The 123,445-nt window shown below is 47.0% G+C and overlaps 1 protein-coding gene across 1 annotated transcript; it reads left to right on the top strand.

Annotated features, from left to right (window-relative positions):
* The first annotated feature begins 31,390 nt into the window (after positions 1 to 31,390).
* Positions 31,391 to 110,849, top strand: LOC119435026 (ATP-binding cassette sub-family C member 2-like). The gene is made up of 7 exons (XM_049659673.1): positions 31,391 to 31,725; positions 32,276 to 32,479; positions 56,795 to 56,941; positions 60,998 to 61,094; positions 82,601 to 82,797; positions 107,278 to 107,452; positions 110,821 to 110,849. Exons 1-7 carry the CDS (start codon positions 31,468 to 31,470, stop codon positions 110,847 to 110,849), a joined length of 1,107 nt encoding a protein of 368 aa, XP_049515630.1. The 5' UTR covers positions 31,391 to 31,467.
* Positions 110,850 to 123,445: the final 12,596 nt, after the last annotated feature.

A 123,445-nucleotide genomic window follows, 5' to 3' on the forward strand; every position in this document is an offset into this window, starting at 1 on the left:
CCTGCTATTAAAGACGCCTTCAGCTGGTCAGTAAAAGGGTGAGAAGCTGTCTTTCTCTGTGGCCTCCAATTATATACGAGCATCGGGTATAAAAGCAATACGAAAAATGTTGTGCGCATCATCAATGGCCAACTTGACGGTCGGCTAACGCCACTTTTGAACTAGGTCAACAACGCCAGCAGTTACCACGAAGCTAAGCATAGAGGAAGTCGCAAGAGGCATTGCGCTTTTTTTTCCATTAACAAGCAGCTTGATCAAGTTCGCATCCATCATGCCCCTCATACAGCAAAAAATATTTGTCGGATTTTAATTGTGGACGAATTTTGTTTTGCTACTGTGTCATCAAATTTTTTTTCAATAGGTGCCTATTCCGAGGTGTATCATGTATACTGCGTTCAGAGGCATAATATGAGTAAATGAGTACAAGTACAGCAGCCCGTTAGCCTGCTAACTTGACGTGGCCCTTTATTTTCTCTCTACTGACAAGCGTATGCGCAGCGAATTTGTCCTGCTGTCATAAATCAATGCTTACGCTTGTTGCGAGCGCACATGTGCGCTCGCAACATGCGTAAGCATTGATTTATGAGAGCAGGATAAATTCGCTGTGCATACGCTTGTCAGTAGAACATATGCGGTAGAACATATGTTCTACCATGCTCTTCACAATAAGCACGCGGTTATTGCGAGTCTTTTTTTTTCGCCGCCCAAGTTCGTGTGCCGGTGTTACAAGATGTTCTGGGGCTGCGGAACTTCTGATATCATGCTCGTTCGCGGCATCAATCGTTTCCAAAGAACACGGCACTGCACGGAATGCTAAATAACCGATAACCACCACCTCCCGCCTCGGATGCAAGAGGCGGTGGGCTCGATTCCAATCGTCGCCGTGCACCCATTGGTTAAAATGGGCACAAGTGTACCCCGGCCTAGCGTAGGGGTTATGCGCTTGTAAACGAGCCGGCGTCCTAAATTCCCGTCGAAACCCTCGTGAGCACAAAAAGAGACATTTGGGCTGCTCCCATCGCGGCCATTTCCTATGTGGCGTCCGAAATGCACCTATTGAGGTGGAGTCGTCCTCGGGCTGGAAACACACACCGAAACTGTAGAATTTATTTTTTTGTGGAATGAACATGTTCAACCTTCGCCATTAATGTGTGACCCGGGGTGAGCCCTCATCAGGAAGTAAACTGTTAGCTTCTCCCTTTTGCCTTCCCCATGGGCATGTTCTGTGCAGACATCTTCATGTCCGAATAAACTGATTTGATTTCAACATTAAAAAACCTTGCCCGTTGACTAAGCACATGTCAAAAGCTCCCAACGTGGCACTTGCATTCACATTTCATGTAACAGGCATGTAAAAGTTGCAGACGCCTTGCAGATGAAATTACACACTGTTGCAACTGTAGCATTTACGTTCTGTGAAAAATTCTTGCTGAGTGAGTTTCAAACGCAGAAATGCTCGACGTTCTCGGCTGCCACAGCTGCCCACGGTGGCCTTATTTTTTTTTTTTTCATTTCTTCAACAACCGAAGAGCTCACGGTCACGTCAATGGCCCTTAGGAATGCCTGACAGCGTAGGCAGTCGAGCTGACAGGCAAACGTACAATCAGCGAAAAACTACTAATGCCTATGAAACATGCTGCAACTTATTAGACGGCGTCAATCCTGACAATATCACTGGTGGTGGCTGCCCATGCCGGCGCTATTTGAACACCGTCTCTATCGCTCGTTGGCCTAGAAAGCTAAGGAGGCACTTTTATGTTTCTTGACGTCGACTGGCATGTGCCTTTGAATTAGTGGTGCCTTTAACCGACTTTTCTTTCCACCTCTTTTCCTCTTTTTTCTTCCCGATTACGTTTTCCCCTTCCCCCCGCGTAAGTTAGCGAAGCAGGCGCTTTAAGGAAACGTCACTGCTCTCTCCTTTTCTTACTCACCTCTTTGACCGTGGTAATGCTACCACCACAAAGAATAATCGTCTGCACCACTAAGGGCATCATCATCAGCCTATTATTATAATCCCTGCTGGATGAAGGCCTCTTACAGCGACTGAATTAACAATTTGCTCCTAACGGGGTTAGCAATAAAGAGATATCTATGATCACCTTTCACGCAGGGACGCGCCGAGACGGAGAGCAATTTCGTCCATTCGCTCTGCCGGGCAGTGTGGCTGGACGCCTACTGGGTGATGATCACTCATCTGGGCTACTACGCATGCCTCACGGCAAGGACCGTCGTTTTAGAGTAAGAACCGGAACCGGAACCATCAAGTGGTTATTCCGAAATTCCTTCACTTCCGCATATTAACGCGTGTTTTTGCTCCTCTTTTACCCGTAATTTCTACGCTCGCCAAATTGCGCCGTCTTTGCCTCGCAGATGTGACAAAACAGACATGGCCACCATGCCACGCGTCCTCATTACGTCTGCAGTGCGTGAAGTTCCACAGCCTTCTTTACGACAAGGGATGCCTTAAGAGCTTGTCGCAAGACTGCTTGCACAGACATATGTCTCCTGCTTCAAACAATCTCGCGAAACAATATTGACTATAAATTTGTAGAGTTTGTACTTTATAAATTTGGCTTAGTTGTAGAGCGCCCGCCTCGGCTGCGGGAGCCCGGTGGTTTGGATTCCCACAGCCGCCGGGCACCCACTGGTTCAAATGGACACAAGTGTACCCCGGCCTGGCGGTTCCGTGGTTGGAGTGACATTAACTGTCACTCAGATAGCACGAACATAAAAAATATTGGGCACAAACTCTGAATAGCTATACAGCTTTCAGATTCTGTGTGGCAGTGAGCAACAGTCAGTGTATTCAAAACTGAGGCTACCATAGACACGTGAATTATATCAATATTACGTTTCCATGCTCGCTTTCACGGTGTCATGTTATAGTAGCACCGTTAAAAAAAAAACATGGGGACACATTTGCCTCAAAAGCTTCCGCGCTCTATGGCCATGCCTGTTACAATACCTCTTCTGGCTCTTTGTAAGCAGTGTGACAATACACACATAACAGATAACAGTTGTGAAAGTGTACATTTTTGCATCTAAAAGGTAACTCGAGCTGTTTACGCTATAGCATGGTAATTCCGGAACAATCGCGACTGGTTGTTTTGAAGATCTTGCGTCATTCCTGCTGTTGATATTGTACAGAGTCACGCTTACGCCCGTTGATATCGTTGTCGAGAGCCAGAACCTGTGTTACGAAATGGCGCCATCTTTTGGAAGGTAAAATATTATTAACCTTACCATGTCTGCAATTTGTATACCATAGAACAGGTTACGCTATGCGCTAGAATTCAGGAATAGAGGACTAATATTCACATAACTTTATTTACGCAAACACGTTCCACCGTTGACCATTGTTTGCACACTTGGTAGTCAAGATTTAAAAATTTAATTATGGGGTTTTGCCAAAACCACGATCTGATTATGAGGCACGCCGTAGTGGGGGACAACGGAAATTTGGACCACCTGCGCTCTTTATCGTGCACCTAAATCTTAGTAAACGGGGGTTTTCGCATTTCGCCCCCACCGAAATGCGGCCGCCATAGCCGGGATTCGATCCCGCAACCTCGTGCTCAGCAGCCCAACACCACAGCCACTGAGCAACCACGGCGGGGGTACTCAAGACAGTGATTGGCGTGAGACAAACAATCGCGAAGGGCCGTTTATGTTCAAGAAGGTTGTGAATACAGTCGGTGAGGACAACTGTTCGGAATAGTGCAGTGAGAATTCGAATTTTCGCGCACCTTCCTGGGCTCCCGTCTACGTTTGCATATCTTATGTGCACTCGAGAGACGTAATGGAAGGATGTGCACCTTCGTAGCACAGTACAAGGCAGGCATTAAAATGGTGGCACTGTCAAACTGGTGCTCCCTACGCCTTCTCCGACCCCTCTGCTACTGGAAGACTGAAATTCCTGCTTAGAATGCGTTGCATATGAACACAAAATTGAAAACGGAAAAATAATTACATACAAGAATGTACTTACATGCAAGCGTTTTGCATTACTGTTATCCGTTCACAGGAGTATTCCTGAGAACTACTAAAGTTTGAGCAGTTGGCAGGGATTCATGGCTCTGAAAGACACACGTGCAAGCGCGTACACAAGAACGAAACATGATGAAATTTCACTGATGAAGTGGATGAAATGTGACACTAATGACCCGTAGTTTATCACTACGCACGTAAGGTAATTGAATTTTTCGGGGCGTCAAAAAATGACACAGGAAAATGCCGAAGAATGGGAATTGGCGAGGTCAAACTGTTGCGGAATGTTTATCTCTATAGCGATGACGGATCACTACGTATTTGCTAGAGTGAATTTGGGGGACGAATGCGAGATCCATATTGTTACAGACGGCCGAATGACATCGATAGAAACTGTTCAAACGACCACGGACAGAAAAAAAAAGAACTACAGCCTTGCACGACCTTGCAGATTCACAGTCCAATTTTAGGCGAAGCTGATTCTTTCGAGCAGTTGCATTCAAACTTCAGATGCCTGTCCTTACACCACAGGCTTGAAAGCGTTGCACGCATATTGACACGCGTATAAATCGCTTATACTTTCGGTGAACGTTTTCTTTGAGAGTCAATCTGTGTTACAATGTTAAAGCTCAACGCGAGGCGCGCCTTTCTGTATCTGAAGTTTATCGAGGGTTATCAGTGGTTCTATCCATTGCCTGTTGTCGCCGAACCTTGGATAATCTGATTGTATGCGCGACATGAATTGTGTAGTGCTTTCTGGAAAGCACGAGGGCACCAGTGATTACGCAAGAAGCCTCCACGAACATGAACAAAGCCGACATGCTTGACCCGCAGATCAGGCTCTCGATGATCGCTGACTTTGCTCGCCCCTGTCGTTTTGCTGTTGTTTACTCCTGTTGCTGCGCCCAACATCGCCCAACAAAGCGTTAAATTGATAACTCAGTTTTAACATTGCATCGTTCTCCACATCACTTCAATGTGATAATGTAACGTTTCAAGCCCTTCCTTGAGAAAGTTCTACCAAATGCCGTCCTTTATCCACACTATTACCTTCCTATGCGCGTCAGCTATAATGTTCCAATATGTAGAAAATGTGATCTCGGTGACGGTTATGGCATTTCCAGCAGAGCTAGGTTAACTATACACCGCTGTCAGAACACACTCCTAAACCTCTCGAGCACCTGTATAAGTACCTACTCAAATGCTGTAATTAACCGACGCACTTAGACCTTTGCATTTCCACGATAAGCAAGCTGACCTGTTTAGTTCGCCTGGAACGGCGAGGGCACCTAGGATAACGTAGGAACTGGGCAGAACACTGGGGTTTCCCGCATATTTTCAAAAGTCATAATTCAGCCAGCAACGTTACAATTTCGTTAAGGATTGCAAATACCGTACCATCGGATTTTGTACAAATATGGACTCGCTGTGAGAAAGTTCTCTCGGGACGTTTGAAAACATAGCGGATAACGACCGTTTCACTCTTTCGAGAACTTTATCAATAACGTTTTGCAGAAGGTGTTTTATCGAGACCAATTTGACTGCATGCGCATACAAATTCGTCGAGCAGGATCCTTTGTTGGGCTAGTTGGTGTGTAGATATAATCCAATATAGTGCAATACATTTTTGGCGCTACGTTCCATCATGACATATTGGTCATTAAGTTATCCTCATTTCATCAAGTTTGGTCTCGGTGACAGATATAGTTCTCCGAAAGCATACAACGCTCCGGGGCAATTGCATGCGTAGATTACTGCATTGGGCTTAACGTATGTCAGCGTATGTCAGCCAAATATAGACATGGTGCCTTGTTAGGGCAACTATAATAATGGGGAAATCTACTATGAACCTTGTATAACGCATAAAAATAAGTAGAAAATAGCTATTCAGTAACTATTTGGAAAAATTATAATTTATGCATTCCCCACAGATCAGGTCCAACATTTGTATTTATATAAACTTGGTGTTATGTACAGTTTTATTAAGACTCTGGATCACATGACAAATAACCCTTATCTATTTATTTATTTACGATAATCCACAGGGCCAGTGAAGGCATTGAAGAGGGAGTGATTAACAAATGAGATAAAACAAACATAGCTGAAGTGGTTACACGGGTGAAAATAGCACACAACAAAGTAGAAAAATAAATAAATATATGATAAAAATATATAACTCAGTAAGAATTCACACGGGAATGCAGTAATCCTGTCATTAAATTATTTTAGCTAAAGCGCCACGAAAAAGTGAGTTATCGTTGATGGACACAATATTGGCGGGAAGGTGGTTCCATTCAATGGATGTTCGAGGCATGAAAGACTGCAAGAAAGTGTAAGTGTTAGACCTATTGATGCCAACTTTATGATGGTGATCGATGCGATGTCATAAGTAATGAGGTCGAAGAAGGAAATCGTTGCACAGAGTTTGTGAGCTTGTGAAACAGGACTAAACGTTATATATGGCGGCGTAATGATAATGATGGAAGCTGAAGGTGGTGCTTCATGGCTGTAATGCTTATGGTTCGCCTATAGTTGGAATTAATAAAACGAACAGAGTTACTTGTACAAGTTCAATGGCGCTAATTAGTTATTTTTGAAATGGATCCCATACAGATAACGCATACTCCGATTTCGGACGAATTAGAGTCTTTTACAGCAATAACTTCAAAGAAGATGGAGCGCTGGAAAAGTTACGGCGTAGATAACCAAGTACGTGGTTAGCGTTGTCAATTACGTATTCTATACGAGTTGTCCAAGTTAGGTTGGATGAAATAAATAAGCCCAGGTACTTATATGAACTTACTGATTCTAAAGAAACGTTATTCAATAGTATACATGCGGGGTACTAGTAATCCTGGCTATACGCATAGATTTACACATACTAATGTTAAGTTTCATTAACCATAGTCACACCAGTTAGCAATCGCAGTAAGATGAGTCTGAAGAGAGCTAATGTCGTCAGAACCTTAATTTCGCGGAAATAACACAGTCATCGGCAAAGAGGTGAATGTTAGAAGATTACTGAGAGGGCCGGTCATTAATGTAAATTAAGAGTAGTGGACCAAGTACAGATCCCTGAGGTACACCAGAGCTCACCTCAGTAAGTGAAGGGTTGTGACCGTTAACTGAGACAAATTCCGAACGATTAGTAAGAAAGCATTCAATCCATTTTAAAACATTAGACTCAATGTTAAGATGACTAAGCCTATGAAGTAGCAGTTTATGACAAACCTTGTAGAATGCTTTGGCAAAATCTAAAAATATGCAATCGACGAATGATGATCGGTCGAGAATGCGATGAAGTTTATGTGCGAAAGATACGTGCTGAGTTTCACATCAGTATGTCTTATGGAATCCTTGTTGTGCCGGTGAAAATAACAAGTTAGATTCAAGGAATTCTGTCAGCGCTTTAAAGATTATACGTTCTAGTAACTTACAGCATGTACATGTTAGAGAGAAGGGGCGATAATTAATGGCATTGGCTTTGCTGCCTGACTTGTGAAGGGGAACCACCTTCCCAATCTTCCATTGTGTAAGTAAAGTACACGTGTCAAGAGATTGCTGAATATCTTCGCTAATATGATGGAACTATATGCGGACCTACTTTGAAAAACTTTTGCATTGACCGAGTCAAAACCGGGAGAAGAGTGATAGTCGAGATTTTCAATAAGTTTGGCAATACCACCAACGTCTACGACAATAGGGAACATGATCGGGTAGTCATAATTCTCTGATTCAGGAAAGTTAGAACTAGGAGCAAGGGAAAAATTTTTGACGAAAGTATCGTTTAATAAAGTAGGGCGTTCTTCGTTAGAGACTTGTTCGCCAGAGGAGTCCTGTAAAGTGATTAAATTATCAGAAGAAGGGTTAACTACGCGCCAGAATTTACGGACGTTTGTTTTCAACATAGATGGCAAGGAATTAGATAGGAAATAATGCTTTGCGCTTTTTAGAGCAGTTATGTACGTGGGAGAAGTTTGTATATCATCCAACGTGAGTTAGTAGCCCTAGCTGTTCGATAGAAGCGTTTTTTTTTCTGTTAGAAAGGCGTCTGATATGTGCGTTATACCAAAGGGCTTGAGAATTGGAAGTGATGGTGCGGCTTGGATCCTATCTGTCAGTCAGATCTTTTACTTTGGATGCAAAGCTATCCCAGTTAGTCTGAAGAGTACTGCGGTGAAAGTTAGTCAAAAACGTGTCTAAAAAAGCCGATAGTTCGCTAATAATAGCTACGAAGTTGGCTTTTTTATAATCTAGAATTAGCTTTCTATTTTGTTCGGAATAGGGCAAACCACTCTGAGGTTGAAGTTTAGTAACGAGTGATCGCTTATACTCGGTAGAAAAGTAATATCTTAAGCGAGATTCGGTCGATTAGTTAGAACTAAATCTAGGATATTTGCACCATAAAAGGCGACTATAGTAGGACGTGTTACCAATTGTGATAAAGAGAAAACAGAACAAACGTCTAGAAATTCTTCAGCTTGGGTTGAAACGGGTAATAAGGTAGGAAAATTATCAGTTCAAGTAATGTTCGGAAAATTTAAATCGCCCAGCAAGAACAAGGGTGATAAAGGAGATAGTGTACAAACAGTGTAAATGACGTTGTTAAGGTCGTTATTAAAGGTAGAAGAATATGAGGGGCAGCGGCAACATACACTGAAGATAACTTTGACAGGACCTAAAGGCCAGACTACTTCTAGGTTAGCGTCGATTTTAGTGCGGAATGAAGGAATGGTGCTTGAAATAGCAAGAAGGACGCCACCTCCATGGCGGTCATTTCGATCACAGGGTTAAACTGTGAAGGCATGTGCATGGTGGAAAATTTCAGAATCATTTATATGTTCAGGAAGCCATGCCTCAGTCAGTGCGACTATCAGTGCGACTATGTTTGCAGAACAAGAGTGAATTGCTGAGGATACGGAATGAAATTTAACCACACTTCAAAGAACGGAAACGGGAGCTGCTGTTAAATGGCCACTAACCCTCTCGTTCACATATGTGGAAGCTCGATTAGACGAGGCAGCATCGGTATTAGCGGTGTTGCCATTTGACTTGCTTTCGTTAACGCTGTTGGAAATGGGGTTATAAGTGTAACATTTGTGATTTAGAAGCCGTTTATTGTACCGTAATTTAAATTTTGGAGAGCCTTCCTGAATATTGCCAAATTATATAAGTTTTCTGCGTGTGAGACGGGTGGAGGCCGAGAAATCTTCACTAAAATTCATGTCGTTAACCTTGAAGTCGCTGCGCATAGAAAATATTTTTCTTTTATTTTGGAGTTGCCGAATGACCGGGCGGCACTTATCAGGTGAAAAAGAACCTAGTCGATGCGCGCGATGAATTGATTCTGCGGAAAAGGTATCTAGTGCCGATTTTAGAAGCCATGTTACCTTAAGTTAAGTTTCCTGCCAAGTTTCCTTAGCGTCTGGAATACCATGAAAGGTTACATTGTCTCGCCGTGATCGGTCTTCTAGTTCATCGAGGCGCAATTGCAAGTTGTTGTTTTGCACTGAAAATTTATGTACAGGAGTCTCAATAGCATCAAAATTGTCGACCATTTTATTTTTTTCTTCTAGATCGTTTATTCCTTTATGAATACTGGCGATCTTGGTTTCCATACTCTTCTGACCATTCTTAACAGCTTTGATGTTTGCGGCAAGTTTAACGTGATTTTTTCAAGTTTGCAGAGAAGGAGTGTGTACATCGTTCAGTAAACGAAAAAGAGGGTTCATTTGCTCAGCAGGATCATGCGGCAGTGAGCCGATTTCCGCAAGCGATTCAGATCGCGTGTTGGGGCCAGGGTTGGATTCATTGTCCCCAGAGCAGAGTAATAAGCGCGTCATAGAAAAACAGCTGAAGGAAATCAAGCCTCCCGTTGCCTAGAAAAAGGGGTTTATGAAGAATAAACCGAGAAATGACTCCGTGGGTATAGCTGCTGTTGCGCGTGGTCAGAAGCACGAGCGCTTCGTCTTCTTTGTCGCTCTTGTTCCAACAAACTGGCCCGCGCTCAGAAGTTCACAAAAAATTGATTCCAGTGGATACAGGTGTTGAGCGACCCGTTTAACGGTAGATCTGCCCGGTAGTCTCATGGTACAGGTTCTTGTCTTGCCCTCCCTTATTTTATGGAGCTCCTCTATTCGAACAATGTTCCATAGTGACCGGGGCTTGCTGGGCTCTTGTAGAAGGACGGGGTCGCCTTTCTTAATTTTGTCGAACGATGTCTTTGACTTGGAGCTTGACATTGTTCTTAACTCCGGAGGTATTCTTTGGACCAACGTTCCCAGAAAGTTCTTCGAGCTTTTTCTCGTTGTTTCCACATAGGAAGTATACGGCAACAATCAGCTGTGATCTCGCCGCGTGTTAGGTCGGGAAGTGCAGATATTCGCTTTCCAATGAGAAAGTGAGCCTGGGAGAGAGGTTCCAGATCTCGACAGTCACTAAACGTATGTGATTGGCCGGGATCACAGCTTCTACTACAGTTAAAGTTGTTTGTAGCTGTTTCTCCGTAAGATATCCCTTGCCGATGCACTTCTTCAACATCAGCTTCACAGACTTGGTAAGTCTCTCGTGAAAACCGCCCCACCACGGTGCATGATCAGCGATAAATTTCCATTTTATGTGATGGTTCACGATGAAGTTACAAACTTCTTCGTTTCTCAATGACTACCACAATCTCGAAAGCTCTCTCTTGCTCTTCTTGAATGCTAAGGCGTTGTCGGAATATATAACAGAAGGAAGTCCTCGCCGCGACACAAAGCGTCGGAAAGCGTTGAGAAAGCTTGTGGCAGTCATGTCTTCTACTAGTTCGAGGTGAACAGCTCTAATCACGGCGCACGTGACCATCAATAACACTTTGGCGTCATCTGGATGTTTAACGTAGAGGGGACCGGCGAAACCTAGTCCTGTTACTTCAAAGGATTTCGAAGCGCTCACTCTTTCAGGTGGTAACGGTGCAGTCACTTCGGAGAAAGGTTTGACATTGTAGCGTTGGCACACAATGCATCCTCTGATGACCTTCTTGACTAGCTGCGGTCCTCGTAATATCCAAAATCTCTCCTTTATTTGTACAAGTGTATCCCGAACTCCTGCATGAAGAAGTTGCCGATGGTGCTGCATGAGGAGCTCGCAGCACTAGTGGTCCTTTGGTAACACGATTGGATGTTTTTCATCGCAAGATTTCTTACTCTATTGTAAGCGGCCTGCGGCTCGCAGAACTCCATTGTCGAAGAAGCATGTCACGTCCCGACGTATAGAATCGTTTATGTTGAGCTCCTTTTGAGACATGGTCAATTTCAGGAGAAAAGCTGAGCTTTGAACCTTCTTTATCCATTATAGTTCGCCGGCTTGTACTTCTTCTGCATTCAGGGTTCCCCGGGACACACTTTTCCGCTTCAACTTCGAGGTAAATCGCAGTATCCAAGCTGTAACACGGTGTAGTCGAGTAAGAGCTGTAGTTGTGAATGTCCATAATAGGTGGTTCGGTTTGTATGGCGACTTGCAAGCAGGGCACCCGATGAGTACGCTCCTCCGTGACACTCGGGGAAGATCGGTTGAGTTCGCTATACGGTGTGGTGGCCATTCATTATCTTCACAAGTGAGGAAATGGGGTCCTGTCCACCAGGCTGAGTTTGTTGTTAATTCACGGGCCAAAACTCCTCTTGTCAAGAAATCAGCAGGATTTTGCTTTCCGGGGCAGTGTCTCCACAATGTGATGTCCGTTTTACTCTGAATCTCCGTTACCCTATGGCGAATGAAGTCTTTCCATCTGTTAGGATCGCTGGTAATCCACTACAGTGCTATCATTGAGTCAGTGCAAAACTGCACTGATGTAATGTCCTAGGCTAGCTCTTGACGCACGTACTCGTACATTCGTGTTCAGACGAGATAGGCTAGTATCCGAGTCTGGCAAGGCTTGTCTCTTTGTTTGGGGCCACCTTGGACTTGCACAAGACTATCGTTGAGCTTTTGTCGTTCGTACTTCCTGCTGTGCAAATGTAGCAGACGGCACCGTAGGCTGATTTACTGGCGTCAGTGAAAAAAATGGAGTGCGTATTTGTCTCCAAGCCCATGTACACCTTGTCGGTGCCGGGGAATTTTATTGTCACAGAGCTGTGGCAGTTCATTGCACCAACTCTTCTATTCGTGTAGAGCGTCCAGTGGCAACTGTTCTTCCCAGTCAACGCTTTTTCTCCAAAGGTTTTGAAAACTTATCTTCATCCTTATTGTAAAAGCAGTCAGCATACCGAGAGGGTCGTATGGGCGACAAGTTGTCTGTAGCATGAACCGCTTGGTATCAGTTCTTTGTTGAACAAGCTCTATAGCATTTCCCGGACTAAACGACAGTACGTCGGTGTCAGGATGCCATACCAATCCCATGACTTTCAGTACTCCTGTCAGTTGTCCGAGAGGGAACTCCGGTGGTTGCGTCGATTGAGTACCAAGAACGCGTGCGTCGTTCGAAGCCCACTTGTGTAGCTTCATAGAGGCACTTGCGATATCTCGGTGGCTTCTGACCGCAGTTTGGACGCCTCTTCAACGGAGTCCGCTCCTGTTAAAATGTCGTCAATGTATATGGAACCCCACAGCCTTTTTGCAGTTTCGGGGTAAGCAGACGACGCTTGATCCAGATGATGGATGGTCGCCGCCAAAAGAAAGGGACTACAGGTCGTGCCGAATGGTACTCTGGTCATACGCCAGATGCCAATGTTAGACAACGGTTGATCTGGCTTGGGTGGTCTCTCCAACCACAGGTAGCGCAAAGCGTCTCGGTCGGTGCTGGTGATGCTTATTTGCAGAAACGCTTTTTCGATGTCTGCTACTAAAGCAATGCGATGCTTTCTAAAGCGAAGTAGCAGTCCTATGAGATCGGCATTGAGGTTTGGTCCGGAGTACAGGCTGTCGTTGAGCGAGAGCTCTACTTTTTCATGTGAAGAAGCATCGAAGACCACCCTTACTCTTGTAGTACGGTCCTCGCGGATTACTGCAGGTGTGGCATATAATACACTGGGTTTTCTGTATTATCGTCAGTGACCTTCTCGGCTACACCATCGTTAGCGTATTTACGTAAGGCAGCATGATGTTCTTGCAGAAGCTGAGGGCATCGACGAAGCTTTCGAAGAAGTTGATTTAAACGCGTCTGTGAGTTAGCTCGATTGTTGTGGTTGAGAATTCTCGGTTTCCATGGAAGTGAAACTACGTAACGACAATTCTCCATCTTGACTGTGCTGTTGAAGAAGTCCAAAACTGGGTCTGCGTCCTGTGTCTTGTTATGTCCATCGGGTTTCATCACCATAATTTCTAAGTCCCAGTAATTATCTGTGGTGATCCTAAATTCTTCCACTGCCGCTTTCAGTACAATTGTCTCGTTGCAGTGTGTGACGGTAGTACACAGAGGCTGATGGTCCCCGCAGAGTCCAGCCTAAGAAAGTCTCGACAGCTTCAAGTCCGTTCTCCAAATTCCACACGTTTCCCGTGACAAATGAGCAGTAAGTCACTAGACATCGAGAGATTTTGGGCTTTCAGCTTGATCGTTATCGGTGAAGTAATAACCTTGGTGCTCGAACTTGTCAGTAAAGTCTCCACTCGGCCGTGGAATGGATTGGTCGCAGATTTTGGTCGTGACGAGAGCTTCGATCAACAGTGTCTTGCAACTATGCACTGAACTCAGAGTGACAGACACTCGCCGGAAAGTCTTCTCGTCATGATGCCCTCCAAAATGTCCTACTGTAAGGCACTCGTAGTCGAGTACTTGACAATTAAGTTTCTGAGCCAATTTCTCGGTCACAAAAGTGCGCTGGCTGCCTCCATCCAATAAAACGCGAACCAGCGTTCTACTATACTGGCCGGCTACCCAAGGAACAGCTGTTTGGAGGTATACATGAGCCATTTGGAGGTGCCAGTTTCAGTCATCCAGTTCCAGTTGTACCTGTTTAGGGAATGGCTGGAGTCCGGTGGTCGCTTTCATCAACCTTGGGTCACACGTTGTTTCTGCATGGCGCGCGATTTCACTTTCCACATTTTACCTTTCTTATGCATTTTTGCTACGTGATGCTCCAGGTACAAAGGAAGCAGCGACGTGCACCTAGAAGGCGTTTTTTTTTCTTTTCCCCGAGATTGCCAAGTCGCACTGCGCTGTACATGGTCGTTGATTCAGAGAAAAGGCAGTTCTTTTTTGACGAACGGGCTTAGTGGATGAGGTCAAAGACTCTGTGGTTGAGCGTTGATGGCACGGCTGTTTCGTTAAGGATAAAGGTCACGTGTGGATGTCGCCGTAGTGCGAAATTCTTTATCTTTGCTCTTCAACGCGCCCCTTGTATAGAAACATGCAGGACTGTTCGTTCTCGAGACTCTATTTCTGTTTGAATAAAAAGAAGCAACAACCCGCCTTCTGTTGCTCGCCTTCTGTTGCTGCGTGCGCTGTGCTTGTTCGCCAGTGCTTCCAACTCCTCCCCTTTCCTCCGAACTCTGGCGTGCGATGGTCTTGTTGAAATCGAGGACAATATCGTGAAGAAGCGATTTAAGGAGAATGCGGTAGAGCATTGAAGAACTTATCTTCCGATACCCGAGAGTCTTGAGGGCACATGTCTGGGACTGCAGTGTCGTGGAGGCTTCGAAGTCCACGAAGGTCATTGGGGGATCGAAGGGGTTGCAAGTCGATGAGTCGCTGCATGTGATCCTGAATGATCAAGTCGTCCTTAGCAAAGCGCCGCTTTAGAATGTCCAGGGCATCACTGTAGCACCTTGTAGTTGCTGGAAGTCCTGCGATCGCCAATGCCGCGTCGCCGGTCAAGGCTGAGCGTAGATTGGTGAACTTGTCGACGGCGGTGAGGCCACCGTTGTTGTAGATCACTTGGTTGAACTGTTCCCAAAAATGCGGCCACATTGATGGTCGACCATCGAACTTTATAAGTTCGATCTTCGCAAGGTGAACACCGAGTTGTTGCGTGCGTTGAACGAGTTCATTTGAAGTCGACGTTGACGTACGGTTGAGTGATTCATGAATCTGACGTATACGGTATTTGATCTTCGCGGACATCGGTGTGGCTCGATCATTGTAGTCGGCAACCAGATCAACTGCTTCAGATTCCGTGGGGACCCGCCGTGGTTGCTCAGTGGCTATGGTGTTGGGCTGCTGAGCACGAGGTCGCGGGATCGAATCCCGGCCACGGCGGCCGCATTTCGATGGGGGCAAAATGCGAAAACACCCGTGTGCTTGCGTTGTAGTGCACGTTAAAGAACCCCAGGTGGTCCAAATTTCCGGAGTCCCCCACTACGGCGTGCCTCATAATCAGAACTGGTTTTGGCACGTAAAACCCCAAAAAAAAAAAAAAGATTCCGTGGTAGACAGCAGAGGCACGACGTCGGAGTCAGTTGCCCTCCGTTTCACAACACCCGTGGGCACGGGAACAGTAAAAGAAAGTGGTCATCGCTTTCCTTGGAAATAATGAAAAGATTAGACACCTGCCTCGTACAAGGATGAGCGTTAGCCATCATACTGCACGGTATGTTCCCGTGCCCACTGAAGGTGTAGTTGACAGGCGGTCCACTTATACTGTCGTCGAAGATGATGCCATGGTTGATGCAGCTGGCAGTCTGCAGGCGAGCAACGCCAAGGAAACCGGGCTGAGGAAGGAAAAATCGTTGTTATTTTTGGTGGCGTTTGATGCTCCGAGAGGCGTTGAAACATGGGTCAAAAACTAGGATGACGTTGACGGCCAAATCGCGAAGAGCGCAAGCAGAACGTCCATCGTACAAGGATGAGCGTTAGGCATCACACTGCAAGGCTGTTCCCGTCGCCACTGAAGGTGTAGTTGACAGGTGGTCCACTTTTATCTGTCATCGAAGATGATGCCATGGTTGATGCAGCTGGCAGTCTGTAGGCGAGCACCGCCAAGGAAACGGGCTGAGGAAGGGCACTGCATCGTTGTTATCTTTGGTGGTGTTTGATGCTCCAAGAGGCGTGCAAACATCTGCCAAAAACCGATGACGTTGACGGCCAAATCGCGAAGAGCGCAAGCAGAACGTGCATCGTACAAGGATGAGCGTTAGGCATTACACTGCAAGGTCTATTTCCGCGCCCACACGGGAACAGACCTTGCAGTATGGGGATAACGCTTTTGAGCTCTTGCTTAAGAATGTTTCCCAACTACCGTACTCAACTGATGCTCTGGACCTTATGCCCACACATAAACATTTACTCCCCCTATTCACTTACTACGCCAACAATGTGACATGTTACGTTTTTGCAGGACAAAAGTTCCCCTACCTAATTCGCACTTTCTCTATTGATGACCTTGGTCCCATTATCCCTGATCATAAAATTCGCTATCGCGCTTGCTCGTCTTTTTGTTCAGAAACGCAGGAAAACTTTTTCAGCATTTCATATTCTTCTGAGAAAACATATTCACAGACATCTAGAAGTGATTGGCGGTTACAACTCTAACCGGGAAACAGATGGCGGCAAAGTACACCACTCCACTCGTCCTTTACGTCATCTTCAACTAGGATGCCATCACAGCAACTTCGCCTTCAACCACGTTACAGTGGAACGCTCATAAAGGAACAAAACGAGAGTATATCAATATTTATTCAGATCCTCTTTTACTCTCACGGATAAAAACGTTTCTGCATGTCGCCCGCGACATTGCCCACATTTCTTTCTATACAGGGTGTTTCAGCGAACACTTTCAAAAATTTAAGGTTGCCTGTGGTAGATAGCCCAATTCTAGTTACTGAGCTGGTCTACCCGAAGAGGCAGACATTACTTGCACAAAAAATTGAAATGCATAATGTGGCAATTAACAAGAATTCACTAATTAAATTTAACTAATACCTGATGGCCCATATTGAAATTACAAATTGTAGCCGTGGAGATTGAGGCACAAGCGTGTCGTCTTTTATACATGACTCCTCGAACGTACCAGCGCTGGTGCCCGCGTGCTTTCCAGAAAGTACTACACAATTCGTGTCGCGCATGCAATCTGATGGTGCAGTTCGGTGAGAACATACTCAACCGATAGAACAAACGATAACATTCGAGTAAGTTCCGAATCGTTCAGGCGCGTCTTGCGCTGAGCGACAGCATTAGGTTGTTAGAGGGTGAAAAGCCGTCCCCGGAGTAAGGATAAATAACTACAGTCCCAGCGGAAAAAGATTAGCGCAATTCACTGGGGACCGGAGCGGAAAAATCACGACACGCGGCACAAGTTACTGGTGGCTGGAGCGCCGCACTACATTTTTCAAAGCGGGGGTAGCCGCCAGAAAGCGTGCTGCGATTTTGCCGCTCCGGCGCTCCTGCCACCAGTCACTTGTGCCGCGTGTCGTGATTTTGCCGCTCCGGCCGCCAGTAGCTTGTGCTAATTCTTTTTTTTTTTCGTTGGGACTGCACACGTGTCAATAGTGAGCTTAAAGGGCCCCTAAACCCAGTAGCGCACCCAGGATCTCTGCCAGGGGGGGGGGGGGGGGGGTTTGACAGTTTGCCAATACCATCTAAACAGCACTAATTTCGATTTCTTCACGGGAAATTGTCAAAAAATGCGCTTTTTGCTAGTGTGCAGACGATTGCGCGTCTTACATCTTCGTTTGAGTACTAAAATGCGTAAGGAAAGAAAAGGGGTTAAACAAAAGGGGGGGTTAAGTCGGCCTCAGGGGGGGTTACAACCCCCGAATCCCCCCCGTCGGTGCGCCACTGCCTAAACCACCTCAGATATGGTTTGAGCATTTCAAGTAAACACGCGCATTGAGTCAGAATGCCGTCACGATCAACGATGCCAAACGCTGCAGCGCTACGGGCCGCGGGCGCGCCACAAATAATAAAAACAATGCCGTCCTCCTCCCCTCGCTTTTCCGGTAACCCCAGCGGTCGTCATGATGTCAGCAGGGGGAATCTGGTGATGGCCACGGCGGAAACGATGTCCATTGGTCGAAGAAGAACCTACGACTTCCGGTTAGTCTGCTAGCAGGTACGCGCGCTCCCTGCTCGCCCTCGCCGTGTTGTGCGCGCTTGCGCATCGGTATTTACAGCCCGCAAAGCAAGTGCCAAATCGCTCGCGTTCCAACACAGTCGTGCTTAGCGGCCTGATTAGCTGCGCGAATAGAGTACAAGAGTGTTGGCCTTTCCAGACGTGCGCGCAACACTGGGTCTATGGCAGCACGCTTCGCATAACACGCGCCGGCACCGCAGCAACAGCGGGTAGCCGAGAAGCGCCGAGTTCACGTCCACGTTACCGGCACGCCAACTCGCCGCACGCTGTTTGCCATTCGCGGGCCGGCGTTCGACAGCGGTTTTGCTCGCGAGCGACGATATTTCCTTGCGTACGTAGAGAGGATGAGACCGGGACTCATTTGTGCGGCAGCCTCACCGCCGCTGATCGCTCCACGGCGCCGATATCGTCGCTAGGCCTTTTCCGGTTCCCTTCAAAGCTAAAGCGGACGGCGCTTCGAAATGAATTACCGACGCTCACAAGCCGCAATATTTTATTATCGTTGTTATCGCTCTTTGCAATAATTGTACACAAAGAAGAAAAATACGCTGATATTAGCGGCGCCGTCGGCTACGATGCGAGCACAGTTGAGCCAGTCGTCTCCCGTCAGTAGCCATGCACTCAGCTGCAGCCGATGTTTTCGTTGCCGGTGGCAGAGGCGCGTGGCTTCGCGGTCGTCGATTGGCCCGTTGATCGTGCAGCGGGCGGGGCGCCGGCCGAACTGTCGTCTACTTTGGACACCTCTTGCGCGGCAGACTGGAGACCGTTCGTCGACCGCATATATGCCGCTAGCATGGCTAGCGTGGACGTGCCTTAACGGAAGTAGGCATTGTTTTGAGACGCGTTGGCGATGACGTATATCACATGACATTTGAGCAGCACTCGGTGAGGAGGGGAGACCAGCCGATGAGGAAGTATACTCTCCTCATTTGTTTCGCTCTTTCCTTCGCTATAGCGAAGGAAAGAGCGAAACGAGCGAGGGCCGTTTTTTCGATCATCAAACGCGTGTAACTCCGCTATTGCGGCACCATTTCGAAAAATTCTTGCGGCTACGTGTTCGTAGCCGCAATGGCGTCCGCATCTGCTTGTTCTTCCACGGGAGCAGGATAGACATCTACATCCTGGTACACGTCTAATCTTATAACTACGGAGAAGGTATTTTTTGCAGTGTAAGCCCAGTGAGCGTGCCTTCCTGTGGGGTCCTTGTGCGAGGATAGCCATCAGAGAGCGTGGTGATCAGTGATGACCAGAATGGGCGACCTTGCAAGTATGTCGTCAAACTTCGCAAACTTCGCAAGTGCTCCAGAGGGTTGTCTATGCCATCCCGTTGCACCCTTGTGGGCAGTTGTATATCGGCCAAACTGAACGTTGCGTGAACGACCGCTTAAGGAACATGCGCGAAAAGTAAATAAAAAGGAGGATAAGGGCGCGCATTTGGTGGCCCATGTTACCGCATGTGGGTGTGACGGTCGATTTATGAGACTACCTTTTTGGGGAGGAGTGGCAATGCCTCTTATCGTCTTGCACTGGAGGCCTTCTTTTTCAAGCAGAACAGAGATCGGCGTGTAAGTGAGCCGTCTATCTCTTTACATGATGCCGAATTTGACTTCTTGCGCAACCGTCTTTAATGTACACGAGCCTTTCTTATTGTCTGGTCTGCGCATGCGTGACAAGAGGATATATATGTGTGTACTGTCCTTCCATTGCATTAAACAGTTGTGAGTAGCGCGCATATGTGTATGTCCGGAGACACAATCTCTCCAATGCTATTCACTGCATGCTTAGAAAAGTATTCAAGCTCTTAGACTGGGAAGGCTTAGGAGTGAGGATCAATGGTGAATATCTCAGCAACCTTCGGTTTGCAGATGGCATTGTCATATGAGCAACAATGGGGACGAATTACAACAAATGATTGAGGACCTTAACCTAGAAAATTTAAGAGTTGGGTTGAATATTAATGTGCACAAGACAAATATAATGTTCAATAGCCTGGCTAGAGAACAAGAATTCAGGATCGCCAGTCAGCCGCTTGAGTCTGTAAAGGAGTACATTTATCTAGGCCAATTACTCACAGGGGAGCCTGATTAGGAGAAAAAAAAACTATAGAAGAATAAAATTGCGTTGGAGTGCATACGGAAGGCATTGCCAAATCCTGACTGGGAGCATACCACTGTCGTTGAAAGAAAAGTGTGCAATCATTGCGTTCTACCGGTGCTAACATATGGGGCAGAAATTTGGAGGTTAACAAAGAAGCTCGAGAACAAGTTAAGGACCGCACAAAGGGCGATGAAACGAAAAATTTAGGCTTAACGTTAAGTGAAAGGAAGAGAGCGCTGTCGATCAGATAGCAAACGGCGATAGCCGATATTCTAGTTGACATTAAGCGGAAGAAATGGAGCTGGGCAGGCCATGTAATGCGTGGGATGGATAACCGGTGGACCATTAGGATTACAGAATGGATACAAAGAGAAGAAAAGAGCAGTTGAGGATGGTAGAAAACTACGTGAGGTGATGAAGTTAGGAAATTTGTAGGCGTAAGTTGGAATCAGCTAGTTCAAGAAAGGGGTAATTGGAGATCGCAGGGAGAGGCCATCGTCCTGCAGTGGATATAATATAGTCTGATGATGATGATGATGATGAGATGATGATATACGCTGGTGTTTATATCACGAAGGATGCTGTATCGAAAAAGGGAGGCTAGATGGGAAATCTGGTGGGCAGGTTTCGGCATGCGATGGCGCTTAGGTTTACGCCGAACAGTCCGTCGTTAATCTGTTCCATTGGGTTCGCTGCTGTCCAAGCGCCAGTGATGCAGCGGTAAGGCAGCATTAAAAATTGTACGACGGTTACGAATGTGTAAAGCAAATGTTTAAGCGTTAGCTGTGGCGCGGGCTAGGCGTTCTGGTTCCTGATCTTGAGCTGCCGAATCGAGTTTCGGTTCGGCAAAGCTCGATTCGGTGAGCTCGCCGAATCAGGGAATGCGAAGACCTGACGGTAGCATCAAGCGGAATTTCTCGTTCTTTTTAACAGGGTAATGACATGTTCGTCCGACTGTATTATCAGTTTGTCATTGCAACTGACAGTAAAGGGCCAAATGTGGTTTAATAAATAAACAACTAAATAAATGGGTTCTTAGTGCACATTTTCTATTTCTATTTGAAATCGCTCACTCTAAGCCCGTCTCAGCGACAGCGATTGCTGTGTGTGGCATAAACCGAGTGACATCAGTAAATGAGGTGCTACTGCTGTGTCAGAAACAATTCGAGACCGACGGCGAGGCAAGAACGTCGAAGTTGAATTGTGCCCGCAGTTCCTTCACTCGCGTGATGAAAAGCAGCAGCAGACTACCGAGACGCACACCCAAGAACAAACAACACATGGCGCCTATGACGTATTTCCAGCTCCTGCATCGCTTCCAGTGCTTGCAGTACGATGTGGTTCGATATACTCATACCTAAGAGTTGACCAAGGTGCTGTAATGACTAACTGAGCAATAAGCACAAAATGGCAGTGCCACTGATAGGTTGAATTGCATACATCAAATCGGGAGTGTTTCGCAGGAGTCTCATCGCCGGCACTGGGAGCCTGTCGTCCATGGCGCTTCTGTTCGTGGCCACCTGCGTTGGGGAGGCGGCGCTCACCTGCTGCATGAATCACCTGTGCTCGGCGTTCAGTGAGCGCTTTCAGGCGCTCATGCAGGGGGCCGTCTTCGCTAGGGTAACACCGTTCACTTCGTGGATATGTAATAGCGTGTAGGAGAACGCGTGCTCACAATTACAAGCTCTGTTGATTGAAATTTTCTGGAAGAATGCGAGATCAGCTTCTATGATGAGAATTTAAGCTATGAAGAAAATAAACAGCATGTAAATTCGTCCTGGAATGATATAATTAATGTCATTATTATTAATGCTATTACTATCATTACAATAAATAATTATTACTGCTATTATTATTATTATTATTATTATTGTTTCCTTTGTTGCTTTCTAATGCATGCGTGCGCCAGCATTCACACCTTAGGGTTTTGCTGTACAAGTTAAAAAATGACTCATTGATTGATTGAATAATTAATGTTGCTGGTATTATTTTAACAAAATTTACAGCGCCGTCATCGCGGAAAGCAGAATGAATTGCCCTCAAACGAAACGCACCCTTCCCTTTATACAGCAAGCAATACATAAGCGTAATAATCGTTCGTTGCTAAGACCTTAGACGAGGGCTGCGATGATAAACCCGCGGTGCTGAACCGCATATTGGTGGCGTGGCGGGCATGCCCTTTATTCAGCAATGGAGCGCTTTGTTTCTTTTGATAGAGTCACGTGTCTCTTCATTGCAGACCTAAAAGTCATTCCAAAGCGGAATGGCTTCTATGAATGGCCGCAAGTGTTAGTGCATGCGATCGCCATTAGTAGTGGTATAAGCAGTGTGAATGTCTGCATGTGGAGATATGCATATTTAAACCATTCTGCTTTGCCCCGATAACCAGGGGCTTACATTTTTAACAAAGCCTAAAACGGCTTGAAGAAACTAGCGGCCACGCATCTTTTACCCATTGCATTTCTGACACAGGCGCAATGTGCACTTCGACTAAAACATCAATGACGAATTCTAGAATAGTTAATTGTTGAGCTAGTTTATTTTCCATAACTGAACAAGTAACTCAGCGCGATATAAAGACAGGCACAAGAAAGGGAACAAAGACAAGCGCTACTCACAACTGTTCAGTGCAATGGAAGGACTGTACATACATATATATCCTCTTGTCACGCATGCGCAGACCAGACAACAAGAAAGGCACGTGTACATAAAAGACGGTTGCGCAAGAAGTCAAATTCGGCATCAATAAAGAGATAGACGGCTCACTTACACACCGATCTCTGTTCTGCTTGATAAAGAAGGCAGAAGAAGGGTGTGACGCTCGATTTATGAGACTACCATTTTGGGCAGGAGTGGCAATGCCTCTTCTCGTCTTGCACTGGAGGCCTTCTTTATCAAGCAGAACAGAGCTCGGTGTGTAAGTGAGCCGTCTATCTCTTTACTTGACGCCGAATTTGACTTCTTGCGCAACCGTCTTTAATCTACACGTGCATTTCTTGTTGTCTGGCCTGCGCATGCGTGACAAGAGGATATATATGTGTGTACAGTCCTTCCATTGCATTAAACGGTTGTGAGTAGTGCTTGTCTTTGTTCCTCCCTTTCTTGTGTCTGTCTTTTATATCGCGCTGAGTTACTTGTTCAGTTATCAATGAAGAAATATAGCATAGCGCTATCTGCGATCCGCTATATTGAGGAGGCATCAGCCCATGAACACGCCCCCCATCCGCTGCGGCTGCACGAGGCCGATTGAAACGCCGAGCCAACTGCACATGCGCCAGCTCTGCCCGGCTCTGCAGTTTCTTCCGTCTCGGCGGCAATAGGGTAGCACGGGATGGAGTGGCAAAACATAGGGGCAGGGGAAGGGGCTTTACGTTGTTCGAGGTAGCCAAGGCGCTCTTTTCTGTATACAATAACAGCATCGCGAAACAGATGCAAATTAACCGTAAATGCAATCAGGTTACTTCCAATCAGCGCCTCTTCTGAGAAGCAGCGCCCACTACAAAACCGAAACTAATAGAGTCATTGAAAGACGCGATACGAGGGCATTTGGCTATTTTTTTTTTATTTATTTCACATACCCTCAAGCGCCAAGGCATTAGAGAGGGGAGTGGGATACATGCGAATAACAACAATGATTACTACGGATTTATATAAAGCAAGCGACATGTGCAGTGCACGGAATCATTAAGAAATCAAATAACAAGAATACTATGATATGCAAATTATATAAATCTAGCGACATATGAACGGAACAAAATAAAAAAAAAATTTTTAGTACGGCGCGCCAGCGCTTGCGCAAATACAGCGCATGTGGCCACGTGCGTGGTCACAATTGAAAAAAAGCAAACAATGATCGGCGGAAAAGTGCGCTGTCTTCGATTGACACGATAGCATCAGGAAGGTGGTTCCGGTCATTCGTTGTAAGGGGAATAAATGAATATAAATACCTGTTTGTGTGACAAAAAGTGTCTCTTACTTTATGACGGTGACCAACTCGCGATGACAGATAAGTAGGTGCTAGAATGAGCTCATTGCTAAGAATATGATGATGAAATACTTTATGAAAAAGGCATAAGCGAAAAGCCTTTCTGCGCAGCGATAAAGATGGTAGACACAAGTTCCTTTTCATAAGAGTTATGCTAGAAGCACGATCGTAGTTTGAGTGAATGAAACGAGTGGAATTATTCTGAACCATTTCAAGAGAATTAACAAGAGTAGCATTGTAAGGGTCCCAAATGGCAGAAGCGTATTCCAGCTTAGATCGGACTAGTGTTTTATACAATAGTAGTTTCATTGATGAAGGGGATTTGTTAAAGTTTCGCCGCAAGTAGCCTAACATACGATTTGCGTTATTTATTATGGAGTCGATGTGACATTCCAGGATAAGTCAGATGATATAGTTACATCTAAATAACGGTAGGATGAAACATGTTCTAGCTGGACGTGGTTAAGCATATATGCAGGCAAACACACGTCGTGTCTTGTAACAGTCATCAGCTTGCACTTCTTGGGGTTTAGTTCCATGTGCCAGTTTTTACACCAGCGGCAATGTTATCTTAGATCAGTCTGTAGAATTTCCTGGTTGTTATTATTACGAATTTCACGATACAGTACACAGTCATCGGCGTATAAATGAACTGAAGATGACACACAATCGGGCAAGTCGTTAATGTATATTAGAAAAAGTAATGGACCTAAAAACAGAGCCCTGCGGAACTCCTGATGCTACGTTAATTAAGGGTGAATCATGACAGTTGACAGAAACATACTGTCGGCGATTGATTAGGAAGTATTCAAGCCATGTAAGTACATTATGATCCAGGTTTAAAGAGGAAAGTTTCTGCATAAGCAGCACGTGAGTAACCTTATCAAAAGCCTTCGAGAAGTCTAGAAAGCGCAATCGATTCGGGAATTCTTGTCTAGTATAGAGTGCAAGCGGTGAGTGAAAAGAAGTAATTGAGTTTCACAAGAAAACGAAACGCCTGAAGCCGTGCTGTGATGATGTAAAGAAAGAATTGATTCCAAAAGGTTAAAGATATGACTGTACAATACGTGCTCCATCAGTTTGCAAGGGATACTTGTTAGCGAAATAGGCCGATAATTTAATGGAGAATGTTTGCTGCCTGATTTATGAACAGGAAACCACCTTCCCAATCTTCCAATCAAAAGGAAGGATACCATGATCAAGCGACTGCTGGAAGAGTTTAACCAAGAACAGAGATGAGGAATGTTTAGTTTGTTTTAGAAATTTAGAGTTGATACTGTCAGTTCCACAAGACGAAGAAATCCTTTAGCGAGTCGATTAGGTGTACTATTCCAGAGTGTTCGAACATGATAGGGGACATCAAAGGATAATCATGATGTGACATATAATTAACACTTTGCTGACTGGCAGCGGGCAGCGTACAAGTACCGTCTTGCCAGGTGGCTCCCTTTGTTATCTGTTCGTTGCTGACGATAATGAGAGAACTATCGGTGAGTTGCATTTCTGGCCAGCATCAGAGACAGTCCTACGTAGACAGCTAAGGAGACAGCCGAGATAGCTTCAGGCCAAGTAATGGAACGCGTTTCGAGCCGCCTGGAACATCTGGAAGACGCTTCTGCGACCTGACTCCACGTCACGGCGTCAAAAAAAAAAGAAGTTGTGGGAAGCCTATAGTATTGCTGTATTTTGTCTTTGTGCCTGCGAACCTATGAAAAACACGATGTGACTTAGATTAAGGCCTCGAGAGGCGTGTCTACGTTTGATTGGGCACAGGCGACCTTCTCGCCGAGTTTCCACGTGTCCTGGGGTGCTATGCAGGATGCGCCGAGTTTGGCGAAACTCGGGATCTTCACGAGCTCTCGCGATGCCCCAAGATGAAAGAACTAATGGTAACAAGACAAAGTTTGTCCGTCGGCACGCCTTCAGTTCCATTGGTTTCTCTAGATTCACTCTGGGTGGCTATCATCCCTTGGGTGTAGCCATATGGGCGGTCGACAAACTGGGGCACACGTGATCATACCGTCGGTGCATGATCGTGCCTTCTTTCACTTGTTTGTCATTCCACCGAGTGCATTACAGGCACAAGCAAGTTATAAAATAAATGCATTTAGTGCAATAATATTAGTCACATTAACGTGGGTTATAAGCATTTTAAAGTTTACAAGATGTACACTGAATGTGTATTAGAACAATTAGTAGATTAATACGTTTCGCGTTATACCACGAGGGGAAGCTCGCCTTCCTTTTCTTTCCTCTGGATTGGATTGGCGCGGCTCGCTATGTGCTTGCGCTAGCATTTGGAGCACAGATTAGTGTGCGCTTAGTTTTCGCACTGGGCTTTCAACAGATCGCTCGTTGCTCCTTCTCTTTCCTCTGGATTGAATTGGTGCGGCTCGCTACATGCTTGCGCTCCCGTTTCCGAGCACAGATTGGTGTGCGCCTGGTTTTCATACTGACCTTTGAACAAATCGCTGGTTGCTCGCGCTAGAGTGAGGCTGCGAGACGAAGTGAGCGTCGGCTAGCGCATAAGTGGTTTGCCGCGCGCTTACCGTGTAAGCACTCAGGAATGCCGGAAAGCAGTCATACAAGGGTCAGAAAACTACGCTTTATTTCTTTTACTTTGTGATGCACCTTCATACTGGCTAGCGCTGAGCAATGGCTTCTAACAACCGCAGGAAAGAGTCTTTAAACTGGGTAGCCCGAGCGATCCGTGGTTTCAAACAAACGCAAGAGAGGGTCTTTGCAGCGCACGTGGCCGTGACTGCCACCACATTCATCCCAGGTGGGACTCCAGCATCGGTGCAGTTACCCTGTACCCACCGCTGACGAGGTGGCGCTTCACTTTTTGAGAATAACTTTCTATTTCTTTTGCGTGTGAACGCCGTGATGTGGTCCACAAAGTTTACGCTGTGGTTGACTGCCTCCCAATGCAGGTTGAGGCATAGCCCCGTTAGCATCTACTAAATTTGGGATACAGTTGTATGCGGCCAATTCGTCACAATGAATAATGGTGCCCGGTTGACCAGTGCGTAGCGTCACCGCCTTTCGTCGGTTGATCTTGAAAAGTCGCAGCACCCTCGAATGGCATGGTCGCACACACCATGCCGAAGACCCATGGGCCACCATCTATAACACCGCCGTAATTTTGGCAGCTCGGCGGAACGTTGTCGCCCGTCGTTAGGCGGCCTCTATTGTACTTTTGCTCGCCGCGAAGAAGGCACTTGCAAATTTGCGCTACCTTCCCGGGGCCACCGAGTGGAGGTCGCGCCAGCAGCTCGCCCCTCGCGACCTCACGGGGGTAGTTCCTCCAGTCGGTGATGGCGTTTCCGATACAGGAAACAAGTCGCCGGTCATTTCCTTCAACAGCCATATATCTACGCTTTTGCTCACGCAGTACGTTAGCCAAATCATTTGCCGCCTGGAGAGGTGGTTGCTCGGACGGCCGAGGCGGTCCGTGTTGGCGAAGTAACTTCCTTCGCCTCTCTGCCCGTGCAGTTGCAGCGCCACCGTGTAACTGCGAAAACTGCTTTCGGCACCTGTTGCACTGGAAGGCAGCCTGGGGTTCATTCTGAGCCTTCCTATATAACGTGACCACTTCACCTTCGCAGGTTCGTTGGTCCGGGTTAAACCCCAGGTGCTCGCAGTTGCCCCAGTACACCGATGACCCCGCCGGACCTGGTCTGGGGCTGGGGTGCGGTAGACGAACAGCGCTTTAAGCTGGAGAGAGCCTAAGCGATCGCACGAAGTTTTTCTCCGCAGCCTAGTGACGCCAGTGTGTGTGCGGAAAGCATAATTTGCCCGCCACGCTCTCTCCACAGACGAGGGCCTTCACCGAACTCGTCACACAGCCAGCGCACTGACGTGTTGGAAAGGCAGAAATGACGCTGAAATTCTACGCCGGTCATGTAGGTGAAAAGGTCCAGACGGTCATATTGACGCTTGCTGCCGCTGGATGCGATGACACCGGCTTATGCTGCCGCCACCACGTTCGCAAGTTCAACTCGAGGGGGGTTTCGCGATGTATGAGTTTGGCACGAGTTGGCCAGTCAATCAAAACCATAGGTCACGCCCTGCGCGAGGCATGCAACTCTTGTGCGCGCGCCCACCACGGATGGGCCATGGCCAACTTATTTTTCGGCAACAAACATGGTGTGGAACTGAGAGGCATCAACAATCTTGACCTCCTATATAAACACGCAAAACGCACTGTCATTGACACGCAAACGCACTGTCAAAACGAACTGTCACTGACCACTATCAAAAACAAAGTGTCGAATTTCGCTGGCTTATGCATATATCTTCTTATGCTCTGATGGCCCCATAACATGGTTTATTCTCCGCATTCTGGCGACGTAGCGCACAGCAAATAATTATCGGCACTCCATTGTAGCTACTTGCAAGGTGTCGAAACGCCATGGTGGACGACGATGCTGAGCAGTGCGTAGTGTTTTCCAACGACAACGTATCGCAGCTGTCGTTCGAGATGGCTGCTCTGTCATCGGTGATGTGTCGGAGCCGCAGTGTCGCAAACACGGTCAGCGTCGAGAAACGCTCACTTTTCTAGACCCAGTGCGATGGCAAACGAAAAACAGATACTTCAAGAAATAAAGTGTTTCTTATTTTATTTGTTGTATTTGAACGTAATCGATTGAGGGAAAGTGTAGGCGCAACAATGCACCGCATGTGCCCTGTTCGCATTCGAAGGAGGATAGAAAGATAATGCTCGAAAGAGGAGGCACACCCTTTACGCGCACTAGAAAGGCGTGGCAAGTGGCTCACGGCAAATGTGCAGATAGACAGTGGTACAGTCACGGTATTGCTAAATGGTGATAATACGTTGATAACAATACGAGGCGCTGGCGCGTTTTGCTGCGCAGTCTTCTGTGTTGAAGCAACGGAATCGCTGTGCCGCGCAGGGTGCGCTCATGTTGTCATACGCGGCTTTATCTCGACATTTGTTTATGCCTGCAGTTGTTGGGCTTTCCTTGCTATCTCCGTTCACTGACTGCCATCGAGCAAACTCGGGTAAACCTAGTGCGAACGAGATACTCGGCGCATCCTGCATAGCACCCCAGCACAGTTGTCATCTTCTCTGAACCGCTTCTTACTTCCATGCTGTCTTCGCGAAGCTGTCTACTTGACGTCTTCGTGAGGATTTGAACAAGAGTTAAGATGGCCACTGTCAGCGTAGCCGTCTACATTGCCGTCTACGGCTAGTATTGCAACGCAGCCATATATGTACATCCGCGAGAAAAAGTATACGGACCACAGAGTCACCGAGAAAACTGAATTTCTTCGTAATTAACATGCTTAAACTGAAATTTACGAGTACCCTGGAAAGTTCGAAATGCCAAGTTTGGACTTCAGTCCTCAATTTCAAGTTGCATTCGCAGGCAGTTGAAAAAATCTGCTTTATCGCGCAATGCCAGGTCCGTATACGTTTGCTCACGGGTGCACATTTAGGCACACAATGAATGTCCAGGCGCACAGGTTCTGACGAAAATAACTGATTTATGACTAGCGGCGTTTTCATCGCAAGCGCCGTTGGCAGCTACTCCGGTGTTTAGTGATCGCCGGGCCGCAGGCGAATCAATCCTTAGGAAACTTTGTTGTACTGGTATGGCTCACAGGCAAGAAAGCAAATTTGTGCACAGATGTCGTCCCGAGAGCCCTTCTTTAGGCAACATCAGTAGGGGAAGCTTTCATAAGCAGCGCACCGTTCTCTCTACTACTAGCTCCTATTTTTACTCAGTGCTTCAGCCCATACATTTTAATCCCTCGGTAAAGTTACCATACAGTTGATTCTATAAACACTGCTGGCAGTGGAGATGATGATGAAGAAAACAATTTTTTATTATAACAGGTAGGCGGAAAGCAAACCAGGCGGGTCGCCTCGCACAGCAGTGGCTGCTCGTCTGCGGAACCACATGCAATACTGCCCATGCTTCCGATGCCCGAGGGGCTTGCGGTCCCAACCTGGGTCCCAGGTATATCGCATTGAAATGCGCCGACTGACTGTGCACCAGCTATCAGTGGTCGTGGTTGCAGAAGCAATCAGCCAGTTGCCGAGTTTCGCCCTTCCCCTCTTTTAACTGCACGTGAAAATAGTGCGTACAATAAACACCTGCGGTTCACTGTTCTGCTTGCACTCGACCTAGTCTTTCGGTTCTTTCGACCAAACCACGACCGACCCACCAGGGTTACACACAAGAAGGAAGAGGAACTGAGGGAGAAAGACAGTGAGCCAATCATAAACCCGCTGGTTACCCTGCGCGGGGGTAAGGGGTTGTGGGAATTACAGATGATAGAAAAAAACTTTGAAAAACAAGAATCAAAGGCGGAGAAAATACCTTTGTGTTGATTTTGCTATATCACTTCGGTAGTTTAGCATTGAGCGCCGCTTCTCAGGCGAGGCCCATTTGCGACATCGCTACTTCGCGTGAGACACAAAACTGTTGCCGAGTTTCGCCGCGCTGGCACCGGTGACAGATAAAACCTCATCTACTCTGCTCCTTCATGCGGGCGTCGCCCTCTCCACGACGGCCGAACTCTCGCATGCGCAGCTGGCTCAGCTTGTCGGCCCTGTAGCAGCCCCAACAACGGAAGGTTGGCTCGCACATGTGCAAATCCCCCCCTCGTGGTAACGTGATTGCGGTAAAGCAAGCGTTGATTTCCATTGTTTTCATTTTGTGTGTCAACATTTACCTGTAGGCATAGAGTTTCTCACTATGTTACCTAGAGGGAAATCTGGCGCTGCTGCGCTGTGGTATGCTTCGGAATGCCGGTATATTGTGACTTCGCATTTGCATCGTTCTTGGAGAGCCAGAACGCCTTGAAGACACACCTGGCTATAAAAACATCTTTTGTTTATATTTGAGGACATACTATTGGATGCACAATTATACGAAACGTAAAAAGTATTAGCTGGCCGCTAAAGTTGGGTGGACAACAGACATGATTCTCGCTCGCTTTGGAACAACTAGTCGTCTGTTCTTGCTTTTCTTCGGTTGATTCTGCATTGTAGGTGAGTAAACTTCATTGAGAGATGTAATATGTGTGAATGAAAGCCTTTTATGTAGATTTTATTTTAAGAACGCTTTATTTGTGTAGCCATATCCACGTTTTAGACGAAGCCTCGTACAACACCAGCCAACATAAGCCTCGTAGACACATATCCCGTCATTCCCATGACGGCACAGCGCCCTTTAAGAAACTCGCGTAGGCGTTGGCGCCAGATTACCCTCTAGGTGTTATAGTGAGAAACTCTATGCCCGTAAGTGAATGAGAGAACAAAAAGGGCCTTGTCGCACATGTTCCCCTCCAGCTTTCTTAGCTCACCTTGCTGGAGGCGTCATGATGTGTTGTTATGCCCATACGGATGCCATCAATTAGTTACCTAGGCACCCGCTTCTCCAGATGCTGCGGCATTCAGCCACTGCCCGCAGGTTGAATCCTCCGGGCTACGTGATGTCCGTGTTCGGCGTGGACTGCACAACATTGTCTTTTGGCGTCACACTGATCCCGATGCCGGCAGCTGGTCTGCTCGCCATGCCGCTGATATTCTACATGCTTGTCCGGCGCGTAGGCATCGAAGCCGCCATGGCTTGCGCCGCCTGGCTTCTGCTAACCACGGCCGCACTCGGCTTCTTCCTCGCAAGACTTCGTGCTGTCGAGGTACGCATTCCGTAGAACATTCGTCTGCAGATTGAAAACATTCAATGCAGTTTTTCCACTGTTAAGCCAATAACGCCTAAAAAGATTCTGAAGGCGTTAACCCAGAGGAGCACCGAACAGCTTGCTACATGCATAGGCGAGTTTTCTTACAACGTGAAAAAATATATCGCTAAATTTGGCATAACTACAATAACTGTACATTATAGAGAATAGGTAGGATATTCACAATCGCCCATATTCGCACGTATAAACATAGTAAACGCTGCGCATTCACTACAACAAGCTATTGCACACAGTTTGGGATTTGCACGATGAGTAAGGGTGGGGTCGAGAAAGTTGTAATCCAGGACACTCCTTAAATGCAAACTGTAAAATAACATACTCCTAGACAAGTGAAAACGAAGAACACGCCGTCGTGACAGACATTTGTGACGTTTCATATCTAAATCAAAAGTAAAAAAATTCCAATGTTCATCACTGTTGTGCTACAGCCTCTCTTCTTCAGCGATTAGCCGTTCAGTATAGTCATTTCTTTCTTACTGTTGCGCAGCGAGTGAGCCTGAAAAAGCGTGACGAGCGGCTGAAGCGAATGCTCGAGCTTCTCAACTCCATCCGCACCGTGAAGATGTACGCATGGGAGCCAAACCACGCCAAGGTCCTGGATGCACTCAGGTCGGAGGAGCTGCGCTGTGTCCTCAAGGTAGACATCATCAGCGGAGTTCTGGAGGCATTCACCGGTGCCGCCAGTTCACTGGTATGTTGACCAGAAACTGATATATTACCACACTACAAGAATACTACTGTAGTGTTATCCTAGAATTCGCTAGAAAGTGATATGTTTCTCTGTCATTTACGTAACATGCGATTTTCAGGCATCTTATAACCAGTTTCCGACAACTCGGGTTTTTATTACAGGACATGGTTTAACAGCGCTAATTTAGAAGGCAGACTGCGAGATGCACAGGACACAGGGCCGTGTCTAGTCTAAATTTCCACTGTTTTACAATGTATAAGAGACGCGGGATGACATTGAGGAGTGTGGACGCACTCGCATCACGCTCCGCAATTTCTATGTTTTTCGTGTGGTCCAGTTCTTCGAACCTACGAAACGTGCACCTCATCCGTTCCGGGAAGTCAAGCGGGAGCCAGGGAGGCCAGTATTTTGGCCCTTGGACAATTCTTCACGGAAATACGACCAAGTGATTGCTACATCCACAAGTGAGCTTGTGTAAGCCTACCGAGGAGTAGCGAGCGGCGGCAGCCGCGACGCCGGCTGCGACTCCGCCACCGCCGCGACGACGATGCAGATGGCGTCTGAAACTCCTGCGCGTTGTGCGAAAAGCGGCTCAGTGGGGAGAGCCCCGACCAGCCACGATTCCAACACCGAAGAGCGCATGGATTTTGCGGACATCGGACTGCACCAGACACCAGAACAGGGATAAGCCCAACACCGTCCACCATCAACAACGGTGAGAATACGACCGAAAAATGCATTCAAGACGCTCAAGAGGGATGGATCATGGTTGTGTCCATCAGGGAAAGAAAAATGCAACGAAGAGAACCTGCGCAGGCGCACCAGAAGAACGACTCTCCGAAAAAGGCAGACAAGCCAAATTTCGCCCGAGACGCAACGGGAAGAAACTACCACCCTTACCAAAGGAAGACTTCAAAGTCATTGTGAGACCGCATCAAGGACTCCGACTTCGAGCAATTACAACTCCCGTGATGGCCCGTGCGATTATTGAGGCTTGCGATGAAAAGATCCAAGGTGAGCAGTTTCTGCTACGTATTAAGCCTGGATCGAACATTGTAAATGTCTCAACCCCAGGAAAGAAGTCGCAAACACATTGCGCCAGATTACATCACTCAAGATAAATGAAAAACCCCATGCTGTGAAAGCGTATATAGCTCTGGGGACGGGGCAATTCGGGTGGTAATCCACGGACTCACCCCACATACGCCATCAGACGTCCTTAAATCGAAAATCAGAGTGCGCACGCTAAATGTGGAAGTCGCTCAGGGGGGACACTAACACGAATGCTGGGGGACACTAAGAGTGCCGTCATTGTATTTTTCGGAAACCTAGTATCAATATATGTGTACTACGAGGGAGGCGAAATGGCCTGCTATCCGTATCGGAATACTGTGCAAGTCTGCAAAACATGTCAAAGGGTGGGTCACAGAACTGATGTGTGCCCACAACCGGAACTGTGTGTGTGTGGGATTTGTGGAACGGAAGATCCAGCAGACGGACACGAATGTAACCCGAAGTGTGTCTCATGTGGTGAAGCCCACCTAACGGGGGACCGAAGCTGTAGAAAGCGTCTAAGACAGGTTCGCCGACAAGAACCATCGTCAGGACGCCAAGCACGGATGCCATCAAAGCCTTTGAACGTAGACTCAAGAGCACGGTGTAAGAAAGGTGCACCAACGGCGCACCCGCGCTGGGGCGAGAGAGCGGCCACTTCGTTTGACCGGAAGTGAGCGCCACCGCTAGGGGCAGCACGTGTTCAGGACGCCTTGGAGCAGCGGCAGAAGAGTGGATAATTTACAACCTCCGTCATCATTTAAACACCCATACATAAAGTTATGCAATTTTTCGTTATTCAGACGCCAAATCCAGAGCAGGTAGAAGGTTTCATGCCACTTACTGTCAAAATACCGTCATTTCCAACACGAGAGAGACGCGTCTTCTGCTCGAGCAGACGGCGCGCTTCGCTTGCCGCTGCTCGCCGCATCAGAGTCAATCGAAATGTCGGCAGAAATATAAAGGGACGTTCCTCCAACCAAATGGTTTTAAGCAGGCGAATGACATATATGCATCGAAATAAAGCACCTCTGCTGCGCGTGCCCATAAAAGCGCCAGCAAAGCAAGCGAAAAAGTGGCCCCCAGAACAGGTGCTGCTCCTTGCGGTGGTAGCGTGCGTAGAGTCAACTTAAGTGGCCGCGCCGCGCCTTGCGCCGCCGTCGGATCACCTACCTTCTTACACCGAGCTCAAGAGTAAACACAGGTGGTTAGAATCGGAGGAAGAAGAGCAAGGGTATACCACGGAAGGATCCATTCCCTTCCACCAGGAAAATTTTCCGGAAGGGCACCGTCAAGAAACCGGGCAGGGAGCAGTGAAGTCCAAGCTGAAGAACGCAACACCTCAACACCCTCAGTCCAGGGAAACCATTGACCAACCACAAATGGTGGCACCAAAGGTAGGCTGGGCACCAGTTGCAGCTCCCACTACACAACATCAGACCAATAACTAATCTGTAGCGGATCAGAAACTCATAGAAGAAAATAGATCACTAAAAACCAGTCTGGCAGAATTGAAGAAAGAGAGGGCTGCCCTTAAGCAAACAATACACGACCTCACAAACAAAACAAAAGAAGCTACCAACACAGGTTATTAAACCCAAACCAACACCACAAGAGCCCATTGGCAAGCAGCTGGAAACAATCGCACATCAAGTACAGATAATGTTCGCAGAATTGCATGCTCTTAAGAGACACGTAGACGACTCGCTAAGTTCCATAAAAAGTAACCACACGAAAACGCATTAATGATAGCCCAGGAGCTCCTAGCCGTCGCCCAAAAGTGATAGAGACGACGGATAGCGATAGTACCATTCATAGCTAACACGACACATAGAAACACTGAAAACCTTGAGGTATGGCAGTAGAATTGCCATACGTTACGTCACAAACATGCTGCCCTTGCACATTATATGCAGCCAGCGCCAGTCCTATCCGACATTCTATGCCTACAAGAAAGCAAGCAAATCACACAAAAACTAAATGGATACGAGACATATTCCAATCCCGATTATCTTAGGGTCGCCACCTTTGCAAGAGAAGACCTGGTCTTTAGCGTCACGTATATGCCACAGCACGATACACAGCATCAAATACTAACAGTGTGGTCACGCAAAAGAAATAAAGCAAAGACATGTAATTCTAAAAATACACAGTGCTCCTCGAGAGCGAGCACCATGCTTCGATACCCTAATAATTTATGCAATATCAGACATGGAGCGAAAAGACAAGCTGCTAGTGGTTGGTGACTTCAATGCACCACACTCCACCTGGGGTTACAACAAAGACTCGGTGAAGGGAAAATCACTAGTCGAGACAAGAGATCGATACGGGTTAGAACTCATCACAATACCGGGGTGTTACACACGTTTAGGCAATAGTGTAGCGGTGGATACAACCTCAAATGTTGCTTTCTCGAGCCATCCAGGGGAGACCCGGCGGACAAATTTGGAGGAAAATTTGGGCAGTGACCATAACATTATCTCGATAGGTCTCAATCCCCCAAAAATCCGTCGCTCCCTAGGGAGGGCTTGCATTACAGACTGGATTGTATATCGAGATAAACAATAGCCGCTCATATTCACAGAAGATATTGAAACCTGGGTGGAACAAATACGCGAAACACACGGAAGGGCAACGAGGGAGATCGCTACAACATCGGGTATAACAGCGGTAGACAGCCGCCTCATACATTTATGGGAAGCACGCAGAAGCCTGACGAGATGATAGAAAAGACAAATATTGAATAGAAAGCCTAAAATACGCATAGCACAACTAACACAGGAGGCTAATGCTTATGCACAAACACTAGAAAACAATAAGTGGCACCAATTCCGTGAATCTCCACACGGAACCCTACACACAAAAAAAGACATGGGCCATTTTGAGAAGCACGATAGATCCTGCAAATACAAAAACAGCGACGAACCGAGCTCTTAGATCACTTGAATGCGAATTTCGAGACACTGACACACATCTCCTTGACATCCTAGAAGACATATATATAGGAGCAAATTCCACGCAAAATCATGATACTCCCACATATTCAGGAAGGAGCAATGAGGAGCTAGATGCCTCTATATTGGTGGCAGAGGTTTTCGCGGCAGCGCAAACTTTCAAGAAAAATACAGCGCGTGGACCGGACAAAATAACAAACGCCATGATTCGCAATCTTAGCCTCAATGCTTGACAGGGCCAACAGATCTCTTTAACAAACATGTATGGACTGAAGGAGGTCAAATCCCACAGGCATGGAGGCATGCAGAGATAATTCTAATACCGAAACCAGGGAAACCGAGGGACCTAAAAAAGCTCGACCCATATCCCTTACCTCATGTCTAGGTAAGCTTTTTCAAAAGGTTATACAGATGAGACTCACTAGGTACATAGAAAACAACAACCTTTTCCCGGAAACTATGTTCGGCTTTAGACAGCATATGTCGATACAGGACGTGTTTCTCCTGCTGAAAGAAGAAGTATTAAACCCAGAGAGAGGAATGCAGACAGATTCATAGTGGCATTAGATATCACACTGTAAACGGAAATAACTCTCAGGTGGGAGTATAATGCTTGTCCTCTAGCGACCCCCCGGTTGGGAGTTTATTATGCTCCGAATGATCGGAGTATAATTTTTACTCCGAGCGGGCGGAATTTTTGCGTGGTGCCTTCGGAGTTTTTTTTTTTTCTGTCATTTTTATTTTTTACTTCGAGCTGGACGGAGTTTTTTCGAGGTGCACCGGGAGTATAAAAAAGACACGTCAATTTGCGTGGATAATTTTTATGTAGAGGCTTCGGGTCAAATTCCGAAATATACACACAAGCATAAGCCAAGTTCTGCGAAACAAGTGAACGAGACCAAACAGACCAAGCAATACATAACACAAACATTTGAGAAACACCCGACGAAGAGCTGTGAAAGCCATCCAACGCACACTCGACACACAACAACAAGCAACCCTGCCAGTAATGGAGCGATAATGTGCCACGATAATGTGGGCCTCGAAACGGCCTAGCGAGCAGCTGTAGTGTTTTCAGAGTTACGACTCACAGGCTCGCACATATGAGATCGGTCTCTCTGAAAACAACATGAAACATAAATCCACACGGAACTGTTAACTTAGAATATTGAAAAAACAACGTTCATGGCATAATTTTTCAAAATTAGAATGCCATTCCGTGAGCGCTGAAGCGACTTCGCACACTGCCGGCGTCCGGGGCCAAAAAGTAGTGCGTTAGTTACAGTACGCAAGAAAAAAGTACGTGCGCGTGCTTCATGACAAAATTAGCTTCATGCGAAAGAATTGTGGCTGGATAACAATTTATTACATGTGAGCATGACCCGTAGCAGCCTACGTAACACCGAAAATTGCGTAGTCATACATTTTTTTTACCGCACTATTTGCTCCGCGTCCAAGCAATGTCTCTCGGCTGTGAAACGAAGCCATATCGCTCATCTGGCAAACGAATCCTCACGCTCGGAGCCAGCAGGTATGCTCCTAAATCAGTATGTTGGATGGAGCTGATGTTAATGCAATATCCGAAGCAACGACGTGATCAAAACAGAACTGCGCGATAACAATTCAATTCACATCGCTCAGTAAGAAGCTTTATTCACAGTACGTACTTACGTCCTACCGTATTTCTTGGGCGAGGATATCCGTACACAGATTCATAAAAGAGTTGCTTGCACCACGGTCTAACTTACTGGCAGCACAGCACCGTGACGAACTCGGAATATGGCATTCATGTGCGGCTATCACGGACGTTGTCGCTCGAACCGTGACTGCTGTTGCCATTGCTACGCGGCACTTTACACCGGACGTTGTCAGAATATACTCAAAAGGACATAAAAGTGGTATTGAACTCACTGAGGAACACAAGTCAAGGTCACGCAACACGGAAGCACAGCCAGAAACCCGAGCCGACATCACGAGTCAACCGGCAGCTTCGTGGTCACAACTAAGCCTTTTTCCGCACTTGAAATCGTTGCACTTGCATTCATCGTTGCCAGCAGAGTGATCACAGCTAACGCACATGAAGATGAGATGCAGTGAGCTTCAGACAGGCCTATAACACTTTCTGGAAGGAAGTATAGGAAAGAAAATCGGCGAAACGCTGGCACGGAACGACACTTCACAGATGTAAACAAACCGTCAGCCATGAGCACCGCCGACTCCGCCGAACGCGGCCGGTCGCTGGCGCGGCGCACAGCCTTATGGGAAGCACCACGTGACCAACCTGTTCTGTCAGGGGAGTTTTTTAAAACTCCCTGTGCGGAGTTCCCGGGGAGAACAAAATTTTGAAGGCGGAATAAAATCACGTCATGTCCGCCCTTATCCTCCCACAGGTTGTGAGCGGAGTGAAACGAGGGAATGCCGTTGTATTCCTCCCATACATCGGAATAAATATTGAAGGATGGGAGTATATAGGGCACATCACCTCCTTAAAATTCCCATGCGGGGGTATTTTCGTTTACAGTGCAAATAAGCTTTCGATACCATCTCGCACGAGAGCATATTAACGGAACTATCAAACATGCCCAATGGACAGCGGACTTATGAATACATAAAATCCTTTCTAGACAAGCACGCAGCCACGATACAGCTAGGATCGACCCGCTCAGGCGTTCTACAGACCCCCGAAAGAGGAACGCCGCAAGGTTCAATTCTTTCGCCGCTTCTCTTTAATATAGGGATGAAAAGACTAGCAGTGAAACTACAACGGATCCCAAACTTAAGACATGCGATTTACGCGGACGACGTAACTCTCTGGACCGCAAAGGTATCTTTAGGGGAACGTCAGGAAACCCTCCAGAAGGCAATTAACATTGTAGAGGATCATGTGGCAAAAGCTGGCGTGAGTTGCACCCCGGAGAAGTCCGAACTAGTTCGAGTAGAGATGGGTCGCTCAGGAGCGAGCCGGATCTTGTGAGCGGCTCTTTTGAAAGAGCGAGTGAGCGGTCGTTCAGTAAAAATGAGCGGCGGTTCTTTTGGAGAAAGGGAGCCGGTTCTCTCGCGTTCAGAGAGCCGTGCCGATGCGTTCCGTCAGAGCCGGGTCTTCTGCTGGGTTAGGGTGCCTCGATGCCAGCGCCGCCGACGGCGGCGCTGGGCATCGAGGCACCCTATGCTGGGTGCGACTTCCGCGCCATCTATTAGCGGTACGAGAAAGCAACTGCCCTCCCGCCCTTCCTCGCAAGCACACCGTGCTCGCAAGAGTCGCCTTCACCCCCTCGCCTTCGGCTGAAGAACGAAGAACCGCCGCTCACTTACTGAACCACCGCTCCCTCGCTCTTCAAACGAGCGGCTCAAAAGATCTGGCTCGCTCCTGAGCGCTCAGGATCCAGCCGATCTTTTCGCCGCGGCTCTCTCGCCTCTTCAAAAGATCCGGCTCGCTCCTGAGCGCTCAGGAGCCAGCCGCTCTTTTCGCCACGGCTCCCTCGCTCTTCAGAAGATCCGGCTCGCTCCTGAGCGCTTAGGAGCCAGCCGCTCTTTCGCCACGGCTCTCTCGCTCTTCAGAAGATCTGGCTCGCTCCTGAGCGCTCAGGATCCAGCCGCTCTTTTCGCCACGGATCCCTCGCTCTTCAAAAGATCTGGCTCGCTCCTGAGCGCTAGGAGCAGCGCTCTTTTCCGCCACGGCTCCTGCTCTTCAGAAGATCTAGCCGCTCTTTTCGCCACGGCTCCCTCGCTCTTCAGAAGATCCGGCTCGCTCCTGAGCGCTTAGGATCCAGCCGCTCTTTTCGCCACGGCTCCCTCTCTTCAGAAGATCTGCTCGCTCCTGAGCGCTCAGGATCCAGCCGCTCTTTTCGCCACGGCTCCCTCGCTCTTCAAAGATCCGGCTCGCTCCTGAGCGCTTAGGAGCCAGCCGCTCTTTTCGCCACGGCTCTCTCGCTCTTCAAAGATCTGGCTCGCTCCTGAGCGCTCAGGATCCAGCCGCTCTTTTCGCCACGCTCCCTCGCTCTTCAAAAGATCCGGCTCGCTCCTGAGCGCTTAGGAGCCAGCCGCTCTTTTCGCCACGGCTCCCTCGCTCTTCAAAAGATCTGGCTCGCTCCTGAGCGCTCAGGAGCCAGCCGCTCTTTTCGCCACGGCTCCCTCGCTCTTCAGAAGATCTGGCTCGCTCCTGAGCGCTCAGGATCCAGCCGCTCTTTTCGCCACAGCTCCCTCGCTCTTCAAAAGATCCGGCTCGCTCCTGAGCGCTCAGGAGCCAGCCGCTCTTTTCGCCACGGCTCTCTCGCTCTTCAGAAGATCTGGCTCGCTCCTGAGCGCTCAGGATCCAGCCGCTCTTTTCGCCACGGCTCCCTCGCTCTTCAAAAGATCTGGCTCGCTCCTGAGCGCTCAGGAGCCAGCCGCTCTTTTCGCCACGGCTCCCTCGCTCTTCAGAAGATCTGGCTCGCTCCTCAGCGCTCAGGATCCAGCCGCTCTTTTCGCCACGGCTCCCTCGCTCTTCAGAAGATCCGGCTCGCTCCTGAGCGCTTAGGAGCCAGCCGCTCTTTTCGCCACGGCTCTCCTCGCTCTTCAGAAGATCTGGCTCGCTCCTGAGCGCTCAGGATCCAGCCGCTCTTTTCGCCACAGCTCCCTCGCTCTTCAAAGATCCGGCTCGCTCCTGAGCGCTTAGGAGCCAGCCGCTCTTTTCGCCACGGCTCCCTCGCTCTTCAAAAGATCCGGCTCGCTCCTGAGCGCTTAGGAGCCAGCCGCTCTTTTCGCCACGGCTCTCTCTCTTCAGAAGATCTGGCTCGCTCCTGAGCGCTCAGGATCCAGCCGCTCTTTTCGCCACAGCTCCCTCGCTCTTCAAAAGATCCGGCTCGCTCCTGAGCGCTCAGGAGCCAGCCGCTCTTTTCGCCACGGCTCCCTCGCTCTTCAAAGATCTGGCTCGCTCCTGAGCGCTTAGGATCCAGCCGCTCTTTTCGCCACGGCTCCCTCGCTCTTCAGAAGATCCGGCTCGCTCCTGAGCGCTTAGGAGCCAGCCGCTCTTTTCGCCACGGCTCTCCGCTCTTCAGAAGATCTGGCTCGCTCCTGAGCGCTCAGGATCCAGCCGCTCTTTTCGCCACAGCTCCCTCGCTCTTCAAAGATCCGGCTCGCTCCTGAGCGCTTAGGAGCCAGCCGCTCTTTTCGCCACGGCTCCCTCGCTCTTCAAAAGATCCGGCTCGCTCCTGAGCGCTTAGGAGCCAGCCGCTCTTTTCGCCACGGCTCCCTCGCTCTTCAAAGATCTGGCTCGCTCCTGAGCGCTCAGGAGCCAGCCGCTCTTTTCGCCACGGCTCCCTCGCTCTTCAGAAGATCTGGCTCGCTCCTGAGCGCTCAAGATCCAGCCGCTCTTTTCGCCACGGCTCCCTCGCTCTTCAGAAGATCCGGCTCGCTCCTGAGCGCTTAGGAGCCAGCCGCTCTTTTCGCCACGGCTCCCTCGCTCTTCAAAAGATCCGGCTCGCTCCTGAGCGCTTAGGAGCCAGCCGCTCTTTTCGCCACGGCTCCCTCGCTCTTCAGAAGATCTGGCTCGCTCCTGAGCGCTTAGGAGCCAGCCGCTCTTTTCGCCACGGCTCCCTCGCTCTTCAAAAGATCCGGCTCGCTCCTGAGCGCTTAGGAGCCAGCCGCTCTTTTCGCCACGGCTCCCTCGCTCTTCAAAGATCCGGCTCGCTCCTGAGCGCTTAGGAGCCAGCCGCTCTTTTCCTCCTCGCTCTTCAAAAGACTCGGCTCGCTCCTGAGCGCTCAGGAGCGGGCCGCTCTTTTGAAGACTGAGGTAGCCGTGGTTCAGTAAGTGAGCGGGGGTTATTTAGGAGTGAGGAAGCTGGTTCTCTCTCGTTGAATGATCCGTGCCGAACTGTTCCGTCAGAGCTGGGTCTTCTGCAGGGTTTCGATGTTTTTCGATTTCTGACCGACGAATGGTGACCGGTGTGGGCCGACTCGCGCTACTGGTACTCGCTCGCAGTGTGTGGTGTGCGCAGCAGTCCCCTTGGTTTTTTGTGCGTCTTATGGTGTGGCACCCGATGCCACCGAGGGGAGAAGTAAAGAAGTCTTAATTGGCAAAGGATGGTAGTTCGTTCGTTGCCTGCTGCTGTTCGAATGATGTCGCACGACTCTCACCGATCGCACGTCGTGCGCTGGTCCATTAACACTTCGAAGATGGTCTTCCGTGTCTTTAGAGGGCCCCTAAACCACCTCAGATATTTTTTGAACATTTCAAGTAAACGTGCATCGAGTTCAGAATGCCGTCACGATCAACGATGCCAAACGCTGCAGCGCTACGCGCTGGGGGAGTGCCAAAAAAAAAAAAAGAAATGCCTTGCTCTTCCCCTCGCCTTTCCAGTATCCCCAGCTGTCGTCACGATGTCAGCAGGGGGAATCTGGTGATGTCCACTGTGGAAACGATGTCCATCGGTTGAACAAGAACCTACGACTTCCGGTTAATCTGCTAGCAGGTACGCGCGCTTTCTGCTCTTCCTCTTCGTGTTGCTCGTTTGTGCGCCCTTGTTAATCGGTAATTACAGCCCGCAAAGCAAGTGCCAAATCGCTCGCGTTCCAACACAGTCGTGCCTAGCGGTCTGATTAGCTGCGCGAATGGAGTGTGACAGTGTTGGCCCTTCCAGACATGCGCGCAACACAGGGTCTCTAGCGTTACGCTTCGCATAACACGGGCTGGCACCGCAGCAACAGCGGGTAGCCGAGAAGCGCTGAGTCACGTTACCGGCACGGTAACTCATCGCATGCCGTTTGCCATTCGCGGGCCGCCGTTCAACAGCGGTTTTTGCTCGCGAACGGCGAGATTTCCTTGCCGTACGTAGAGAGGATGAGACCGGGACTCATTTGTGCGGCAGATTCACCGCCGCTGATCGCTCGACGGCGCCGATATCGTCGCTAGGCCTTTTCTGGTTCCCTTCAAAGCTAAAACGGCCGGCGCTTTGAAATGAAATACCGACGCTCACAAGCCGCAATATTTTCTTATTGTTGTTATCGCTCTTCGCAATACTTGTACACAAATAAGAAAAATACGCTGATACTAGCGGCGCCGTCGGCTGCGATGCGAGCACAGCCGAGCCCGTCGTCTCCCGGCTGCAGCTGATGTTTTCGTTGCTGGTGGTAGAGGCGCGCAGGTTCGCGGTCGTCGATTGGGCCATTGATGGTGCAGCGGGTGGGGCGCCTGCCGAACTGCCGTCTACTTTGGACACCTCTCGCGGGCAGACGTTCTACGGCACTGGCGGACGGTTCGCCGTCGGTATATGTGCCGCTAGCGTGGACGAGACCAGAAGTATGCAGTGTTTTTAGAAGCACGTTGGCGATGACGTATGTCACGTGACCTGTCGAGAAGCAATCGGCGAGGAGGGGAGAATACCAGCCGATGAGGAGAGTAGCGAAGGAAAGAGCGAAACGAGCGAGGGCCGTTTTTCGGTCCTCAAACGCGTGTAACTCCGCTAGTACGGCACCATTTCGAAAATTCTCGCGGCTACGCGTTCGTTGTAGACTCGTGCAAAACTGCAACACCACAACTAAATTTCAACCTCTCGGTGGTTTAGGGGCCCTTTAACGACAAGAGGTGAACGTACAGTTTACGTCCTAGTCTTCATTTGTGCTAATTAGTGTAGTCATGAAAATGTCGCCCATGACATTCACATCAGTGCATTTTCTGAGCGTGTATCATTAGCACGTCCATAAAACGAGGCCCACGATCTGTTGTGTTGTAATAGAACTTCATTTCTTTTTTTCTTTTTTTTTTGTCCTCGTGTATGATGGCGTGATCGCCAGTATCGCGCGTGCACTCAAGAGAGAGAGAAAAAAAAGAAAGGTACGTGCTGCAGTTTTGGGGATCTTTCGTATGATTTTTGTATTGTACTTCAAGAAATGATTTCTACATTCATTTTGCATGGCGTTACAGCTTACTCATATTATAGTGAACGTACGTATGTGAATAAATGAATAAAGTTGAAACATAATGTACGATCATTTTGTGTTCTTTGTTTGACAAAAGTTGATTTTAAAGTACCACAAAAACGGACAAGCTTCTGTAATGACGATGAAGTTACATACTTTTCTTTCTGAAAAAAGTACTTCGCATTCTGCCTGTCACAGTATCATAAGCATTTTATCCCCAATATCAGAAAAGAAAGCTTCAATACAACTAAAAATTCACGCTTTCAATATATGTAAAAATATTCTCTAAACATAGCGAAAATACCAATAACACGGTTATTAAATTATGCATATATCGTGTTTTTCAAAACCACATAACTATAGAATAGGCATAACACAGGTTACACGTTTAAGTGAACCGGTGAGCCGTTCAAATGAACCGGTTCATTTCAGTGAGCGGAGCCGTTCCGAGCCGCTCACTGAAGTGAGCCGTTTTGCCCATCTCTAAATTCGAGTGAGAGCGCCGTATACACGAAAGGACGATAGACGTCTGATAAAGCTTGCTCTTGGAGGTCAAACAATACAGAAGGTATCTAAAGCTCGTATACTCGGACTATGGATACAGGAAAATGGAGCAGTAGGACACACGATCGCAAATCTCCGGAAAACCGTTAACAGTGTGTCTATAGGATAATAAACAGAGTAGCAAGAAACAGAAAAGGCTTCAAGGAAGAAGAGACGATAAGGCTCGTGCAGGCATTTATCATAAGCCGTGTAACCTTCGGCCTTCCTTTCCAAAAAGTATCAAACTCAGAGGGAACTAAAATGAACGCCCTGATACGCACAGCTTATAAGGCGGCGCTTGGTCTACCGATCAGCACGACCCTTTTTGAGGCAATGGGTATTAGCAACACTTTTGAGGAACTCGTGGCTGCAACACTGATCGCACAACAAGAAAGGCTCAATGCCACGGAGCAAGGCCGAACACTTCTCCGTCGATCCACTCAGACCGGCACATTGCAGCGACCAAACAGAACTCCTCCCACCAGACATACGAGCTAAGATCTCTGTGTCCCCCAAAACATGAGCGAGAACTACCACAGACAACGGGGCTTTGCACGGGCCAGGACACTCGAACGCAGGTTCGGTAGAAATCCGGAGGTTTATTACACGGACGCGTGTGAACAAGGTAGCAAAACTTTCACTGTGGTAGCGACAAACGCTAAAACTACTATTTCCGCAACAGTCACGACAGAGTCAGTGGCCACGGCAGAGGTTACCGCGGTGGATGTGGCTATACGTGACGCTGAAAATAGAGCACGTTCTGCTTTAATACTAACCGACTCGCAGTCGGCATGTCTCCTTTTCTTGACAGGCACCCTGCCCAAACTCGAAATGAAAACCCTAGGAAAAAATCTCACGGAACACCACGCTATTACGTGGTGTGCGGCGCACGCCGGAGTGACAGGAACGAGAGGGTGGACCGCCTCGCTCGAGAATATAGCATCCGAGCGACGGAACGCACTCTCGTAGAATCTCCGATCACAATAAAAGATATCTTGGAGGCACAGAGACGAGGAAGGCAACGGTATAGCTTTCCAGACCCATCGTTGGATTCAGCGCAAATGCGGGACTGGCGCCGACTACAAACCCGTACATACCCACACCTACTCCTACTACACCACATACACCCCACCCGGTACCCCAACACTTGCCCTTGGTGCGGGGGGCGGCCATCTCTTGACCATATCACATGGTCGTGCCAGGGTCGGCCACAAGAAATCCAATCACCCCTTTTGGGGCAAAACTCCAACAGTAGGCAGTGGGAGGTGTGGCTAGCCAGCACGGTGCAGGAGGACTAATTGGCCCTTCTCGACCAAGCCCGGCGTGCCGCTATCGCCAGTGGCGCCCTGGACTGAGGGACCCGCCCACTGGACCTGGATGTATTTTTTAAATAAAGTTATACTACTACTACTACTTACAATGTATAACGATACTTGTAACCATCTAGCCCACCTTAGCGTCTTGACTGGTATTTATAATAATATATGGGAATCATTCTTTAGTGATTTATAATATTTCCACCTAAATAACTCGTGTTTTGTCAGTGACAGATTTTTCACCTTTTTTTCGTGTTTGCTCACTTGTCACAGCTATTTCGAAATATATATCACAAAACAATGTTTGGTTTGCTGATTTGATAAATTTGAAGTCTGTGTGTCTACATACATACATTCAACTTGTCAAATAAATTACTGCAACGTGTTTGTAAAAGAATACACAACGTTTTAAATTGGGTCATTTGAGATAATTCACCTGAAAGTGCAAAAATTGTTTATTTTAAGAATTTCTCTTTATCTAAACTCCCGAATAATGGAAGATTCTGGGAGGCTGATGGAACCACAGTCTATTTTCTCTTCGTCATTTCGACCTTCTCTGTCAAAATAAATGTTTGTCGATTTTCGTTTGTGTGATATGAATAATCAATCAAATAATACGTATTATTACATTGGAGGTTCAATACAGCACATACAATATACAGACGGAGTGTCCCAATGTAAAAGGCTACAATGAGACCGTGGGTAAAGGTTGCATATAAACAATACAAAATGTAGCAGAAGTGCGAAAAATAGGACCAATACAACAAGATATAACACTACATCTCCTAAAAACCATATATTAAAAAAAAAGATATAACACTATGTATACCAGAATAAAAAATGTGAAAGCCTCAATGCAAGAAAATAAAGAACTTCAGAAATAAGTACATTATATAGGAACACAAGTATAGCTTAAACTAAAGAACCACCAGCATCAAGTATTTAACAAATAAATTTTTAATGAATTCGTGAAGAATTCAAGGAATTAAACGTTGGATTTTAGAGACATGGGTAAATGATTCCATAATGTGATGGCACATAATGCTGAAGTTTATTTACTGTAATTAGTAGAAACGTTAGGTAGAAAAACGTTTTTCTTAGTAGCAAATCCGGAGCATTTGGTTTTCAGTAAAAGGCTCAGAATCATCGAAGTCACTTGAATGTTTATTTGGTATTTGTTTATACAATAACACAATTAGACAAAACGGAGAAAGTTATTGCAGTCAATATGTTGCAGCTAAGAAGGGCAGTGGCGCTGCCGTCGTGAGAGCAGTAAAAAATAATCCCAATAGTCTGATTTTGTGAAGGGATTGAAACTGGCATTGATATATATTAATTAACCCATGATACGATGTCTTAACTGACACGACTATGTATGTAGGTGAAATCAAAAGAAAGAAGAGCCTGGTGAGAAAAATATGAGCATCCTCTAAGGCGATGCACGAAGCCCGATCCCGTCATCTTTGTAATGTGAGTATAATGCGGTTAACGAGTTTAAGGTTATCATCGAGGTGAACGCCAAGGAGGGTACACTATCACAGACACTGATGATGCGTGTCGCGGGGTAGTGTCATCTTAAGTGGTTCGCTGGTGACGTGAAATGAGCCCTCTTCCGGATGCGGGCGTCACAGTCGTAGCTGCTGCTGTGGACTTCACAGCAACTGCAAGGCCGATCCAAATGGATCGCCAAGCTCCGGGCGAAACTCGTTCCGGAACCAATTGTCACCGACATCAGCAAGGATGGTTATGGGAGCAGCTATTGAACCACGGCTATGTGAGGAGGCAACCTAAAAAAAAAGAAAAAAAATGTGTCTCGTTTTATAGCTCGATTTTATTCAACAAAAATAAATTCCTAATGAATATTACGTAAGTCCGGCAAGGAAAGGAACGAAGACCCTAATTTACTCTATCTTTAACAACAAATACTTTTTTTTTCAATGCCCAATGTAAAAGGCGGCGTGGACGCCACTATCAATTGCAATAGAATGCAGCTTTTGAAGAGGGCAGAAAGGCTGGCTCCTAAACTTGGTGATTAGTTCCTTGCACAGGAGCTCCGTTATTGTACTCTCAACATGGTTGCTGTAGTCCGAAGTTGTGTTACTCCCGTATTCAGAATGCATCGTAAATTGAAGCCCATGCTTGACTTGATTTAAATGACACCTGTCGTGAACGCCCCAGAAGGAAACGCAACGAGCGTCCTGGGCACGTTCACGCCAGGCGTCATTTAGATCAAACCAAGCATGGGCTAGAAACCTTAAGATGCATTTCTGAATACGGGAGTTAGAGTCGAGGTTTCTGTAATTGGTGTGGTTGTTCAGTTGCTTTAAGGCCTCATTTTGTACTTTTCTATAGGCCAGATTACGATACTGTGCCTTTGTCTGCTACTTTTATTACAATATCCTTTCTTTCCGCGAGTTCTTTGAGGATCTGTGCTGCTGCGCGGGGAACAAATGTTAGCGCTTGTGGCAATGCCGCGTTGACTGTAGAACTTCTAGAGTTTCTAGAAATATCTAAAAATTCTAGAATCAACGCGGCAGTGCCGCAGGGTAGACAAATGGCGTAATAAAATACAAGAGGTATATTTATTCACGCTACAAAGCATATATGCCTAGCTTAAGTTACAGCCAGTTGGCGCATTACTATTTAGTTTTGTAATCGTGCTCGCTCCTTGTTCGTAGTAGGTCCGCTTGTTCTCAGAGGGGTTTTGGGCACTAGGTTAAAGAAATGACACCCCCCTACTGGTGCCGCCCGGGACTGCACTGTGCTGCTCGAACCCGCCGCACTCGCTGGTGGTTGGGGCTCCAGCGCTTGCCTCAATCTCCTTCGCTTGCACTCCCTATGCACATGTCCCCGCCTTGACAAAAGGCTTGGATATCACTTTGTCTTGCTGCGTGAGTCTCTTCACTACATTTCTCGACCCTGCGTGCTGAAGGTGGTGGTAGCATAACCAAGCAAGATGGAAATTTCTGCAAGAAATTGCACGGTTGTATGCCTTACAATTCCTATAGGTCTTGGCGAACGTGTGTAAACTTGATGAATGAATGAATAAATCATTTATTGAAATTTGTATGTTGTATTAGTTATTGCTGGAGAAGGTCCGGTGGGACAGGGCTGCCACCCGTGCCCGCTCCACGAGGCTCCGCTGGTCCTCGAGAGCCGGGCTGGACAAGGCCTCCTCCCAACCCTCCAACGTCGGCTGCGTAATTTGCTCTATGCGGCTGTTGCTTGGCACGACCAAACCATTTGGTACAGGTCAGCCCGGCCGCCACAGAATTTACAGGTAGCGTTAAAATGTTCGGAATCTATTTTGGCCAGCAAGGCCGGGCTGCCGTACGACATAGTTTGGAGCCTGCGCAGACGAGGCTCTTTCGCTTTAGTAAGTCCCTTAGCGGGATGAGGTAGTTTGTCTGCGCTAGGCGATATAATTGCAGTACATACCTGCGTATGTGGGTTATCGGTGTTGGTAACTGAATATCCCGGTCTGACGGGTCGGTAGACAGAGCCCTGTAGACTTGGTGCGATGCTTCAAATGTGCGCGAAACTGTCCTCTCTCTACCTTCTTTCTCTCTCTTTCATCCTTATACCCCTTCCCCCGTACTGAGTAGCAAAGCGGCCGTGGCGTCTGGTTAACCTCCGTGCATTTCCTCTCTACTATTTCTCACTCCCTGATTAGCATTGGTTTCAGTTTGATGGTTTATACCTACCATGCCTGAGAGAGCTCTTGGAAACACAACTCCCGCTCAGGTCGACGAATCTACTGTCGAGTTATGCCTCTCTGAACACCGAGAAGGGAGGCTAGATTTAGCTCCGATTGTGTCATGCTTGGCACGCCAACGCGACAACTGTCCATGCGACGCCTGCATTACCGAGAAAGGGCTTCTGTCCTCTATACAGCGATACCAAAGTAGGCGCGTAGGTAGTACCGTTGGAACGTCTTCAGCGATAATGCTATAACATTTTGTTTGGTTAGATGTGGCTTCAGCAAGCGACCCCTTTCACCGATTTTAAGGACTTTCACGCCAGGAAAAGGGGGAAACACGCAAGAAAAGACGGAAAGGAAAAACGGGCAAGTTTGCACTCGGTCGTGCAAAGCTTAGGCACAGCGAAACTGTCGGTCCTCAAGTCTTACTGGCTGCTAGTGCTAGGTATTAACTTGGTTGCTGCTAGGTCTTAACTTGGTTTACCTACGCATGTAGGAAGGTATTCTAGAGCGATCATTTCGGAGGTACCTTCCCTTTCGCGATATTTCGCGTGACTAGCGCTGGACAAGTCGGCGCCTACGAGCGACAGCATTCCTGGCATGCCACAAACGCAGGCAGGCTAACCAAGTTTGGCACAATGTCAAGAACGCTGTTGCTTGCCGACGCCGAACGCCTTGGAGGCTAGCCGCTCGATATCGATTGGCCAGCGTTTTTTTTTCTCCTGGCTCGGCGTGCCACGGAGAGAAGAGAGGCGGGGTCGGGAACGGAGGGTGCTGGCGAGGAGGTTGCCATGCTCCCTTGTGGTTGCCATGACTACGGCGCGGCAGTTTCTTGATATGGAGCACGAACCACAAGTTACGGCTGGCTTAAACAGCTTCGCTGCTGAAATAAAATAAAGAAATCTCCAGCTTTAGCACTCGGCGTAAGTAATGCACGACTTGGAACGTGCGGCCAAGAAACAGTGGCACGCAGCCACAGTCATCATGACAGGGAAAAGCTAAATGCCCTGAAACAGGGAGTCCGACGTTGTACTTATCTTCTCTGATCCGCTCGTGAGCAGAATCTGGGATCGAACGATGCACTCAATTTTAGAAGCTGAAGAAGTGTGAAGGCTACACGACATCTGTGTGTAGAAGCCTTTTGTGGTCATAAGGCCTTTGCCGGACGCCGAGCGCAGCCGGGCAGCGGGCAGGAAGGAACTGAGCCTCACTCCGATCACGCGTTACGATAACAACCCCGCTTTATTTCACGCAAGCAACATATATATATATATATATATATAATATATATATATATATATATATATATATATATATATACACGGAAAACAATCATGTGACAAGTGACGTCACGGACAGACAATGTTTCACACATCAGGGCGAAAGCGCCCGATAACGCAGACAGACGACACGTGGCATAGGCGCTATCAGCACACCCTTTACTTTCGCTTTTGGATAACTTCAATTCCTGTGCTGTTAAAAACAAATATCTTAGCACGTGCTGTAATGGACGAGGCCGGTCCAGAGTTGCAGTAACATATTTTTATTTGTGTTTATATTTATGCTGTATTTGTTTTCTTGCTCACAACACCAATATTTCGTATCTATGTAGAAGAAAGATAATTTGTTAGTTCAACCTTCGTAGCATCAGTTTTACGCTGTTTGTGTCGTGGTCTTTCCTGCACTGCTTTCTTGTTATTGAGAGCCTCATGAGGTAGAAATTCATCCGGAGTCTCCCAGTGTGGGCGTGCTTCATGGTATATTGTGGTTCTGACACGTAAAGCCGCAGAACTTAACCCCAGCAAATACATGCGCCTGATCCTGGCTCAAGTAGAGATTAGAAGAAAGCGCGGCCTATTTCTAAATGCGCTTCATATCATGTTTGTGCTGGTTACTGGCCATACATACTCGCCCTTCAACTTTACTGTGGGGCAGGCATGCTGATTAATGTATGTTGGCGCATTCATAATAAGCCCATAGGCGTCATATTTTGCGCGTGTACTTTTGATGTCTTGAAAACCGTTTCGGTAGGGGGTGGGGCACGTCAGTTTGCTTTAGCCGAGTTATAGCTGGGTCATACTTTCCCAAAATTTTTAAGGCCCGTATTCCGACAACATGGAAGGAAGGCGGACCATCGCTGAATAACGTTTAATTTATTGTGCGCAGAAGATGCAAAACAAACAATAATAGGATGAGCTCAGGGAACGAGAATATACTGTAGAGTAGTCCTCGTCAGCACTATTCTGCTGATACTATACGCGATTCCTTAATTTGAATGGCGGTTTCTGCGTTCCGTTTTCTTACGTGTGCTCCCCCTTGTGTGAAACCCCAAGTGGGGCCTTAATGATGACGATGATAATAGCAGCTGAATTAGTTGATAATTAAAGTCTGTCGTCTTCCTTCTTTATGTGTAGTAAAAAAGTGTGTACTTATTGCAGAAATTGTAGTACCACATTATTGCTTTCCTTAGGACTGCGTATATGGGCAGATGACTATCTATTGTTTTTAAGGGCTATTTGATCACATGCCCTAGTTGAGAAATCATTTCACCAACCAACTCACAAGCTGCTTCCACGACAACGCAAATTTCCATATATGACTCTCTCCAAAAGTGTTCCGAGTCAGCGTTTTGATCGCTCTGGTCTTCATTCATAATTTTTTAACTTGTGCACCCCGTCATGCTGTAGAATTTAGACATTGTTATAGATCTTGCAGTATTTTGTTTGGTTTCTATATGTACGAATCTATAGCGGTGGTAGAATTAGTCCCCTCTGGTCTGAAGCGCATCGGTATAAAGCGTTCGTTTTGCTACTGTGCATACTGTATTTAATTGCTTCTGACGTTTTTTCGCCCCTTTTTTTTAATAGTGTACCCACATTAAGGTGATATTGTGTGAACACTCGTAGGACAATTTATTGATATATGAGTAAAATTAGGGCCCTTATTCAGGCTGTGCATTTTTTTTTCATTTCGCTCCCGCTGCGTATTGTTGTCCATGGTACCCTTCCAGCTACTGAAATCTATCTTCAATATTTACGTAGGTTAGCTCACTTTCTAATCGGTATTGCCAAAATTGAAAAGTCTAGAATGTGGCTGTAGCTATAGCGACGACAGACTCGTTATTGGGTATATCATTTCTATTTATGCATCTCGCCGATTGCATCACCCCCGACTAAGGCTTTCATGCACTCCCTTTACCTGAGATCGAGTGCCAGTGTGGTGAATACAGTCATTGCGTCTGGTTGCGGAGTTGCTGTCAGCGCCGAGCAGCGCGTTCACAATCTGCTTGGTGCCAGACCTAAAGAAACATATCTTAGAAGTGAATTCACAAACTGTATTTAAAACAATCGACGGAGCGGTTTAGTGAAGCGCAAATTAGGAACATTTATTTTTACAAACTCTATGCCATACATCTTAGACCAAAATTGTGTCTATATATCGACATGTAAACTTGCAGTGAGCTGTGTCAAAATTATCAGTGTTTTCACTTTCCTATACGGCACAATAGCCTGGTTCTTTTTATTCTGCCAACTCCACATAGTGTGCACTGGGAACGTGTACAGTGACGCATTTTATGATAGCTGCGCTACGCTTTGCAATGGCAGCAGCGATTCGGCAGTTTGCGTGGCGTTGGCCGACGAGCCACTGTCCATATGCGTAGCACTTGGACCTTGACGGGTACAGACTTTATTGTTACCAAAAAACAAAAACATTTATTACTTCGAATCTGCCTTAAAGGGAAACTGAACAGGTTTCCAAAAAAATCGAGTTATAAGCACCATTTGATACTTTGAACACCCTGAACACGAAAATCGACAAGAAATTTGACATGGCGCAGCCAAAAACGCGTTATTAGCAAAAAAAACTCTGAGCTGCGACTGGGCGGCGCGCGCGAATCCGGCTCGCATCGATGATTGGTGGAGCGCACCGTGACGTCAATCCATGGGTCCACGAGAGCCCACCGCAACGTGACAGCTTCTCACCAAGTACTGCGACTACCTTCCAGACGATTTCGCACGGTTCACTCGCTGTTATGGATAATTTTGATCACTTAGGGGTGATTGGCGTGACACCATTCGCGTTTGAACCAGTGGCCCGACAACGAGAAACACCTACGCCAAGCGCGAGCGCGATCGCCAGCGCGGAAGTTGGAATGGCCGGAGCCCGCCGGATCCGAGGACCTAATTGCGACATTTGCCATTGCGGCGTTTGTGCCCGACAAATATACGCCGCACGGAAGTGATTTCTTTTTTTTTTTTTTTTTTGCAGTATAGCTGTACTGTTTTGTGACCCACGGTGCTAGAAGCAGCGTTCGACATTTCCTTAGCAGTCAGAGTGCGATTGTATTATTTCATACCGGGCGTCCTTATAACAGAATACGGAAAGAAATACTCGTTTTGTACACAGTGCATTCTACTGTTGCTGGTTTGCAAGTAATAAAGTGCGACTGCCGAATTGCCCTGAAGGTACACATCGCATGGAAATTATTGTATTTGCAATATAATTTAATTCAGTGTAGATATTACTTCCACAGATGCATTCTGCTGTGCTGTGACCGCAACAAACAATGCGTGCAATCATTGCTGTATTCTATCTTGCAGCGAATGCGGAGACGCACTGTCAGCACAGTGCATTTTGCAGGTACCAAGTTACTAAGATAACAATACAAGGTGCAGACGTGCCAGACAAATATACGCCGCACGGAAGTGAATGTTTCTTATTTTTGCAGTATAGCTGTGCTGTTTTGTGACCCACGGTGCTAGAAGCAGCGTTCGACGCCGCGATGGCGTGCTTGGGCTGCTTGCAATGTCGTGCGGGAATTTGACAAAAAACAAAAAAGTGTGCCACTGCAGTTTGTTATGCATAGATATGTGGTTTACTGTAGTTCTATTTTATGCTTTTTGGCCCTCGATTCCCGGTTGTGTTGAAACGATCAGAGGTAAAAGCCCACTCCTGTCGTTTCACGCTTTTGAACAATCTGCCGCTTTCCTTAAAGCAAGTGATGTAAGCACTCAGGCGTATGGGGACTTAGGTATCTGATTGAAACAATATTTTAGGTGTCTTTTCTACCTGACGTATATTTCTGTTGCGACAGGTGTTCCTGCATGCACTGCATTGCAATCGAAATAGAAGAAGAATGTTTGTGCTGCCAGGAAGTAAACGAAATTCCTGCAAGACAGAAAAAGCAGTGTATCACAGAAGGCTGCTCTCGGTGACGGTGATTCATTCCGTTTATGAGCGAAGATCGATGGCACCACGCCTGGCCCTAGTCGAGCAGATCTCATCGGAATTCGCATTGCACGCATCAGCGATAAACTCTGATGGTAATCACTGTCCCAAAAATGTTTTGAACAGAGAAGAGTGGTTCTTGAAGGTTTGAAATTAATTCGTTTCACCGCTGCGATCCACTGAGCAGCTTGTTTTTTCTGCCGTGGGAAATTGTGAAAGATGACGTCGTCTCGGCCGCCGTTGGTCGTACAGCCGTAAGCAGCGCAAAATGACGGCATGGTGACACTGTATGCTTCTTAGACGGAGTTCTCCTTGCGGTAACAGTCCTTTGAGGCGTTAGCCGGAAACGCAGGGGGGAGATCTTGATCATTTGCGATAAAGGCCACGGATACAACACGACTGACGCGCAAAACCTGCACACGCTTTCCGCGCGGGTGCCTTGGACCCCTATATTGACGTCATTTCCGCTAGCTTTCCCCTTCCGCCGCCGCCGCGGGCTGACTCCGCGAGCCGCGGTGGGCGGAGCATAGCTGCGATTTTAATTCTTAATTACGCCGCCGCTATTTGTATGATGGAAAAACAAAACTTCGTACCGGGGATTTCAAGTGTCTGCGCTTCAGAAGAACGTCACTTTTTAGAAATCTAAAACCTGTTCAGTTTCCCTTTAAGGTGGATTACGGTTAAATAAGGAGGGTTAGGGTCGATTAAGGAGGATTAAGTTGGATTAGGGTGGTTTAGGGTGGATCAAGATGTAAAAGGAGTATTAGGGTGGATTAACGTCGATTAACGTGCATGAAGGAGGATTAGGATGGATTAAGGTCGCTTAAAGTGTATTAAGGAGGATTAAGGTCGAATAAGGTGGATTAAGGTCGATTAAGGTGCATTAAGGAGGATTAGGGTGCATTGAGGTGGATTGAGGTCTATTAAGGAGGATTAGAGTTGATTAAGGTCGAATAAGGTGCATGAAGGTGGATTAGTGTGGTTTGAGGTGAATTACAGTAGATTTTACAAGACTCGCATTCGCGTCTCTTTAAATTATAGGGTTTTACGTGCCAAAACCACGATCTGATTATGAGGCACGCCGTAGTGGAGGACTCCGGAAATTTAGACCACCTGGGGTTCTTTAACGTGCACCTAAATCTAAGTACACGGGTGTTTTCACATTTCGCCCCCATCGAAATGCGGCCGCCGTGGCCGGGATTCGATCCCGCGACCTTGTGCTCAGCAGCCCAACACCATAGCCACTGAGCAACCACGCGTCAAAAAGATGTTGCGGCACCAACTTTTCATACGTAGAAAAGCACGTCGCACACAGGTCGCACATACCAGTGGTAAGCAAGGCATGTGCTGCGAGGGAACTGCATCTGAGCGGCCGCGGATGTTAGTGCGCACCAATATCGCGGCACACAAGCCTTGCAGTTCAACCGAGGAGAGAATACAACTGCCATGACGGAGGTCTAATCCGCAACCTATAGTCATTGTGTCATAACTACTGAACCATCCCACTGGTCAATTATTTACGTGTTCATATGAGTAGCCGAGCGTGCCTAACAAATTTGTAATCACGTGTCGTTCCATTAATTCAGAAAATATTAACCAATTTCTTTCGCACTTTCCGTTTCAGCTCACAATAATTATGTACGCCACCGTGTGGCTACTGCAACCCGCACGGATGCTGAGCGCGTCAGAATCCTTCTCCAGCGTCTACCTTCTGTCCCTCGTTGAAGCGTTCCTGAACAGCCTGCCTCTTCTCATGATCATGACGAACAGGGTGCGTACTGCAAGAAGCATAACTTAGGTGCACTGCTGCCGCAACTATATTAACAATTTCTAGGCCAGTCAATACATACTAAAGTAGCGTTTTCACTGAAACCCCCACGACTGCATCTGAAACGCTGATTACAGTATCATTTCTCAAAATTAAAAAAGCAAAAATAAACTATGCCAAAGGTCACATGCGTCACATTTATTAACGAAGAAAGCTAGAAGCTCACCGAGAAGTGTCACAGCTCAACGATAATTATTGCGCATAATTTATTTCAGTTCCTAAGGCAGCTTTACAGCGTTATGTCAAACAAAACGAAACCTGGGAAGAATTCTAAGGTTGCTAGCGGAAAAAAAAAAATCGTGAGCCATTCCACTCTGTTAAGGTGGATTACCAGGAAGTTGTTTAGCGCTCAACATAGAGGTGACACATAATTTTGAACAACATTTCGAACATATTTATTGTCCTCGCTGGTGATCATTGTGACGATAGGTTCGTACACACATTCGCGTATCACATGTTATTAAACGCGTCCATCACGTAAAACAATCAATGGATATACCCCCTTAAGCAATGGCTCATGCCGCCGTAAATGCGGGCCTCCCCATTACGACGACAGAAGTGAAATTCTACGCTGGAATGATGAGCGGCAATGGAGCCAGCTGTGGAAGGAGAGGACGACAGCGAACGTGTGAGCAGTTGCGCCAAGGGCCGCCAAGGAGCGAGTTCGCGGGTTGCGCCGCGGACGACAGACTCGCGGGTTCGCGGACGACGGTTTTACCGTAGCCACATATGAAGGGACCCCATTGCTAAAATGCCACAAAACAGCCTACATACCGCACCGGTATCACGGCTACAAGTCTTTGAGCACGGAAAGAGCAAGATTCCAGCTCGAAATGGTGAACTTCATTTCCACTTTTTAATGAGTGTCTCTGCAATGAATAACAAAGGTCTCCTAAGTCAAGCACCCCATTCGCACAAACTATACCAATTCACTTTGTCTTTATATTTCGGAAGGTGCGGCTTCTGTATTCACCTCTGGATGTCGGACCATCCTGGTCATGCTAACTTTACGCAGTTTTAATGATATTGTCATATGAGTGTTTTTAGGCAAGTCCAGCAATCTGGGACATCGACTACTGCGGTGAAGCCGACCCTGGGGCGATGGGGTTGGCGTAACTCTATGGGCAGCATTTTTTAAAAATGGATTGCTGAGCAATGGCTCATTTTTCGCGATTTGCACTTTAGGCGCTCAATCCTGACAACGTTCTCGCGCTATTTGTCGAGTGTAGTTTAGTTCCGCGGGCTGGATTTTCTTCCTGGGGCACGTTTGTAGACCCATTTAAATGCATGGGGTGATTTTTAAAATGTCATTCGCAGCACAGTAAAAGCTCATCCGCTAATTTCACTCTAGCGGCACATACTGTAGGTCTGTCTGTATATGTAGGTCCAGTTTCGTTTTATTCCGCTGGCTGATTTTTTTCTTGGGGCGCTTTTGTTTGGCACTATGCGGCAAAGCATCTCTACAGGGGCAAAAGATTCGTCCTTCGTTGAATTGATGGGAAAGAGCTTGTGGGCCATGTTAAAAATGGACACTAATGTGCAGCTGTGATGCATATTTGCGCCCTGGCGTATAAGGAAAGATGATGGCGTCAGATTGTGAAAGAAGGAGCGGGCCAAATGACCTAATTGAGTGGCATCGAAGCACTAAGCCCGGCTGCGCGTGCCCCCTTTTCTCAAGTTTCAGCGCATGGTAAAGTGTTTCATTTGGTATTTAGAAAGCGAAGGTATTTAGAGAGATTTACTATTAGGCAAATTTTTACACAAAAGGACATCGCCAAATAGAGCACTTGTTAAGTTTGTTTACTTGATAGTGCAATGTGCCGACAATGAGAAGGTTTGAATATTATCAGTGTAAAAAAATTCAAAGGGAAAACTCATGATCTATACAACGCATCACGGAACGAAATAAAGAGGAAAATATAGTCTCCGTGCTACAGCGAAAATCAGCAGCTTCGTCTCGCTTAATAAACGATGCCGTTTTAATTTTAACTGCATAAGCATTTCTGTGCTTACCAAATGAGAAATTTGTCCGTCCGTCACGTAAGTCGACGATGCCTTGTATATAGCATGTAAAACTTTCACCGACCTGCTGGGATCTTTTGCGCAAGCGATGCTCTGCGCGAACCTTTCGTACCACTGGGCTACCGAAAACCTGGGTATAGCTGGTCTTTAAGACGGACCATGCTGTAAGGTTTGCTATTGTCGTCCCAGTTCTTATTGGCATTCATTCGCTCACACGGAGATCTGATGTTCAAGTTATTTGTGGTCTGTGCCGCTAAGATGGAGGGATCTTGCTGACGCAAAACACTGGCACATACCAGAGGATGAGGCCGTCGGAGGAGCCGCACTTGCGTCGTCAGTCATGATGGTGGGTACCATGCGACTCCTGTTCCAAAGGGGACGACGCCCAGACCTCCACCACTTGAAATGAGCTTTATTGCAACGGGACGCGGGCGAACAGATAGTAATTGCAGGTGTTCAGCCAAACGCAGCAACCACAAGCTCATTGATTTATTTATTTTATTTATTGAGTGCCTGCTTCACCATGCAGGCAATACAGCAGGGGTGATGCTGTTTAGGCACCGGCCACTCTTCTTCGCTGCATACCTTACATTCACCAACATACACTCTTTCACTGCTTAAAAAACAGAAAAAAAACTTTTTCCTACCTCCCTAGAAAGTGTTTAAGGTACTACTTTGTGTAAGCATGTACTGCTTGAAAAAGTATAATGTTGAAAATTTTCTATTTTTATGCTGAATGGCAAAACAGTGATGTGTTGTATTGACACGTATACATGTTTGTCTTTCACCGGTGGCCGCTTTCCACCGGCTAACAAATGTTATCGCTCGGCGCAGGACGCGCCTGCATCGGAAGTTTCTGGAACGTTATCGATGCTTCTTTCCGTTGCCTGTTTTCGCCGACGCTTATGTTATCTGATTGTATGACCTAGGCGAATTGTCTAGAACTTTCTGGAAGACCCGCGGGCATCAGGGATTAATCTGGAACCTTCGATGACTCAGGTATAAAAGCCGACGCGTTTCGCCGCTGATCAGATTTTCGACGATCGCCGACTTCGTTCGCCGCTATCGTTGTGCTTTGAGTGTAGCTTGCTTTTGTGGGCACAGGTTCGCCCAATAAACAACCAGTTTAGTCATACACAGTTTTACGACTGTTTACTTCAGCGTCACTACTACGTGACAGTATTATAGTAGGTTTTTACCGTTTTTTTTATAGGTTGCGCTTGTGAAAGGGTTTTCGTACGTTGTGTGTACAGTGTGTCCATGGTTAGGTATCGGGGATTCGGGCTGCCGCCTCGTCAAGCTGTTGAAATCAGCAGCTTCTTGCGGCAACTCACTGTTTATACAAAGAAAATGAACAGATTTCATTTGATTTGATTTGAAGGCACATATGAAAAACTGCGCTCAAATTTCGCATTAGGGAGTATCGTAACTTCGGACGTTTTTGTTATTTATTTAAGATCTACTGCAGCCCGAGAACGAAGCAGGGGCGTACAAAATACAATGAAACATAGTGCAATGCGTTCCATTGTGGCACAGTGCGGTAGAAAAACGAATGCGGGGCTGCGCTCTCTGGTGTTATCTAGATCTGTGTATCATTGGTTCTATCTGTTGTCTATGTGATCAACGAACCCTCTGTAACCCAACTGCACCCATGACGCGAACGATGTTTTGCATTCTGGAAGGCATGCGAGCACCAGCGACTGAACTGCAATCTTAGACGCGCCACGGTAAATAGCCGACGCGCTTCATCCGGAGATGAGATTCTCGACGATCGCCCACTTTGCTCGCCGCTATCGCTGTGCTTGGGTGCTACTTGTTTTGCTGGGCGCAAGTTCCCAATATAGAGTAAAATTTGTAACTTAGTTTTGACAGTGCGTCGTTTTGCGCCTTCCCTACAGCGTACTGATGTCGGTACATGCAAGTACTATATCATGAAATATCATGAGCAGCAAAAGAATTTGTCTCGCCGGTTCGCAGATGTCTTTCGCCATGAGTCGTGTGGTCAAGCTGTGCTGCGCTGAAGAATCTGCATGGGAAGAGGAAGAGATGCCAGTAGAAAATAATCCTGAAGCAGGTAAGCAGCTGTTTCATTTAAACTATCTTTGAACTTTTGTACCTGCCGTTGTCAGGGCACAAAATGTGCGAAGTCATTTCCTGATATAGAGCAAATAAGGCACAGCTTGAACGAAAATTCTTGTGGTACCTTTGAGTCAGATTTCGCGCGATTAGGGATACAGTAAGCCACAACTGAAGAGGTCCGCTTTTTTTTAAAAGCATAGTCTAATAGATGTGACAATGCTTGGGTGCACGGGAAAAAGTGGGAACGACCAAAAGAGCAACAGCACGGCAATATGTTTCCTGCAGCAATGAAAAACATACGATAATTTTACTCGCCCAGCAGACGCTTCAGAGGCTGCAGCATTACTCGTTAAACATGCGCTGAAACCAACATTTACCACTCAACAGTTCGCGTTAAACTTACTTTGGAAAGACGACTGGCGACTGCATGCATTCTTCGCTATTGAAGCTCTTCTGCCTAATCCCTCCTTAGAACACATATGTTTCATTCAGTATTTTTCATTGAAAAATATAGAAGAAAGACCTGAAAAAACACATACACGGAGCCTGTGGGGCTTTTTTGAATTCGCAACATTCTAAAAACAATTTAAGTGAGGACACATTCGCATGAAACTTTTTAGAAGAGAAAATAAATGCAAGTTAGTAGCTGCCTCTCCAGCACACTCGTTAGCCTAACCTCTGCTTTAATGTGCAGGCAATGCCTTTTTTCTTATAAAGGTTTATTATAGTTTTGTCTGTTGCCAACACTTACTTCAGTTACCTCATCCCATTATTTGGGGGTTAAATCGCTGAGGTTTGGAGTGTAAATAAAAAAAAATCATTGCAATCGTGTAGTTTAGTAATATTCTAGTAGTAATGTGCTTGTGCCTGAATATTTTGGTTCCTATATATTCTGCAGTCATTGCTGAGGCCTCTGTAGCTTTCGTGTGCTCCTATTTTATCTTTCATGGCGTGCGCTCTTCGGAATGTACTATGGGTCTGTGAAAAACGTATTGGGTTCTTTTTCCGGTGTTACTGATGTGAAGAACGCTAAGACAGACACGAAAGCGAAAGTTTTATGAGATCCGCTACAGTGCAAACACACTAAAGCACCTAGGGTTCACTCGTGTACATTTGTGCACTACCATGTGCACGCTATCGATGGGCTCGCAGTGGGTAAAAAAAGGCTTCAGTAATACGCGCGTATTCATCACAAGAAGGATCAATCCTGGAATTTTTTTAATAAATCGAGCGGTTTGACACCACCTTATTTGCATTTTTCTCAGAGCGCCAATTTAAATCACCTTTGTATGTACCCAATCTGTACAATACATTTTATCAATAAACGCCCTAATTTGCGCAAAACCAAGAATGCTCTTGCACAATCGGCAACTACAGGTACAAGTTTGTACAACGGCCTTTTTGGCCGTGCATCAAAATCATTACGCTGCATCAAATGACTATATTCCCGATAGTCAAGTTGTAGTGGTGTTGAAGAAGAAGACGGTTTTACAACTGCGAGTCACCAAACTAACTTTTTATTGGGCGGCTCTTGTCCCTACAAAACAACTAACACTTAAGCACCTCCATAGCGGGGAGTGCAGGTGGTGGTCGTCGAAATCTCATCTGAGGGTCAAGCGCGTTAGGTTTTGTACACGACTCGTCGAAAGTTCCTGCGTAATCGCTGCTGCCGGCGTGCCTTCCAGGAGGTACTGTGCAATCGGTGTCGTGCATCAAATCTGATTACACCATGTTCGGTGACTACAGACAGCGTATAGAAGCAGAGGTAACATTATAGAAACTTCAAATACAGGGAGGTGCATCCTGCACTGAGCGACTTTTAACATTAGTTAGCCGGTGAAACACGGTCACTGCTCAAAGATGAATAAGTACACGTGTCAATATGAGCAGCACGTACTTTTGCTGTGTTTCCTGCATCCGTCGAAACTGTTTAAGAGAAATAAGTATTCAAGGAGCGATTATGCATTCTCTTGCAGGTGCATTTCCTTCGCGTACGCGTCACGTACGATTATTTCCATTTTATCGTGGACATGCCACAATATAGCTCATTTTTCAAAATGTGGTGTACACGTAGACCATGACACATGTGATTCTAAGTTGTTTCATAGTTCATCTGCTGGCATTTATTCCACTACTCCATTAGCCACAGATTATTACACCTCTCGTTCAGCCCAACGTACCTTTTCGAGCGAAGCTTGTATTAGAGAGAGAGCTGAGCAGGCTTACGGGCCAGCGCAACGAACGAGCGAACGGAGAGGGCAGCGAAGCGCCGCACGAAGGAAGAGTTTTAGCTCAGCGATCCCTCGCTCTGCTGAACTGAGTAGGGCGCCTCGATGCCAGCGCCGCTTGCACGGTGGGGACAGCCTTTGAACCGCCCCGCGCCGCCGCTCTGGCTTTTCGGCGTCATGTTGGTTCTTTTGCGTCGGCTGTCGAGCTGAACGGACGCGCGCTCCATTTGCTTTCTTTGTGGCGTTGTGGTGCGAGAGCTCGTGTTTTGTGTAGTCTCTTGCTATGTTCATGCTTGTTGACGAAACATGGCGGGCTGCTTTGTCGCTCTGTGCACTGGATCGACCGCGAAAGACAACGGGTATTTTGTTACCCCGCGACGTTGAACGAAGGAAGAAAAGGGCAGCGCAAGTAAAACGCGACAGCTGGGTACCGACTGACACAACGAAGAAATGCGAGTGTGGATCATGATTTTGTTAAGGATAATGTGCCTTTGTGATCCTTTTCATTTGCACAGAGAAGTTGCTTGTATATGTTGGCGTGCGTTTTCTAGTGATAATAAGACTGCAGTATGGTGTGATCGCCGTGTTTGACTTTTTGCAATGGCGTAGGTTTATTCTAGACGTTGTGAATTGACTTTTTTTTGTAGCTAGAAGTATTGGGGCACCTGTAAACTCGTTTCCTGGATACGCGATCGTTGACGTGATGAGAGAAGCCACTGCATTCTCGACTTAGAGGAAGTTTCGTCTCTTGGGGAAGATGTGCTCGTACACTTGGCAGGCTTTTTGTTAAAGCCGATTATCCGCACTGTGGAACAGTGCTCTGTGTGCACGCTAGCGGCTGATGATCCTGGACAGGAACGTCACCTTGCTCAACCAAATGAATATGTCCAAGGTGGCAAATTTTATTTTTGTGCAAGCAGAGAAATTCTGGACTTTGTTTTTAATGTGAGGGTGTTCTCAAGTCTTTTGCTGGAGCTCAAGATCTGAGCTGTCTGAGAAACACCATTGAAAGCCTGAAGGAAATTATTCGAAAGAATCTAACCTTGTCAGAAAACCCATGTTATCAGCACAAGATGTTATTGAAAATCTTCTTGAGCGATTTGTGTCGACACATCTGGGCATCTATCTGAGATGGCTTAACACTCCTTAAAAGGCAACTGAGTGTTATGCTAACAAGACTGTAGCAGCTACGAGCGTGCAGTAGGGCAACCACATTTTAACCAGATAACCTCGCTGGGAGCTTATAAAGTCGATTAATTAGGGCTTACTTTTCTAAATAAATTGTGTTTGAGTGTTGAAAACTGTTCTCAATGCATTTTCTTCTTGAGCAGGCACCGGAACTGCTGCAGGCCTACTCACACGGCGTCTCCTCACTTTTCTTCCAGTTTCATAAATATGACGGGATAAACCCTAAGAAGCAAGATTACTATTAGAAGAGCTTCAAACTTAACATTTCATCAAGTTTACGTTTCCAGTACTATTTGTGGGTCGTTTACCAGTGAAATTAGTAAATAAAAAGGGGGTAACCTCGCAAGAAAAAAAAACGTGCTACCTTCAGGTTCCGATACACGCGAAAGTGTCGGACAACCTCTTTTGAAACGAGCACTCTATGCAGGCAAACTGTTTATCAGATGGTAGAGCAGAAAATCTGCATTTAAATCGCGTCGGTATCGCCTTAGCATGCATGCCGCCCTTTCTTTCTGCCCAATGGTTAATCTGCAGCCGCCACACGCCCAGCGCCTCCGTATTGGAAAGAACCAAGATGGCGCCGAAAAGCATGGGTATCCCACCCTGAAAGCGGCTCTGGGCATCGAGGCACCCTAGAATGATGATGATGATGATGATTTATTGGCATCCCCTTTGAAACGGGGCGGCGATAAATAGTCACCTAGCCTGCTTGATTTAATCAGGTATACTATACATGCTTTATCTAGCATTTTGTATGCTTCTCATTATTCTTTTATTTTTCAAAAATTTACCTTGTACCGCTACCTATGATTTTAAGAGATCAGGTCGTATCCATCTTTTTCCAGCTTTTTTTTCACCACTAGTCTAATCACCTCTTGCTTATCTCTACGGCTGATCTGTTGATGTTTTCATCCACTTTAAACCCAAGTGCTTCTGGGAGTTGCCCGTTACTTACGGTTCTCGCTGGGTGGATCCTCGCATTCCATTAGGATGTGCTGAGTGATCTCTGGATCGTTACTGCAGCATACACATGCCTCATCTAGTTCCGAATATTTGTTCTGGTATGTTTTGGTCCTTAGGCAACCGCCTCGAGCCTCAAATAGCAAGGCACTGCCCTTTTTGTTATCGTACAGGTTTTACCTTCTAATTTCTTTCTTCTCATTCTTGTAAATCTCCATTGTCCTTTTTGTTTCCATTCTTTGCATCCAATTCACGGTCTCTATTTCTCTCACTTTCTTTCTGATGACTCCTGGTTGTCTATTTGCAGTTTCGATTATCCTGTACTTGGTTGCCAACTTCGTTGACCTCTTCCTCCATTCTGTGTCCACGATTTCATGTACAGATGCTTGTGCACTTTAGTCGCCAATTTATTTCATCCATGTTCCTGAGCCTTTCTTCAAAGCTAATTTTGCTCTGTGCTTCCCTGACTTCAAAGAGGCCCAAGCCATGTCACCCTGCACTGCCTCATTTGTGGTACATTTTCTGCACTGCCTCACCGTGGGCTCGCAAAGCCAACCGGCCTACTGATCTTTGGCTAACTTCCAACCCGACAAGATATCCGATCTTAAGCATAGAATGGCATTTGCGAATGTTAGCGCTGGCACCATTTCCTTTACAGATTCCACGCACCACCTCATATATTGTGGCCCCACAGTGCTCTCTGTTTCAGTATGGCTGCATTCGGCTTCCCCTTTATTTTCAGATTATCTTGGTGGTTGCTTGAGTAATTCTTTCCTTCTTTTATGTGTACGCCGAGGTACCTATATTGCTTTACTCTTGGTTATTTGCTGTTGGATTGACACTACGAAGTTACTCGTCTCTTCATTAAAAATCATAATTCCTGATTTCTCGGTGCTAAACTTAAGGCCTAGATTTGTCGCTGCATTCCCACAGATATTCGTGCTATGCAACTGAGCGCTTTGCACTGAGGCTGAGAACTGAGCGCAGAGAACTGAGCGATTTGCAGCGCCACATGTCGGACAAGGTGGGAGTTAGCGTCAGATCACGACCAAGCGCTCACTTTGGGTTCTCGATCCTGGTCATTCAATTCAATTTCAATTTATTTTCAACATCAGAAGACAATGATGCTGTGGGCACTTCAAATCGTCACCAAACGGCCTCGTTGCTGAAACATCTCGCAGTATACAGATGTCCCCTTCAGAGGTGAAACACGTGGGTGGCTTTTCACCTGCAGGCGAGCCAGCGCCGCATTTGAATACGACGGCGGCGACATGCAGCTGTTCGCGCACGTGGTCGCCATGTTGATTTCGCAAAAACGCTGGTCCCTGCACTCGCTCCGCTGGGGAGAGGAAACCAGCGGAGCGAAGGGACCGCTACGTAAACACGCTGGCTGCGCCAGCGTACCGCACATGCGCAGTGGCGTCGCCTCTTACCCGCGAGCCCGCTGACCCGTAAACCCGCTCAGTTATTGACCCTTTTCGCGGAGCAGTTTGTTTTAGAGAAACGAGACAGCGCTCGCGGCGGCGCGCCATACCTCTCCTCAGCGACCGCGCACGAATACGAAACCATTACCGCTTTACCTTGCTTTGCGCGATCAGCTGTTGGAAACTGAGTTTTCGCTAACACACTGTGCTCCAATCATGCTAGATGGAATCATGTGGATTGAAGACGTGTGCAGTAGTTGGCTGCAAAAATAGTGACAGGCATGTTAAGGAATTCAATGAATCTGTGTGGCCAAGTTCGCGTACCGCTACTGCAACTGTCCGAACGTGTTACCGGCACTTCGTGATGTATGGCTTTCCTCGAGGATACAGACATTTGCTCATCCGCCAGCCTTGTATCACTAACCTTCAAAGAAAGCGCTTCATCCCCAGAACGTCGCAAGAGTGAGGTACCATCGTTAAAACAATGATGAAACAATGAAACTCGTTAAACAATGAAACAAAACAATGACAAAGGAGTAGTAGCGCCGCTTCCTGTCATAGTAAGTTTCCCGCATGTTATCTATACACATCTGTCCCAAATGGCAGGGACATTTACGCCCACTCTATCGCCTACGTATCAAGAATAAGTGATTGGGCCCACACTTGAATATATGCGCACTGTATATGCACAATAAATTACGGACACCCTATGGCGCACGAATGGTCAAAGCTGAATGTTCATGACGGTCCACAAGAGTGTCAGTTACTAGCTGTAATATATATTTGCTACAAGGTACCCAATGTACAAAACAGCTATTTTCAAGCCTTGTGCGCAGCAAGAAAAATCTATCGGAATGAGCACACCCGCGAGCGCTTAGGCGGAAAAATAAAGATAGTGAGCCACACCAAAGAACTTCACTGAGTCAGAAACTGAGAAGCCACTGCTTCAAAATATTTGCCGAATAAAGAACAAAGAGCAAAACACAAATCCTGACTCATTTCATAATCAGAAAGCTTGGATAGCTTGGAATACATATTTAGCCCTGCTTTTAGAACAAGCACCATATACGTGGCTTGCGCCGTTTGGACATAGCTTAATCAGCTCCGAAAGCGCTTTTGCATGTTCTGTGAAGGTGTGATCAAAGCTTCGTGTCGTCCACCTAGTCACCGTCTACATCTCCGAAAACATAGGTTTTCTAAGCCGCGCCGGCGTCATACACTTCTATTGTAAACAAGGAGGCAACGGAGGCAGTTGAGGCAAGCAATGGACGCATCACCACGTGATAAATTATGGCAGCGTCCACGGGATCGCCGCGAAAAGGGTCAATAACTCTCTATTGCGTCACTCGTGTCGGCGTTGGCGTACGAAAAAACCCAAACCACGCGAAAAATGAAAATGCTCGTTGAGCTGCAGATTCGAACCACCGACCTCCGGGTTGCGAGACCACCATGCTAGCTGATTTACAAGTATGGCTTTTTGGGCTAGTTGGTTAGATACATCAGAGGTGGGCATAGCGCTAGAAGACATGGACAAGAACGAGAACAGGACGAGCGCTAACTTTCAACTGAGTGTTTATTTCGAGAAACCACCGTATTTGTAGGCCCATACAGAAAAGGCACAATCATCGCACAATCATCGCACATGTGACCTGCGTCGACCCATCAGCCTGTTCGCCGCGTGAAACAGTTTCTACAGGACAACTCCCTGTGCGTCCTACCAGCGGATAAAGACGGTGGTTTTGTTGTCCTCACTGAGGGTGAGTTTGCATCAAGAGCTTTTGAAGCAGTAACTTCTGTAATGAAAAGATGCGATGAGGTGTCACTAAAGAAAGTAAAGGCTAGAGAGAAGCAGTTGTGCTCTCGCCTCAACCTAGCCCGGCTAGGGAAGCGCTTGGAGAAAAGTGAGGACCTTCACTTGAAAGTCATGTTTTCTGTGAAAACTCGCAAACCGGATTGGCCTTTTAGAGTGAAAGTGTCAGAGAGAGGTACTTGGCAGAAAGCGCTCGCCAGTTTTCTTCAGGATTCATTACGCATGTTGCACATCGATGATCCGTTCATTGCAAGAAGCTCGAGTGATGTGGTGCAGTTCTTTAGAACGAATTGTGACAAGGGCATTTCAGCCTGTTCTATTGACGTAAAGGACTTGTATTACTCCATGCCCCAAAGCCCCCTTTTGGCATGTGTTGAAGAATGCATTGATCATTTTGGAGTTTCAGACTAAGACAGGCATATCAGCTAGTGGGTTCCTAGAACTTCTTACGTTTTATTTACAATCACCTACGTTGAATGCGATGGACACATCTACATTCAAAAGAGAGGGGTTTGTATTTGGTCGTGTCTGGCACCCATACTCAGTGATATATTCCTGGTCCATTATGACAAAGTTATAGAAACTTGTATGTCAGTGGTGAAGATCACCAAAGTTTTAGATATGTGGATGATTACCTAGTCCTGTTTAACTCCACTCAATCGGTAAATGATGTAGTTAACATTTTTTCTCGATGTCTTGACAATCTGGAGATAACACATGAACTACCAGTCAATAATTCCATCCAGTTTTTAGACTTAAGAATTTTTCTGTTCGATCATCATATTTGTTGGGAATATCATCCTCGTGACAATAAGATGCTGCTTCCGCATCATTCATCACATTCTAAGCTGGTGAAACTATCAATCGCTAATCTGTGTCTTGACAACGCGTTCCGCAAATCATGCCCCCATATAATGTCTAGCAGCTTTGACATACAAAAAAAACGTCTATTGGACGCAGGATACCCTAACCATGTACTTATATCAGTAGCAGAAAGTGCGTTAAGGAAGCTAAAGAAAGAGAATGGCATGCACGTGAGCAGTAGTGACAACATGAAAAAGGTTGTTGTACCATACATGCATAACGTATCACACGCTCTAAAGAAGATTGGACGAAAGGTTGAAGTACATGTAATATTTTCCGCTCCGCAGAAATTGCTTAGCTTATGCAGTGCCACTGATCCGTTTGCCAAGAAACGCGGAGGTTGTAAAAAGAATCATCAGACCAATTTGTGTCGTGCGTAAAGAATGTTGTGTATCGCCTTCCGTTATCGTGCGGGAAAGTTTACATTGGGCAGTCTGGGAGATGCCTGAATGATATAGGTTAAGAAACACAAACAAAAATTGAACCGATACCGAGATGGTCATGTTTCTGTGCATTGCAGTGATTGTGGGTGCAAATCCTTGTTCAATGAGTGTTCCGTTTTGTATAGAAATGTAGATAAAGTTGCGCGAGAGGTTGTTGAAGCCACTCTGATCGCGAGGGCCGGTGATACCTGCATCAGCTCCCCTTCAGTTGCGATGACTACAAATGAATTTGCGTTCCTAGATGCGGCTGGTTTTAATGTGCGATGATTGGGCCTTTTCTGTATGCGGGCCTACAAATACGGTTGTTTCTCGAAATAAGCACTCAGTTGAAAGTTAGCGCTCGTCCTGTTCTCTCGTTCTTGTCCGTGTCTTCTAGCGCTATGATCACCTCTGATGTAGCTGATGTAGCCACTGTTTTTTTTTTTTTTTTTTTTTGCCTTTCACTTTATTTTTAATCCAACATAGCAAGTATCCAGCACTGAAGCGTTTTTTCCACAGGTTTCATAAACACCGAGAGAGGGAATCACACATCTAAATAAGACCAGTCTTTGCTGCAGGCGCTTCTGCCACACCTGCCATGTCTTGCTAAACTCTTCTTCGCCGTCAAGCAGCGAACTTGTGTGTGTAAAAGCATCACAAAAGTGGGTCCACGCCGGTTTCGCGTTTTCTAGAGCTAGCATGTAGTCAGTTCGTGATCTCCAAATTGCATAAAAATCTAGTATATCAGGGTTTGCACACAGCTGTCATTTTTATGGTGTTCAACTCTCAAAAACTTTACGTCTTCCCAATTTGGGTAATGTGTAATAAACACAATTCGTATGTTATGCCAAAAGTGTGCTGCATTTCTACAAAACAAAAAGACGTGTTGCAACGATTCTGGATATGGGCAGAGTGCGCAGTCCGTTGTCGTCGGCACAAAAAAAAACCTTATTACTTAACCATGTTTTGACGGGTAAAACTTCGACATGTAACCTAACAAAAAAATCCTTAATCGCTGTTTTTACAGGATATTTTGGAAGACGCTTAAAACGTCAGACTCCAGCTGGCTTCCATATCGAGACCGATATAGTGGTGGTGGGAATAGCATATCTATAATGTTCCAGTACAGGCTCTTCCGATTTACATTCTTTAGGTACTCTTGAGAAAAACACTGCTGAAAGAATCGCGCTGCCTTCTCCACCTCCCTGTAGAATTTTAGGGTGTGCACACGTGGGACTCCTTGGGCACCATCAATTCACTCACCCAAGTACCCACCGCCTAGTTGTTTGAAAGAATGACGTATAATGTGATTAGTTTGGTTTTTGAAAAAAAGGTACCTGTGAACTTTAGTTTTACTCTACGTTTACAGGCCCTAGGCCTCCTTTCGCCTTACTTAAAAATAAATTACTGCGTCTCATACGCTCAAAACGTGACTCCCATATAAATGTTGCGCAAAATCTATGCACACGATTTACGTGTGCCGGCAAACAGGGAATCACCTGCGCTGAGTACCACACAGCTGGAAAGAACACAGTATTGCACACAAGGGCGCTGTTCAAAATGGGACAGTTCTTCCATGCCACTGTTGCACTTTTGCCGCGAGAGTATCCCATTCGAATCGTATTCTGTCCGTTCTGTAGGTTGGCAGTATCAAAGCACACACCGAGGTAGCTATTGATTTCAGACGTCCACTTCATATCTAGAAAGGTGGTTGGTTTTGAATCCCATACACCTAGCCATGCACCCGCGCACTTTTCACAATTCACTTTAACACCAGACACTTTGCAGAAGTCCACGACATGCTGCATTCCTTGGCGGACTTCTTCCTTAGAGGCACACATAAGCGTAAGGTCATCGGCATAGGCGAGGACTTTCAGAGAGGTATCTGTAACACTGAAGCCTGTTATATCACCGTCGTTCAGAATTGTTCGGCACAGGGATTCCAAGTACAGAGCGAAAAGAACTGGTGACATAGGACATCCTTGCCTAGCGGACCTGTTGAGCTGTATTGTTGGTCTTGTTGGCCCGTGATCTTGATCACTAGTCGCGTCGATACTTGCCGGTAGCAGATACTTATGTATTTAAGAAGGCGGTCCACAATGTTCCAGGCCTTAAGCAAGGTGAAGAGAAAGTCATGTGCTACTCTGTCAAAAGCCTTGCTCAGATCAACTTCCAGAACCGCTACCGTGGATGCATCCACGGAAGTGGCTTCGCACATTATCGCATGACATGCAGATTATCAGTGATGCGACGTCCTTTGATGCCGTATGATGATGGTTCCCGATGACATTTCCGAGGGCAAAGTCAAGCCGTCTAGCTATAATTTTAGCTAAACAATGAAACAAAAACAATCACAAAGGGAGCAGCGCCGCTTCCTGTCATAGTAAGTTTACGTTATCATACACACTGTCCCAAATGGCAGGGAAACTTACGCCCACTCTATCGCCGACGTATCAGGAAGTGAATGGGCGCACACTTGAATATATGCGCACTGTATATGCACAATAAATGACGGACACCACTTATGGCGCACGAATGGTCGAAGCTATATGTTTCGTGACGGTCCACAAGAGTAAGTGAGTTCCTAGCTGTAATATATATTTGCTACAAGGTACCCAATGTACAAAACAGCTACTTTTCAAGCCTTGTGCGCAGCAAGAACAAATCTATCGGAACTGAGCGCACCCGCCAGCGATTAGGCAGAAAATAATCAGATAGTGGCCGCACCGAGTAACTTCACTGAGTCAGAAACTGAGAAGCCACTGCTTCAAAATATTTGCCGAATAAAGAACAAAGAGCAAAACACACTAATCCTGACTGAATTCATAATCAGAAAGCTTGGATAGCTTGGAATACATATTAGCCCCGCTTTTAGAACAAGCACCATATACACGGCTTGCGCCGTTTGGACATAGCTTAATCAGCTCCGAAAGCGCTTTGCATGTTCTATGAAGCTCTGATCAAAGCTTCGTGTCGTCCACCTAGTCACCGTCTACGATATCTCCGAAAACATAGGTTTTCTAAGCCGCGCCGGCGTCATACACTTCTATTGTAAACAAGGAGGCAACGGAGGCAGTTGAGGCAAGCAATGGACGCATCACCACGTGATAAATTATGGCAGCGTCCACGGGATCGCCGCGAAAAGGGTCAATAACTCTCTATTGCGTTACTCGTGTCGGCATTGGCGAACGAAAAAACCCAAACCGCGCGAAAAAAAATGCTCGTCGAGCTGCAGATTCGAACCACCGACCTCCGGGTTGCGAGACCACCATGCTCATTTTCTTAAATTTCTGTGCGCAAACAAACAGGGACGAAGAAAAGGAGACACAAGGACGAGCACTTTCTAACAACTGATTTTTATTATTGAAGAACCACCGGCTTAAATACCCACAGATCTGCGCGATCCTGTCAATTGAACACGTCAAGAGCGCATAAATAACGCTTGTCATAGAATGCCGCTACGCGGTCAGCATAAAAAGCAGCAATGTTCATAAAACAAGCACAAAAGGCGAAAATGCGTTAAAGATATGATGACAGGAGCGAATTCTCTTTATCTAACAATGAAACAGAAGGATGACTGATGCATTTTTCTTTTAGTTTTTCAATCCAGTGAGCTTCCACAATTTCTCTCGCGGTTTGATTTCTATGCCATAGAAATCAAATCTATGCATAGAAATCAAATCTATGCATAGAAATCAAACCGCGAGAGAAATTGTGGAAACTCACTGGATTGAAAAACTAAAAGAAAAATGCATCAGTCATCCTTCTGTTTCATTGTTAGATAAAGAGAATTCGCTCCTGTCATCATATCTTTAACGCATTTTCGCCTTTTGCTTGTTTTATGAACATTGCTGCTTTTTATGCTGACCGCGTAGCGGCATTCCATGGCAAGCGTTATTTATGCGCTCTTGACGTGTTCTATTGACAGGATCGCGCAGATCTGTGGGTATTTAAGCCGGTGGTTCTTCAATAATAAAAATCAGTTGTTAGAAAGCGCTCGTCCTTGTGTCTCCTTTTCTTCGTCCCTGTTTGTTTGCGCACAGAAATTTAAGAAAATGAATCTGTTCCAACTAGGCCGACTCGCAGTTATGCACCACCATGCTAGCTGATTTAGCCACTGTTGGTTCATTAGTGGCGCCCTTTAAAGCGGGGTTTTATGTGTCTGAAGAAGCAGACGCGGTGCCCGCAGCTATCGCGCGCGATCACGCCATACCCCCAGCCAATCATAGGCGTCCCCTCCCTCCGTGATCGCGTGATCGCGTGCTTGCTCGCCTCGCGCCCGCCGTTTCCCACCAGTTCAGGCCCGGCACTCAAATGAGGAGGTTGCGTTTGGTTCCTTCTGCCGAAGAGCAGGCTGCGTTGAAGGAACGGCAGTGACAGCGGGCCCGTGAACTTATAAAATGCTTGACATCCCCTCCCTCTGGAGGAGGGAAATGGTGTGATCACGTGTCTGCTCGCCTCGCGCCCGCCGTTTCCCACCAGTTCAGGCCCGGCACTCAGATGAGGAGGTTGCGTTTGGTTCCTTCTGCCGTAGAGTAGGCTGCGTTGAAGGAATGGCAGCGGCAGCGGGCCTGTGAACGTCTCAAATGCTCAGAAAACTAACCAACCCCTCCCCTAGGGTTGGACAAGCTTCGTGTGCACCCCTGCTACCGGTAAGGGGGGGGGTCTAATTTTTTTATCAAGAAAGAGGGACAATATAAATACTGTAATAGAAGAAGAGCACAAAGACAAGGCCAGCCAGATCGTCTGTTCAATGCCTGCAGTGCAGCCAGTGGGCCAGCCGGATCCCCAGTGCTTAGCACGAGTGGGAGCCGTTCGGGCAACCAGCTGTTCCTGCTCTGCGTCACCTGCCTTTTTGGTTACGAACGGACGCTACCATCTGAATTGTTCAGTACACCCCTTTACGATTGGTGGAGGTGCTGGGTAATCAAGAACATCTACACCCTAGAACTCCGATCTCGGACTCTGCCTCCCGTCATTGCTGAGTCTCCCCAGCCCACGTCGCCGCCACCCTCCGTTACCTGCTCTGGCGCTCTCCCGCTCCGCCATCTCGCGGTTTTCCTGCTACGTCCTGCTACGGATGAGCAGGACGTCAATGACTGGTTGTCTACCTGCGAACGGGTGAGCTTGCACAATCGATTGGATGATACCGCCAAGTTAAATGCCGTCATCTTCTACCTTGCGGAGTGGCTCACCTGGGGTTTAAAAATCACGAAGCCGACTTTCGATCCTGGTCAGCGTTCAAGACCAGTTTCGCTGAAGTTTTCGGTCGCCCCGCCGTCCACAAGTTGCGCGCCGAGAAGCGGTTACGAGAGCGAGCGCAACGACCCGGTGAAACATTCACCTGTTATATCGAAGAGGTTCTCGACCTATAAAAACGTGTGGATGCTTCTATGCACGAAAATGGCAAATTGAAACACATTTTCAAGGACATCGGCGATGACAGTTTCCAAATGTTGCTCGCCAAGAATCCGCGCACCATAGCAGAGCTCATAAACTTGTGCCAAAGCTACGACGAGTTGAGGAGGCAGCGCCATTTGACCAGGCGTCCCTCAGTGGCAGACAAGACCCTCTCTGCCATGACCGTCTTCTCTCATCGCTCCCCCCTGCTCACACAAATCCAAGCTTTCGTGCGGGAGGAAGTTGCACGACAGCTTTCTCTAGTACCCTTCGCTGAGCTACCCCAACAGCAGCCGCTGCCGCAACGGCCTCCTACACAGCTCGCTCCGACGCTCCGGCGGGTTATTGAAGACCAAGTTGCTGAGGCTCCACCAATGCAGCATCAGCAGTCCCTTGTCGCCGCCCCACTTACTTACGCATCCGTCGCCGCTCAGCCTCCTCGTCAACCACTCGTTGCGCTACATACACGGCCGCTACCACCCGTTCATCACCCCGTTCATCGACCTGCACCTGCCTTTGCTAATCCTTGGCGCACGCAAGACAACAGACCCACATGTTATGCCTGCTGTATTCCTGGCCATGTTGCACGACTCTGCCGCCGCCGCATGCTGCACTCTGATGGCCTTGTGCAGTCGCCTCCCTACGCCGACGTGCAACCTTTCCACGACACTTCTTTTAGTGGGCAGTCGAACAGGCCACCAGCCGAGCACGCGGTCCCTACACGTCGTTCACCTTCCCCGCGTTGCCGCTCGTTGTCCCCCATGCGTCGGCGCCCTTCACCAACGCAAGAGGAAAACTAAGCGCCGCAGTTCAGGAGGCAGAAACTGCGTCGCCATCGATCTGTACAAGTCCTCCATTGTCGCCTTTGAACGTTGTCGACCTTAGTGTTGACGGCTTCCCTACCTATGCGCTAATTGGTACTGGAACAGTCGTGTCTGTCCAGAACGATCGTCCCTCTCGCGCTTTACGAAAAGTTACGACGCCACTGTCTGGGTTTTCTCTTCGCACAGCAAGTGCCCAGCCAGTTCAGCCTTCAGTAGCATGCACAGCTAGAGTTGTTATTCAGGGCGTCCGCTATATTCTGGAGTTTGTGGTTCTGCAGTCATGCTCTGACGACGTGATACTTGGGTGGGACTTTCTTTCGCGAAATAACGCTGTCATCAACTGTGCGCGTGATGAAGTCGAATTATCGCCTTCGTGTGGCGTGCCCCTCGTCGGCACCACTTCTCTTCCCGCTAAGCTAGTCATTCGGGAGGACATCGCCACACCGCCGTACTCGTCTGCCGCTGTTCCCGTCTTCTGTGGCGCTGCCTCTGAAGGCGCTGACTCCTTCGGAACTCTTCATAACCCGCAAAAATGTTTCCCTCCCTTTCGCCACGCTTGACATTTCAGTCGGTTTCAGCTCCATAGTTGTCTGCAAACCGCTTCCTACAGCCCTGAAGGCTCTTTGCGGCGAAGCACTTGGCCGTGTTCAGCCTCTTGATGACATGTTTATTACCGACGTGCCGGATGCTTCGCATGCAGAGCTCACTGACTTCTGTGCACTTTCCACTTCTGCCCCGCCATCACCTGACTTATTCACACCTTTTATTGCCGATGAACTTACTTCTGAGCAGCGCTCCCAGATTATTCACCTGCTTGCCCAGTTCCGTCCTTCTTTTGATGTCGCTCAGCCTACTCTGGGTCGCATGTCAACCGTCAGCCAGCACATCGACACTGGCTCTAACACGCCATTGCGGAAGCGCCCGTACCGCGTCTCAGCCAAGGAGCGTCAGGTTCAGTGCACGTCGACGACATGCTTCAGTGCGGCGTCATCCGACCTTCCCATAGCCCCTGGGTATCACCGGTGGTTATCGTCACAAAAAAAAATGGTTCCATTCACGTCTGCGTCGATTATCGCTGTCTTAATAAGATAACGCGAAAATACATGTACCCTATACCGCACATTGACGACGCTTTGGACAGCTTGCAATGCGCTGAATTCTTCTCTTCATTGGATTTACGCTCGGGATACTGACAGGTCCCGATGTGAGCAGTTGATCGCCCTAAAACCGCGTTCATTACTCCAGATGGTTATACGAATTTAATGTGATGCCATTTGGCCTATGCAATGCGCCTGCTCCGTTTGCACGAATGGTGGACAATCTTGCGCCGCCTAAAATGGAGCACATGTTTATGCTACCTCGACTACATCGCTGTGTTCGTCCCTGATTTCAGCACGCATCTTCTTCGCCTTAGGCAAGTGTTGACGTTCTTTACCAACGCAGGCCTGCAACTGAACCTGAAAAAGTGCCAGTTCGCCGCGCGCAAGCTCGCGATTCTAGGTCACGTCGTATCCCAAGGCGGCATTTGCCCCGACCCATCAAAACTTTGCGCTGTGGCAGAGTTTCCTAAACCTAAGACACTCGAACTCCGCGCCTTCATTGGCCTCTGTTCTTACTTCAGACGCTGTGTTCGCAATTTTGCCTCGATTATATCACCTCTGACACAACTTATAAGTGGCGCCAACGACCTATCTCCCGGGTCTTCTGCATGCGACACCGCGTTCATGACCTTACGCCATCTCCTGAAGTACCCGCCTATACTGCGACACTACGACCCTACCACCCCAACTGAAGTGCACACCGATGCTAGTGGTATTGGCCTTGGCGCTGTCCTTGCGCTGCGCAAGCCTGGCTACTCCGAGCATGTCATTAGCATTACGCCAGTCGTGCGCTGACCAAAGCCGAACGCAATTACAGCGTCACAGAAAAAGAATGCCTGGCCATCGTTGGGGCACTCGGGAAGTTTCGCCCTAAATTATACGGCAGACCTTTCAGTGTGGTTACTGACCATCACGCCCTTTGTTGGTTATCCTCTTTAAAAGGCCCGTCTGGACGCCTTGCTCACTGGGCCCTTCACATTCAAGAATACGATATACACGTCATCTACCGCTCAGGCCGCAAGCACACTGACGCTGACGCTCTGTCCCGCTCCCCGCTCCCAGCCGACACTGCCTCCCTCTCCACCTTTGAGACGGTGTCGTCGGTCGACATCGACACCTTCGCATCAGAACAGCGCAAGGATCCTTGGGTGGCCTCTCTTTTGGATCTCCTTTCGGGCTCGCCAGCTTCTCCCATCTCCGGCTCCCTGCGTCGCCAGGTTGCCCATTTTGCTGTCCGGGATAAGCTCTTGTATCGTCGCAACTACCAGCCCGATGGTCGCAAGTGGCTCCTAGTTATCCCTAGGTCTTTGCGTTCCAACGTGTGCGTGTCTTTCCATACTGACCCACAATGTGCACACGCTGGCGTTTTGAAGACATATGAGTTCCTGCGGCAACGTTACTACTGGCGAGGAATGTTTACTTTTCTTCAAAAATGTGTTCACTCGTGCCCGCAATGCCAACGCCGCAAATCTCCGCCCCATCCGGCCCACGGTTTATTACAGCCGCTTCCGTGCCCTGCTCGTGCCCTCGACCGTGTGGGAATTGACCTGTACGGGCAGCTACCGCTAACACCTGCTGGCAAACGATGGATTATTGTCGCAGTTGATCACCTTACACGCTATGCTGAAACCGCCACTCTACCTGCCGCAACCGCCAGTGATATTGCATCCTTTCTGCTCCATCGTTTCATTCTTCGTCATGGCCCACCTTGGGAACTGCTGAGCGATAGAGGCTGCGTGTTTTTGTCGCAGGTGGTTGAAGCTCTACTTGCTCAATGCCGCATAGTTCACCGGACCACCACGGCGTACCATCCTGAAACTAATGGGCTGACGGAGCGTTTCAATCGAACCCTTGGTGATATGCTCGCCATGTACGTTTCATCGGAGCATACAAACTGGGACATCATCCTCCCATTTGTCACGTACGCATACCATACGGCTACCCAAAGTACTACAGGATTTTCCCCGTACTTCCTCCTCTACGGTCGCGATCCTTCCCATACCATCGATACGGTTTTGCCTCATACACCAGACGCGTCAGTGTGTGCTCCCGTTTCAGCCGTCGCCCGATACGCCGAGGAATGGCGTCAATTAGCCCGACATTTCACCTCCGACGACAAACAACGACGAAAAGACAATCGTGATGGCGACGCTACGAATCCGAACTTCGCTCCCGGCACACTTGTCTTGTTGTCCGGGCCTGGTACCACGCCTGGACTTTCGACAAAACTTCTGTCGAAGTATGATGGACCATACCGCATCGTCGAACGCACCTCTCCGGCCAACTATGACATAGAGCCGCTTACACCGACATCTGACAAGCGCCGCCGTGGACGGTGTTGTCTACGTTTACCGCCTGAAACAATTCTATGACCCGCTCGTCTCCACGTCGTAAGTCGCCAGGATGGCTCCGCTTTTGCACCGGGGGTAATTGTAATGAAGAAGAAGAGCACAAGGACAAGGCCAGCCAGATCGTCTGTTCAATGCCTGCAGTGCAACCAGTGGGCCAGCCGGATCGCCAGTGCTTAGCACGAGTGTGAGCCGTTCGCGCAACCAGCTGTTCCTGCTCTGCGTCACCTACCTTTTCGGTTACGAACAGCCACTACCATCTGAATTGTTCAGTACACTCCTTTACAATACCTTCTTTTTTACAATCGACAGCATTAGCCCGTGATATACACGGCAGTTCTTGTTTTTACTGCGTTATCAGTTGCAACCATTCAACTTTTGCCTATTGAAATCAGCTTATCCGGACCAGAAAACACTGCTTCTACTTCATTCATGCATTGTGGCTATCTTTTATAGCTAGTGCACTTTTTAGTTTCTTCATACGTGGTAATATTATTAGCACGTTGTAGTGACGGTGAAGAACACAGTAGCAAAACTGTGATTCACGAAACTAACTTATTTATTGGTTCACCCATAAAGGCAAGTGACATTCGCAGCACCACACAGCGGCTAGCCCATTCGGCGATTGTCGAAAATCTGATCTGCTGTCAAGCACGTCGGCTTTTATACATGGCTCTGCAAAGGTTCCAGAGAAATCGCTGGTGTTCGCATAACTTCCGGAAAGTATACTATTCATGTCGCGCATTCCATATGATCACACAAGCTTCAGTGATAGCATACACATCTAACAGAAACAACGATAGGATTCAAGTTTCTAATCATGGAGGCGCGTCCTGGGATGAGCGATTACTTTAAGCTTAGCAGGTGAAATGCAGTCCCCGGAAAAAAGATATAAGAACAAAGAGAGAGAGACTATAGGTCGTTATCTTTCTTTGCTCGAACCTTCAGTATTTTTCTTTCCATCCATTAATCCTGAATCGTTGACACAATGATGCTGTGGGGGGAACTGGCCATTTTTACGTATCTTCCCCGGAACGTATCAAATTTTCGCAGCCTTACGGGAACAACATTAAAGAACGCTTTGCGTTAGGGCACGTGATCGCCACGCCTTCTTTAGCAAGCTTTCAATCCCCGGAATCATACCTCATGATTGTTTTTTGCTTTGTTATATACATCCGACACGTCAGGGCTAAATTTATGCTGGCCTCAGTGTCTGGAAATTCATCTGTTATTGCATATCTCGATACATAAAAACCTTATAGATGACCACATTTTGCAACTTGTACTTGAAGTCTAATCGAGCGAGAACTTTTCTGAACTGCTGCGACATTTCGTCACATTAACACACTTGGCTGCTTCAAAAGCGCACTCCCAAGGCTGCATTTGGTACACGTACAAAAGGGGATGAAACAAAAAAAAAGAGAAAGGCAGGGCAATTAGATAGTCTGAATGCCGACTGGCTACCCTGTGCTGTGAAAGCAGCAAATTGAATGGCCGGAATGAAACACGAGTATGGGAGGGCGGCCGCCTACGGCAGCTCAACCGTAGAGCGTATTCTAGAAGATGCATGTTTGGTGCCACAAGTTGTCGCTTCTTCCAGTTGTATTCCTTTTTCCGTGATTCTAGGCGGGTAATCACAAAACGTCCTTAAGTTAGAATTTCTCGTAAGAGCATATCACGGCCAGCGCTGATGCTTGGCATGATATGAGTGAAGACGGTCGATCAATTACATAAGTATATCATTTACGATGGAAAAGCTTTGTGAAGTTAGCCCCCAAATTTCAGTAAGAACGGTCCATTTCCATTTCCTACACTGGTTTCATTGTCTGCTCTCTTAGGGTGGTTGCTACTCGGTTCGAAGATGAACGGAAATAATATAGAGTGTTTCAATACACCTGCTCAGCTTTCTCCAATTATAAGCGAGGAAAGGCGAACGCACACCATATTAGCCGTTTGCAATAGAGGTTCAATGAGTTAAAGTGCATTGGTAATTGCGAGCAAGGGGCATTATCCTGAAGCTTGAATCCTCATAGTAAGGATAAGCCGAGAGGTTCGCAGGGCAGGTTATCAGAGGACTAATCTAAATATGACACCAAGCTTCCTATACGATCGAGGATTCTCTGTAGATGGGCGAGTTGGAGCGGCGTGTAAAGGAGAAGATACAATAAAGACAAACGAATGGCGCCTGGTACTCTCATGTTTTTTTTTTTTGTTTGTTTATTTTTTTTTGCTCTTGGCGTCTTTCTCCGGCTTTGTATCGCGCTTCTGTACCAGCGCAACCGGCTGCGGATTACTTCCGATTATTACACTTCAAGGCAGGTTTGTTGAGGTTTATATTTACGGTCGCTTCAGAGAAACATAAGGTAAAGGCTGAAAACGATGCCTTTAGTTCTTGCCCGTCGTTTCCGTTATCCCGACGACTATGGCCATAAAAGAGGCGACCTCCGTATCCTGAGCTTCACTTTGGCTACAAGACGAACAAATCATCTGCACACCACCGCGATGCAAACTCGTGCCCCTGCGGCAAGGTTGGTGGGAGCAGGACACACTATACCCATTGCGCTAGCGCGCAACGTTCGTGCTTAGTAATTTGTGCGCACTTTTGGGCCCCGCACAGATAGTGAGCAGTGTGGTGTGCGTGCGTGTCGTTGGGAATGCAATCTACTGTAGCTCACTAAGATGCCGCTGCGCGCATTTTGGTGGCAGTGCTCGCTATGACAGTGTGCTATCACTGCGAACACTGTCAACCAACGATATGATAATGTTGCGGGTTCGAGTCACGGCCGCGGAAGCCTCTACTACAGCGTGTCTTATAGCACGAGTGCGGTTTTGGGATGGTACACGCGGCGAACAAAGAATTTAAAACAATAATGATATGAAGACCGCTCAGTCTCCGATGTCTGTCGCCGGACGTCGATGCTTCAAACTTGCAGGTGAAGTGATCCTGGAGAAGTGTTCCTTCGCGAGGATCAAGAAGCGCTGCGGCTCTGTGTGCCTGCGGGACATCAGCTTGAGGGTCGCCCCGGGTTCTCTGGTGGGCATCGCGGGACCTGTGGGCAGCGGCAAGTCCACCTTGCTCCAGGCTATCCTGGGAGAACTGCACACTGTGCACGGTACCGTTACGGTGAAAGTACGTCAGTGGAAAAGCAGCGCGTATCACATTCAGGAAGGACATCCTTCGTTACTCGTACAGTGTTACACGTGTAAGCTCAGTAAGAAATTATTGAACGCGGGCGCACAATTACAAATTTCTAAAAGAAAATCGAGTGGTTGCGAATGTAATAAATACGGATGCTACCCGATAAGCGTGATATAATAAAACGGCCAGCTTACTTTTACTGAGGCTGCAGAGCGCCTGATAAAATTAGTAAGAAACATTCCAAGAGCGCATCCTGGGACATAGCTATCACATTCGGAATTCTATCTACGAGAAGCGCTAAAAGTCTAACTCCATCTCCCAGAGCACGTGCAAGTCAGCGGCATGGACTCTATAGAATTAGAGATAGTGGAACAGCTTCAGTCGTTGCATCGTTAACATTTTTTTAAATTTTGGCTCACTGTTTGTCCAAAATCGGCAAGCGACCGCGGAAAGCGAACGTATACAGCGGCGCACCGCGATTTCCTCCTTGCAAAAATGCCATCCAGATTGCGCTCGCCTCCTCGGCAGCCGCATGCGGAGGCGAAGTTGGAGAAAAAAGAAAGCTGCAGTTGCCCGGAAGCCTGATAAGAAGCCAGGGATCTTTTATTTATTTATTTATTTCACTACCTTTAAAGCCCAGGGAGCGTTGCATAAGGGAGGGGCACAAAAAAAAGTCATAATGCAGTAAAAATCAAACAATGTGGTATCCGGAAAAAAAAAGGTAGGTTTCGGCGAAATGCAAGATCAGATTAGCACCAAGGGAGATTAGGCAAACACAGTTCTAAAAAATTAAGACGTGTCAGAAATATTGGCAACGCAGGCGGATAGGTGGTTCGATCGGTAGCCGTCTTTGGCGCAAAATGAAAAAAATACGAAAAAGCGTAGGCTTAGGCGCAAAGCAAATCGATTAGAAACAAGGCAGATTAGGCGAACGCGTAGTTTTCAGCGGCACGTGTCAGAGATATCGGCAACTAAGGTGGGCAGGTGCTTCCAATCGCCAGCCATCTTTGGCACAACAGAGTTAAAGTACGCAGTAGTCCGACAGTATGGAATGCGTACCTTATGGCGATGATCTGTGCGAGGTGATATGAATGATGGCTTTGAAAGAAGATCCCCTTTTAGCTGATAATTGTGGTAATAAATCTTGTGAAAGGTTAGCATTCGCGAAAGTTTTCTACGAAGGGAAAAATTAGGAAGGTTCACGGTATTTTTCATTGCAGTTACGCTAGCAGTGCGGGAGAAGTTACACAATATAAACGGGCGCTGCGATTCTGTACCGATTCGAATTGATTAGTAAGGGTTTCGAGGCCCGGGTCCCACACAGCGCATGCGTATTCTAATTTCCATTGCGCTTTTGTTTTGTAGAGTAGTAACTTTAATGAAGATGGAGCCATACAAAAATTACGCCTCAAGTAACAAAGCATGCGGTTAGCATTGTTAACATATAATTGATATGCGGCTGCCTTGAAAGATTATATGAAGCCCTAAAATTTATAAGTCGCTGCTTGTTTAAGTACAGGTCCTGAAATGTGATACGCACTAAGATTTGCAATAGCAGACCTGTGTGAAACACACATAACCTTACATTTGTTATTCAATTTCATGAGCCAAGTGTCACACCAACTAGATACATTATCGAAATCGCATTGAAGTATGGGTGGGTCTGAAACAGAGTGTTGAAGTTTGACTCGGTAAATGACGCAGTAATCTCCGAAAAGCCTGATTGTAGCGCTAATTGATCGCTGAATGCTATGTCCTTCCCTCTTAAAGACGAAGCTTAAGCGTCCTTCAAATTTTTTTCATCAAGCACTAGGGGTGGATCACGAACCCTTTAAGACAAGAACATGAAAATGCGATAACACCAACGGAAGGTGCATCTGTAATGTCTCAAAATGTCTTTTTCAGACTAATGTTGACATGCAGCACTTCAAACCCGAATGTTCAAATGCTCACGCTTGTTTTCTTTCTGTGCAATGCTCAGAAGTAACAAAATTTCAGACATGGTCTTACAGTTTTGATATGGCTTCTTTACTCTTTCTACTAATTACAGCAGCACCTTCGAACTTCCTTGCTACTACGTGTTCATTACGCATCCCAACGAAGCTATAATGCATGTCGCTAGCTCACTTCTTTGTCACCAGAGCAATCGCTTTATATTAGTTGTTAAATTTTCAATAATGTATACCTTCTGATTCTTTAAGGACTTCCATGGACTTCCATTTTCTAACCATTGTCTCGAAGTTCCCAGCTAATAAAACGCAGAAGGGCGAGTTTGGAAAGTGTGCCTCTAATCCAGTGATAAGGCTCAATTACTCGATCATTGTGTGTGGAAAGTTCAAATTTCGCGGCAAGGGATCTAACGGCGGCCTTTAGACCTTCACCTCACATTCAATGCCGCGAGTCTCTAAGTTATTTCTCTGTGAATACTTTTGCAATTTTTCGGCGTCCAACTCCACTTAAAAATTTTTTCAGTCCCCCTCCAAAAATGGGGCTTTAGCTCGTGAGATAATTTTTTCAGGTTTTTGACCTCTTGTTTGTGGGCTGCAACCGATTTGAAGAGCTTGTCGTAGCTCTCGCACAGTATACTGAAACTAGTTTCTATAGCCTGAATTGTCAAAGTTTGTCCTTTGATTTTGGAATAGTAACACCGTGCTTTGCTAGCTGCACATTCGGAAGTTCCTCTAGTTTATCCAAACGACTGAGAACGGCATCAAGTTTAGCCCTGACCTTTATCAAGATTGTCTCTGTCCCTGAGTAGCAGTGCCCACGTGCTCCTGCGGCACTCGTGAGCTACTCTTACTACAGGTTTGACATCACCACGAGTTAATATAATCATCTGACCAGCTTTTAAATGGCCCCTCACCAGGCCACATAGAACATTTCAGTTATACTCTGGAAGCGGTTACGTGCCCTCTAGGAACCGTTCTAATGGAAGAATCTTTCAAATTTATTCTTAATAGCCGAGATAGAAATATTTCAGTGCCGCGAATCATGACTTCAGGAGGCGGGCGACCCGCCGTGGTTGCTCAGTGGCTATGGTATTGGGCTGCTGAGCACGAGGTCGCGGGATCGAATCCCGGCCACGGCGGCCGCATTTCGATGGGGGCGAAATGCGAAAACACCCGTGTGCTTAGATTTAGGTGCACGTTAAAAACCATGTGGTCCAAATTTCCGGAGTCCCCACTACGGCGTGTCTCATAATCAGAACTGGTTTGGCACGTAAAACCGCATAATTTAATTTTTTTAAGGAGGCGGGCTTCACTGCAAACATACACACATACTGCAATTTGCCCCGTCTTGCCTCAGAAAGCGAAATTCCTTCCCTGCTTTCTCACATACCGAAGCTCGAGAATTGCGTGAGCATACATCACGGGCCCTGCCTTCTTTCCCTCTTTTTTTTTTTTTTGTTTGCTCGGCGCACTTCCGCTGACGGTGTCGCGCTCGAGTCGTTCCGTTTAAAATCCCTATATATAAAAAGTAGCGACACTCTCCTCCACCGCCTTCCCTCCTCCTCGTTTCTCCTCTCTTTCGCGCTCCTTTTTCGACCGTTGCGCCGCCTACACCGCTTGAAACACGTGCACTTGTTTATCTTTCGCCGCTCATCAGATTCGACGATCGCCGACTGTGTTCGTCGCTATCGTCGTGCTCCTCGCCAGTCGGTAGACGCTTCTCGGGCGAAAATGGCGATGGAGCGTGATCGTAAACAAACGCAGCCAGCGCCCGGGGGCTTGACGGTCCACGTGATGCCAGTAGGCCAATACCGTTGATGATAAGTGGTTCTTGAGGGAAAGGGAAAGGTTGGCGCTATCTTCTGCAGCCGACGGGCGTCGGCCTCGGACAGGGTGTGCGAGGAGGCGGCGGCGTTCTTCAAAGCGTGACGCTACTTTTTTATATAGGGGCTTTAGTTTCGCTAGTCTAGTTCGTGCAGCGCACGATTTTGCGCGCTGTGCACGGGAACACCTGACTAGCGGTATACGTCAGTGCTACACGAACACTGAGGCAGACACAAGCGGATCACAGAGCATGATCGCGTGCTGGAACACAGTAGAAAATGGCATCGTTCCGTTGTCGGCGCGTGCGACTACACGACGTGGGAACAAGCAGACGAAACGGAACTACGCCTACTTTGCCACAGTACGAAGTAAAACAAAACACGCAGACCTGATGTTGCTTCGAATGATCCTAGCAGTCACGTGCCACTATGAGCAACGTCACAGCACAGAAACGTACGTAGGCGCACTTGCGTATGCGCGTCAACCCTCTGGCTCGGAGCGTGGTGCCCGCGAGTAGAAGGGCAACGGCGTTTCCTTTGAAATTTCTGCTCTTTCCACATCGCGTAGCGATTTCATTCTTAGCAGACACGTTCGTGAGCGCGCATCGAATGCGCTGCGCTTGTCCTCTCTGAATGGCCAGACCTGGTGGGGGGCCCTTCAAGACTATTCTACGTAATGATGGAAAATCCTCGAAAATGGTAGCGATTGCTACTCTCCCGCACCAAGGTGTTGACCCTGAGGCACGATAGCCTTCATGCAAGTGAGTTAACCATGAAAACTTGACATCCTTGCAGAAAAAGGAATAAAACTTCAGCACAACATTGAATAATTACTGAAGAGAATTTAGGACATCTTGAGAAAAAGGGCGAACAAAACCAAAGGCAGTCAGTCCAGTGGAGAAAGGCGAAAATAAATTAAATTTCAAGGAACCTGTTCTTACCTAACATGAAGAACAAGGTGTCCGGCTCAAGTGCTCTGCCGGACTGCGCCCGACCATTGTGGAATCATCATCATCATCATCAGCCTATATTTATGTGCACTGCCTGACGAAGGCCTCACTCTGCGATCTCCATTTACCCCCGTCTTGCGCTATCTCATTCCACCTTGCGCCTGCAAATTTTCTGACTTCACCACACCTAGTCTTCTGCCATCCTCGACTGCGCTTCCCCTCCCTTTGTATCCATTCTGTAACCCTAATGGTCCACCGGTTATCCATCCTACGCATTACATGGCCTGCCCTGCTCCATTTCTTCTGCTTAATATCAACTATAGTAGGGTACAACTTTAGAAGACAGGAGGAGGCCCGCCCAATTGACCGAAGCGCAGCAGCCAATTCCTGCGACTAAAGAAATAGTCCCACTCAAAAAATTGTGACTGCTTCTAAAACGCGTATTTGTCAGTATAAATAAGATTTGTGTATCTTGACGAGTGGTTTGGTGAAACTATCATGATGGAAGTGCTACCGCACATGCCGGATCGCGAGAGAATAACTCCGTGCCTTCTACAACGCTGTGCGTCGTCTGCTACGGAGAAAGATCGACGGCACCGGGCGTAGTAGTCGCTGGCTTAATAGCATAAGATTCATATATACTTTTTGTGTGTTTGCACAACCTTATTTTTTTAATGTGTTGGGCTTATTTTTAATTATTATTTTTTTCTTTTTTTTCGCGGTTGCGAACCTGCGATCTCGTGAGTTCGCGGACGATCACGCGCGGCATTCCGCGCCAGTTTTCCGCCACGGAGCCCAGCGAGGTGACATGGGAACGCGATCCTTTGTTGCCGAACGAGCCTTGTGTCGCCTCGATGACCACACCACCAAGGAGCCTCGGCAAGAACAAGAGCGGCCACATCCTGAACAGCGATTCACGCAACATGATCTTCCACTGCTACACGTTTTGGCGTAACAGGCAGCCTGAACGCAGCGTGGAGGACACGAGCAAGTTTGTCGCCGACATGCTTGGTGTCAGCGAAAGGACTGTGTTCAGGGTGAGGGAGGAAGTTAAAGCTTCGCATTATCGGGTGGCAAACTGACGGCGCCCTCGCGAAAGCGCCCACGCAATGCGGAGAAGAGGAGACGCAGCGCGAAGTTTGACAGCTTCACGTTGTGCGCGCTGAGATCATGTGTGCACTAAAGCCCTATATATAAAAAGTAGCGCCATTCTTAGATCTTGCCGCCACTGCACTCACCCCGGCGTTTCCTCCTCGCCGCCTCCTGTCGCCCCAGCCTTCTCCGCTCCCCCATTGGTCAATCCGTGTCACGTGGAAGCACGCGTTGCGATTTTGTATATTTTTTTAATTCCAGCGCGCTGCGACTGCCATTCTCGGGCCTGTGCGACGAAAGTGCTGTACGCACAAACGGATAAAACGTGTTAGGGACAAGAACTTCGTTGAGATGGCATGCTGCTGCCTTAAGTTGCCGCAACCGACAAGGCGAGGGCAAAAGGCATTTTTTGTTTACCATTCGTCGTGGCCAAACGCTTGCTGCACGCTTGATATTTGCGCCGTCTCGCATCGTCGCGTTGCTACTTCAAAAACGGCATTATTAAGACCAGTTACTGACTGACGAAGCAAAATCGCGCCTCAAAAACTTCTCCGCAGGGCGCGATTGAAGTTTTCCTCGAATTTCCTCTGGTATCGCGTTAGCTGTCGTCTGCCACGGCAGGCCCGACGCCGGTGGCGCCACTGTCGATATTGTCACGTAGTAGTGACGGTAAATAAAACAGTCGCAAAACTGTGTATGACGAAACTGGTTGTTTATTGGGCGAACCTGTGCCCACAAAAGCAAGCTACACTCAAAGCACAACGATAGCGGCGAACACAGTCGGCGATCGTCGAAAATCTGATCAGCGGCAAAACGCGTCCGCTTTTATACCTGAGTCATCGAAGGTTCCAGAATAATCCCTGGTACGCGCGTATCTTCCAGAAAGTTCTAGACAATTCGCGTCGCTCATACAATCAGATAACATAAGCGTCGGTGAAAACAGGCAACGGAAAGAAGCATCGATAACGTTCTAGAAACATCCGATACAGGCGCGTCCTGCGCCGAGCGCTAAAAATTATGGGGTTTTACGTGCCAAAACCAGTTCTGATTATGAGGCACGCCGTAGTGGGGGACTCCGGAAATTTGGACCACCTGGATTCTTTAACGTGCACCTAAATTAAGTACACGGTGTGTTTTCCATTTCGCCCCCATCGAAATGCGGCCGCCGTGGCCAGGATTCGATCCCGCGACCTCGTGCTCAGCAGCCTGCGCCGAGCGCTAACGTTTAACATTGTTAGCCGGTGGAAAGCGGCCATCGGCGAAAGATAAACATGTATACGTGTCAATTTCCTCCCCTTAAAAAGCATCGTCCCGATGCTACAAACAAACGCGAAAGCGAAAACAAAACGACGCGTAATAAAGAAAGAAAATAACAAAGTAACAAAGTACCTATAGCTCTTCAGCGGGCGTAGGAAGGCTTAAGACGCACCACGTGGATGACTTCAGGTCGTGCCGGCACCGCTGTGATGGCGAAATGCCGTCTGGCACGACTCATAGTCCAGTGCGCCAGTACGTCGGATTATCTTATATGGTCCGAAGTAGCGACGCAACAGTTTCTCGCTAAGTCCTCGTCGGCGTATCGGAGTCCAGACCCAACACGGTCGCCGGGCTGGTACTCGACGTAGCGTCGTCGTAGATTGTAGTATCGGCTGTCGGTCCTCTGCTGGTTCTTGATGCGCAGGCGGGCGAGCTGTCGACCTTCTTCGGCACGCTGCAAATAAGTGGCAACGTCGAGATTTTCTTCGTCAGCGACATCTGGTAGCATGGCGTCAAGCGTCGTTGCCGGGTTCCTTCCGTAGACCAGGTTGAACGGCGCCATGTGCGTCGTTTCTTGCACGGCCGTGTTGTATGCGAAGGTCACGTACGGAAGGATGGCATCCCACGTCTTGTGTTCGACGTCGACGTACATTGCCAGCATGTCGGCGATGGTTTTAGTTAGGTGCTCGGTGAGGCCATTCGTCTGCGGGTGGTAGGCGGTGGTGCGGCGATGGCTTGTCTGGCTGTACCGCAGGATCGCTTGAGTTAGTTCTGCCGTAAAGGCCGTGCCTCTGTCGGTGATGAGGACTTCTGGGACACCGTGACGCAGGAGGATGTTCTCAACGAAGAATCGGGCTACCTCGGCGGCACGCCTTTGGGCAAGGCTTTTGTTCGGCGTAGCGGGTGAGGTAGTCCGTAGCGACGACGATCCATTTATTCCCGGACGTCGACGTCGGAAAAGGCCCCAGTAAGCCATCCCGATCTGCTGGAGCGGTCGGTGAGGTGGCTCGATCGGCTGTAGAAGTCCGGCTGGCCTTGTCGTCGATGTTTTGCGTCGCTGACAGTCTCGGCATGACCTTACGTAATGGGCGACGTCGGCAGAGAGGCGAGGCCAGTAGTTTTTTTGTATCCTCGCGAGAGTGCGCGAAAAACCGAGATGTCCAGCCGTTGGGTCGTCATGGAGAGCTTGCAGAACCTCTGTACGCAATGCTGAGGGAACCACGAGGAGGTAGTTGGCTCGGAGAGGCGAGAAGTTCTTCTTTAGGAGAATGTCGTTTTGCAAGAAAAACGACGCCAATCCTCGCCTGAACACCTTCGGCACAATGACGGTCTTGCCATCCAGGAAGTCTACAAGGCTCCTTAGTTCCGGGTCGGCTCGCTGTTGTTCGGCGAATTCGTCGGCACTGATTGGTCCCAAGAAAGTATCGTCATCCTGGTCGTCCTGTGGCGGCGGTTCGACGGGGGCGCGAGACAAGCAGTCGGCGTCAGAGTGCTTTCGCCCGGACTTGTAAATGACGGTGATGTCGAATTCTTGAAGTCTCGACTCCATCGGGCGAGGCGCCTGGAAGGATCCTTCAAGTTAGCTAGCCAACACAAGGCGTGGTGGTCGCTCACAACTTCAAAGGGCCTGCCATAGAGGTAGGGGCGAAACTTTGATGTAGCCCAGATGATGGCGAGGTTCCTTTTCTGTTGTGGAATAATTTTTCCGCCTTCGATAGCGACGGCTAGCGTAACTTACAACCCTTTCTAGTCCATCATTCCTCTGCACAAGCACGGAGCCGAGTCCTACGCTGCTTGCGTCGGTGTGGACTTCGGTATCGGCGTTTTCGTCAAAGTGCGCAAGTATTGGCGGCGATTGCAGGCGTCGCTTCAGTTCTTCAAAGCTTTGAGTTGCGGCGTCTCCCACTTGAACTCGACGTCAGCCTTCGTGAGATACGTCAGTGGCTCTGCGATCCGTGAAAAATCCTTGACGAAGCGCCTGTAATAGGCGCACAGTCCAAGAAATCTACGCACTGCCTCTTGTCAGCGGGCAGAATGGGGATGGCCGCAGTTTTCTGAGGGTCGGGGCGCACTCCAGACTTGTTGATGACGTGGCCCAAAAACAAGAGCTCCTCACATGCGAAGCGGCACTTTTCTGGCTTTAACGTGAGTGGAGGTTTCGATTCTTGAAGAACTGTTTCAAGGCGCCGCAGGTGTTCTTCGAAGCTTGAGGCAAAACAACGACGTCGTCCAAATAGACGAGGCAAGTCTGCCACTTCAAGCCGGCCAGTACTGTATCCATGACGCGTTGGAAAGTCGCAGGTGCCGAGCAAAGACCAAATGGCATGACCTTGAACTCGAACAGTCCGTCTGGTGTTATAAGGCCGTCTTCTCCCGGTCCCTCTTGTCGACTTCGATTTGCGAGTAGCCGGTTTTGAGGTCCATCGACGAAAATACTTTGCGTTGTATAGTCGATCCAAGGCGTCGTCAATCCGTGGAGGGGGGTATACGTCCTTCTTCGTGATCTTGTTGAGGCGACGATAATCGACGCAGAAACGTAGGGTTCCATCCTTCTTCACTAACACTACGGGGGACGCCACGGACTCTTGGACGGCTGGATGATGTCGTCGCGTAGTATTTCGTCGTGTTGCCTTATGGCCTCGTGTTCGCGCGCCGAAACTCGGTACGGGCTTGACGCAGTGGGCGGACATTTTCATCGGTTATGATGCGGTGCTTGGCGACAGTGGTTTGTCGAACTTTTGCGACGACGAGAAGCAATCTTGTATTGCAGGAGCAGAGCTTTTAGTTGTTCTTTTATGCCTGGGAAGGTTCTGATTGACGTCGAAAGTTGGTTCAGATACTATAGTCGTCGTTGCGGGTGCATGGAATCCGTGAAGGCGAAAGCACTGCTGGCTTGTACTATTTCGTCGATGTACGACCGTGGTGCCTTTGTTAATGTGCTTGTATTCGGGGCTGAAGTTCGTGAGCATCACCGTTGCTTTCCCTGCACGTAGCTCAGCTATGCCTCTAGCGACGCAAATTTCACGGTCGAGCAGTAAGATGATCGCCCTCGATGATGCCCTCCATGTCTGCAGGCACTTCGGTACCGACGGAAATCATTATGCTGGAGCGAGCCGGAACGGTGACTTGTTCTTCAAGCACATTCAAGGCATGGTAACTTATGCTTGTATCCAGTGGTATCGCGTTGTACGTGAAAGCGTTATCGACTTGGACCTTAAGTCGATGACTGCACCGTGTTGATTTAGAAAGTCCATGCCTAGGATGACATCCCTGGAGCAGTGCTGCAGGATTACGAAGCTCGCCGGGTAAGTGCGGTTGTTTATCGTGACTCGCGCTGTGCAGATTCCAGTCGGCGTTATTAGGTGGCTCCCGCTGTCCGGATATTTGGTCCTTGCCAGGCTGTTTTCACCTTCTTCAACTTGGCGGCGAACGCGCCACTGAAGACGGAATAGTCGGCGCCAGTGTCGACGAGAGCGGTGAAGTTATGACCATCGATGAGCACGTCTAGATCGGTAGACCGGCGTCTGGCGTTGCGGTTAATTCGTGGCGTCGGATCACGGCTGCGTCGGCTTGCTCTGCTGCTGCTACGTTGCGTCGGAAGGTCTTCTTTCTGCGGCGAAGTGCTGTCAAGGCTAGGCGGCATGCTGATATCTCGTCGTGATGATTCGCGAATCGTCGTCGTCGTCGGCGGCGGAGGATCTTCGGCATTGCATCGTACAGCAACCGCACCTCCATCGGTTGCTGCCTTTAGTTTCCCGGGTAAAGGCTCGGAGATCGGCCCCGGGTGGGACCGGTGTACTGACGGCGATGCGGCGAGATGTAGCGGCCCGGTGACGGCGAGCGTGAGGGTCGTCGTGGTTGCCACTGGGCTCCGGCGAGGTAGTCGGCGATGTCACGTGGTCGCTCGCCAAGCTGTGGACGCGGCGCGTTGACGGCGAACCCTCGCAAGCCCATCTCGGGTACGGGCATCGGCGGTAGACATGGCCGGCTTCCCCGCAGTGATAGCAGAGCGGGCGGTGGTCGGGGGCGCGCCAAATGTTTGTCTTTTTTGGGTAGCTACGCTGGGCGACGGGCGGGCGTGCTGCGGCGGCGGCGGTGGTGGACGACGGAACTGCGGCGTTACGGCGCCCTGGCGCGAGCGTGAAGGGGGCCTAGACGACGGGCAACGGCGGCGTAGGTCAGCGCTTCCGGCTGGGGTTGTGGCGATTGCGGCTGCAGATCGGGATCTCCAAGTGAGCGCTGAACTTCTTTGACGACGTCGGCGATAGATGCCACTTCAGGCTGCGACCCGGGAAAGAGCTTCTGCAGCTCCTCGCGAACGACTGCTCGGATGGTCTCGCGCAGGTCGTCGGCGCCTAGTGCTTGAGCATCGGCGTAGTTGGTCAGGGCACGGCGGTTGTATTGCCTGGCGCGCATTTCGAGTTTCTCTCGATCGTTGTGGCCTCGGAAAGAAATTCGGTGACACTCTGGGCGGGGTGCGCATCAATCCGGCGAATATTTGCTCTTTGACACCCCCATCAAGAACCGAACTTTCTTTTCCTCAGACATATCGGGGTCGGCGTGGCGGAAGAGGCGAGTAATCTCCTTCGTGAAGATCGCGATGTTCTCGTTCGGCAATTGCACTCTGGTTTCTAATAAAACTTCAACCCTTTCTTTTCGCACGACATTCGTGAAGGTCCTCACGAAGTTCTCACGAAATAGGTCCCACGTCACCAGGGTGGTTGGTCTCTCTGTTCTCAAACCAGGTCCGAGCAGCATCCTCCAATGAAAAATAAACATGGCGCAGCTTGTCGTCGTTGCCCCATTTGTTGAACGTCGCGGTCCTCTCGTATGTCTCCAGCCAGGTTTCAGGGTCTTCAGCCGATGATCCACGAAAAGTCGGTGGCTCCCGAGGTTGCTGCAGCAGGATGGGGGACGCTGGTGCTGCCATTCTGGTCGTTCTTTACCCGCTGTGGTTGCTCAGGGCTATGGTGTTGGGCTGCTGTGCACGAGGTCGCGGGATCGAATCCTGGCCACGGCGGCCGCATTTCGATGGGGGCGAAATGCGAAAACACCCGTGTACTTAGATTTAGGTGCCCGTTAAAGAACCCCAGGTGGTCCAAATTTCCGGAGTCCCCCACTACGGCGTGCCTCATAATCAGAACTGGTTTTGGCACGTAAAACCCCATAATTAAAATTTACTGGTCGTTCTTGGCCTTGATTGCGGTGGTCTTTTCGGGAAGAAGTCCGAACTCCGGCACAAGTCCTTGCTGCCTACGTCTAGCTCGCTGGTCCTTGGCGACGTTGGTCTCGTCCTCCGGTTTCGGGCTTGGGTCGCGGCCTTTCGGGGGCGTTCGGTGCATGAACCAACTAGCACCTCCACCAGATGTCACGTAGTGACGGTAAATAAAACAGTCGCAAAACTGTGTATGACGAAACTGGTTGTTTATTGGGCGAACCTGTGCCCACAAAAGCAAGCTACACTCAAAGCACAAAGATTGCGGCGAACACAGTCGGCGATCGTCGAAAATCTGATCAGCGGCAAAACGCGTCCGCTTTTATACCTGAGTCATCGAAGGTTCCAGAATAATGCCTGGTACGCGCGTGTCTTCCAGAAAGTTCTAGACAATTCGCGTCGCTCATACAATCAGATAACATAAGCGTCGCTGAAAACAGGCAACGGAAAGAAGCATCGATAACGTTCTAGAAACATCCGATACAGGCGCGTCCTGCGCCGAGCGGTAACGTTTAACATTTGTTAGCCGGTGGAAAGCGGCCATCGGCGAAAGATAAACATGTATACGTGTCACGGACCGACGCAGGCGGCGCCACTGTCGATATCGCGCCTCGATCGCGCTGGTCGCGCCGAGCGCCATAGTGGAACGGAGGAGAAGGGAAGTGGATGGCGCTACTTTTCAATATAGGGGTTTTAGTGTGCATGATTTCTTTCGCCGCAACGAGATACCGACGGTTGAGAAGATAACTAGCGAGTTCTCGGAGCGTATGAAACTACCATCACTGCGGTGGCTAGATGGGTAGGTGTGCCGACCGAGTGTAGTTCCCCACTTCTCCGCATCATGACGCAGAAGTGGCGCTGCGGACAGTATAACGGCTGAGCTGCGGGCAACGTCGGCCTCGCTGTGTAGACGAGCAGCGTGTTTGATAGTATCGCGGCCGCTGCTCTAGCTTTGAAGTACGCGTTATACAATGCCGTTTTGAGCACTGTAAGCAAAGCCAGAATTGGGAATTTGTTACGGTCGTCTACTCAGAAGACACGATATGCTGAAGTCAATTTACTAGCTTGGCGATTGGTCACATTTATTGGTATAAACGCGGCGCTCCAGCCCATTGCATTAAATACGTAGATAAATTTTTTCCATGCATAAAATAATACTGCAGTGGTTTTATACGGTATAGGGAAACGTGTTTACGGGATATTAAGTAAGTTATAATGTTTCAATTTTGAGAAATCCAGCTGTTGTGTTTATTGTTGCCTCAGTTACGCTATTTAAATTGTTGCGAGACGAATTGTGTTGCTAAGTGCATATGGTTCACTGTTTGGTTGCAATAAAATAAAGCAATACGTCTTGGCATAGATTCATGAATATATTTAAAATGCATGAAACGCTCTCATAACTTGAGTCAGCAGACGCACCAACATAAATAGCCCAGCGCCAACAAGGTCGCAACGGTCCACAACATCATAACATTATTCACAGCACACGTCTCCGCTTCAGGTGATTACTCTTGCCCTGTTGCTTTCGCGCACCGTGTTCTTGCCCTTGACAAGAAAGTAAAGGAGTATAATTGAATAGAACTTCACAACATCTTTTGTGAGCTCTTTCTTGTGCCGCTCACAGCCGATCAAGTTCGAAGGATTCAGCTGCAGAAAGGATGCAAAGTCGGCGATACTGTTCCTTCATAACTCATTTAAACTGAAGCACAGCTTGGAGGCGTCTTCGAGCGATACTACCTGCAGTTTGATTAGTGCTTCAGAAGGGAGCAACAGCCCTGACCTACTTATTCTGTTGAATTCAGTAATGTCCCTGAACAATCGGAGCACTCGGTTCTTTGCAGGAACTTCCTTGCTACATAGCCTGATATATAGAATATAAGTCTAGAGTCACTTTTCCCTGTAGCAGTGCAGCGGTGTTCGATGTTGCAGGCGCTGAGCACCTCACCTCATGTGCGGCTTGCAAATTTCCAATGTCGAGGAGCTCATCGACGTGTACGCTTTTCGGTGTACGGCTGGCTCATTAACGTCGCCGATACTGAGCAAGCTACTCAGCAACCCGGGGCGAACATTTCCGCTTTCAGACAGCGGAACATTTCCGCTGTCTTTCTCACAAATTTAGAGCCCGACTTGCAGTTCGGAGTAAAGCAGTAAGTCTCCTTTGTGGTTTTCTTTGCTGGAGCAATGCCGCCGCTAATCTCGCCAGTCATTTTCCGTCCTGGAACATTCCACATCGCTTAGGAACTTGCAAACAGTACGAGAGAGTCGGAGCTCTTCACCTTTGAAACAGACACGAACAGACGACACACAACTATTCCAATACGGGCTTTATTTTTTTTTGCTCGCCGCCAGCCTTCTGTAGCAGACGACGCGCGCTGCGGAACCGTTCTACTGACCGCAGCGCCAATTTTGCGTCATGACGCGGAGAAGCGGTGAACTACGCTACAGACGCGCCGGTCGGCACACCTACCCATCTAGCCACCGTACCATCACTAAGGCGGTGTACTGTGCGTCGCCTGCTTGCCGAGATCGGCTTCAAGCACGAAAAGAGAAGCCGCAACTCGCTGCTTATCGACCGGGATGACATCACCGATATGCGGAATCGCTACCTCCGTGACGTGGAGTGCTACCGGGCGGAAGGCAAAAAGATCTTCTACCTGGACGAGACATGGGTGACGGCGGGACTCACTCGGTGGATCGTGTGGACAGACACCGTGGTGCAGAAGAGCGGACGCCTGTTCGCTCGAGCGAATGGCCTGACGACGGGTCTAAAACAACCTTCCGGGAAAGGTCAGCGCCTGATCGTGACGCACATCGGCAGCGAGGATGGTTTCGACGACGGCTGCTTGAATGTATTCAGAGGCCAAAAGACAGGCGACTACCACGAAGAAATGGACGGCAATCGCTTTGAGGGCTGGTTCAATGACGTTCTGCAGAAGTTGCCAGCTGGTAGCGTCATTGTTTTAGACAATGCACCTTACCATAGCCGGCGAGAAGAGAAATTGCCGACGACGGCCTGGAAGAAGGAAATACAGGAGTGGTTCACAAGCAAGAACATCACCTACGGTGAAAGGATGATAAAGAAGCAGCTGCTTGAGCTGGTGGCATCTGTAAAGTCACGCTTTCTAAGCTACATCGTAGACAACACAGCTGTAAGGACCGGTTGCATTGTACTCAGGCTCCCGCAGTACCACTGCGAATTTAATCCCATTGAGCTTGTGTGGGCCAAGGTCAAAAATGGAATCGCTGCGGACAATAGAGACTTCAAGCTGTCCACGGTCGACGTCTTCTTGAGGGAGAAAATCAAGCAGGTAACGGCGGAAGACTGGAGGAAGAGCATTCGGCATGTGATGGACTTGGAGGCAAAGTTCAGACTTGACACGTCTGGGAGTGAGCACATTCAACCCATCATCATCCAGCTGGGTGAATATGACACTGAAGAAAGCGACTCCGACTGCGAGCTGTCTGGCATTGAGCCACTCGACGAAGCATAAACGCTTCTTAATAACAAAAGAACAGCCCTTATTAGGGCTACCAAAATTTTGCCGGTGGGTTCGCAACAGCCAACCATCCATTCCGTGACCTCTCAAATAAATAAGCAGTTCCATTTATGGCATATTCCTTATAATAGAAGCTAAATTCTGATAAGCAACGTCCTGTACACATTGTGCTCGATTTAAGAAGTGGCATAAAAACACATTTAAATGCTGGCATATCTGAATTGAAACACTATTGTTAACCCTGATTATCTTTGGCGGGCTCAAAATGCTCATTCGGGCAGCCACCGTCGAGTTTGACGCGCCCCATAGTGAAATAGCAGTAGTCAGAGCACGCTTTATGGTTCTGTTAGCAGTCGGCACTGGAAATCACAGTCATGTCATAGCGAGTGGTGGTGAAATATCAGCAGACAACACAAAACTGACAGCCACTGTCAGCAGCTTGAATGACAAAGCACATTCATGTGGTTGCATTGTTTATTTTGTTATCCGGCTCACACAAGTAATGCGATTAAGAGAACAAATATAAAACATCATTAGCTTAGCGAAGCCCAAACTGCTCATTCAGGCAGCCACCATCGAGTTTGACGTGCCCCATAGTGAAATTAGTCGGAGCACGCTTTATGGCTCCGTTAGCAGTCTGCACTGAAAATTGAAGTGTTGTCATAGCCAATTTTCAATTTGTTAATCTGAGTCGAGCAATTAATGCGAATGCAAGCACAATTATTAACGTGATTAACTTTGCTAGCATTTTTGTCATATTTACGTACCGGAAAAATGCTCAGTATACTTGAACGTGTTTTAGTGAGTAACTTTGTTCATTACAAGCCGTAGGCAAAGTGACGGACAGATTCAGACAGTGATATTGGGGAAGTAATAAATGGTGAAAGTTGAAAAAGGTCTCACAGCACTGTTTTGCTGGACTCCATTCACTAGAAAACTGCATTTGTAATGATGAAAGCGTCAAGACAGGAAATGATCCCCCACTGCACAATGTTATATGTCTACCACCACATGTGACGGCAGCAAAGCCATCTGCTTATTAAGACTGAATGCAACAACATAGCAAGGTGCTGTTTCACAATATGGCACCTTTTCATGTGCACTTCTGGCAAGCTACCGTATGCACTGATGCATAAACACATTAACAGGGGAAAGAGACGAAGTAACTGTGCAAGCCACGTGATGCTTTTAACATTTTGTATCTGTCAATGTTTGTTTCTGTTGACGTGCACAGCTGATAGAACTTTCTTTAGTGCAAGTTGGTTAATCACATTGCGACAGCAGCACAAGAAGCAAGGTCAGCATAGTAGGAGAAAACAAAGCAAGGTGGCAGACTGAGGAGGCAAGGTAGACAAGGAAAAATAGCTTTAATGACATCGAAGAGACCAGCCCTGCTATTCACAGGACTTGGTGCTTTGAATGAGACGAGTTAATGGAATTGTAAAGAAAGTCGTGGCTGCAGCATGCTTACAAGAACAAATGCAAAAATAGAAGGATAGAAATAGGAATAAATACATACACGCACGGAAGAACTCACATATTCACACACACGAACACAAACGCGAGCGCGAAATGTAAGATCTAAAATACAAAAAAGGGCGAAATAACAAATATAAACAAACACAGAAGAAAACACGCACACACATTTAACGCAGACGCGAGTAGAACTATTAGGAGTCAGTTCACAAGCAGCTGTGCCTACATTGTCGTACTTTTTTTAATGTACATATTGGCTCTGTTGCCTTCACTGTCATAGGAATTTTTTAGTAGTGACATATCACGACAAAGCGCAAAGCTGTGTTGTGGGAAAGCAAGTCGAACGCTGAAAGCACAGCTTATGCGCGATTGTGTCACAGCAGGCTTTCTACAGCTGGCGCGTGCAGAGAGCGAAGAGTTCTAAGCCACACAGCGACGCGAATTAATGCCAAGCTCCCTTGCAACGGCACCAGTGTATCAGTCAAGTTTAAATTAGCATTCAGGCTGACATTAAGGAAACAGACACTGCTTCCAAACGCCTGACCGTTAACAATCCAATGACATTCGCTCAAGCAAGCGCGTGTTAGTCACTGATTGTTAGCATTGGTGGAAAGCAATCAATCGATGGTGCTACACAACACTCGAACCACGCTGCTAGACGCTCGTCTATCTTATCACACTGCTGCCAACTATCGGTCGTTTGCACGCTTAGCTGGCAGCAACGAATCTTTGCGTTGGAGGTTGCTTTTCACAAATCGTTTTGTTGAGAAACTCGCAGGTTGGATTCATCCGCGCACGCTTTTCTCATTTATCCTGATAATGGTTTTGCTCCATCACTTCACCACGTCCGACGAGAAACGCAGCGGCACAGTACACAAACACACCGCCGCTCACAGTAGGTACCAGACTTTGGCGAACTCTCCTCGTCGTAACTTCACTTAGGAGCAATACAAAACACCACGGAACAAACACGTACGATGTTTGTTTGTGGCGGTATGCCGCCGCGGGATCCTGTTTCCACACGAAGAGCAGCGCAGCGTCACCGATGTTCGCTGCAATCTTTGTTCGCCGGCTCACGGCTCAGAAAAAACGCACGCGGCACAAATTGTGCATCGTAAGCTCACAATAATATTTCCGGCATGACAGACCACCACAAACAATTCGAATTCACTCTGACGAAGGGAGACGCATAGAGCTGACGCGACTCGGCCCAGTTCGAAGCGAGGGCGGCCATGTTAGGCATGTTCTCCGTCGGCGGGGACACCGGCCATCCGGCTCATGAATTCACCTGAAGTGCGCGCCTATTGGTGCCGGCTCGCGTGCATCCGCCTTTGAGGGGCAAATGCCGCTGTCTTCTAAAGTTCTATCCGACTATAGAATATCGGCTATCGCCGTTTGTTCTCTGATCCACACCGCTCTCTTCCTGTCTCTTATTGTTAGTCCTAAGATTTTTCGTTCAATCGCTCTTTGTGTGGTCCTGAAATTGTTCTCGAGCTTCTTTGTTAACCTTCAATTTTCTGCCCCATATGTTAGCACCAGTAGAATGCAATGATTGTACACTTTTCTTTTCAACGACAGTGGTAAGCTCCCGTAAGGATTTGGTAATGCCAACCGTATGCACTCCAACCCAATTTTATTCTTCTGTAAATTTCTTTCTCGTGATCAGGGTCCCTGTGGGTAATTGACCTAGATAAATGTACTACCTTACAGACTCTAGAGGCTGACTGGCGATCCTGAATTCTTGTTCGCTTGCCAGGCTATTGAACATTATCTTTGTCTTCTGCATATTCATCTTCAACCCAATTCTTACACTTTTTCGATTAAGGTCCTCAATCATTTGCTGTAATTCGTCTCCATTGTTGCTGAATAGGACATTGTCATCTGCAAACCGAAGGTTGCTGAGATATTCGCCATTGATCCTCACTCCTAAGCATTCCCAGTCTAAGAGCTTGAATACTTCTTCTAAGCATGCAGGGAAGAGCATTGGAGAGATTGTGTGTCCTTGTCTTACCCCATTCTTGATAGGTAACTTTCTATTTTCTTGTGGAGAACCAAGGTAGTTGTGGAATCCTGAATATGTTTGCGAAGATATTCACGTATGCCTCCTGTACTCCTTGATTACGCAATGCCTCTATGACTGCTGTTATCTCTACTGAATCAAATGCCTTTTCATAACCCATGAAAGCCATATAGAGAGGTTGATTGTACTCCGAATATTTCTCAATTACCTGATTGATGACATGGCTATGATCCATCGTAGAATATCCATCCCTTCCTGAAGCCAGCCTGTTCTCTTGGTTGGCTGAAGTCAGTGTTGCCCTGATTCTATTGAAATTACCTTGGTGAATATTTTATAGAATACTGAAAGCAAGCTAGTCGGTCTATATTCTTCAATTCTTTAACGTCTCCCTTCTTATGGATTACTATAATGTTGGCGCTCTTCCAGCTCTCTGGTACACTTGAAGTTGGGAGGCATTGCGTATAGAGGGCCGCAAGCTTTTCAAGCATATCTCCTCCATCTTTGAATAAATCTACTGTATTCTATCTTCTCCAGCAGCTTTACCCTGGTGATGGCTTTCGAGGCCCTTCTAACTTCATCGCTATTTATAGAAGGAGCTTCTGTATCCGGTTCATCACTATTTCGAATGAAAGTAGCTTGGCTGTTTTGGGCACTGTACAGGTCAGTGGAGAATTCTTCCGCTGCTTTTACTATGTCATCGAAATTGCTGATGATATTACCATGCTTATCTTTCAGTGCATACATCTTGCCTTGTCCTATGCAAAGATTTCTTTTCATGATTTATAGCTGCGTCCATATTTTACGGCTTCCTAAATCTTTCCCTCGTTATAATTTCGAATATCTCTTACTTTCTTCTTGTGGATCAGTTTTGACAGTCAGCGAATTCTATCTGGTCTATTGAGTTGGACATTTTCATGTTTTGTCGTTTTTATTAGGTCCTTTGTTTTTGGGAGAGCTTAGCTACTGGTTGCCTTGGGGCCTTACCTCCCACTTCAATTGCTGCTTTGAGTCAACCTAGTTACGGTTTCATTCATTACCTCTATGTTGTCTTTATCTTCATTTTCTAAGGCTGCATATTTGTTTGAGAGCACCAGCCTGAATTAGTCTGCTTTACCCTTACTGCCTCTAGGTTAGCCTGTTTCCTCTTGACTAATTTCTCTCTTTCTCTCTTCAAATTGACAGATATCCTAGACCGCAAACCTATGGTCACTGCACTTTACCTTACCTAACACTCCTACATCCTGCACTATGCTTGGATCGGCAGAAAGTATGAAATCTATTTCATTCCTTGTTTCTTCATTAGGGCTTTTCCAGGTCCACTTCCTGTTGCTGCGCTTCCTGAAGAAGGTATTCATTATTCGGAGCCTATTCCTTTCCGCGAATTGTACTAACATCTCCTCTTGCATTCCTAGAATCGATACCGTAGTTGCCAATTTTGCTCACCAACCTGCTTTTCCCCACTTTTGCATTGAAGTCGCCCATGACAACAGTGTACTGAGTTTGCACCTTTCTCATTGCTAGTTTCTTCATAGAACTGTTCTATTCTTCCTCATCGTGACTAGAGGTTGGGGCGTAGGCTTGTACTACCTTCATTTTGTACACCTGTTCAGCTTTATTACAACTGCTACCTCTCTAATGCTGTAGAATTCAAAATGTTGCCTTCTATGTTATGGACTAGAAATCCTACCCGGATTCTCTCTTATCTGGAAGACCTCTGTAGCAGAGGACGTGGCCATTAGTCAGCATTGTGTAAGCCTCGCCAGTTCGCTAACTCATTACTAAGGCTGATAACATCCCACGCAATGCCTGATAATTCTTCAAATAGTCCTGCTAAGCTAGCCTCATCGAGAGGGGGTGCGTGTTGAACGTTACCAGGTTCAGTTTCCTTGGCGGCCGGTCCAGACCCAGACATTCTTAGCACCTCTGCCGTGCGCAGGTCTGACCACCACCTTGGTTTGGTTCCGCAGCCGCTGGGGATGAGGGCCATGGGTAAATTGTAGGGTCATGAGGGAGGTAGTGGCCGAACACTCCAATTCCTGGTTCTGGTGAGGGAGTGACTTTGTTGAAGCTTAGTGGGCCTTCCTAATTGGTTGCACTTAGACTAGTATAGCCCGCTAGCTCTAGCCGATATTTTTTCTTTATTGCCTGTGTCAGGCGCCACTCCATTCCTGAAAATGTAGTGGACTGGAGTAGGATTCGAACTTACGACCTTCAGATTTGAAGCCGGGTTTTCTACCTCTGCTCCACGCCACCACATTATTAGGTTTCAAATCGGATGAGGGATCAATAGGTTTCCAATCGACCATCAACAGGTCTGGTCAAACTGGCGTATTTTTTGGACTTTCGAAAAGCATTCGACATTGTTTCACATCAAAAGTTATTTTTAAGCTAAAATACATTGCCCTCCCACCTTTCATAATAAACTGGATTTCCGCATACTTGGCAAACCGCATACAGTCGGTTTCTGTTAAGGGTCACCACTCGCGTCGTTTGCCCGTTACTTCCGGAGTACCGCAAGGTAGCGAAGTGGGACCACTCTTGTTTTTGATTTTTATGAATGATTGTTAACGTTGTTACTGAACCAGTACAAGTTCGTTTATTTGCGGATGACTGAATTTTGTTTCATGAAATTACTTGCAGAGAGGATCAGGAACTTTTGAAAACTAACTCTCACAGCATTTATTCATGGTGTGAACAGTGTGACATGCAGTTGAATGATGAAAAAACAGTATACATGCAAATAACCAAGAAGAGACATAGGTGGAAGTTTTCCTATAATTTTCCTACTCATCATCATTGAAGTACATGAATATAAATATTTAGGTGTGACAATAACTAACAACTTATGTTGGAATTCACATATCTCTAACGTATATGCTGCCTCATTTCGTAACCTAGTATATCTGCGTCATTAACTAAAACAAGCGTCCCTGGAAACTAAACTTCATGCATGCAAATCAATCATTCGGCCGAATTTGGAATACGCATGCACAGTCTGGGATCCACATAATAAACACAGCATTATTGCACTAGAAATGAATCAGTGGAAATCAGCTAGGTTTATTTTTTCTAAGTACCGTATAAGCGACTCACCAACAACTACCATACGCAATCAAGGTATACAGACATTACACCTATGGCGGAGAATTCTAAGGCCTAAATTTTTTCCTCCTCAAAAATAACAAACTCTCTATCGATCCTGCTCCATATGCGCGCACATTAACTACAAGAGTAACCAGACATCACTGCTCTAAAGATTTAACTCCCTATCAAACAAGAACTAACAGTTTTAAACTTTCCTTTTTCCCCCGTACTATTGGAGAATGGAACGCAGTACCATTACCATTGCAAAACAGCACTGACTCAAGAGACCTGATAAATTTTAATCTGTTAATATCGCAAAGAGATGTGAGCCTTTTGGTTTGTTTTCTTTTGAATGCTTATATGCTTGTATTGTATTGTAATTCTGAATGTTCGGTTGTAATTTTACTCCTGCTGCTTGGGCCTGCATGGGCCTGCAGTATTTTGTAAATAAATAACTAAATAAATCACATAAGCAACATCTGTTACCAAAGTCAGATGATATATCAGCCATATCAGTGTTACACTCAAACTTTGAATGCTGCATTGGTTCTTGGTAGATTTTCACACACCCTTTGTCGCTAAGGTAGAGCCCGTAAAAAGTGACAATGTCTAGAAGCGCAAAAGCAGCTGTTGTCAGCTAACACCTGCGTGTTCTATTTCATCACTTTCAACACACAAAAACTCGCAAAGTGTTTGTAACAAAAGTAAGCGCTGAAGTATTGTTGGCGCCAAATTCATTCTGTAACTTCAATTTGGAGCGCCGACAATATATGTTAATTTTTGTTCCTGGCATTGTTGCCCGATCACTCACCGCTACTGCATCTCCTATTGCACGGACTGGTGTCGTCACGATGATCTTGCTAACCACGGGAACAGTACAAGCTGAGCGACATTTTTTTAGTATGTGACTGTAGAGCACAAAAGAGCACACTGACATGTATGCATGCATTCACACATTCCCAGACACCCACACCCAAAAACAAGTACCCTGAATAGAGGTGCATGTGTTATTTGCATGACAATGTGTATCGAATGTGCTAACCTAAAGTATATACCACCTACTGGCTTCTCTCATTAGTATTTCTAGTTGTTCATTGCTTTTAGTTAGCGTGCGAAATAACATGTGTTCAGTATCTCTACATGTATTTGTAAACATACTCTTTGATTTATGTTATGTCAAGCATGCTATTGCTATTTATTTTGGTTCTTGTGTTTTTTTATTTGCGAATATTCTTCCAACGTCTATTAGGTTGCTTTAAGGAAGATACTCATCGCACATGCTGTTTACTGTGAAAGGGGGCAGGACACTAGTCAAGGTGTTTCAGCTTTTTGCCCAGTCGCCTCGTTTCAAGTTCAAAAAGAATATAGAAATAGTTGATTGATTGAATGAATTACCAACAAGCACAGGTAGAATTTCTACCATTTCAATTTATGCCCCGACCTTGCCCGCTTTCCTCGATATCTTATCTCGCGCCTCATAACTTGCCAGCCAAGGTGTACAATGCAGTCTGAAATCCGCAATAAAATGAGAAATGTTAATCGACATGGTCTGAAAAAGTTATAACGCAATTCCCTAACAAAGCAGCAAACTTATGCGACGTTGCGTCCGCTATTACAAGCATTCTGTATCATTCGTGTTCACCCGCGTGCGTTTCTTCACTGCGTTCAAATCACGTTATTATTTAGGGGAACAAACTTTGGCCAAATTGATTAAGCTTCATCTTTAAGCGCGCGTACTTCTTCTTTCCTGTCCGTGTTTTTTCGCGGGCTGTTCTTAAGATTTTCAATACAGATGTTCTGCTAGATGGACTAATTTTGAGCCGTATGATTTGCAGTGTTATAAACTTTTCTTCCACCAGATACAAGAGCTACAACGGCTCACCAAATCTACTTGATGGTTGAATTGCACGAGGCTTACCGGAGACTCCTGTTACGATAGTTCTACAATACGTGTAATATTTATATATAGGTTCTATCACTCAAAACACTTTTATACAGTGCGCTAGGCTGAAGTCGTCTGCTATAGCGATGACCAACTACACAAAACAGCACTGTATTCCACAAACCGCATGTGTTGCAACTAGTGCTCCTGCTTTTATGGCGTACAGGGTAGAGTGGCCTACGTGCCGCAAGTTGCCTGCGTGTTCAACATGACTCTCCGGGATAACGTGCTGTTCGGAAAAGCGTACGAGCCCGACCGCTACCGGGAGGTACTTGAAGCCTGCGCCCTGACGAGAGATATTGTCGTTACCGGCCGGAGATCTGACCGAACTTGGAGAAAAGGTGCGTTTAACATTTTCAGTTCCCTGCTAGTGATATAAATAAATGGCTGCCGTTTACAGGGAACATTTGGTGCTGCAGCACAGAATCTCAACGTGAGACTTCAGCGTGTTTTTCTTAATATCCGCAAGGACGTTTGGAGCTGTATTGCCTCCAATATTGGACTCACCAAATCTTATGACAAACAGTGGTTATTTCTCTTAGCGAAGTGGCCGCATCGTTAACTCTTCAAGTGAAAATCAGTGTACTGCCTGGCACAAAGTGAACTAATGCAGGCGAACCAGCCACGTACTAAATGTGCCCAGAGTGTTTCTCGTATGCTGGAAAAGAACTACGTTTAGAAAACTGCTGATAACTCAAGTTATTATTAGAATTTCAAAAAACCGTGAAGCTTGTATTAGCGCTCACACCTCTTCACACACCGGGAATGGGAAATTCCTCTGTATTTCGGCTGTAGAATAAGTTTATTTGCGAAATCGAAGCCGAGCAGTAAGGAAGACATGTTTTCTAAGTCTAACTTGTGGGTCTAGCACTGGTTTCTAGGTTTCCGACCTTAAAGTGTGCTACGAAATACATGGGTGTTCTACTAACAGTTTCTAAAAATACTGCGTCATGCAGTTAAGGATCATCTTGCAATAGGGTGAAAAATAGGCCGAGTTGGTTCAAGTTCTTTTTTTAAACGTCTTAATTTCTGCATTTATTAGGTCAAACCTTGCGGCAAGAAAGAGGTGCTCTATGGCGGTGGGGAAGGGGACCGGTGTTCTCTTCTTTCTCAAGGTGAAGTGGTCCCGAGGTCGGCTCTGCAACGAGGTGGCCAGACCCTACCTTTTCCCTGAAAAACTCCAGAAAAGCACACAAAAGTTGGATTGAGCCGTAGGGCCCGGTGTGAGATGGCGGGTCGAGCCACTCCTGCAGGGTGCGAGGTCGGTTCCCGCCCAGGGAGTGAAGTGTCCTTTCTCGGATCGTGTCAAAGGCAGAGCAGCTCCACAGAAGATGTTCGGCCGTACCTCTGGCCGGGCATGCCGGTCATTTAGAGCTATGGTAGAGTGCGGGTTTATGAGGTGTAACCTTGCTGCTGACAGAAGCTGGCCGGTCTGGGCTTCGTGAAGAAGTTCAAGTTCCTTATGAAGGTTGCGAAGGTTTGGCCTAGGCTCAAGGTACGAGGGCGGACTGTTTGTATTTATTTCTTGCAGTTCGCAAAAACTGTGAGTTGTTAGCTCAGCACTAGTCATGTGTGCATCTGTTTTCTGCACCGCCAACCTTTTCACACAGCCTCCATGACGAGGATGATCTCAACATTAACGTCCGTGCTCTATTAACAGGTTGTCGAGGCAGATATCTTAAAAATTGCGCGAGTCTCAATGTTTTTGCTTCACATCTTCGCTTCCCTACTTCTCGGCTGCAATATTTCAATTGCAGGATGCGCTCGAAAGTGACCACTTATTAAAGTTCATTAGCGAATATGAATAGTTAACAAGCTGGACATAGCATTTTGTGTCTCCCGTAACATCCGCCGGCCTCTTTAGGTAATGCACCTCAATAGGCTGAATTGAACAAAGTACTAAAACCGATAAAAAAACTGTTAGAACTCAAGAAACGTGATGAACGCAGCACGTTTATGGGGCAGTGCACGAAATCATATAAGGTCAAGGCCTATAGATTCGCTAGACGGTCTCGGCGGATTGATAAACTGGGATTAAAATTCGGGACAGCACCGACAAGCAGCAAAAAAGAGGGGCCAAAACGAGCAAGGGCCTGTGTGAAATGACGAGCAAAACTAGCACAAAAACTGACGTTGAGCACAGGAAGGGAAAAAAAGTTAACGTGCATATTCCCTTCCTGTGCTTGTTGTTCTTTTGTTCACCCGCCGTGGTTGCTCAGTGGCTATGGAGTTGGGCTGCTCAGCACGAGGTCACGGGATCGAATCCCGGCCACGGCGGCCGCATTTCTATTTGGGCGAAATGCGAAAGCACCCGTGTGCTTAGATTTAGGTGCACGTTAAAGAACCCCAGGTGATCCAAATTTCCGGAGTCCCCCACTACGGCGTGCCTCGTAATTAAATCGTGGTTTCGACACGAAAAACCCCGTAATCTAACTTAATTTATAGCAGAAGCATTCCACGCTAGCAGAAGTATTCCACTTAAAACTCATTTTAAACCCCATAATTTAATTTTTTTGTTCTTTTGTTGCGCTAATTTTCTTCACCAGTGACGATGCAAGACCAACTAGCCAAACAATTAATTCTTCATGGTAGTGCTATTTGGCTCGGGCAATAGATGACTTATGCGTCACGCACCTGACACATGACAGACATCCACGCACACTACGCGTGCCTTGCATATGTTCTTCTGACACGTAAACTTAACAAAATAGTATAATATACACCTCTCTGAAGTATATCACTAATTATAGAGTAGCACTTGCGTGAAGCCCTCCTATGCACCGTAACAGACTTGCGTTAGCTGTAAACTTATATATAACGTCTGTCTGCTTTCGTTGCTCCAAAAGATTAAGTTCAGAGCTGTGATAGCGCTTCTTAGTGCGTAGAATGGGCTTGCAAGCTGGTTCCTATTTTTTGAGATTACGATTTTTTTTTAATTTCTGCAACACATTTCAGGTCCCCGAAAAAATCTGATATGCAATTGGTACAAGTATACATGCAGTTTTAAGTAAATGCAAAAAAAATGGATTCCAATTGGTTTACCCGTTGTCTACTCGAAGCACGCCAGCGTGTTACATGTGTTTAAATCCTTACGTTTGCCCAGAGGCACAGCTGCACCTTAAGGGGTTCGACATGTTGGAATTCGTAGTGCTTGTTGCTTCTACACTTAGGCCTTAAGGACAGCTGTCATTCAAGAAAGCCTTCACGCAAGCTTTGTGCGCTTTTGTTTGCCACAGCGCTAGATTGGTGCTCTACTGGCTGAGCGGACCGGGAACACCTCGATGATCTCAGTGAACTTATTGACCCTGCCAACGTCAGCTTGTCCCAAGAATTATTCTTCGCGAACCACACTTTACTCAGTTTTTGTGGATTAAGGAATAAATCAGCGCTGCAAACTGCGAATGCGCCATACAAGTTGTTAATCACAAGTAATTCGTTATGTACATGTCTGGCCTATACTGATGCTCCCTAGTGTGTACCTACCCGACTCCTGATTCGCTAACCAGGCAGCGCACACAGAGCAAAAGGTAGTCGCAGGCTCTACATGGCCAGTTCACGTTATAATACATGTGCTACTTTTCTTTTTTCAAACTTGTGAACATCTAGATCATGTGCGACCATTTACGAACCCCTCGCGGGAACTCGTCCTTGAGTGATATTGTATTGCTGTGACAGTGTTCTTCCCATAGTGTTCCTCTTCTAATTGCAGGTTGCAGCAAAGAAGTAGCTAGTGCCTGATCTCGCATATAATTAAGAAACAGTAACGTTGATTTACTGTTCAACAAAGATATAAACAACCGACATAAATATAGTTCACATGAATATAGCTACATCGATACCGTTCAGTATTTTATAAAGCAGGATACACACTTGAAACATGCTGCTAAACATCCGGTACATCGACAGTTTATTTCCCCAGCGGTTCCGGAAACAAGATGATGAGAAGTTTGTCACTACAGAATAGTGTGGTTTCGCGTCTCAGTACAGAATAATCAATCGGCGCCGCAGTTTAGCACATAAGGGTGCCATTTCCCACATAGATATGCCTTCATGAACGAGTTTTTACCGGAGTGCTTCAAAAGAAGGGTTCCAAGCGCTAAGCAAGGCCGGGTAAGCCTTTCATGAGAAGCCCAGATTCGTGATTCTAACCCCGAGGCTTCTTCCTACGTAAGTATAAACGCCATTGCCTATATTCCTAGCGAAAATACCAGGCGTTGGCGATAGTTTCATGGAAGCTACTGACAGTGGGATCATGGATGCAGGGTTACAACCTCAGCGGTGGACAGAAGCAGAGGATCTCCCTGGCAAGGGCGGCATACCATGACAGCAGTGTGTACATTCTGGATGACCCGCTCAGCGCACTCGACGCTAACGTCTCGACAGCGGTGTTCAATCGATTGCTGGGCAGAAAAGGTCTTCTTAGCAACAAGGTACGTGCGGGCGTGCATTTGCGCTTGTGCGCGCATAGTTCTGTAGCGAAGCTCGCTCCAGTGCTCATTCTGTGTGCGTTGTGTGCCTGACTCGACCTAAGCCGCGCAGGTCGCCGTGTGTATGACTGCTGCAATAACGGCTGTATCTGCTTTGATCGGCCGAAAAAAAATGCCCGATGTATCTTACCGTGAAACATGCCAAATACAATGACATACATCGGACACCATTTCACACAAACATTGCCTAATCCGTCTAAGGTGCCTGTAAAAAATCTGGAGGTAAACGTCGGACGAACCTTGAGCCACAGCTGCACAAAAAAAAGGAAATGAGAAAACCGGTCTGAACAAAAAAAAAAAAAAAAAACGCTAACCGCGAGACATCGGCACCCAAAGAATTAAAGGCAGTTTCCAGGTACGCCTCGGCATTGATGTTTCTCAAGCCTCCAACGACAAGGGAGGTTTCCTTCTGTATCATTGTTTGCTGATGGACCCGTTAGCAGAAGAGTAGATGTGTTCTATTTCTATGGTTTACATTGTCAGCTCAGAGTTGCTTGAACTAAATAACAGGCAAGAAGTTGGAGCGTGTTGGTAGTTCAATCGTAAACTGGGATACATAGCGCTAGAACGACACAAGAACGAACACAGGACGAGCGCTAACTTTCAACAATTAATTTATCGCAGCTGGTAAGCACTCACAGGGAAGGAACTGCAACAGACACACTGAAGAGAAAGAAGAAAAGGAAAACCAGTCATGTGGCTACTATGCCGAAAATTCAAGCTCTTTTTTAGATAAAAGAATAGACGGCGTGCTAACACAATCCTCACCTGCTCTAGCTATCTCTGCTGCTTCGACAATTTTCGTCGTTATCTTATTCCTGTGGCGATAGACAACAACATTCTTCTTCTTTCTGTGGTTTTACGTGCCAAAACCAATTCTGATTATGAAGCATAGCTGCGAGTCGGCCTAGTTGGAACAGATTCATTTTCTCAAAATTTTTGCGCGCAAATAAACAGGGACGAAGAATGCAGAGCACGGGTGTTAAGCTGGTTCCTGAAACTTGGAAAATGCCCAAGTGACGTGTTGTTGGTGACCGGATGGTTGCCCCCTCTGCGGGACACGGGAGAAGAATAATCAAGATCTTGAGATCAGAGAGCCATAGACAGGTTAGACATTTCAAAGAATGTCTAAAGGTGGCTTGTTCGTCTCCTTCCGATGGTCTGTTCAATGTGAAGGCTTTTCGTGACTGGTGCGACAGGCAAATATTGTAACTGAAGCCATTTGGAACGATGTGCGTCGGACATTGCCGAAAAAAAGAAACAAGAATTGCCAGAGGGACGCCTTCTAATACTAGGGGCGCAACGGTGGAAGAACGGCATCAAGAGGTACTCAAGTTGGGGCCAAAGTTCTGCGGGAGCCAAGGATTGGCATCGTCGACAGATTAGCACTTACAAGGGACATTGCCAGGAGTGTACCAGAGAAAGAAAAAGAACGATGTGTGGTGGAATGTGTGGACGTGGTGGCCAAGGCTTCGGTAAGCGATATATCCAGACCTAATATTGATAGGACTGCTAAGTATTGGTTGAGAATAATCTGCGTGTGGTTCAAGCTGACAAGGAAGGCTTTCTGGTTGTTGTACCAAATGATTGTTATTTAGAAAAAGCTTTCCTAGCGGTGAACAAGTGCTTTAGAAAAAGTGATGTGAATGTAGAAATTGTAAAAAAGAAGGCGGTGGAGCTATTGAATAAATGTAACCAAGAAAGCTCGCGTCACATGTAAAGAACTCAAAAGGAATGATATTGGATATATTTTTACTGCAAAAACACACAAGCAAGGAATCCCGTTTAGGCCAATTGTGTCCGAGCGAGGGTGTTGGCAGGTTCTGGTCGCAGGATTCTTGCAGAAAATGTTGAATTCCTTAGAAGTACAGGATCCGTACTTATTAAAAACTCTGAAGGCCTTGTGAAATTTTTGGCATCAGATAGTACAAGTTGCAGCTGGGGATTCAGCATAGATGTTCAAGACCTCTATTATTCCTTGCCGCATGGGCCCTTAATGCGCAGTGTTAATGATTGCATAACAAATGAGAATGACGAGGTGTCATTTCGCAACACGTGCGGGATGACTGTTGAGTCCTTCTTGAACTTCTGCATTTTTATTTAGCTAATACACACGTAGGATTCTGTGATGAAACGTATTACAGGCAGGGGCGTGTTCATCGGGTCAAAGGTAGCTCCCATCCTTAGTAGCATTTTTTCTGGGAAGCATAGACAGAGAGCTGGCAAAAGATCTAGAAGGTGTAGTATATAATGTATACAGATATGTAGATGACTACTTGATTTTGGGCTGTCATGTAGACAAAGATGTTTTCAAAAATAGGGTAGTAAAATCATTTAATTCTCTGGGCAAGGGCTTGACTTTCACTTCTGAAGTACCAGTAGATAATAAGCTACAGTTTCTAGATGTCAAGTTAGAATTTCTACCGGAACATGTGGTTGGTCATTCTCGCCCCGAGATGGAAAACCGCTAATGAACTATGCCTCTAACCATTCCAGACTTGTGAAGAATGGTATAGTCATTTCATGTTTCAGGTCAGCGTTGTTGAAATCATGTTATCACACTGTAAACATTGCATTTCTTGAACAAGTCAATCGGTTGAGAAAGGCTGGATACCCGCTCGCTGTGATGCTGGCGTCATGCTCTAGATTAATGAAAAAACAAAACAGGATAAAGAATCATGCACAAGTAATCAAAGACAGAAAGATTTAGCTTCTAAGGTGTCAGTGATCCCGTATGTTCATGGCCTTTCACACAGGCTTAAGAAGGTGGCTGGGAGTTACGAAGTAAAAGTGGTGTTTTCAGCAAAAAACAAAATAGGCAGTGTGTGTTCTAAGGTCAAAAGTAAGTTTGAAAGTAAGGATGATGCTAAGAAAGGATGTAGTATAAACATCCACGTAAGAACCAATTTGTCGATTGCGCGATGAACGTTGTTTATCAGATTCCTTTGACGTGTGGTCATGTGTACGTAGGGCAGACTTCGAGATGCGTTAACACGAGACTAAGGGAACACTTGTCTAGTCTCAAAGGTCGCCCTAGTACGCATTTGGCGATGCATTGTGAAGAATATGCGTGCTCACCTTGTCTTGAAAGCACCGCCATTTTGCTTAGGCATAGAAATCAAACCGCGAGAGAAATTGTGGAAGCTCACTGGATTGAAAAACTAAAAGAAAAATGCATCAGTCATCCTTCTGTTCATTGTTAGATAAAGAGAATTCGCTGCTGTCATCATATCTTTAACGCGTTTTCGCCTTTTGTGCTTGTTTTATGAACATTGCTGCTTTTTATGCTGACCGCGTAGCGGCATTTTATGACAAGCGTTATTTTATGCGCTCTTAACATGTTCTATTGACAGGATCGCGCAGATCTGTGGGTATTTAAGCCGGTGGTTCTTCAATAAAAACATCAGTTGTTAGAAAGCGCTCGTCCTTGTGTCTCCTTTCTTCGTCCCTGTTTATTTGCGCGCAAAAATTTTGAGAAAATGAATCTGATTATGAGGCAATTACGCCGTAGTGGAGGGCTCCGGATCAATTTGACCACCTGGGGTTCTTTAACATGCACTACAACGCAAGCACAAGGGCATTTTTGAATTTCGCCTCCATCGAAATGCGGCCGCCGCGGATAGACAACAACTTTGTTTTTAATAGGGTAGCATGGTGACTTCGCGTCACATTTTCTACAATGGGCAGCCTGGTGCCGTCTATTGCGGTGCTCTCTATTATTACTATGCTCAGCCAGACGAACGTTTAGATATCTGCCCGTCTGGCCCACGTAGTACTTCCCACACGAAGGTGGAATCTGATACACAACGTTTCGAGTGCATGTTACAAAATGATCCTTGTGCGCGGTAGCGCAAACTGGCTTCCGCTTCCTCGTACGACAGCTCAACCTATTCAAACTCAACTGTTTGTTAGGCGCTGTAAAAAAATGTCACAGTTTCGCCCTAAGGGCGAAGCAATGAATGCGATAGCAACACAGCAATGTCATACGAAGTAAGGTGAGCGGCTTTGGTAGCAATATGAATTGTAGTAAACATGAGCTGATTAAGTAAGCAGGTGTGCTGCGGCGTAAGTAAACCGATATGAAGAGAGACTCGATGACCACGAGAAGGCGCGTGTGAAACGGTGGTGTTGATGAGAAGCGCTTCCCGTGGGCAGCGCGTGCGAAGGGACACACCTGTAGCGCTGCACTGCCGTTCCGGGCAGCATTGCATGTGTAGCGTGCGTTGGAAAATGTGGCCCGACTATTACTAACTGAACAAGCGTGGTGGAGCGCGCACAAACAAACATGAATAGATACACTGAATGACTGCAGACAACGACTGTCAAAACGCTGGCAGCAAGCGCATATACGCCGCCGCGGGCGAAGGTACGTGCGGTCTACCGCTTGAACGGAAACTGAGCGGCGAATGCACGGCGCATAAAGGTCAGAGCCGTGTGGATAAGAGACGGTGCGGACGAGCGACGAGCGCGGTTGTTGGCAGAGTAGAAGTGCGCACCCCCCCCCCCCCTCGCTCTCTGGCGCTGGCTTCCTGCTTCCTTGCTTGCGCGTGGGAGATTGAGTGCGTTCGCTCTCCGTGATAGCGCGCGTCCCCGCACGCTTCCGCTCGGGCATACGGCGCGCGGCGAAGATTTTATCTATAGGGAACCTCACGGCGACGGCGACGGCAGAAATCCGGTTTATGTGTCCATATAATTGCTATCGCAATAAAACAACGTTTACACCAGACCGTGTGGTGTGTGGGAAGTACTACGTGGGCCAGACGGGCAGATGTCTAAACGTTCGTCTGGCTGAGCATAGTAATAAAGTAGAGAGCACCGCAATAGACGGGCACCTGGCTGCCCATTGTAGAAAATGTGACGCGAAGGCAACATGAACCCTCTACTAAAACAAACTGTTGTTGTCCATCGCTACAGGAATAAGATAACGAGGGAAATTGTGGAAGCAGCAAAGATAGCTAGAGCAGGTGATGATGTGTGGTAGCACGCCATCTGTTCTTTTATCTAAGAAATAGCTTGAATTTTCGGCATAGTAGCCACATGACTGCTTTTCCTTTTCTTTTTTACCTTCAGTGTGTCTGTTGCAGTGCCATCCCTGTCAATATATATATGCTTACGAGCTGCAATAAATCAATTGTTGAAAGTTAGCGCTCGTCGTGTTTCTTCTTCGTCCTTGTGTCGTTCTAGCGCTATGTATTTATTATTTATTTATGATACCCTCAGGGTCAACAGACATTACAGAGGGGGGTGGTATAAATACAGAACAACAACAAAATTTTAACTACAACAAGCAGCACAATTTCTGGCTATACGAAAATAGTTATGAAGAGGCAGAATACATGTTACAAAAGAATACTATAAATACAATAAATACAAAGAGCAGTCCGGTGTTTCTAATTATACAATAATTGCTATAAAGAGGCAAAATACAACAAGATGTTACAATGCATTCGTTAATGAAGTCACAAATTTTTCATGATCTGAGATTGTTACTACCAATTTGGGAAGGAAATTCCAATCATTTGATGTGCGTGGTATGTATGACTGTAGGAATAATTCTGTTTTACACACGGAATGCCAAATTTATGAGCATGATCCAGACGGTGCAAAACGTAATGGGGAGGAAGTATTAGTAAATCGCGCAGGTAAGGATGATGATACAGTTTGTGAAAAAGGCTTAAGGGAAGCATGGCACGCCGAGAAGCAAGCGTAGGTAGTTTAAGGTTAGCTTTCATTACCGTGATGCTCGAGATTCGATTGTAATTAGAGAGTATAAAACGGATCGAATTATTTTGCACCATTTCTAGCGAATGTATCAAATTATTATGATGCGGATCTCAAACCGAAGCGGCACATTCTAACTTAGGACTAATAGGAAACTGAGACATCCACCCAAATGTAGCAATTTGCTACAATGGAAACCCAACCGGGTTCCTCGAAAGATAGCCTCGCAGTTGAAGAAAAATTCGTCCGTTCCGGGACTCAAACTCGGGACCACCGCCTTTCCGGGGCAGCCGCTCTACCATCTGAGCTAACCAAGCGGCTAGCAGATGTCAGGGTGAAGTCGAATTGTCGACAACTCGAAGCAAAGGCAAGTGTATGACGTAATAGTTCAGCGGAAATCCGCTAGGTGGAGATAAGTAATTAAGGGAAACTGAGACATCCACCCAAATGTAGCAATTTGCTACAATGGAAACCCAACCGGGTTCCTCGAAAGAAAGCCTCGCAGTTGAAGAAAAATTCGTCCTGGTCCGGGACTCGAACTCGGGACCACCGCCTTTCCGGGGCAGCCGCTCTACCATCTGAGCTAACCAAGCGGCTAGCAGATGTCAGGGTGAAGTCGAATTTGTCGACACTCGAAGCAAAGGCAAGTGTATGACGTAATAGTTCAGCGGAAATCCGCTAGGTGGAGATAAGTAATTAAAGGGAAACTGAGACATCCACCCAAATGTAGCAATTGCTACAATGAAAACCCAACCGGGTTCCTCGAAAGAAAGCCTCGCTGTTGAAGAAAAATTCGTCCTGTTCCGGGACTCGAACCCGGGACCACCGCCTTTCCGGGGCAGCCGCTCTACCATCTGAGCTAACCAGGCGGCTAGCAGATGGCAGGGTGAAGTCGAATTTGTCGACAACTCGAAGCAAAGGCAAGTGTATGACGTAATAGTTCAGCGGAATTCCGCTAGGTGGAGATAAGTAATTAAAGGGAAACTGAGACATCCACCCAAATGTAGCAATTTGCTACAATGGAAACCCAACCGGCTTGCTCGAAAGAAAGCCTCGCAGTTGAAGAAAAATTCGTCCTGTTCCGGGACTCGAACTCGGGACCACCGCCTTTCCGGGGCAGCCGCTCTACCATCTGAGCTAACCAAGCGGCTAGCAGTTGTCAGGGTGAAGTCGAATTTGTTGACATCTCGAAGCAAAGGCAAGTGTATGACGTAATAGTTCAGCGATAAGTAATTAAAGGGAAACGACATCCACCCAAATGTAGCAATTTGCTACAACGGAAACCCAACCGGGTTCCTCGAAAGAAAGCCTCGCAGTTGAAGAAAAATTCGTCCTGTTCCGGGACTCAAACTCGGGACCACCGCCTTTCCGGGGCAGCCGCTCTACCATCTGAGCTAACCAAGCGGCTAGCAGATGTCAGGGTGAAGTCGAATTTGTCGACAACTCGAAGCAAAGGCAAGTGTATGACGTAATAGTTCAGCGGAAATCCGCTAGGTGGAGATAAGTAATTAAAGGGAAACTGAGACATCCACCCAAATGTAGCAATTTGCTACAATGGAAACCCAACCGGGTTCCTCGAAAGAAAGCCTCGCAGTTGAAGAAAAATTCGTCCTGTTCCGGGACTCAAACTCGGGACCACCGCCTTTCCGGGGCAGCCGCTCTACCATCTGAGCTAACCAAGCGGCTAGCAGATGTCAGAGTGAAGTCGAATTTGTCGACAACTCGAAGCAAAGGCAAGTGTATGACGTAATAGTTCAGCGGAAATCCGCTAGGTGGAGATAAGTTAAAGGGAAACTGAGACATCCACCCAAATGTAGCAATTTGCTACAATGGAAACCCAACCGGGTTCCTCGAAAGAAAGCCTCGCTGTTGAAGAAAAGTTCGTCCTGTCCGGGACTCAAACCCGGGACCACCGCCTTTCCGGGGCAGCCGCTCTACCATCTGAGCTAACCAGGCGGCTAGCAGATGGCAGGGCGAAGTCGAATTTGTCCTTTTTATTCGACTTGGACTTCTTATTCGACTTCGCAGGGCGAAGTCGAATAAGTATATCCTTGACGACAGTGAATTGCTCTAGAAAACAATAGGCAGCGTTCGCAGACACCGGCGCGACACGCGTCTTGTCTCCGAGGCCACGCGCGGACTTCTCGTCAGTGCCATTAGATGGCGCCGCGTGTCCAGAATGAAGCGCGAGCCTGGAGAGCACGCATTGTGTTACCGGCATAGAAAGACGACTCGAATGCAGTGAATTACGGTTTCACTTATCCTGCATGCATACTGGGCAGACGGTGACAAAGAAGGTCCCCGGACTGATGTATGCAGACGACATAGCACATAATGCAGGAGATTTACATGCACTTGCCAATACGTGTAGCAACGCAGCGACAACCCTAGGCCCATAGAAATTGAGAATTATGATGTTTAATCAAGACACGATTAATTAAGTGGTGTCAATTTAACAGAAAATCATACCCATAGTGGTATACATAAACGAAGAAAAGACTTACTCAAGCATCCACCAACATAAACTCAAAATAAAGGGGAAGCAGCATGCATCATTTTACTGTCATTATTATTATTATACATGATCATTATACAGCATCATTATACATCATTATACTGTCTTCGGCTGAACACAGTATAATGATGTAGAATGATGCATGCTGCTTCCCCTTTATTTTCAGTTTATGTTATTATTATTATTATATCATTATATTATATTATATTATATTATTTTTATATATTATTATATTATTTCAGTATATGTTATTTTATTATTATTATATTATTATTATTATTATTATTATTATTATTATTATTATATTTTATTATTATCATAAAACATAGAGCACTTTGAAGCCACAATAAATATGAGGTGCTGCGTTGAATCTGTAAAGGAGTAATGGCGCCAGCGCTGATGTTCGAAAACGCCATTGTGTGCTTACAGTCTGATATCTTACAGTCTTGGAGTGTTATACTGTCTTCGGCTGAAGATAGTATAACACTCCAAGAAAAATGAACGAGATTCTTGCGAAACTAAAAACTGGTTATGTTTTATTAATTTAAGCATAAACACAAGTAAAACAAAGGTGCTATTATTTAGACCGAAAAATAATCCAATAAACGATCATTTGCGTCTTACGTATGGTGATACGGAAATTGAGCTGGTAAACCATATCAATATTGTGGCAGTTACGTCTTCCAAGCAATATGCTATCTAACGAACACATCGACAGTGTGCTGAAGCAGTTATCGCGCGTTGTTGGTATGACAATAGCTGCAAATCAGTGTTGCCATTTAAAGTAAAGCTTTACTATATAAATCACTTTTTTTATTCAATCCTCACCTATTGTTTTCTGTATGGGGCTCCACAACTTCCACGAACTTGCAAAAATTACCCCTGATGCAAAAGAAATATATCATAATACTTTTTAACTTACCGTATGATGCCCACACGGGTGAATTCTTTCATCAGGCCGGAATTTTACCCGTCCATAGCCTCTACGCTTTTAAATGAGCTGTAGTGATCAGGCGCGAAGTAAAAGAAAATCGACATTTTCTATACGACCTTTGTCATCTACAGCAAAACATTACAACGTTTCATACACGAAATAAAGAACCGTGGAAAGTGACCAACCCCGAAGACAAATTATTCTGAAGATAAGTATCCTACATAATACCTACATTACTAAATAAATATTTGAAAGCTGGTATAGATTTTCTTCAATGTACTCCGACTGAATTGCGCAAGCTGCATATGCTAGATTTTTTAATTACATTGGCCCTTTGTTCACCTTATCTTGTTCTTGTGCTTTGTGTGATTATGAGACTAAGATATTTCCTGTATTTCTTAAAGCAGATTGCTGTGTGTTCCATTTAATTGAAATTGCTGTATGTTGCATTTTATTTTAATTGTCGCTGCTGACTGTTCTGTACAAAGGTAGCTGTGGGCCTTGTCAAGGTGCCTCCACGAAGACCAGCTTTTACCTACAGCTTCCTCATCAGTGCGATGATGAAATATAAACATTATTATTATTATTATTATATATTATTATTATTATTATTATTATTATTATTATTATTATTATTATTATTATTAATTATTATTATTATTATTATTATATTATTATTATTATTCTTATTATTATTATTATTATTATTATTATTATTATATTCTCAATATTCTAACACATAGAGCACTTTGAAGCCACGATAAATATGAGGTGCTGCGTTGAATCTGTAAAGGAGTAATGGCGCCAGCGCTGATGTTCAAAAAAGCCATTGTGTGCTTACAGTCTGATATCTGTTAGGGTTGGAAGTTAACCAAAAGCGGTAAACCGGTAGGCTTTGGGAGCCCAAGGTAAAATCACAATGAGGCAGCGCACGGGTGACGTGCGTTGGGCCTCTTTTGAAGTCACAGGAGCGCAAAGCGAAATAAGTTTCCAAAAGAGACTCTTGAACATGGATCAAAAGAAATGGGCGGCTAAAGAGCAAAAGTATCTGTAACTAAAGAGTGAAAACACGGAGTGGAGGAAAAGGTCAAGAAAGTTGGCAACCACGCACAGGGTAAATGAATGTGTAGAAGACAACCCGGACTCACGAAAGCGAAGCGAGAGAAACAGAGACAGTTAATCGGATGCAAAGAATGGAAACAGAAAGGCTATGGAGATATACAGTGGTCTTTCCATTTACAAGAAAGAAATTAGAAGGGAAAATCTTTACGATAACAGAAAAGGCTATGTGCTATTTGAGCATCGAACTGGTTGCCCAAAGATAAGTGCATACCGGAGCACAAGACGAGGCATGTTTATGCTAGAGCAAAAATTTGGAGACCACTCAGCAAATGCCAATGGTATGAGTATGGATTCAACCAGTGAAAACCGCAGGCAACGTACACCTTCCAGAAGCGCTTCTGCTTTGAAGTGGACATAAGCATCAAGTGGTGTGCGTTTGAGATACGCAAGGACTTTTAATGTATTGGTGGGAAAAAAGCACGCAAGAAATTGATACAATTGGGTCCGTTAGAGGCACAGGTAGCGGCACAAGGTAGGTAGAAAAGTTTTGAGGGAGAGAAAAAGATTAAAGAGACTTACAAAAAAATGCTAGCATAAGCAGCATGTATAGCATAAGTCATTACTCAAGCAGGCTAGGTGACTATTTGGCGCCACTCGGCTTGAAAAGGGGAGGCGAAGTCATCATGATCGTTCATCATCGTGATCGTCGAAGACCGGTTGCCGCATAACGCTTTTCTCAGCGTTCGCACGCAGCAGCAACGCTCTGCATTTCGAATGCCACGGCCAGGCTTCTCTGCAGTGGCGCTAGTTGGCGCCGAGTGCTCTTAGGGAAGCGCGAAAGATGAATCCCGCTGCAGTACATGACTCATACGTAACTCCTTTCGATGGTGGAATACGTTGTGGTAATTGGTATATTACTTCAATTCTAAAGCATTACCATCGACAGAAATTGTGAGTTGGGTTCCGCCAAATTGTTTTTTGCCGCTGAGCACATTAAATGCGGACTTCTGGGCAATATCGGTGATGTCGACATTACAGACACGTTCAAATCATCACTATTGCCGCTTGCTGAAGTTTATCGCAACATGAGCACGAGACGCAAAAATGGTTCTGTAATTGCTTGAAGCGCTTAATTTTTATAACCTGAAAACTCGGCAAGATCCTCTGCCAGATACAAGGTAATTTGAGCAGACTTAAGTGACGCTGATCTTCATGAGCAAGGCACAAACACAAATCACCCGTGAAGGGTCGCGCATCTCACTGATTGTAGATATTTCGTTTCGGGCACTTCTTCTAAAGGCAGAAAAAAAATTAATGCGCTTGTGTAGTTCAAACCCTGCTCAAATACTGCGCTTAATGTACCTCGAATCCTGCTCAAATTCTGCGCTTTTGTAGTTCCACGTCCAGCGCTAATGCATCTCCACTAACGTGAAACGGGCGCTATAACGTAAAAATGATTCCAAAACTGTTTTATTCCAATTTCTGCAATCAGCCTCCACGATTCGTCAAAACATTTTCGGGCCCCTCCCAATTTCGCCTGTGTGTCACGCGACGTCACGAAAACAGCGATAGCTCCCCATCTGATATAAGGTGTAAACACTGATTATGCATTAAT

Source organism: Dermacentor silvarum, unplaced genomic scaffold (assembly GCF_013339745.2).
Source record: "Dermacentor silvarum isolate Dsil-2018 unplaced genomic scaffold, BIME_Dsil_1.4 Seq384, whole genome shotgun sequence".
Classification (NCBI taxonomy): Eukaryota; Metazoa; Arthropoda; class Arachnida; order Ixodida; family Ixodidae; genus Dermacentor; species Dermacentor silvarum.

Coding starts and splice junctions, on each gene's coding strand:
- LOC119435026 (XM_049659673.1), top strand. CDS start 31,468: ATGCTGCGGCATTCAGCCACTGCCCGCAGGTTGAATCCTCCGGGCTAC. Junction 56,942..60,997: donor TCATGATCATGACGAACAGG/GTGCGTACTGCA, acceptor GCCGGTTCGCAG/ATGTCTTTCGCCATGAGTCG. Junction 107,453..110,820: donor TGACCGAACTTGGAGAAAAG/GTGCGTTTAACA, acceptor TTCTAATTGCAG/GTTGCAGCAAAGAAGTAGCT.